Raw genomic sequence first — 144,179 nt, 5'->3', positions numbered from 1 at the left:
ATACAAAACAGAAGTTTTGATTTTGAACCTGACAACCTGTTCAGGTTTTCTTGGCAGTCTCGATGGTTGCAGTTCTCTGCAATACAAGTACCTATTTAACACAAATGGCTTATGAACATAAACAACTGCATGCACTTTCAAAAGCAAATATTCCTGAATGTTGAATGCACTTTTCATGCATTAGCTTGAGGCACAGATCTCTGCCTTGCCTGTGAATGGGCCTGATAGGTATTCAAAGAGGATAGAAATGCTTACTACATAATATGTTCTCCTGTTCATCTATATCTTCATTCTATTAAAAAAAAATAATAATTGTAATTTTTCTGAAGTGTGGTGCTATATTCACCTTAAAATCACTAGTAGATAAAGAAAAATGTTTCAGAATTACCCACTAAAAACCAACTTTATGAAGACTTTCAAGGCCAGGTTGGACAGAGAAAACCTCCATGGTCTACTGTGACACCCCCATGGCAGGGTGGTTGGAACTAGATGATTAAGGTCCTTTCCAACCCTAACTATTTTATTATTCTATGACTTTGTCGTGGTCCAAAAATGAAAACTGAATACTAGCAAAATTTAAAACATACTAATAGTTATTCAGTGTGTGTGTGTGTATGCATGCATGTTTTGGCATATGATCTATTTGGAGTATTTTTAATCCTCATTTCAGGATTCTTTTGTTTCTTTTGATTGGTGGTGTTCTCACACAGATGACACTTCCTACTTGGGGGAAGAGCTGTTAGAAAGGCGACCACAATAGAAACCCTAAAAAATTATGGCTCCTTTGCTATCTGTCCAACCCTGCAAGCTGTTGGACTTTTACTGTTGTCATTGAGCTGACTTGGGAGAGATGATAAGCCTCTGGAAAAATCATGAACACCTGGAAATTGGGTTCAAGTGTGTCTAAGGGTTCAACAATTGTGCTTGACTCATACAGGCAATCTGCTTTTGCTCTTTGCTTTATTTTAAAGGTTGAAATGTGGCATTTCAAAAATATAATGTCAGATAAGTAATAAGTCTGAATGTTAAGGGTTTACTGATATCAGATTTCATCCAACGAAATAGGAAAGACATAATTTCTGCAGTAATTGCTAGAATAGGGCTTTTATTTTTGTAGGAAGGGTAGATTTTGTCAGGGTGGCTAGCAGCTCCTTTTCAGCAGATGGGTAGGAATACAAGAAGCTTCCTTGTGCTCAGTATCAGCAACTCCTCTTTGATTTGCATTTGAGGGAGTTTTTTCCATAGTGTATTCATTTGCTGGTGTTAATGTGTCCCTGCATAATCAGGTAAGAATGGAATAGAATTACTAATGATAAGAGGAGATAGAACAAGGGCATGCCAGTAGAGCAGCCTTTCCTTCACCCACCTAATCTGCACAGATCATCATTTCAACTACCTCAAGTAGGGTTTTTTGTTTTTTTGTTTTTCTCTCAAAACTAAGTTCAGAAAATTAAACGCTCTGGATTGTCTATGACAACTACTACATTCTGTGAAGCTGGAGTTAAAGAAAAAAGCTTTTTTGCTTGCAGCTAAGCAAACACATCACTTACCTTCTAAATCCAACCCAAGAGCCAATTAGTTAAAGCAGAGTAAAAAATATTCTTTGTGAAGCACAAAGGAAAAAAGAAAACAGAAGTATTTTGCTCCCAGCGCAACATATCCTTTATGTGTTCAAGTCAATAGTCATAATCACTTCAGAGAAAATGCAAGTGTCATAAACCATTAGGGTTGTAATGTGTGCCTCATGAGGCAGGCCTGCACAGTGAAGAAAGGAGGACTTCCAAACAGCTTTGTCAGCTGGTATTGGACCTGTGGGACTCAGGAAGGAGGTTGTGAGCAGCAATGTGTGGCTGCTGCACCAGACTTCTTGATGTTCAAGAGGTGAGGCTCTGAGGCTGTGCACTATAGGGGTTTGTGCTGCAACCAGGGACAATACTTCAGACTGCTTGGCAATGCACTTGTGGGCCCTTCTTCAACCCCCAATGAGGGGCACAATGACATGCAGAAGGCTGCCACATGAAGCTGTGGCATTTTAAAACATCACACTAACAAAAATGAATTTACCACTAGTAAATTCATCCCTTCTACTGTCTCTTGGACAAAGCAGCACTACAAACACCTTGGAGTTTTATGTTGTATTATTATTTCTAAGCTTCTAAAACTCACATAGATTATCCCTTTTACCTGAAATACTTTGTAACATAGATGAAGCTACTTTTGAGTCAGAGAGACAGATGTTACTGGCCAAGGTCCAGGAGGCCTAGCTTTAAGCTTGTGTGTGATGTAATTTCATTTCACTTCACTCAGCATCTATTTTGGTTTTGCCTGACAAATTCTTACTGAACTCAGTGAGCTTTAAATATGATAGCTAATAGAGGAGGGGATACTTCATGTTTATTAATTCTTTTTTTAACAAATTTCATAGTCATTTTAACATAAAATTATAAGCATATGTGGCATAATATATTGAAAGTGAATACAGAGCTATGAGTATCCATAAAGGTATATATGCAGTTTGAAAGAAATGAGATGAAATTAAAAGAAGGGGAAAGAAAGGGAAAGAACAGAAAGGAAGAAGAGAGGGGAGGGGAGGGGAGAAGCAAGGGAAAAGTTAACACAATAGTTCAATAGATCTGTTATGGTCTGTCAACTTTTTAAGTTGTTAAACACATATTATGTGGCAAACAGTTCCTGGAGCCTAAAGCTTTCCTGTGCATTTTGCTTTGGTCCCTTAACAATGTCCATATATACTTTCTGTTTGCGTTATCATCGGCTCAGCAGATATGCCAACTATGAAGTATTCTGATGAATTGGCATAAACTACATAGCCTTGCATTGGCCTCTGCAAATAATGACAAATGATGTGTTTAATTGGGAATTTAATGGGCAAAAGAGATGTTCCTGTGCTTTTCCAATGCACAATTACATTCTTCTGTTTTTATTTCCAGGTAACTCTACTGACTTTGAGGAAGGCACACTTTTGACAAAAAGAAAAAAATAAAAATGTATCAGTGTAGTAGGCCCAGGCTAACTTTACCTCAGTGCTGAAACCCAGTAGAATTTGTACCACCATAGAGCAAGCAGATCAAGCTGTAAAACAAGGCAAGTAACTACATTCTCTGCTGAAACAGACTTTACAAAGGCAGCACCAGATCCTTGAGATATATCTCAGCCACTGTCCCTGAAACTAAACTTTGTGACTGCTAACACTGCTGAAGAGCATTGAAGAATACTTGATCCTGTCATTGAAATCACAAGCATCTCCTTCAAGCAATACAGATCAAGAATAACCTTAAAGATTTCAACAGCCTAATCATTTCTGAAGAAAGCCTATGCTTGATGCTATCAAGTTCAGACTTTATTGTTCGTCTTCTAAACTATATTTTCTGAGTAGCATAACTGAGAAAAAAATATATACCCATCTAATCTGAATTGAGTTTTATACTTTGTCCATTGCTGTAATGCTTGAACACTTAGTACTACTGCTTTGAGAACTGTAGCGCTATCTCTCTACATTCAGGATAATCGTATTCCTTGTTTAGATAGGACTATGCTTCAGTTATCACTCTTAGAATTCAGATTCTATAAAAAAATCTAGCTTTGATTACTTCCAAAGTCACCTTATAATTAGCAAACTTACAGAGAAGGTGCAATATGCAAGACAGATGAAGGTATTGAGATCCAAGACAGCAGCAGAACACAAAGCAAAAAGGCTCCTTCTGTGGAAACTGAAACACATCTCAGGCATTGTTCAAAGCAGAAGTGCCAAGCCAAGTATATCTAGCACCTGAGGTAGGTACTCATGCAGGAAGAACAATCCAAGAAGGATGCTTATTCTGTCTAAATGAGAGAGATTCAAGCTAACCTGCTGCACACAGATTCTACCTTTCCATTGGTTTTTATTGACAACATTTCACCCCACAGGAAAAAATAAAAATGGCATGATCTGAATGTGCCCACTCTATGATGGCAGTGATTAATTGCTGGCTCTTTATACCCTCACTAAGTTTACTTATGGTAGGCAGCTGGTAAAGTGAAAATAACTACATGCCTCTGATGTTTAAATATAATTTTGTTCTCCCTGTCCTGAAGATTCTTTTAAAGCACAACTCAGCACCCACTGAATCACTGAACTTATAAGAATCATGGGACCCCACAAAATTTTCCAGAAATAGGTGTGTTGTGGTTTAAAACCCCACCTCAGTCTCCCACAGTACCACACACCCCTTTTCCTCCCCCACCTCCCCACTCCCGGAGGGTTGGGGAGGAGAACCTGAGGAATACAACTCCCACGGATTGAGAGAAAAACCAATCCAGCAATTAAGGTATAACACAAATCTCTACTGCTACCACTAATAAATCAATGATAGAGGAAATAAACAAGGAGAGAGAATACGATACCACCCGCCTAAACGAGCCCAACCCGGAAGAGAGCTAACTCCCCCCCTTCCGGCCAACTTCCAGTTACCTCCCCGAGCATGACGTGCTGTGGTATGGAATAACTCCCCGACTAGCCCAGACCAGGCGCCCTATCTCTCCCTCCTCCCAGCCTCCCCTCCTCCCTGGCAGAGCATGAGCTCAGAAAAGGCCTTGGACAAAACCAAACATTTGAGCAGTAACTCAAAACGTACGTGCCACCAGCAACCGCTCCCAGCACGAAAGTCAAAACACAGCACTGCACCAGCTACCAAGAAGGAGAAAAAATGACTGCTACTGCTGAACCCATGACATTATCCACCCCTTATTCCATACCATTCACGTCATGCTCAGATCCCACATTTTCAATATACCATCATATAGATATATGTATATATACATCTGCATACACCCAGACAGAGAGAAAGAAATAATTTCTTAATACAGGGACGAATCCCTATAATGCTATTGAGTCCATTTGGTCCATGATGTTAGGTTTGTAATAGTCTTTTTAGCAGGAGAGTCTGTGTGCAGTACTGGATTGTTGCCTGCTGATGTTGATCATTCCTTTACTGCAGAATTCATCTGGTTCTATCAAAGTTCATTCTCTGTTGGGATGATGGTTAGAGGGAAGTCAGGGCCAGTCGCTGGTGACCTGAAGACATCTAGTTGATGGACTATAAAAAAAAAATATTACACAGCAAGCAACAACATACAATTAAGTTCATTGGCTGTTTTCCCCTAAAATCAAATCCCCTTGAGGTATACATCAGATTTCCCCATCTTCCCGCATTACCCACCAAGTATATCCGGGTCCTTGAGCAAAAGCAATCCCACGAGTGGGTTTGCCTTGACCTGAAACAGGAATAACCCAGACTGTCTTCCCTAGCAAATTCTTTACATGCACTACAGGAACCTTGTCCCCCTCTACAATATGTAAAAGTTCTGACTGGGCTGGGTCAGCCCTGTTGGCAGATCCTCTGGTGTTGACCAGCCAGGTGTCTTTTGGTAAATGTGTATCCCAATGCTTGAAAGTTCCCCCACCCATTGCTCTCAGTGTAGTTTTTAACAGCCCATTGTACCGTTCAATTTTCCCAGAGGCTGGTGCATGGTAAGGGATGTGATATACCCGCTCAATGCCGTGTTCTTTGGCCCAAGTGCCTATAAGGTTGTTCCGGAAATGACTCAATTCTCTCTGGGGTGCCATGTTGCCACAAAATCTGGTTCTCAAGGCCCAGGATAGTGTTCCGGGCAGTGGCGTGGGGCACAGCATATGTTTCCAGCCATCCTGTGGTTGTTTCCACCATGGTAAGCACATGGCGCTTGCCTTGGCGGGTTGGTGGGAGTGTGATATAGTCAATTTGCCAGGCCTCCCCATATTTATACTTCAGCCATCGTCCTCCATACCAAAGAGGCTTTAACTGTTTAGCTTGTTTAATTGCAGCACATGTCTCACACTCATGAATAACCTGGGCGATAGTGTCCATTGTTAAGTCCACCCCTCGATCACGAGCCCATTTGTACGTTGCCTCTCTGCCCTGATGGCCTGAAGTGTCATGGGCCCACCGGGCCAAAAATAATTTCCCCTTATCTTGCCAATCTAAGTCCATCTGAGCTACTTCAATCTTAGCAGCTTTGTCCACTTGTTGGTTATTGTGGTGTTCCTCAGTGGCCCAACTCTTAGGTATGTGGGCATCTACATGGCGTACCCTCACCACCAGCTTCTGCACCTGGGCAGCGATATCTTGCCATAATGCAGCAACCCAGATGGGTTTACCTCTGCATTGCCAGTTGCTCTGCTTCCATTGCTGCAACCACCCCCAGAGGGCATTTGCCACCATCCATGAGTCAGTATAAAGGTAGAGGACTGGCCACCTTTCTCACTCAGCAATGTCCAGGGCCAGCTGGATGGCTTTCACCTCGGCAAACTGACTCGATTTACCCTCTCCTTCAGCAGTTTCAGCAACTTGTCGCTGAGGACTCCATACAGCTGCCTTCCATCTCCGATGCTTTCCCACAATACGGCAGGACCCATCAGTGAACAAGGCATACTGCTTTTCACTTTCTGACAATTTATTATATGGTGGTGCCTCTTCGGCACGCATCACCTCCTTCTCTGTTGACATTCCAAAATCTTTGCCATCTGGCCAGTCCACGATGACTTCCAGAATGCCTGGATGACTGGGATTTCCTATCCAAGCTCATTGTGTAATTAGTGCAGCCCATTTACTCCAAGTAGCATCAGTTGCATGATGTGTAGAGGAGACCCTGCCTTTGAACATCCAGCCCAGCACCGGCAACTGGGGTGCCAAGAGGAGCTGTGCATCAGTGCCAATCACTTCCGAAGCAGCTCAAACCCCTTCATAGGCTGCCAATATCTCTTTCTCCGTTGGGGTATAGCTGGCCTCAGATCCTCTGTATCCCCGACTCCAAAAACCAAGGGGTTGACCTCGAGTCTCCCCTGGAGTTTTCTGCCAGAGGCTCCAGGTAGGACCATTCTCCCCAGCTGCGGTGTACAGTACATTTTTCACATCTCGCCTGGTCCGGACTGGTCCAAGGGCCACTGCATGAACTATCTCGCGTTTAATTTGCTCGAAGGCTTGTTGTTGCTCAGGACCCCATTTGAAATCATTCTTTTTCCGGGTCACATGATAGAGAGGGCTTACGCTTGAACTCTAATTTGGAATGTGCATTCTCCAGAACCCCACAGCACCCAAGAAAGCTTGTGTTTCTTTCTTATCAGTTGGTGGAGACATTGCTGTTATCTTGTTGATCACTTCTGTAGGGATCTGTCTACGTCCATCTTGCCATTTTATTCCCAGAAATTGAATATCCCGTGCAGGTCCCTTGACTTTACTCCGTTTTATGGCAAAACCAGCTTTCAGCAGGATTTGGATTATTTCCCTCCCTCTCTCAAAAACTTCTTCAGCTGTATCACCCCACACGATAATGTCATCAATGTACTGCAAGTGTAGTGGAGCTTGCCCCTGTTCCAGTGCAGTCTGGATCAGTCCATGGCAGATGGTGGGGCTGTGTTTCCACCCCTGGGGCAGTCGGTTCCAAGTGAACTGGACACCCCTCAAAGTAAAAGCAAACTTTGGCCTGCACTCTGCTGACAAAGGAATTGAGAAAAATGCATTGGCAATATCAATCGTGGCATAACACTTGGCTGCCTTTGACTCCAGTTCATACTGAAGTTCTAGCATGTCTGGCACGGCAGCACTCAATGGTGGTGTGACTTCATTCAGGCCACCATAGTCTACCGTTAGTCTCCACCCTCTATTAGACTTTCGCACTGGGCATATGGGGCTATTAAAGGATGAGCGGGTCCTACTGATCACTCTTTGACTCTCCAGTCTACGGATCAGATTATGGATGGGAATCAGGGAGTCTCAATTGGTGCGATATTGCCGCCAGTGCACTGTTGTGGTCACAATTGGCACTTGTTCTTCGAATTTCAGCAACCCCACAACAGAAGGATCCTCTGAGAGACCAGGCAAGGTGGATAGCTGCTCAATTTCCTCAGTCTCCAAAGCAGCAATACCAAAAGCCCACCGGTACCCTTTTGGGTCTTTGAAGTACCCTCTCCTGAGGTAGTCTATGCCGAGGATGCATGGAGCCTCTGGACCAGTCACAATGGGATGCTTTTACCATTTCCTGCCAGTCAGGCTAATTTCAGCCTCTAGTACAGTCAACTCTTGGGATCCTCCTGTCACTCCAGAAATATAGATGGGTTCCACCCCTTGACAGTTCGATGGCATCAGGGTACACTGTGCACCGGTGTCAACTAGAGCCTTATACTTCTGTGGGACTGATGTGCCAGGCCATTTGATCCACAGAGTCCAGTAAATACGATTGTCCCCTACCTCCACCTGGCTGGAGGCAGGGTCCCTCTAATAGTCATCGTCATCACAATCTTGGAAACCTAAGTCATGCTGAAAGGGATTATTCTTCTTTATCACAGGAGCTGGAGTAAAATCAGCTCTTCCGCTCCATCTGGGAACCTGTTCACCAGAGACTGAAGCTGCAGCTCTCATGGGACGATCAGTCTTGGCCCTTGCTCCTCTCTTCAATTCACCCACACGTTCCTCCAAGGCTGAAGTAGGTTTTCCATCCCACTTCGTCATGTCTTCTCTGTGATCCCGCAGGTAAAACCATAGGGTGGCCCGTGGTGTGTATCTCATATATTTTCTCTCTCGAACAATAGGACGTCTTTTGTTAATAGCTGAAACGCGTGTTGGTACACTTGAGGAGCTGGATAAATCAGACAGATCGTCCCTCAACTGTATGAGATCCTGTTTGAGATCCTGAGACAGTTTTTCCACAGCTGAGATGATGGAAGGGGTAAGATTGTCTTCAAATTCTCAGAGTTTATGAACCATTTCATCCACTATTAGTGGTACTATGTCATTCCAGGTTACCGTTGCCAATGGATGGGCATATGACAATGGTGAATTCCATGTAAGTTTTCGCCACATGGGTCGTGTGCATTCAACTTCATCTGGGTCTATGGGTACATCCCCATTATTCAGCTTGATGTGATAGATCATCTCTGTGATAGATAGCTGATTCCCTCAGGGACTGGATGCTTTCGTCTAAAGTAGTCCACTTGGCCGAACGACTCATAACATCATCCTTGTATGGAAACCTTTCTTTCACAGCTGCCAAAAGCCGCCTCCAAAGACCGAGGGACTTTTTCTCTCTTCCAATTGCTTTGTCAATTCCCCCTTCTCTAGCAAGTGATCCCAGCTGCTTGGCTTCTGTACCTGCTAGTTCATGACCATCGGCCCCATTATCCCAACATCGGAGCAACCAGGTGATGATGTGCTCCCCTGGTTGACGGGTGAAATCTTTTCATATATTCCGCAGCTCAGTTGAGGTCCAAGATCGAGAAGTCACTTCTTCTTCTTCTTTGTCATGTGATGATGACCCCTGATCAGATACTGGGCCAGGTAGTGGATGCATAGTTTCTTCATCCTGCCTCCTCTTTCTTGCCTCTCTTTTGGTTTTTCTCTGTGTATAGGAGCAACCGATATTGGTACGAATTGGTCCTCTGGTTCAGATGCAGTGATTATCACTGTAGTTTGAGTAGCAACTGTACTTGTTGCTGGGGTAGCTGCACTGTCTGTCACAGTCGAGGTTTGAATAGCTGCTGTACTTATTGCTGGGGTAGCTGCACTGTCGCAGCTGAAGTTTGGGTAGCAACTGTATTTGTCACTGGGGATGGTGTAGCTGCTGTACTTGGAGTTGCAACAGCTGTGCTGACTTCTTTGTTGCTCTCAGATCCAGGGACATTTTTTTCCTTTTGAAGGTGTTGGATAATGTCAAACAAGGCCCTATAGGCATGGGCCAAGCCCAGAACATTGCCGTAATTTGTCCATCTCTGGTATGGCCAGAATGACAACACACCTCATTTAGGTGTTTTACTAATTATTCCGGATTTTTCACTTGTTTGGAAGTAAAATTCCAAAGTACTGGAGGGGCCCACTGACCTAGACACTTGCCCATACTATCCCACACACCCTGCCACTCATGGCTGTCCAGCCTCTGGGAAAATCTCTTGGTCCTCCTATGTCGTCGTTTAACCCCAATAAAGGACCAGACCTGACTCCGCTTAGCTCTTGAAATCAGATGGAATAACTGTGGGCAAAACGCACTCTGTATGCGTGCTACTATGGTGATCCCCATCACAATCAGCATAGAAGTCTCAACAGTATTAAAAGGCAATTCAAAAACTTCAAAACTCTCAAATGATGTTGTAGACCATCTGGAGAGAACACTGGGAGGATAGAAGAGTGTCTCCTTCACAGGTTGACCACCCGAGAAGGAGAAAAAAGATGTGAAATTGCTAAGCACTTCTACTATATACCTCCCAAAGTATAAAGTTGGTGACCACACTGGGAACATAAACCAGATCAGTTTCATGATGAATGCTTCTATTGTATTACAAGTCATTAACATAAAGAACAATGAGATAAGAAACTTAGCCCAAATCCCATGATTGATAAACACAAACACAGCTAATATATACTGAAAATAATTGGTAAGAACCTGAAACTGTGAGATCAAGAGAAACAACTGTGAGAGCCAATAAATTAGCATTGTGACAAATGACTATAAATCCTGTCAGATCTGTTGTTACCTCAACCCCTCGTGCCCCACATTGGACGCCAAAAAGAACTGTCGTGGTTTAAAACCCCACCTCAGTCTCCCGCAGTACCACACACCCCTTTTCCTCCCCCACCTCCCCACTCCCGGAGGGTTGGGGAGGAGAACCTGAGGAATACAACTCCCACGGATTGAGAGAAAAACCAATCCAGCAATTAAGGTATAACACAAATCTCTACTGCTACCACTAATAAATCAATGATAGAGGAAATAAACAAGGAGAGAGAATACGATACCACCCGCCTAAACGAGCCCAACCCGGAAGAGAGCTAACTCCCCCCCCTTCCGGCCAACTTCCAGTTACCTCCCCGAGCATGACGTGCTGTGGTATAGAATAACTCCCCGACTAGCCCAGACCAGGCGCCCTATCTCTCCCTCCTCCCAGCCTCCCCTCCTCCCTGGCAGAGCATGAGCTCAGAAAAGGCCTTGGACAAAACCAAACATTTGAGCAGTAACTCAAAACGTACGTGCCACCAGCAACCGCTCCCAGCACGAAAGTCAAAACACAGCACTGCACCAGCTACCAAGAAGGAGAAAAAATGACTGCTACTGCTGAACCCATGACAAGGTGTAACTAGCTTTCTTACTTCAATTTTCCCTAAGCCCCTTAAAGGATTAGTGTTGCCCTTCAGGTACCCAGACAATGTCTGGGAATGTCTGTGATCTTTCAAATATAAAATTCTAGCTCCACTGTATCTGTATGAAAGACAATTCTGTATTTTTCCCTAAGCTACAGAAAATGTCAAAATGTGTAAGGCGCAATGATGGTCAGAATTACAGCCCTTACTGCATTATTTATAGACATTAAAATATGTCACAGCATTTCTGCTAGATAAAGAAGCCCAAGAAGCTTGCATTTTTAAAGGTCTTCAAGTGGATATTTACATAATAATGACTGTAAAGCAGTAGGTGTGTTTTGCTAGGCAAACCTCTGTATGCACTCATTTCTGCTACTGGCAAAAGCTCTTATAAAATGTTAGAGAAATGCCTACAAAGTTGTTGCCACCTAGGCAGAAAAAAAAAAAAAAAAAAAACAAACAAACCCAAACCCAAAAAATCTGCATTTTAAGAAGCATTTATTCATTTACATAACTAGACTCTAAGTTGTGAGTGGTTGTGCCATGGTGCATGCTTCCATTGTTCCCAAAACTGCTGTGAAGGTTTATTAAATTGGCCCTTTCCAATGTTCAGTACTGGTCAAACCTTACTTTCTTAAGTTGTATTTTTATATACTTATAAATGTTATATAAATTTTATATAAATATATTTTATGTATGTAAAATATTAAGTAATATTTTTTAAAATAAAAGTGGAACAATAAATTTTCTTAGGATCTATCTTTCTAAGATCTTCCCTAAACTGCAGCAACAATGTGTAGGCAATATTCAAGACACACAGACTTACAGTTACATGTTTTAATTCAGCAACAAAGATGAATATCCATTCCTGACTGTTGGTAAGCCACCAGAGGATTTCTAAAAAATGTTCACAGACAATAACTTGTGTGTTGAAAACTCACACCCTTGGGGTTGCAGAGCAGCTTTTTGGAGAGTGTGTACTAGGTCCAACATGTCTGGTGTTAAGCATTCTGCAGGGGCTGTTGGAGCCTCTATGAATGGAAACCTGCAGCTCCAGGTGTTCCTGCTCTGAGACAATCTTGTGAACTCTAGCAGTAAGTGTGAGAAGCACTCAGAAACAGATTCATTATCCTTGTTGCTTGTTTTGGTCAGTTCCTACTGAGTTGTAAAAAACAACCAAAGCAATTACCTTCGTGCTTTTGAAATGTATGTGGTGATGACAGACATACATAAATTCTGACAACAAAGTTGTCTCCTTTTTTCTGCTTTATTGCTTGTTGGTGACCTACTGGTTTGACGGGTAACAGAGAAGACAGTGCAGAAGAGGGAGATTATGTTAGTAAACAGGCATTCAAATATTTGTTGTTTTTTTTTTTTTTCTGCAGGTTTTTGTCAAACAACTGCAAATCAAAATTACCTTATTTGATTACAATGTCTTATATACCATTTTGCATAATTAGTCCTGTTGTATTCCTTAGCAGCATGGAGTACTGTCAATTACTATTTGTAGGTTTTGAGATGTATATATTTGTTGTATCTTTACTGAAAGGCTTGAAAATAAAAGCATTTTAATTTAACTTGTTAGCATTATGTAAATAGCAACGTAACTAGTCTTGATTTGCTGCCACTACCTTGGAAATATTTAAATATTATTATTACTTAGCTCAACATTCCAATTTTATCTCTGAAATTAACGCTTTTATGTTCAATTTATGCTTGTCAACAAATAATGATAATAGATGTGCGCTGGTTCATAATCCAGAGGTACTAGGTTACAATGTGTTACCATGGAAACTGTGGTTTTATTGCATTTTCTCAACTTGATTTAAGACATTTGACAATCATAGCAACTGTTTGCCTGTCTTTCCATATCATAAAAAATTCAAAACCACAAACAACCAATATGGGACACTCACACAGTTCTTGGACCTCACTATAAAAATAATAAAGAAATGACAACCTTATATTTAATAGGGACCTTTTGCGAATAGTTTATCTCACAGAATGTCTAGGAGTGTTGGAAAATTCAATCAGTGGTTAGTCATCGAATGGACCGGTCTTGCCTGTGGTTCATTTTGTTTATTGCATCATATATCTTTTATGATCACTGGAACTTTAGCCTGAAACAGCATTTTCGTTAACAAGAGCCATGTTTCCTCTAACATTGTTTATTGCATCTGAAACATTACTCTTTGAAACCACAGTACATTTTCAATTGAGCAAAGGTCTGTAACAGAACACAGCATGTCTGTGTTTATTCAGGATCCCAAGTAAAAAATATCCTGGTTCATGTAACATTAATCACTTTGCCAGTGCTCAGTTGAGGTCATTGCCACATTCCTAGCAGTATTAAGCCAAGTCAATATTAATCACGTACATTAAACCCTGCAAGGAAAGCACGTGAAGCGGATCTGAAATTAGACATTTGGTGAAGGACTAAGAGACCACTGTAACAAAATATGTTAGCAATGCTGCAGCAAGCTTTCAGAATAAAATTACATATTCCCTACTATGTTGTTGTCAGCTTATCTATATTTAAGGCTTTGTTCCTGTCTCCTTCATTTAATCCATTCTTTAGAAGTTTTAAAATAACCACTAAAATGCTTGCTAGATTTTTCCCTTTTTTTTTAACATATCCGTGTATTTTAAAAATGTGTTAATGCATTCTTACATAACTCAGATTAGGCTTCTGGGATTTTTAGAAATCCAGGTAATAAAATCCTTTTAATACAGAAAAGTTATTAATTAAAATGTATTTAAAACAGTTTTCCTTTCACAATCTCTCTTGTTTCTGTATGTGCACATACTTTAATGCTTCATATTTCAGGCTGAGGCACCCCTGCCCATGGTAGGGAGATTGGAACTGGATGATTTTAAGGTCCTTTCCAACCCTAACTATTCTGTGAGTCTATGATGTTGCTGCAAGTGTAAAAGATGCATTTTACACTATATGTTCTACACAGCAGACTCTAAAAATTTGTTTGTCCATTCTTGTACAGTTCCATTAAATATGTCTGGTTCTATTCTGCTACGGAGTCATAACAGGATAACTAAAGAACAAATAATTCCTGCTGAAAACCCCAAGGAGAAAAACCTATGGTGACATAAGGATTACTGTCAATTAACTCTGCCTCAAGAATATATTGACATGTCAAAAACACTAGATTCATGTTTTAAAAAAATTAGGAAAACAAGCTATTCAGAGACAGGAATGGAAAGTAAGCTGCTGAAATATAAAATGAAAGAAGGCAGATGAACATTATTTTTCCATTCTGTAATGGCCTAGCAATGACCACTAAGATCAGATGCTCTGGCTTTCACTGATAAAAGAAAGGGTTTTTATACAGCAAACATTTAAAATCTGGGCTTGCCCTAATTTTATCTGTATAAAGTGCAGACTTATACAGCTGTACATAGTCACAGAAGTGAGAAAAATATGCTCTCACGCAGTTTTGGAGCACAAAAAAAAGCTCCTACCTGGAGCTGGATGGACTGAGCATTGAAGACAAACTTTCTCTCCTTGGAAACTCCAGTACTTTCTACCTGACTTCTATGATGTGCGGGAGGGATATCACCTCCTCAGGGTCCTTGACAAGAAAGGCTGTTTTCTATAGAAAAGGGAAGTAGTATCTCATCTTCGTGAAGACCCTCATCTTAAAAAGGACACCTAGCACCAAACCGTACAAGCTTTCACAGAATTGTGACATTTCTGAAATGCTACAGACACTATTAAGTTTTTTTTTATCTCCTTCCTTATAAGCTTTCCCTCAGCAAGAGTGGGCTTTTTATAGCAGACCTGAGCAGAAAGCAGTGAGGAGGTCTAACGCTTCCCTGCACTTAGAAAAGAATGTTCCTCTTGGGTATCATCAGAGGCACTGGTCACAGGTGATGGCAGTAGATTTTTCTAGTAGCAATGAAAATTAGGAGAAACATCTGTTTCATGTGTGTTTGCCACAACTATGCCAAACTGAAGTCTGGAAACATTATCTGTTTAGACCTGAACAGCATTTACTCTTGATATTCCTCTATAGAATTAGCCTTTTTCCAGTGGCTATACTGGAGGTTTCTCTAAAAAGTTCCCCTTTGCTGCAGAGACTTGTAATAACAACAACAACATACAACAAAAAGTGCTGCCTTCCTGGGACATACTATAGGTGTGGCTTTTGTTTGGATATAGGTCTCATACTTGCTGTAGGACTTGGGAATGAATTCTGTGGCCTATGATATTTCAGTAGTATGTAGAATACATATTTTGTGCACCTCCTAAAATACTTATTGTATGGTTTTCTATGATGGCAGAGATTTGGCCTTCTTCCCAATCCTCTGCCCTGGCGTGTCCTCTTACAAAATGGTTAGGAGTTAATGATTTCAACTGTGCTCCTAGTTCTGCCACAGACTTCATGTGTGACACTTGCACTTGTCTATACTACCTGTGTATTTAGCAATTTATTCACTAAACAATATTTGGGCTTCTGTCACATACTCTGAAGGGGTATTTATGAACATCTGTTTGAGAAATAAACCACACTTCCTTGGGATTTTTTTCAGCTATTTGTGGGCTTGTGGTGTAAGACAGAAAATTTAAAAAAAAAATGGGAGAAGGGTTTTTTCTGTCTTTGGGAATACTTGCTCACAAAAACTTAATTAATGCAAGTTTAGTCAACTACCACGGCCTTTAAGGCTTGGAGTATATTAAGCTGCATTTATAACACTGCCCCTGGAAATCAAGGCTTACCTCTGGCTTTATCTGAGACTAAATCACAGTACCTGCAATTTAGTACCTGTCCTATTTGCTTTAGGTGATGCCATAGTATTATGCTGGGTTGGTAGTATTACTACAGTTAGTTAAGTTCCACCACCATAACAACCTTTTTTTTTTTTTAATTTTTTTATTGATTAATTGGATGACTGATATGAGATTACAGATCTAGAATTAATAGTGAGTTTATGCCAGTCCCAGAAGTAGAAGTACTTCTCAGAGATATTTCTTCATGCTCAACTTCAGAGCTGAAGAGACAAAGTGGATGTGTCAAGGAAATTCACTAAAAAGTTCTGGTTTTGTTAAATTCACAGAGAAGGATAAGACTGTTGAATCCTCTGTGAAAAAAATACAAATCTGTGGCTCCATGTGTGCTAGTGTATGCATCCCACACTGATGCACTGAAGCTGAATGGTGATACAGCACAAAGTAGTCCACATAGGCAAGTCTCACACAGACATGTGATGATTCAACAAGAAAGAAGCCTGCCTGGAAGCAAGGAAGGAGTCAGTGAGCAACCTGGCAAGAGATTAGATGACTTTGTGTCAGGTTCCTCATATCTGAAAGAAGTTATATGGAGATTTACTTAGGTTTTCTAAAATCAGTCAATGAATTTAACTCAACACAAAAATACATAGAGCAAGACAAGAAACAGTAATTTGTGTACTTATTTCCTTACTCCTGATTTCTTACCATTTTGGAACATTCTTCTGTAGCCAATGGCCTAGTCCAGAATATTCTGTGTGACTCTTCCAAACCATTTGTCTTCCCAACCATTTACTGCCTTCAGCTCAGCTCATCATCTGTTACACATATTGATCTAACAGCCAAACCTTTCTACTCTCCTATGAAAACAAGTTATTTCTTCTCTTCCTTTGCCTAGGATTTCCCATGCATCTCTGTAAGTCCCTGTTCCAACACCCTGATTTCTTTCCTTTTTTTTTTTTCTTTCCCTTCAGTGAGGAAGTAACTGTAAAGTTGTGAATTTATAGCACAGTCATTCTTCTGAACTAAATCCTCCACACTGTGGATGCTCTGAGAACAGAGGCAGGTCATTTCTTTTTACTGCAGCCATGCCAAATGAAATGGTTCCTAGCCATAGGTACCAAAAAGTTTTTTATCTGTCCTTATGGTACAGTTAGATGAAATGGCATAACCCAGTTTAATGGTTCACTGCAATTTAAAGGGGTGGTCCTGCCTGTTCAGCCGTCAACTTCCTCTTCCTTGCTCCCACCTAACCTGCATGCTGCCAGAGACTCCCTTAGAGGTGACAAACCGCTCTTCTGACTGCAGAGTGAGCTGATTCAGCTCACTGAGCCAGCAGCAAACTAACCCCAAAAACAGACAACAGGTTTTTGTTGGCTTAACAAACTCCACTGATTCACTTAGGGGTCAAATGAGTGCCAGAACTGTGCAATGGAGAGGATGAGACCACACAGCTTGAAGAAGGCTGGAGAAAAAGTGGGAAAACAGGGCCTGAAGAATAGGACTGCCCCTTTTGGCAGCAGCAAGCTGTTAGAGCAGCTCAAGTGTCTGGCTGAGCTGCACCCTCACCCTGCACAAAGGATACCCGCGTGAGAAAGTGTGCAGCAGTTAGTGTGCTGTAAAGTCACACCCCTGCATACTTCGCAGTAACTTCACTAGATCCATAGAAGTCTTTTGTTCTGTGTTTGTTCTCTAAATTCCCTCCCTCCAGGCAGGTAAGGGAAGTAGCTTCAGCTAATCTCCTTAGCATACCTATTGTCTAGCTGAAGTACAGTTATTATGTCCAACAAGCCTCCATTGTAACCCGTCTGGGAGAGAGAAGACACAATCCATGTGGGTTGGATACCCATTTGCTGGGACATTCCGAAGTACTGCAAGCCTGCCACATCAACCGGGACTCCTAAACCTTTCCCATTCACCCCAGTCGCTGCATTATGTCAGGCTTCAAATTACTAGACATTGATTAGGTGGCAGAAAGGTTTGCCAGCAAACTTCTTTTGGCTGAATGCACATACATTGCACAGCAGAACATGTCGGGCCCCTTATCTAATTAATTCTGTAATTAACAGACATTGCCCAGTTTTGGAAAGATCAGCTTTTTTGTGAGCAGAAGCACGGCGAGTGACTGGGACAGAACATGTGGGTTTGAATTAAACTTTCAGTGATCAGTTTTGACCTTATTCCCTCTAGTAATTAGCAAGAATATTCTACTAGAATCAATGGCTTAACAACAATAGAGGCAGCTCCAGGATATGACTATAGGCTGTAAACAGCCACTGTAGATGAAGTATTTTCTAAGTCTACTGTGACTTGTTTATCACTGTATTCCCCTGTCTCTTCCAAGAAATCACTAAACTTCACCTCTTCCAGTAAGGCCCCTCTAACTCACTTCTGCCTAACTGTGTTGACTACTTACAGTGCAGAAAATACAGTCTTCCTAATTTGTCTCATTTTGGCTGGAATAGTCTAGGGAGTGCTCAAGTCAGGAAGAATACGATGTCCTGTCCCGAGGCAGATGATGGGCAGTGCCTCTTCCACTGGCAGAGTAAATATCTATCTCTACCACTTCAGCCTCCCAGGGAGACCTCCTGTAATGTCATCGGAGTAAGAAACTTTTAGGGACTGATTACATATATATTGGATAAGCTATTAAAACATCACTTCATTTTAATGATTTGGATCTGTAAGAGGATTTAAATTAGTAATGGCTTGTCAAACTTTACAGTTGAAGTTACTAAGAAAGAACTCTGAATGATTAAGAAAAATCATATACGTATGTACGTACATACACTCACAGATGCACATACTCACATTACTGCAGGAAGAGCTGAAATCAGCTTGAGGTTTTTTTGTCTCTCATAAAATAAATGACTCACACATGTCATCCATCTTGAAAGTTTCCAAGAGAGCTGATTGCCAGCAATTATATTTTATGGTGCATTCTTTCACTCTATATTTGGTTTTGTTCATATGGAGTGCTCAGTGCAATACAAAGGCTCGCAGAGGGTTGGAATTCCTAGATCCCTTCTGAAAACTTGTTATTAACAGAGGCTGCTTAAAAGTACTTTCCATAGCTGCTGGCTGCTCCTGAAATGCATAACAACAAGATTTTGGGGGGAAGGGGAGAACACCATAAAGGAGAAATAAACCCAAACAAAAAAAAACTATAAACAGAAGATAACACTAATTTTCCTCATTCTTAGTAGGAGGTATAACGTCTTTATAAAGTAATAATTACAGAAAAAAAAACCCACCACAATTATTGGTGCCTTATCTGGACCTTGCAGCTGTACTCCACCCTTTTGCATTAGTAGCATGTGTTTTAAAGTTATGAAAAACCATGAAAATTGCATCTTAAAAGGAGTTTTTGTCTTTTTCCTAGGATTTGATAGAAACAGAAAGCTACATTTTGTGTATATATAATTAGGCAGTAAAATAGGCTTTGAAGGCAGATTTCTGTTTAGTATGTGAGTCACATGCACAACAGTCTTTCATTCAACAATCGAAGACTGATCTTTTTAATGCCTCAAGTCGCTCAACATGTTTTCTGAATGCTACATCTTGGAGGGGAAAAAAAAAGAGGAAGAAAAAAAAAAGAGAAGGAAAAAAATCGCAACTTATCAGCTTTTAAGCCGTATTTCTCTCTTTCTGTTTTTCATTTCTCCAAATAAAAAACAATCTGAAAAGCCAATCTAGTTAGTCTGTGGTGATTTAACCTTATGACAAACTGATTTTTACCGCCTTTCTTTCCAGATTGTTGTCCAGGGCAGCACTGAATGCTGCACCAGCTCTAGGCATATCTAATCCCTCTCATAAAAGGCCATTGTGGTAGTAAAACTGAGACCAATGGCTTTTTCATTCTCCACCTCTCAGCTCTCCAAAGTAATGGCAATGGGGTGTCCTCTTCATGTTTTTCTTTTCAGATGCATAGTTTCTCCTTTTAATAAGGTTAAAATGAAGAGAAATAAAGGAACACAATCACATTTTACTCAAAGCTCTTCCTATAAATACCTTCTGGAGAACTAAATTTAGGAACAATTATCTGCAATCTGAGTTGTTCTGACACTGTGTGTGAATACAGAACTGTACCCTTGGAAGTTTCTAATCATTCTGAACTATGTGAACATGATAAAATGTTGGTAGATAATACTTAGGGCTTCATATTTTCTGCTTACGGCCACACTAGCATTCTTCCTCACCACGAAGGATGTGGAAGAAAGGATGTGGTAAGGTTAGTGCTTAACACTGGCACAGTTCTCACATAGTTCTCACACTTGCAAAATAATCACGTGGAAGTAATTGTCCGCTTTGTGCACTTGCAATGCATTCCTGTCAACAATATTTTCCCCAAAAAGAAAAATTATAACCCTGTATTTTTACAAAAAGCAAATAAGAAAAGTAGTGAGCAGTCTCCTGAAAAAGTGCTTTTTTTTTTTTTTTTGGTCAAAAAGCCTTGACCTCGGTGCTAGCTGTTTTAATTAATAATATACTAACAGATTATATTTCAGAACTGGTTAACCCTTTTGAACAGCAGGACAAGAGAAAGTTGGTCTGCATTTGATTGCAAATTTTTATTTGACCTCAAAGAATGCTTCTAACCAGCAAAATAGTGTTAGACAAAAACATTTACAGATAGAAATAGTTGATTCAAATTCATTTCTCCAAATAAAAATCACTGCATTTTAATACTTCTTATCAATCTCAGTGTATTTACAGATACTTTTTAATACCATTATTAAAACTAAAAATCAGCAACACTGTTTAAAAGCTGTAAAACCTTTATTTAGGCAAAATTTTAACACAAGTGTTTTGATTCTGAGGATATTCGTGCATTTATAAAAGCAGAGAATTGAGAAGCAAAATATTAAAATAAAAATTATGTAACTAATTCCTAAAGTTCAAATATGGAAAGATGAGGATTATGTACTCTGTAAATACTATTTTCATGGTCCAGAGTAGGGAGTAATACATAAGTATCACTGTCTTCTAAGTACAATTTGGAAATCTTCTGTTGGGCGTGACTATGAGCTGGAATACACTCTGTAGAAGCAGTGATTCTCTCGGTATTTCTTCCAAGTTCTTTCCTAGTATTTCTGTGGGAAGACAGTTCAAAAAATAGCACTTGTGCCTTTAGGACACCACAGAAAACCTTAGGCTCCAGAAGGATCCCTTGAGCATCTAAGCTCCCATGACTTCTGTAGCCAGAATTATGAAAGGTACATCATGTATTTTCTTACATCCCAGTGGCTTTTCAGGGAGTAAGACAAAGAAGTCTGCTGCCATCCCCACTTGAAAGGTTTGGAAGCACAGAGCATCTTTATACAAGGCAGATAAAGCTGGGACCTGTGTGTGACTCTCTGGACTGCCTTTTCTGTAGTCCTAAAGAAGAGAGCAGTTGCAGTCAGTAGAAGGTCTGCTTGAATAGTACTTATTTGCAATACACATGTCTAAATCTCATGCAGATGTTGTTAATCACATCACACTCGATCTCGATATGCTTAACAAACATAGTCTTCAGGGCACACTGAGAGATAAGTAATCCTTGTTACAGGAAACTGCAAGTGAGGAAGTAGAAGCATTGTGATGAAAAGACCCATGGGTTTCAAAGCCCAGATTGTGCAGAGGCTCACCAAGAACAGATCACCTCTGCCTTGTGCCTGACATGAACACTGCCAGCTCAAGTCCATGCCACTGCTTTAAAAGAAAGACACAAGCAATGCACTCAGTTTAGCTACAATTGTAACTTTCTTCTCGAAGAATAATCAGCCGGTGATTATGGTATTTGTTATTATCTTATATCACAGCTGTGGTGTGGAACACCAGCTAAATTTCATAGTTCCTGTTGTGGTTCAACTCCTACATGTTGAATCAAGGAGTACTTGAACAAGTCCACTGGAGTACTGTACACATACCATACACTCACAGGGTAAGACATCACTGAAAACATTTCAAATGCTGTACAAAATTTTCTGGATTCTCAGGTGATTTATTGCCTTTTGTGGGAAATTCTCACAACATTGTATTTTTTTTTGTGATTTGATATTTTTTACCACTGAACTTCTAATTCTCAGATCTTCTTTTCTTGCCATTTTCTTCATCTATCAGGCTTCTTCTCTTTTTAAATTAAACTTCTGCGATCCTACCTGTGCAGAAAATGTTTAAACGCTGGATGGGTCTTCTTGAACACCAAGAATGCAGTTCTGCAACGTTACTGGTAGCTCCATAGAGAATGTCAACCTTGAAAGTGAGTAATACCTCACCTGATCCAGGCTCTCCCTTCACTAAAAAACAGATGTGTTTTTTTTTTTTTGGCTGAGGAATTAAGGAATCTTTTACATTCATGCATTGTTTTAGTTACCATTTCAAGGTGAGATGGCCAAGTTACAGACAGAAGTACCATGAACTTCCCAAGGGAAGTGAGACAGCTGAGAACAGACCACCCCAATTCCTCTGCACTAATAAGATCATCTTTCTCCTTTTGTATTTACACTGTCCTCTTTTTTGTCTCACTCTCCTGGTCTCAAATTCCCATCTCCTTCTTTCCTACTGCTTTGATCTCCATCTCCTCATGCTTCTTTCCCAGCAGGTCCCTTCTTGTGCAGCTGAAGGTACAAAACTGTGTGTTTCTCTCCTCCTGCCTCAGTACAGCAAAGTAAACAAGGCAACAGCAACTAGGCCAGTCAGGAAAGTAAGAGGTCATGGTTACCTGTTCTGGTAGACACAGGGAAGTCTTACGGTACTGTCTTCATTTGCAGCTCACAAGCTTCATTTGGTAAAATGCCTCTTAGCCTGATTATCAAGATCTCTCTCAGGCATTCACCTTGCCCCAGAGCATTTATTTTCTCCTTCCACATCTCTGCAGTTTTTACATCTACCAGATGTAGTTTTATGTCTACCAACTCCAAAACACGTACTTCTTTGATAACTTATTTGGTGAGTTTTCAGGATCATTCCCCTTCAAGCTGCTTTCTGTCAAAAATGTAGCAACATGCTTCCTCATTCCTCCCCCAAAGATGACACACCTAACCTTGGCTTTGAAAACTTTTCCGGATTCATTACTCCCTTCAACAACCAGTACACAGTCTGCCTCTTAATCATCTTTATCTTACTCCTAGTATGTACCATCTGATCTAATCTCTGGCCTATTTCTCATGTTCATCCAGCATCATACTTCTTGCTCTCCTTTCTTACTGGACAAAACCTTCCCACTGCCACTTCTGCTGCAGACTCCCTACATCTAATCAGCTACATCTCCGCAAATTCCAGTTCAAGACTCATCTTCCCCCTCCCTGTCCTATGACTCCTAGCCTTCTCTATAATAACACAATCCAATCCTATTCCCTAAGCCTCAGTCTTACTACCCCATGCTCACCTGTTCTCTTGGAAAATCTAAGTATGGCACACAGCCACGGGCCTTTTAAACTTTTTCCACCTTAGCGCTGCTCTAACAAGGATGCTGCTCATCTAAAATACTGAATCTGCATCCATCATTTCTATTAAAAATTATAATTGACTGTAAAGCATTTAACTATTTTGAATGAAAGTAGCTGTAAAAAACACACGGTGTAATTGAGGACTAAAGCTATGACAAAAGGCTGTAACAGATTTTAACATGTATTGCCTGTTTCTCATCACACACAGCCTATTAAGCAAGAAACACGTTTGTAATATTATCTGAATATTTACTCAATGCACTACATAAATAAATAAGCTGTTGTTTAAATTACTTGAGGAGAAATTGAGCATCTATACAGTGAACTGAAGGCTATATTCATGTTAGGGTAAAAGGTTTCTAGTTCAAATTCTACAGCAGAACTTCACAGAAGAGTTAAGTTCCAAAACGGAAAACACTTACTAGGTCATTCAGTCCAGTTCTAATGCCAAAATGGAGTAATTCCCCATAGTATTTATTTTTAGTGCTTTTTTCCAGCCTAATTTTCAACTATGTGCAATAGGACTTAAGAACTTCCTTTGGGACATTATTTATTTCACTGATTAGCATATTACACGGCTACAGTTTTTTAAAAACAATCTTCAACTCTTTATTTGGTGGGTTTTATTTTTTCTTTGGTTATCCTCCCCCCTGTGCTCTCAGAAGGATGAGACCACCTTTTACACTCTCCCCCTACCCCCAAATAAATACACATACACACACACACACACACACACACGAGTCTTCCATAAATCATTTCCTTCAGTTGCCAGGCCATTTTTGTTGCCCTTCTATAAACAACACAGCACTACTTTGTTTCCATATATAACCTATATTTGTGTGCTGAAGCATCAGAGACATTGACCTTTAGATCAGGTATCAAACTGAGACTCCTTGTGAATGTTCAGATAAATGTAAGAGTCTGTGGACTGTTCTAAAGAAGAAGAAAGCATTATTAGCGTTGCTTCTGTAGAAAAAGAAAGTAGTATCTAATGTAAGAATCTGCGAAATGTACAATAACCTATGTTTTTATCACCAGTTCCCACACTGGTCTGTGGATCACTGGCAGTCTGCAATGCCATAATAAATTACCCACAACTAACCCAAAGAGATGGCAGTTTGTGCGCATCAACTCAAAGTTTATCCACAAGACTATGCTATAAATTCTGAGGATTGCAAGGATGTGCTAACCCAAAAATTTAAAATCAATATGTTAAATTTCCCAGGGACTGCTTTCGAATCTGCTGTAAGGAAACTCTTTATGTGCAAAACGTTGCATACAAGAGGAATGTCACCTATTGTTTACCTAATCGATCTGGCAAGTAGGAACTTGAAACAGGTTTTTGTCCTGTGCTCAGTGCCCGGTTAAGACCGTGGGACGGTGTCACCGTCGTGGGCGTGCTGTGTGCGATATCAAAAACGCCTGCACACAAGCCTACCTCTGCGACAGAAAACGCAGGAACAAAGGGTGCGGTTGGAAGAGGTCGTCTGAGGGGAAGTAGCTGAGACTCAGCTGCAGATGACGGTAGGACGATGGGGAGTCCTCATTTAGACATTACGACATCTTGCAGTTGTCCCGTCCGCTAGTAGGGGAAGGATGAAAAACAGCCCTTCCCGTACTTGTCGGTTAATAAATACTCGTTGCAGCCCTTACTTCCCGCCTACGGGCACAAGTATTGCCGGGAGTCAGTAGTGGGACTGACCCGCTGCCCCCTCAGGCAGCACCGCCGCAGCCAGGCGCACACCCCCGACCAGCCTCAACCAATGAGAGCTCGGCAAAGCGATTTCTGGAGAACTGATTGGCCACCGCCCGATCCGCGCCCAGACAGCTGGTGGGCGGGGGCTCAGGGCCGGGCGGGGGCGCAGGACCGGGAGGGGGGAGCCGGGCACAGGGCGGCCGCTGTGCGGAGCTTCGGCTGGAGGAAGCCCGGGTGTTCATTAGCGTGTATGATGTGCGTGTCTGGAGGGAGTAGGAAAAGGAAGAAGGGGAGGGGAGGATGGGGGGTGTGAATGGGAACGTGTTGGGAGTATTAGTGGTCTGCAGCTGCATTAATTAAAGACAGATTTCCTATGTTAGACAAACATCACTAATTTATTGGCCCTCTGTCTGCCTTGTAAAACGGGCATGAATGCAAAGTTGTAATTTAATTTGGCGAGTGGTCATAAATGAAGGCGAAAATAAGTCACACGGTGGGCACCGGCCTCCTTCTGCAGCTGGGGCAGTTCCCCCTGGGCAGGATGGTATGGTCAGTGGTCTTTTTGCAGCCATTCCTGGGAATTGGGTTCTGAAGAGGGGCCACCGGCCCTCAGGCTGTTCTGCCACAAAAACGGGTGAATAAAACGGATGAATAAAGCTTCCGCAACTCACATAGTGCCTTAGAGTGTCTCCTTCACCGTGTAGCCGCACACAAAAGCCAGGAGGGAGAGTCTCAGCTCTGAATTTTGTCACAAGCCTATATTTTGCCCATCATCTGGCAGCTCTGGCTAGAGAAACGTCTCTCCTACTGACGACCGCTTTTCAGAAATTAAAGTGATGCTGTAGTGCAGATAAAGCAGAGACATTTTTGCAATCTCTCCCAGCGGCTGTTCTTTGGCTGGTTAACAGACCATCTATTCAGAAGCAATTTTCTTTGGGCTGAAATTATGTGCTGACCGTCGCAGATCGCTTCCCATAATAGCCCTTCCCCCACCCACTGCTAAATACAAACTATCTCCTACTCACTGTATAATAATGTGAAAATTACTGTAATTTTGCAGATGAGAAGCAACCCAAAGTGAAACATGTCTAAACAGAGGTCGATATTGAAAAATCAGGGCCATTACCTAAATATGAAAAACACATATTGTAAAGAAACAGGAACAGTGATCCACAACTAAACAAACTTAAACAAAAAAGCGGGCTTGGCGTTGCTGACCTGAACAGTTTTGCTAACCAGTTGAATAAAATCACCCAAAAGTTACCCGGGGAATCCGTGATTTTCAGTACCTGTAACATCAGCGCATTCTTGTGTGCTCCCCACCCTAAACGGCTAGTGCCTGGTCACGAGTGGGCCTCACCAATACTCCAGCCGTGTTTGCAGCCCCTTGCTGAGCTCCTTCCATCCCATCATCCCAGCGTTGTTGGAGGCCACGGCACGAAGTTAGGGACTCATTTGCATTGTGCCCTTTCTCGTCTGGGCTACTCACACTCGGTACCTCTATTTTTCATTAAAATTTGTTGTTTTTTTTTTTTTTTCCCCCTTTGTAATGGCTTAAAAATTTAATGTGATCCAGGGCTTCCCTGGCAGTGAACTTGCCCTGTTCATGAACCGTTCGTTATCAGCCACTGAGGGGAAGTGTTTTTACACCGGGAGAAATGGAGCTGGTTGTCTCCGGGCTGGTTCGGTGCCCTCGGGGTTATGGTGACCGGAGGGCAGCATTTCCCCCAGGGACGCTGCTCACGGTGACTTTTACCCGCACTCGCCTCTCCCGCTATCTTGTGTGTCGGCCCCGGTGCCCCGGCAGCGAGAACGCTTTGCCCCTCCGGTACCGCACAGTTAGGCGGTATCCCGCTCGTATCCCGCTCGGCAGGAGGAGGTCTGAAAATGCGTTTCACTACCCTGTCGCGGGTGTGCGGAACGCGGTAAACGCTACACTGTGACTTCCCGACAGACACCCTGACCTGGGCAGCGCGTGTCTGGCAGGGAAAACATCCCCGACCGATTTTTCACAGGGAAATTAAGGGGAAAACCAGGGAAAATATACGAAAGAAAAAAGCGCTCAGGGCCATGAGAACGATCGGAACCCGACCCCTGGCCCGGCAGCGGGCAGCTACCCTTTCCCCTTTCACCACCCCACCCTCCCGCCTGCGAAGGGTTAAACGCAATTTAACGCAGTCGTGTAGCATAATGGCTCCCAACCTAAACAAAAGGAATGATTAAGGGGGATATTTTCGAGCCACACAAAGCCCGATAGGGAAGATTTGTGTTACTAATTCCTGTGAAAGGATGTTCGCGCGGTAGTTACAGGGTCGCCGGCATTCACACCACAGCGCCCGCAGCCGTAAATCAGCAGCCTGGAGACAAAACGGTTATTTTCTAACACACACACACACACACGAAAGGGGAAGGAGGGGGGGGGAAGAAAGACTAAAACCTGACCTGCACAACTTAAGTCATATTGTAAGAAATAACATGATATAAAATAGGCGGGGGGGGCGGGGGGGGGAGACGCAAGGGTTAGGGGCTGGTCTGGGTGCTCCCCCACCGCAGGGATGGGGAGCTATCCCTGCGCCTGCCTTCGGCCCCTTCCTTCAGACAGTGCTTGCTTTTTTCCTCCACTAAGCACGAAAATAATTGCACATGTGTACCAGCAGCCCTCTCTCGCTGGCTTCAAGCTGTTATAATTTTGAATGAGGGGGCATTTAAAAATTATGAGTGAGGTTCTAAATTGCCTCTTTGAAACCGGCACAGAAAAATCATTCATCATCGCTCGAAAAACTGCCCTGAAATTAAATTAAAACGAAATGAGGGAGTCTTCCTCCCAACGTGTGAGTCTTGGCAGAGCTACTCTCCACCCTGGTTTTCTGATTTTTTTTGCCCCTCCTTTCTCTATCTCTTTTTTTTTTCCCCTTTTCCTAAGCCCTAAATGTTATATGAGGTAATTGAAATGGGAAACATGATTTGTATCTTGCTGCAGCTCGGCGCAGGCTGAGGGCTGGAGAGCGATGGGAGAGGCTTTTTTCTGGGGGGTGAGGGGAAAGAGGGATTGGTGGGGTGTGGGGGGGGGGGCGCCTGACGCCTGTGTGTACAGTGTGCGTGTGTCTCTCACCCTCGCCGGCAGGCAGGAGGAGCGGAGGACCAATCAGAGAGCCCGGTTTCATAAAAGCTGGCTCCTGATTGGTCGGCAGGGTAAGGGCATTGTGAACAAAGAAAAGTCCCTCTCAGGTACCGCGCTCCCTTGCCCCGGCCGCCCCGCGGCCCCTGCGCCCGCCGGCCAGCCCTCGAGGGGCCGGTGCGGGTCCTGCCTTCCCTTCTCACCACCCCCCGCCGCCGGGTTTGCTTTAATTTCGCTTATAGAGAGAAAGGAAGGTTCACGGTTATCTGGTGCTCTCTTCTTCCAAACACAATAAATCTGTTGGAAGATAGTAGGGTGTTTTTTTTTTTTATTTTTCTTCCCTAAAATAAAAAGCGGCTGCAACAAAAACACACTCAATGCAGTTAGAAGGAAAAGGTCAACTCGATCCAAAACAGACCGTAAGTACGGTTGCGTGGTGTGTCTCTAGCACTTAGAGGGGATTTTTGTGGGTTTTTGTTTTTTTCTTTTTTTCTCTGCAAAGGGGAGTGCTAAAGAGTTCTGGGAGTTGAGACAACTAGGGATATATTTTTAGCTTTCAAAAAGAAGACGAAGGAAAGAACAATCCCACAAGCAGAATGAGTTATTTGAGGGAAATAAAGAGGGCGAGAGCGCTGTAGCCACACAAATCATATTTGACGGTGCACTTGGGGGGCGTAAAAGCGTTGTGCCTTTCTGCGGTATTAATTATCCAAGCGGGAGTGGTTCCAGCGACACAGCTCCCGACAAGCATGCGCCCCACTCGTCCGGGGAGCGGTGGGCACGGGCAAGGGGCCGCCGAAGGGGGGTGGGGGTGGTGGTGAGCATCCCGGAGCGAGAGCCCCGGGACACCGGGAGTGCGTGTGGTTTACCGGGAGCGCGCCGCCGCCGCCGCCCCGGGACGCCCCTTCTCCCCTCTCCCGACGGCGGTGGGAGCGTGGCAGTGCCGCCCGCCCGTCGCAGTGTTGTGCATGTGCGGGGCCGCCCCGCGCTACCGGGACACGGCTTGTCACCCATTCCCGTTCTCACGACAACCAATGGATCCCGCCGGCCTCACGTGACTTTGTAACGGAACCGCCGCGCCTCGGGGGTTGGCGGCTGCTGCCGCGAGCGCCCCTCCCCCCCACCCCCCTTTGCCTTCACCCCTCCTCCCGCCGTCCGCCGCCGGCAATTCATTACGGCTTTTAGCTTCCCATCGCCGGCTAATTAAAAATACTAAGCTAAAGCTCCGAGACAGTCTGACTTGGGGAGGGCGGGGGGCCTGGAGCAGGCTGCAAGGTTTGCCAAGACAAGGTGGGAGCGATCTGTCCTGGAAAAAAGGTCGTCTGCTTTATCTCCTCGGACTCTAATTACCGAATTACTTACTGCGTGACTGATTAGCCCCAGCTCCCGGGGTTTTTCATTATTATTACTATTGTTGTTTATTTTCCGAGATAGCATTCTGAAACTCTCTGTCTATGCTTTTTTCCTCTTCTTTTTATTATTACTGTTTTTCAAAGCGGTGATTGACGCGAGTGGGGGGAACAACGGGGACAGAGAGCAAACACCCCCACCCCCTCCGAAACCGTATCTCTGGGAAAATATACTTCGTTAGAGAGCACACTGACCTTCCCCCACTCCTACAAAATGTTTTGATAACCGGTTTATCAGATCAGTGATTCCCCCCCTCCCGCTCCTCCTCCTCGCTCCCCCTTCGTCTCTCCCTCCCCTCGTTTACCCTCAAGTTACTTCAAGAAATCAGATCTGTCAGGACGGGCGAAAAAAATGCCACTTCCCAACTAACAGGCGGAATCCAGCCCAGATTTTCAATCCTTTCTTCTTTTTTTCCTTCCTCCCTTTCACTAATTTATCCCGATGTTAGCACATTCTGTCTTGTAACACCCGGGCGCCTGTAGGTTTGTTTCATGGGATCATTACTTACTGATGAGGATGGCTCCCAGGTCCGGGGCTGAAGACGGAGTGTGAAGTTGGGGAAACAATTTTTTTCTTTTTCTTTTACATTACTCTGATGATTATTACCTCTCCGTGCTTATTCAGGAAAAGCAAACAAACAAAAACCTGGTCCTTGATGCTTCAGTTCTGAATGTTACCTACCAGCTGGTAAAGTTGTGAGGCTCAGCATTTTTTTTGTTGGTTTTTTTTTTTCTTGGTCTTTAAATAAGGAGGAAAAAAACCCCTAAACAAACAAACAAAAAAGGACTTCTGATCCGTGTGCCAAAGTAGGGGGAGATATGTTATTGACCGATTTATACTGGCTGAAATGATACTTGCGCTCCACTTCTTGATCACTTGCTCTTTAAGTAAAATGAGGCACAGAGTTGTTGCTGAGACGAGTGGGAACAGCATTTTGATTTGCTGGTTTAATTAAAAAGTGATAAAGGATTAAAGGTAAGCATTATGCATATATATGTATAAATATTTCGACAGTCGACTCTAGAAGGGAGAGATCCCTTTAAAAATCGTTTTAACTAAGCTTTGTCAAACACACACTCATTTGCGGTCACTGAGGCCACCTTGGTGCAGATCACTTAAAGTGTATGTCTTAATCAGTTTCCTGTACAGTCAGTAATACTATATTTAACAGACCTAACAATTGTGTAACCTAGGAGTACATTAGAACTGCTTTTAAAACTGTTACCTTGAGAATACAGGTTTTTTTTTTAAGACAATAAACATTTTTCTTTTTTTTTTTTACCTATGGAGTTTAATATTTTCCAGTAAACGTTTGTGTTTGTAGGTTGCTGGTGTTTAACAGAAGCTGTATTGTGGCAAAGAAAATGAGGTTTCCCACTTCCCTTAGCGCTCCCTCTCCCCCCACCCCAAGAGATTAAGTGTAAGGGGGGTAAAAGATAATACAGGAGAGTTACGAAACTTCAGGGGTCTGGTTTAAAGCCACAAAATAAGTGGAATGCTGCAAAGAGTGAATCCGTATTCTTACTTTTTTTTTTTCTCCCTTTTGTGCCTAGGTGGTGGTCCAACGGGTTAGATTACAACATGTGCTCCAACAGCTAGGCACCATGTCTGAGGCTCTATTTCCTGAGCATTCTGGATTTAAATACTAGAGTTCGGGGGTTTGGCTTGTTTTTTTTTTGTTGTTTTTTTTTTTTTTTTGTTGTTGTTGTTGTTGGCTTTTGCTGTTTCTTTTTTTTTTTCTTTTTTGTGCACATGACTTTTTAAGACAGATTGTGGGTGTTGGTATGCAAAGTAGATTAAAGATGCTCACCATAAAAGCATCACGGCCATTGCCTCCCATTCAACAAACTTGAGAGAGAAATATGTCAATGGTGAATAATTTTGACCGCCCCTACCTCGCCCCCTTTTTATTAGTCCTATTATGTTCTCCTTACACTCAGACAATACTTGACTTTTCTCCTCCTCACAGGGCAAGGTAGACGTGGACTGCAGGTTGTGAATGTAGACACACCTGGGGGAGGACAAGAAGAGTTGAACTTAAGAGAGCCCAGTGGAGATAAACGAATGTCCTCGCATCTCCGACGGAAAGTTCATCGGATTTTGACTCTAGAGATCTCATCTTCAGGATGTCATTGAACACTTCTACTGCAGGAAAAGGTGTGGATCCAAATGCGGTTGACACTTACGACAGTGGCGATGATTGGGAAATCGGTGTTGGGAATTTAATTATCGATTTGGACGCCGATTTGGAGAAGGACAGACAAAAATTTGAGATGAATAATTCTACTAATACCACCAGCAACAGCAACACCAGCTCCAAGGATTGCGGGGGTCTGGCTTCCAGTGGTGCTAATGCTACCTCAGCCTTAGCTGATGGCCTAAAATTTGCTTCTGTTCAGCCGTCAGCTCCCCAGGGGAATTCCTCTCACAAAGAGACTACCAAATCAAAAGTGAAAAGGAGTAAAACTTCTAAGGATGCTAATAAATCTCTGCCTTCTGCTGCCTTGTATGGGATTCCTGAGATCAGCAGTGCTGGCAAGAGGCAGGAAGTCCAAGGGCGCCCTGGAGAGGCAACTGGCATGAATTCAGCACTGGGTCAAAGTGTGAGCAGTAACCCAAACAGCAATAATAACACCACCAGCAATAGCGCCACCATTGCCTCTTGTGGGAAAAACAAAGAGGAAAAGCCAGGTAAAGCCCCAGGTAGCAGAGGCTCCAAGAGGGATAAGGATGGGGGAAAATCCAGGAAGGACAAGCAGCATGACCTGCAGCAGGGCCATCCCAATGGCAGTGGGGGTGGCAGCAGCCAGGCTCCCCCTGGGCACCTCTATGGCTTTGGGGCCAAGGGAGGTGGTGGTGGAAGAAGCAGCCCCTTCCAATGCACCTCCTCTGCCATGGGGGAAGTGAGCAAAAGTACCCCGGATTCAGGGCTACTGGGAAACTCTATTTTGGTAAAGAAGGAAGAGGAGGAGGAGGAGAGCCACAGGCGAATCAAGAAGTTGAAAACAGAAAAGGTAGGACAAAGCTTCTCTCCACATCTGCTCTTGTGTGTGTCCCTGTGTTTCTAATAACAGTTAAACAGCTCTGTGTTTGGCTCCCTTGCCCTCTTTGGTGTATTTGTGATACACATCTGTTCTTCCAATTTCCCCTAAAAAAAGAAACACCGAGACCTCTTCCCTAGACAGAAGACACCATGTTCTGAGTGTACTGCTCTTATCCTATCTCCCTGTCCTTGGACCCTGGAGAATAGTTCTGTTTCGTTTGTTCCTTTTGATAGCACTCACCCAGGAGAGACATGGAAATGGCCCTGACTGAGCTGTCCCTGGTTTTAGCAGAGGGCAGCAGTGTTGGTACCAGTGGGATGGCATGTGTTTGCAGGATGGAGATCTGTGTGTTTGCCGGGGGGGTGCATAGTTTAGGCTCCAGGAGCAGCAAGTCCCCTATTGTGCTGACCGTTTTCCACAACACCAGTGGACATTCGTGACTGTTCCTCGCCCAGAGTTTAAAGGGTCCCTTCTCCTGTCTGAAGCTGAGATTGTGCTTGGGGCGGCAAAACAGAAAGCATTGCCATAGATCTGGGCTTCATTGTTGCTTTTTGTTGGCGACACAGGATGCTTATTGTACGGGGGGGTTCCTGTGGTACAACAGGAACCCAGAGACCCCAGAAGCTGGTGCGGAGAACATGGAGGAGGGAGCCAGCAGACAGGCGGTGCCTCTCTTCTTCCTGGAAGGAGAGGGCTAGGGGGAGGGGAATGCACCTTGTGCTGAGATGTGTGTGTGCAAAGCAGCTTTTGGAACAGAGGGGAGCAGTTTGTCTCCTGTCTGGGGGAACTTTGCTGAGACAGCTCTCAAGTGTGACCTACTCATTTATTGAGTGGTTGAAATGCATGAAAGAAATCCCATGAGTGTGTGTTTTTCTTCCTGTTACGTTATGAAGGATGCTTTCTGTAAGAATAGATGGCCGTGACTCTTATTTGGAAGGGTGGAATGAGAGCTTGGCTTGTTAACTGCTGGCTCAAGGAGGTTCTGGTGTCAGTGGTAATTCTTCTGTCTGTAGGGCAGAAGGTGTCTCCTGGGAGACCTTGGGGCAAGTGTTTGCCCTGATATTACAAGTCCTATGAATTCTACAGGTTGTAAAGCAAAGGTAGCCTGGTCTGCCTGAAAAATAAAGCAAATTGTGTGTCTCTCTGCCCACCGAATAATATCAGAGTATTAGATTGCGACTTTATTGTCAGCTGTTGGTCTTAAATTAATTGCTTTTACAACTTCCCAGAATGAACATCCAGTGATGGGAAAACTTTTGGGTCTGTGTTAACTGTATGGCCTGCAAGTGTCTGGGAGGGCTGGAGGCTGCAGGGAATATTCATGCCTTTCTATGACCTGTTACTGTCTTTTTTTATATTTTGGTCATGTTGAAGGCTTTGTGCTATTTAAATCTGCTGGAGGATTAGATCTAGGTGTTTATGACACCTGATACTTGCTAAAACTGGAAGATAATTTCAAGGGCTTCTGTTCAAGGCAAGGAACAAATTAAATTTCATATTGTATGCATATTGCTGCTTTTAAGATAGCATACCTAGGGATGAATTTGAATGAGCCTTGTGACCTTTTCTAAATGCAGACGAGAGTCCAGGTTGCTGTAATTCATGTGTTTATGTTTGTGCTTTTTGTTTTATGAGAAGTTCTGTGCACAGTGAAAAGGTGTCCTAAAATCTCATGGTCTCTTTATTAACTTAGTACAGTAGGCATTTACTTCTGTTGCCAATAGTCTTCAAATTGCAGTTCTCTAATCTGTTTTAACTATCTAGATAAATTGCCCTAATCCGGTCTTCACAATGGCTGTGGTTAAAGAGTCAGAGCCGTTTGATTGGATTCAGTGGCTGCCTGGAATGTGGGAGGTACTGCCCTTTTGCAACCCCCTTAGCCTTTTAATCTTTCAGCCAAATGTTCACATTCAACAATTTTGTTTAGCTGGCAATCTGAACATTTCAGGATCTCAAAGGCTGCTGTCATGGCAACAGAGATTAGAGGGTGGCGTGGTTTCTCCCGGTTTTGTGTTCTTTTAACCATGCTCACACAGGAAACTGCATGAAGAATCCCTATACACACCAGTAATCCTATGTACGATGTAAATGGGACTGCATGCAGATTGAGAATGAACATGTATAGAATGCTCAGAGGCAGAGGTACTCGCTGCCTGGTGGCTCTTGCTCCAGGAGGAGGTTTGGAGCTTGCATTTCCAGCAACAGCCACTGCTGTTGGCAAGCACCGACTCTAACACAGACTTCACACATTAGAGTCGTGCAGTGTTGGCTATTGTCTGGCACAATGGTGTGCTTGCTTACTGTCTGAAGTAACATCCCTTAGTGTCTCACAATAATAAAGCTCGTTGCTGGCAATGATTGCAACCTTAAGCAGAGCCAATGGCCCTCTTAATAAAACTTAAGTGTATTATGTTGTGTTCTGGCTTCCCCCTTTCTCCCCCCTCCCCCTCCCCCCCCCCCCCCGATGTTTAATAATCATCAGAAAGATTTTTTTATTTTTAAAAAGGCTTCAGATTCCTTAAGTGTTCTTGCTTTGCCTATACATTAGAACATATCTTCTGTACTTGGCACAAAGCAGCTTGTGTCTGTAGATAACAAGCCCACATTTAAAAATTAATTTCCGGTTATCTTAATGTTGTGAAAGACATATCTCAAGAATTTGGATGTTTCCTCTTAGATACAAATGAGTTCATGCCTGCTGATTCAAAATATGCAGGTTTTTGTATGTGGTGTGGAATATAATACTGCATTTGTTTACAATTTGTGAAAGCTTGGAGCAGACTCCCAGGAGTTTTAGTCACTGTTAAGCTTTCACAGTATGGTTCAGTGTCTATTTTTAGTCTTTTTATTCTGTTTCCTTGCTGCAGAAAGGCATGTAAAACATGATAAATTGGATCTTATGAAGCCTAATTAAATCAATGACTGTGTTCTGTTGGCTCTTTTATGCAGAAACCGCAAGCATGTTGTAAAAGTCGCCACTCCCCTAATATGTGGATAAAGTCAAAGTATGCTGTAATTCTAAGATGTTTGAGCTATATTTGTGCAGCCCATTTTGTGGTTAAGCCACCAGTGACATGTCTGAATAAGTAGCTTTGACAGGTAGGCTAACCACTCCTAAGAATTTTGGTGTTAAAACCTGTCTCCATTTTTCCATTTCTCCTCCATACCGTTTTTAGCACAATTACTGACTGTTTGTCAGCATGAACTCTTCATCTGTTTTAGCTGGGTTTTTTTTGTTTGGTTGGGGGGGGGGGGGGGTTGTGTGTCTTTCACAGCTGCTACATTGAAAAGCATTCAGAGTATCTACAAGAATTTGCTTTGTGTGTGTTGCAGGGAGACTTTGGGATTCAGTCAGTTTACACTGATATATGGGAAAATTGTATCTGACGTGAAAATCAGTATATGTGAAAATATTGCAGAAGATAAAAAGCTATAATCAGGGGTGTCTAGTTGCAGTTTTTAAATGAATCAGTCTAGTGATACTTCAGGATTGAATTTGTCTCCTGTATTAGCTTATTGCTTCTCATTAAGATTGCATTTCGCATCTGAAAGTCGTCTTCAGCAAATTAACGTGTTGGCTGGTATTTACTTTAGGTTTACTTTGTAATAGTGAGGATTAAGGATGTTTTGCACTTCATCAGGAAACTGCATTTTACCTATTGATGTAAGTCATTTAAGTACATGCTTTGATTAATTACGTTACGGAGAAATGCTTTTCATGTACTTTTCTTGCTGGCCTTGTGTGTAGTTTATTCACTGTGAAATAAAAGGGCAAGGAGGTCACTTGCTGTAATTAAAGAACAAAGTCTATTGTTGTTTGACAGCAAACTGTTTTGAAAACTACATAAGGGATTTAGCTGTTAAAAACGTTGATAACTATGGGTGTCTAACAATAAGCACAGCTAAAGGTTCTTAAAGTTCTGTAGTGCTGTCTAGTAGTGTGAAGGTGCTTTTTGAGCTAGGTGAAGAGGTGTTGCCCTTTGGCCGAGGAAAGCTTTTTCGTGTGAACCTGCTGACCTCTGCTAATATGTATGACCAGAGCCGCTATTGAATTCCTGTGCAAAGCAAAGTTAGCGTAGCACAATGGAGGAGGCTGGTCTAGAACGTTTATAAAATAGTAGGAAAGCTGATAACCTTACTCATAACTACTGGAAAAATATTTCACTTTGGGCATTGGTAATTTTATTATTTTAATAACTTCATAAATAGCCAGTAAAAAGGGAAGGATTGATTGTCCAGGTGTCATGAGGTTAACTGTGTTCTCCATGTTAAAGGGCTTTCCTGCAGGACTGTTTTAATTACAGCTATATAAAGACTTGTTTTTCCAAAGTAGCATTTTATAGTCCAATAAATGAAATGTATGTTAAAAGTGCTAAGCAAAATCTCCCATAACCATAGAGGTGTTCAATAACCAGATTCAAGTAACATGGAAAGTCCCATCTGTTCCTAGTTTTCAGCATAAAACCAGGAATTGAATAGCTGGGATTTGCTCATATTTTTTCCTTTTATTCTTTATTATTATTATCATTATTTAAAAGTTCACTTGGCACTTTATAGAAGCTTTCTGAAATGCAGTAATATAGGAGAGACTGTGAAAACACATGTTCATACATCCAGTTAACCAGTTTCACTTTCATTTAAAGAGATTTCCAGAAGCTCAGTCATTGAAGAATTTATAACAGTGAATCACCTCCTGCAGGCCAACACAATAAGGGTCAGTTTTTCAAAGGTCGTACTATTTAGGTAGAACGTGAATTACTCTGTCAGGTTTTCCCTAAGAGGTAAAAGGAAGCGGGGGTGGGGGGGTCGGGTGAGGGAGAAGCGGCCTTTCAAAGGATAACTTTAGCAAGCTCCTATCAGTCACCTAATTGCTTATGATAAAACCATTGACTAAAATTTTCCATACAGAGACTTTTTTGCTCTTCAGAGAAGTGTTCTAGAATTGTTGATAGGAGGAAAATGACTCTTTTAAAGATAACTTAAATTCTGAACTGTTAGGCAATGAGATTCTTGGCTGCAGCCGTGGATAAAAGACCATCCGGCCTTTGTTTGAGGTCTTTTACAGAAGCTAATGACTGGTCTTGTGCCTCCCTGAGATAAATGACATTATCTCTGAGTGGTCTGACAGGAAACAGACATGTTAATGGTGAAGCCGCGGGGAGGATCTGCTGTAGTTCTGACAAAAGAGTAAAGCGTGGACCCCTGGTTGTGATCATTAACACATAATGCATTCCAGTTTCTCCTACGGCCTTAATAATTGGAAAGTTATTTTATTGACAGCAGCATAAATCATAAATCTGAAATGTGCGCTTTTTTCTTGTATGCTAAAATATTTTTTTCTTTCTATTTTCCATATTTTTTCCCCTTCAGAAATAAGTGGTCTCTATAGTACTGACTTTTTGTGGGAGATTCTGTGGCCTGTTTTCTGTTAATTGGACGCATCCTTTCCGTGTTGTTACACAGGTTTCCCTTTATTTGCTCTGTTTTACGCATGCAATTTGTGTCTGTAAAAGTAGGCCGAAAGAGTAGAAAAAAAAATCCATTTCCTCACATCTTACATGGTACATGAGGTATTGAGCACATTTTTACAACCATCAACAGGAGTGTGGTCTCAGGAATACAGTTTCAGAAATACTAACATTTTTGCTATCATGAAGTCCACCTTTACATCTCTTTTGGATAAAAATCACTCACCCTTGAAAAAAGTTTAGATTATGTCCACAGCTACTTTGGCAGCTTTGTGTTGCTGCCACGTGTTCTGTATTTCTCAGATACAATAGTATTCACTTCTTGAATATGAGAGCTGCATGTTTCAGATCTCTTCCATGGTATCAAGTTGGGATTGCTGAATATAGCCAAGTTTTATAGTCTTGCCTTGCTCTGAGCCAAGATACTTCATACAGATGATCCAACAGCCAGGTTATTCTTTATGTAATGTGCTTATCACTGTACCATCTTTATATTACACTTATATAATGCTCTAATGTACGTAGTGATGATGTCACTGCTTTACCTGAAAGGCTGGAGAGACTGTCTGACTGCAACTGTGCTTTATTTCTTACATCTGAAATACATGAGTCCCCAGACGGGGTCACACCTGTGGATCTGTGAATGCAGTGACCTCAGTTGAAGGGTTGGCCATAGTTTTGCTGAAAACCAGTGTTTATTTTAGTGTGTTTATGTGTCAAGGGGTTATTTTTATTTCTTAGTAATAATCACAGAAAATGTGTTGACATTTAAAAAAAATTTTGGTCTGTACCGACATGCCTGGTTGGGTGAAGAACAACAGAATAGTGTTCCATGAAAATTTCAAAATGATGATGTAAGCACAACAAGTAAATAGCTTTCAAAATTTAGAGAAGTTTGTTATATTTGTTTTTCTGTTTCAGTTTGATGATTTTTTTCTTTTTCCTTTTCTGCACCAGAGGGTTTCTGCCCAGTGGAGCTCTTTCATGGTGCAGCGTTTCCCCAAAATTAATAACAATACAAGCTATGATTTTTAATTTGCTTAAAAATCTGTTTAAAATAAGCTAATTTTAATAAAGGTAACAATTTTTCATAGCAGGGCTTGACAGGTTTTCTTAACATGAGATTTTATATCACAAGATTAAAAAAAAATTATTACACTCTCAAATTAAAACCACAATTTACTTCAGGCTGTAGTAGCCTTCAGTGAGTAGCCATTTGGGGAAATACGAAGATCAGCCTGACTTTTGATTTAATAAGACTGTTGCATTTTCTCTTTCAATTCTGACTAAATGGTCTTGGCAATTGGAACAAAACCTTTACATTTGAATGGAAGGTTATAAAATTATTTAGAGGGACCTGACTGACAAGTGAGTTCTTGTAGGTTTTTTTCTTCTTTTTTTTGAAAGAGCTGAGAGAAAAATCAGGGGAGTGGGAATAGGTGGTTTCCTCTCATGCCTCTATTTGCGTGTACATATACACATACATAATATGTATGCTTATATAGAAAGCTATTTGATTAAACAGCAAAAGTGAGAGTGTAGGGTAAATTTCATGAAAAGAAATAGGATTGATGACTGTATATATTGGTTTTCCAGCTGCAGGCTAGCTATGGTGTTGATTAAATTTTCTGAAGTCTTAGGCCAACACTGCAAGTAAACAAGTTGTATTTTAGTGACAGAAGTTTTTAGTATGTCTGATTTTCCTGAAAGTAGGCAAATACTGCTGAATCTCAAAGGAATCAACATTTCTAACATCTATCTGTAAGGCTGACTGAGGCTGTTCAGATCAAAGCCCTTGGGAATCAGATGTGAAGCTCGTTGGTTCAGTAATCCTGAAGTGAAGACATTCTGTGCTGAATTGTATATCCTTTATGATGAGTCTTCCTGAACCATTCTGACTTGCCAGTCTTCAGAGAAAGAAGATACTGAACATTTGGTTCTCTTCTCCCACCTTCTCCTCTCAGTGTTTTGAGTCTTCCTAGTCTAGATCATATTCTTGGGCACAATCGCAGCTTGGCTGAGGTGTTTCTGTGTCCTGAGAATCTCCACCAAATAATAACGTGAGAAAAATGTCCTTGTGTGGGTGTTTGAAGTACATGCCACTATTAGCATGTGGGTGCAGTTCTTACAGTCAACAGAGCAAACTAAAATCTATTGATTGTGGTTACTGGGTGCTTTCAAAACACTGGTTTTCTAGTTGTTGAATTGTCTTGTCAAGTTAACCAAGAAGCAGATGGCATTATGCCACAGAAGTGTATATTTACTTAAAGGAACTTTAGAGGTTTTGATGTGTTTTCCTTACATTTCCCTGATGGCTTCTTTTTATTGAAGAGTAACATGAGGAGACCTGGTAGCAATTTTATTACTTTCCCATAACAGTTTGAAATAATAGCTTGATCTTTGGTTGCCAGTCAAATTTCTACCAGTCAGCTTGATTCTGTTTTTTATCATGTGGCAATGGAATATAAAAAGTATATGTTTGTAGTCTGTCCTCAGAAACTGGCTTTTCTGTTCATGCCTCAACTAGCAACAGAAGACTAAAGCTCCAATTGGTCTCACTTTTGTAAACTCCTAAAGCTTGCTTTCTTCATTCTGATAAAAGGTGGCACCATGTTTAAGCTCAGTTTCCCAGGAAGGCTTGTGGCACATCTGGCCTCTTTAAGTAGGTGCACTAGGAGGTTTGATTTTGCACACATTTAGTAATTTGCATTAGCCATTGATTTAATTCAAGGGTTTTGCTAAGTCCACCCCCTCAAAAAAAAACCCACAACAAAACCCAACAAACAAACATAAATTCACAGTACTCAGATGCCACCTTTACTGATGAATTTCAGTGCTGCTGTTGAAAAAATACAACTGTCATGGGAGCGGTATCATCAGTGTCCTTTAGATAAGCTCAGCGTTTACAGTCTTGAGTGCTTCCCTCAGCCATTAAGAAGAGTGAAAACCAACTTGTAATCGCCTTTCTTATAGTGTTCAGGGCCAGACCAAATTATTTTTGGATTTCCTGTCACCCCCTTGGCTGATTTCTGTGGATGGCTTATATTAAAAGCAACGATAATGTTTGAATTGGAGGGTTTTTTTGGGTTTTCATTCTTCATAGAGAACTGTTTATTTGTGTGTGGTTCACCACACTACATGGATAGTGCTATCAAATCTGTGCTTTATTACAGGCTTGTAGCAGTAATGGCAGTAGTCTTTTTGGGATTTCATATTCTTGCCAATTCTTCCTTTTTGAAGGAGAGAATGAAACTAGATCTGTATCTCTGTGACTAAAGATAACAGTTAGAAGCAAATACAATCAGAAATGGACCTCATGACTCAGTTGAACTTTGTTTTGCTGTTAGTAGTTTTAACTCTGACTTGGTAAACGTTTGGGGAGTTTTTTAGTTAGCCCACGCTGATGATAAGGATCTGATATTCCAGAAGTATTTCTGGATATATTGAACATACTTGACATGAAGTTTTACTGGTTAATTTTTTTGCTCTGGGCTTAAAGTTAGTCAGTGTGTGTGGAATTGCAATGGAGTTTGGGAATTTGAAGGAAAAATGCTGATGCAGTTTGAGAACAATGAAGGTGGTTTCCCACACCCAGTCTTACTAAAAGTCTGAATTAATGTTCTTACCCACTTCAGCCCGTAGTAAGATGCAGTGTCATGTACTAGTGTTACTAGCTGCCTTTTAAACATAGGTTTGTATATGTGTATGTGTGTATGTATATCAATATACTCATATATATATGGGGGAGGTGCATATGTGTATAGATGTGTACATGTAACATGCACACATGAAAAAAGAACTGCTACTGTTTTATAAATACAGCAACTGAGTCTGGGTAATAGTCTATATTTACATTTCATGTTCAGATCTTTTAACAATCTTTCCTGTGATGCTGCACCAGATGCCAGACATTGAAGGAGAAAGCAAGCAGCTGTTTCCATTACAGCATTGGTACATTAGCTTCTAAGTTTTATTTTGGTTTTTATATTCCCTTCCAATCTTTCCTAATCACCCTTTAAAAAGGATATTTCCCTCCTCTCTGTGATTTATCTGTCTGCAGGGTTCTATGTTATTCTTAGCTTAAAAAAATGTAAAATCTCTGTGTTTTTTTTTCCCTCTTAAGAACTTAATGCTTTGACTCTTGCTCACAGGGAGCAAGGGTTTACAGACCTTTCTCAACTCAAGTCAATAGTTCATTGCATTACATCTGCGTAAACCCTACTTGAGAGGAGTACAGGTTAGAAAATAGGGTCCAGTATGACCAATTTGATTGTTCTTGTAACAACTTGAGCCACTATATGATCTATATTTTTTCTGCACACTACCTCAATAGTGTTATGTTCGTTTGTACTCTTTCCTTCACCATCTCTCTCAAAATAATAGTTTCGTGGCTGTATGCTGTTATTGCTGAGATGTGACTGAAAACTGCATTCAGTACAGTGAAGCACATTCATTTTCATCTAGTACCTGTTTATTGCCTTGAGCACTGTAAATCTGTCAGCTCTTCACGATGCTTTCACCTCTTTCTTCATTGCTCCAGTTTCTAGTTTGACAATGTTCCCCTGAGGCAGAATTCTAATCTGCTTCCAATTAGTTGCAAAATGTGATTCAAATTTCCACATTATGGCTGCTGTTTTACTTGCACGCACACAACTAGAAACAAATTAATGCTCTTGAATATTTATTTTTGAGTCTTCAGATTTACTCCGGGAGGAAAAGTTGCCAACTATTTTCAGACTACTTCCACGATTTACATTTTTCCTCAAACTGAAATATTTATTAGAGGTTTAAAATGCCTCTTACCGTGTAATTTTACAAAACCTTCTCTGTTGGTTATTATTGAGTATACATTGCATGTCGCTAAATTAAAAGAAATAAAAAAGGACAATACTTACAGGTGGAGTTAAATTCTGGTTGTGAATGCTGTGACAATTCACTGTATGAGGCACAAACCCCTTTCCCTCATCTCCCCCTCCCCCACGCCTCCGCCTCCTCTTTCCCTTCCCCCTCCCTTCCCCTCTTTCCCTGTTCTTTCTCCCTCTCTCCCGTTTCTCTCTCTCCCTCTCTCTCTTTCTCTCCCTTTCTCCCTCTCCCCCTCTCCCTTTCTCTCTCCCTCTCCCCCATGCTTCCTCCCTCCCTTTCGCTCTCCCTTGCTGGCTTCTCTCGCTTGTTTGCTTAATTTTCTGCTTACCTTTAAGTAGTTTTGGAGAACGAACGTTCTTACCTGCCACCAGCCTGCCTGACACCTGTAATCTGCACCTCCAGAAGTTCTAATTTGGCTGGGGAGAGGGAGACAGAGACTCACTTGGTCTTTGGTGAGTCTTAATAGGTGCAGTTAATTAAAACCTGTTTGTGTGTGTCCCTTTGTATGTGTCTGTACTTGTACATACATGCATATACATGAGTACCTGGGTATACCTTTAAACTATTTTATATAAATTGAGTTTTCAGGTTTTTCCTGCAGTGTTCATATTCCTACAATCAGTTGCAATAGGAATATGGCCTTTATTCTTGCATTGACTGGGGAAGAAGTGAAGTTTTGAGTGGAGAGTGTAGAAATCTAGACTGAAACACCATGGAAAGGACTTGAATCTAAATGCAAGTGGGAGTCTGAACTTCAGACCTTGTTCAGGCAAAACTGGTGTCAGAGGGTCTGTGACAGTTCTGCTCTATTGGCTGTCCACCTTGATGCCTTATGTCTGTAATTGCCTATATGGAGAAAGACAGTGTGTTTAATTCACATATTCCAGTAACTAAATTTATAGGTGCAAATCCTTAGTGGAGCTTAGCGCTGTGTAGCTTGGCAGATTGATGTCAGCAGCCGTAATAGACTTTAAATAGGCTTGGAGAATTTCATTGAAAGTATATTGCTGAAGTTGATATTGCTAAGTACCTGTCATTTCTAAATGAGATTTACAACTGTAAATTTAGCTTTCATTTACAATAATTCACTTATTTATAGTCACATTTAAAAAATGCTTCGTTATGTTTACCATCCCACATTGAAGTGGTGGCCTGCTAGCCCTGTATTGTATGTATTAACATCTGAATCAAGGCGAACACACATAGGCTGTATTTTGGTTCATAATCCCTGAGAACTTATTTTTCACCAAGAACAAAAATATAAAAATAGAGGTAAGGGAAAATCACCTTTGTGTTACTTTGTTTTCTCTTGGGTTGTAAGGGACTCTTAACTGCAGAGATGAGAAGCCTAATGTGTTATTTATTTCTCTGAAGGTTTTGCCTAGCCTAGTAGGCCTCTGTGATTCACAGCATCATTCTACAAGGGAACAATATATGCAAACATTGTGAAATGCTTCAGCAGCATGTCTTTTTCTTTTTTCCTCATACAACATCAAAGTCTTTGAGCTTCAGCTCTGTGGCCACGGTAAATTGCAGTTCTGTGGTTGTCAGTTATTGAGAAAAAAGGACAAGGACAAAATAGGAGTGGGGGGGGGAAAAAGTACGCATTTGTAGCTTACAATAACTGACTTAAAGACATCCAGAGTTTTTAGCCAGGCCAGTATATAAAAAAAACAGCCCCACACATCCACACATACGTGTATACACACACACAACCACACATTATTAATTTATCTGGCAAAAGCCACAGTGCATCAGAGAAGCATTAAATGCTTTTGTTTATAGCTTATAGTTCTATAACCTCTAAATGAGCTTATTGCCTTTTAACCAACACTAAATAATAGAAGAACCTATGAGCCTCCACATTGGACAGCAGCCAAGAAGCCAACGAAAGAAGGAAAAAAAAAAGACAGAAAAAAGGGCTGAATGGTTTAATTGTACAGCAAATCATTTGTTTACAGATTAAGACCTATTTGGTAGCCAAATAGGAGACAAGGAGATGAAAGTGAGGTGCTAAGGTACAGGAAATGAGCTTTATATTTTGTGAGGAAGTCCTGCTATTTTTGCCTCCTCCTGAAGTAGAGGAGGCAAGGAAAAAATGAATTGTTTAACAGCAAAGAAAGACTGCTGAGCAAAGTGCACATATTAAGTAGGAACAAAAGGGTGGGAGAAGGGAAGTGTTGGTGCACTTTACATGCTGACAGGAATGTGACAGCTGGAGTTGCTTCCAGCCAAGGAGCACCAGTTGGTGGCGAGAAGAGCTGCCCTATTTTGTTTTCTGTCTGAATGGAGTTGGGGAGAAATGCCTCTGTTAATGTGAGCAAACATAATAAATTTTCTTGAACCTTTCTCCCTGATACTCAGTTTTGCTTGCTCACAAGACTTTCCCTTCCCCCTTTCTTTTTCCTCTCTCCCCTTTATAAAGGCAAGTTTTTTAAACTGGCCTTTGTTTCAGTATTGTAATTAATTAGTTGACAGTTCAAATGGTTAAGAAGTGCTTGTGATTCCTGCTTTATTGTTGTGCAATATTTTTTTAAAGACCCACTTACTGGTGGCCTGTAAATTTGAAGATATTTTCATGAGTCATTGGTTTAAAGATCAAAGTCAAGAAAGCATTATAGCAGAAGTGGAGTAAGCACTACAGTAAAGATTGTTTAAGTTTCTTCATTTGAACCTCCCATTTTTACCTGTTGAGTTGAATTTTCTGTGACTTTGTTGCTGCAGTTTCCCCACCATGAAAATTAATTTATGAAAATGTACACTAGGAGAAAAATATGTCATGGGAAAGAAAACATTTTATTCATACAGAGCATCCGTTCTGCCAATAGCTCAGTAAGCAAAGCCTTCTTAGAATATGTTATGGTTGTGTGGCAGTTTGATTTGATTTGATCAGATAATGAACATTCTGAAAAATTATGTTTGGCCAATGTAAAACTGGCTGTAGATAGCCTGTTTTCCACCTTCAGTGACAGTAGTAATTTTGCATGAAAGAAGTAGTATATGTAGCTGAGTTGAGCAAGTTGTGTCAGGTCATCTGAAGTCACTATAAAATACACTTCTAGTTTGATCCCCTTTAAATTGTAATAAAATGGACATTTTGGTTTTTATCCCTTTGACTAATAGCAAGCTTATGTAAAGAAAAATCAAAAGATGCAGGAAAAAAAACAAACCAAGAACTTGTCAGTTGTTTATAGTTCAAATCTAGCACAGGAATAGGAAAGTTTTTAGTGTACATTATATTGTGTAGTTTCCATAAGGGGACAGGAAAAAAGTTAATGAGCTTCAGGTGTGGCCTTTTAAGTTCTTAGCAATACCATGTGTTGTTTTTTTTCATACTGCTTGATTGAAATTTACTGACCATATACGAAATGTTACTCTCTGGTTATATATAAACAAACATGAAAAGATTTGCCAGTAACTCGTGCTATTAAAAATACTTCTCTCTCCAACTGCAGTCTACGAAGTAGTAACCCTAACAACAGTATTCTTCTTAATGGAAGATTCATACTATTCATGCTATGTTCCTGGTGTATTTCCAGATCCAGAAAATACGTGATATAGTACATGGAAAAATGCTTGTTCCTGTGTTCCCAACGAGCAGATCAGTACATTTAGAGACAGAACCTGGTTGCTTTGAAATGAGTAGCAACGTTACCACTAACACCTCTGCAAGGAGAATGCTGCCTTGCTAAGAATTGAGTTTTTTACATGCAGCCTAAATATATACATGTTTGTATGCGGTTATTTCCTTTTGTTTTCTCCCTGGGCAGTGAAATTACTGTTTCCATTGGAACATTAAGTCAGTCTGTTATCTGATATCTATTTGGTAAAATGAGCATTGACATTGAATTTTAAGTGATTGAAAACAGTGTTCTAAGTGACCCTTAGAACTTTACATTATGTTCTGGTGTTGTGATTTTTTTCGCATTGAATTTAAGAGCTTGTATAATGGTACATTGTAATGTATATTATAATGTATAATTATAATTGCATTGTAATGTATAATGGTACATTAAAAACCAGACTTTACTTTTATGTTCTGGTATTGTGATTTTGTTCACATTGAATTTAAGAGCTTGTATAATGTGACTGGCATAACTACAAAACCAGTCTGTAACAGGACATTCGCAGTAGGAAATCTTAAGGCATAGCCTCTGCATGGTAATGTTTTTTTTGCATCTACTTACAAGTATACAATTTTATTGTTATTACTGCTTCTAGCAGATACATGGCTGGTCTTTGTGCTGCAGGTTAAAAATGACAGCATTGAAATAATGGGTGAGGTTTTGTAAATTCGCAAGACAATGTTATTCTTTTCTTGCAGGTATGAAAGGCTTACTTACCTACGGGGGCTTACTTACCTACAGGCAAATTCACTCCAGGCTGTCTTCCATTTTTGATCAATGTAGTGAAGTATGTAATAGAAAATTAAGGTTTTTCTTTTTCAGTAGTAGTAGTATATCCGAATTCTTCATAGATTTAATTAATTTCTGTCTCCTTGGAAAAGTAAAAACCAGTAATTAAGCAATGTGGTCCTGAATGTGGGCCTCAGTAAATTCAAAAGGAGATATGCATTCTAAACCAACAACTGAAGACCAAAAAGATACATAATTTCAAGATATTTTGAAGTTTAATACAGCCTTAGTTTGATTTTTGTTATTGTTTTAGTACTGGAAACTAAAGGATTGGTGAAATTCTGAGAAAAAGGAAGTTGCTGAAATGATTTTAATTCATTGGTATAATAATAGCGCTGGATAATATTTATGGTAGTATAAGAGCTCCTCTTTCTTATAATCCATACAAACGCAGTATTACATTCAGAACTGTGTGAGTGGTGTGCTTAACCTACATTAACAATGTTTCAGTATTTTGCAGAAGATAAACCTTTAAGTTTAAATACAGAGATCTGAGTACATTTTTCTCTCTCTTATTTGGCTTGCATTGTATGGCCCATGGGTATTTTTGATCTGATCTTGCCCCTATTACACAAACGAGTCACTGTATCTGCTTACTTAAGTGAATAAAAACCAGCCTCATGGATGAAGAATGTGTCACCTTTGGTGTTAATTCTTATACTTTCAGTATTTTCAGAATTTTGACTTGGAGTTGGTTATATGATCTGGAAACTGAAAGTCAATATACCAGGTTTTCCAGGTAATTAGGCTGATTTGTTTTAGTCATTACTAAATTTGGAGAGCATTCACTGAGAGACCAGAGTATGAGCAGGAAGGACATATTAGTTATTTTGAGATTGACTCTCCTTAAAACTTCATATAAAAATAAACTAGTAGCCCACTTTAGAGTTGAATTACTGCATTCATTGATTCAGGATATGAGAACAAAGCATCATTGCAGGTCCTTTGAGTGAGGAAATGTAATTTCTTTGGTTTGGTTTAAGTCAGGCTGCAGTTAGTCCTCTACCTGTAAGACTAACTCCATGTATATCACTATAGAAATTCTTCAGTATCTGTAGGGGTTTGCTGGTGTGGAAGTGGGCTATAGTAAATCTTGTTTTCTTAATTTCTGACACAAATGGTCACGTTTTTGTTCAGCTCTCTCACAACAGGGTTTGCACAACAACAAAAGACTTCAAATATCTTGGCTGTACTTTGTGTAGCCTTTGCATCTGGATGTGTAGTGAAGTTATAGCTGTGAAACTAGTTTGAATGGAGGAGTGCAAGGACAGAACTCCGTAGCTGACTGCCAGAGCATGCTTCAGCCTGCAGGTATTGGTGGAACACTTTTGTTACGCTTCTGAAAGTGAAGCTTGTGCTGCAGTCCCATGTGAGGTTATGAAATCTTACCAGAATACTACCAGTACTCGTAGCTCATGAGTGCTTTCTTACTTTCTGCAAGGTGGGTCATTCCCTAGTTGCTTTCTGTCAAATAAAACAAAAAGTCCATATGATCACAGTGATGTTCTGCTTCTGTCCAGGTGCAGTGTGGCTGGGGTGACAGGTGGGGTTACGTGGGGAACGTGAAACGAAGGGCAATGATGTCCAGAATAGTAGAGGTGGGCTGGTGTTTAGTAGGTGTGTTTGATACCCTCCTTTCAATTCAGCTCAGTTGCAGCTACAACAAAATGTGTGCTTCCAGCTTAAATATATTGATTTTACTTGGGTCTTTAGACTTGACATTTGCAAACTCGTGGTTAACCAGAGGAATCTATGTATTTATTGAAAAAAAAAAGAATAAAGATAAATGAATACTAAAAGTCTTTCTACTTTATTGCTTCATATTGTCTGCTTTCTTCATGAAGGCCATCACTACTGCATGTGTAATTCTTTCTCCTCATTCCTGCAAGCTGAGTGATTATTCTTACTTTTGTTTGTGTTTGTTCCTTAAATTTTAATACCACCTTGTAGTGCCCCTTTAATTTTGTGTTGCATTTAATGTTAGTAGAAGAGGTGTAGTACAGGGAGAAGCTTTTCCTCAAGACCCTCCTGTTCATTTGACAGGTTGTGTATGTAGTCAGATCTCCGGTTCCCTGGCATACTGTCAGTTTTCCCTGTTGTTTGTGTGGACTTATTAACCAGTTACCAGCAAGAGAAAAGTATTTCCAAATTAATAGGAAAACATGTTGTGAAACCACAAAAATATGTAGAGGTCTCCAGGGTGAACTGTGTATCTGGAACACTTGACAGGGATTTCCTTTTCAAAAAGCTTTCATGAGCCTGAAGGTACAGAATGGTGCCTGTAGAAACCTGATTGCTGAAATCTTTGTCTCCTTTGCTGTCCTGTGTTGGAAGTCTCTGTCTAGGCCTCTTCTTTAGCAACATTTGAAACTTCTCATCTCTCTGTCTGGCACAAGGTGCTCTGGACATAGCTAGGAATAAAAATCAGAAGAAGGACATGGTTTACAGGCATAAGTGTGATAGTCAGAACTGAGTCGCTTCATATGAATGAAGTTCACTTAAGTAATGAAAATTCACCCTTCAGTTCTTCAGCTGTCTGGGGAGAGGCTGGGCAACATCTGTCTTCTGGTCATGAAAAGGAACTTCTTAATTTGTTTTCTTTCCCTCTGTTTCCACACTTACCACCATACCCTGGGAAATGTATTTTTTGGAGCTGGCACTAACAGGAACAGCCTTATCTTTATGGCATTCTTGAGTACTACAGTCTTTTGGGGATCTCTCATGGGTCTGTTGATTGCCCTGTATATGTGGTAAAATAGTTAATGGTAACCTGTAGAGATAGGTAGCATGCAACTTTTTGTGCAAGTGATGTAAGTTGATAGATTCGGTACTTATGTGTAAATCTATACTGTTGAGGGAGCCAGGTAGTGATGTGAGTGTACAAATGGCATGCTGTTTCTGGCATTTAATGCACATTAGCCAACTTTCTGTAAGCTATCCCATGGTGAGGAAATAAAAAAGTGTCTCTTTGGAAAAGAAGAGGAAGAAAGAGAGTGCATGCCCTCAGCAAGGGAAGGACAGCCACTTAGCAAACAGAATCCCTGTGTTGCCCACTTGAAGTTGTGACCCAGAGTGACTCAAGAATCTTAGCTGCCTTGTCCTTCTATGGCCCTAGCCAGATATTGCAAGGTGCTGTGTTTAATGCTGAAATGTAGCTTCTCAGTAACCAATATAAATTGACAAACATTTTATATGAACTCGTTCCTCTGAGATGTTTTCACAGTGCAGAGAGGCCTATGGCAAGAACCAATTACTGATGGGGTTTTTCTTTACTACACCAGCATTTTCATATAGATGCTTATGCCTGAAGTAACCTGGATTTCAGGATGCTTTAATCTCAGCAAGAGATGCCTAAGCAGCACAAGAGATGTATGTACGTTGGCTGTTGCAGTACCAGAGGTTGAAAGCAGAACACCATCTTTCATGGTTACAGTTAACCTCTGGGTAAATTCCTGGCAGCTTAAACTGGCACTGTTGTCCCAGAAGCAGGATCCACAGAGAGAAGACATTTGTTTATTTCAAGTTTGCACAGAAAAGGTGGTGGTATCCCACAAAGCTAGCACACCACCCTGTACAAAATTCATGCATTTATGCAGTTCAGGTTAGTAACTGCCTGTAGCCCTCCCACCATTTAGCGATTGGTCAGCTAATCTACATGTGGCTACATCATTGATTTCTTACTACGCATGCTCAGGGAAGCATGTTTTAGTCTGGGCAGGAGACTTTTGACCTGTGGATGTGATTTTTAATATTATGATGAGGATATAGTGAGGATAATTCATCTAAAGGGCGCCGTAATCATGTCGTGCTGACATGCCAAAGTTGTATCTTGGCCACGTCTCTGTGTTTCAGGATGTATAAGTCTTTAAGGGTTGCTTTGCCTGATTAGAGATTTGTTAGTCGTGTTTTTTAATCTTCCTACAGATGGGCAAAACGTTCTCCGCAGCTGTCAATGTTTATAATCTCTTCTTTAGTCAGTATTCTTGCCAGGTCATCCTGACCTTTTAGGAGGCCCTTGTATCAGTTCAGGCTTTTCCATATTGACAGAAGTTTGAGGTTTTTTTTATTATCTATCTATCTATATAAGTCCCAATGTCTTTACTGTATGTGTACAGCAGCACCAGCCCCATGTCTTGGAGCTTCCTCTTCCAAATCTTTACGTAGAGATACCACGGGAGTTGCCATGATGATAACTGATGCCATTTACAAGGCAGTGGAGGCCTAGCTTAAATGACATGGTGTGAGAAATGTGCTTCAGGTAGCTGTAGAATGAAGCAAAGATACTTAATATATGAGGCAACTGAGTACAATAGTGACAAAAGTGTTTCAAAACTGTATTGCTTTGTCTAACCTCACTATAAAGATTCCAAAAGCTGTATTAGTAAGCCACAAATACTTACTGTTTAGAGACCTATAGTTGCTTCCATATAAACGAGCTTGAAAAAGTGTGCATAATTGGAGAAAACATGTTGCTGTGATGGGTGTCCTGTAAATCTTGAGCATTTAGAAAGTGGAGGTTCTCTTTAGTTTGCCCACAGAATCTGTGTCTAATTTAGTGGATATTTATGTTGCCTTTGATTATCAAACAGTTTCAAAGTACAGTGAAATACTGTTTGCTCCCAAGCTGTTGTCTTTCTGAAAAGTCACTGTGTATGAGTTAATTAGTGATGTTTATAGGGTCAGCATGTTGTTCAGTAAGTGAATTTCTCATGTTAATTAAAACGTGAATGTTATCATCTTAAAATACATTTATCTGACCTTTTAAAGGAACGGCTTTGTGCTACTCTGTGCCAGTATTATAATGGATAGGAATAAAAATCTATTAATGACTGCATTTTCTGTCTAATGAAATGAAGTGTGTCACTGCTGTTACATGCAAAGGTCTTGCCAATATTAAAATTTGAACGCCTCCTCCTCAGTCATCACTGCTGAATAAACTTGGTTTTGATTGTAACTTTACAGATTAGCAGTTTCTTTACTGCCCGTATTGCTGTCCAGCACTCAAGGGTAGCCCTAAAATGGCTGCAGATTATGATGTGTGGCTGCTCTTATGGAGCTGCAGCTGTGAATCTCAAAGAGGATGTAACCATGCAGAATCGCTCTTTTAGATGGTCATTAGCGCTGCATAAGTACAAGCCTTTTTTTCAGATAGCATTTATTCTTCACGGTTCTTCTACTAGTATGTGATGGCAATGTCATTTGCCAATCATTGAATAACAATGAATGTTTTATTGAAGTCCAGTATTCTGAACCAGTGCTTTTTTAAGCTGTTGAAGTGCTTAATTTTCGTTTGACTGCTCCTTTTCATGCAAATGTGTAGCAGAAAAAGCCAGTACATCCTCTTCTCTTCTGCTCTGTGATGTATTGGACTAAGTGAAGTCCTGTGTGAGGGAAGGAAACATAGCTTAATTTATCAGTTATCCACTGGCATTCTATCTTACCCCAGTTTTAGTTCTCTTTCTTAAATTTGCTTAGAACAAATGTGAAAATAAAAGCAGAATACTTTCTGTGTGATGCTAAGGAAAAAGCAAGCCAAGAAACAATCTCTTCATTGCTCCTAAACAGAATGAAGACCAAATACCTTTTACATGAATAAAAATAGGGATTAGGTTAAATATTTCAATGCATAGTTATTTCATTTGTCTTCCAAGGATCTCAAAGGACTTGGAGACATTACAAATTAATTTCTGAAGGGCAGATTTTTAATGTGGCTAAAATCTACAACTATGGTAAGATTTTTGAGCTGTCTAGCACCTAGTTTTGCCATTATGAGAATCTGAAGGAAACGTGTACACTCACTGTGCTTTGTTCTTTTGAACATCTGGCCTCTTGTTTTGATTTGTGAGCTATTTTGAAAATTTGGCATCAGTTCTGCGTTTTAATTTCTAATTAAATATAGTACACTGTCTGGCCATAAGCTTCACAATACTCAAAGGGAAGGAAGGGAATTTGGAGGGGTGGGAGTGAAGAAGCTATCCCCATTTTATAGTCAGTGAAATTGAGATGGTAAGATCATAGACTTATTGAAAATTGCCGATATATTACCATACTGAATAGCTCCATCAGAAGTGGCTTTTAGAGCCTAAATTCAGACCACAAGAAGTGTGCCTGTAATATCAACACTCCTGGGTTTTAGAACCACACAGCAAATTGTATTATGGCATGGGAATTACCCGTACTATGCCATAAGCACTAACTGCAGCTCTTCCTACATTGTCATCAGCCTCATTAACATGGTTTGTGAATGTGAAACAATAGTCACTTGTTTCTGGGGACAGAACAGCAGATACCCTGCTCTTTTCATGAAGCAGTAAACAAACACTCAAGTGCTGTGATACTAATTTTAATAAAAGAGTAGGGACTTCTCTGTATCATACCTATCAAGATCAAAGGAGCTTGTGTTTATCTGATTCTTTTTGCCATTTTTTCTCTGTAGAAAAGCTAGGTTGCAATGTAAGAAAAGTATGAAGCTCTTTGCCTTAACTGAAAGGCAAAACACTTTGTAAAGTTGTGACCCAGAGTGACTCAAGAATCTCAGCTGCCTTGTCCTTCTATGGCCCTAGCCAGATACTGCAAGGTGCTGTGTTTAATGCTGAAATGTAGCTTCTCAGTAACCAATATAAATTGACAAACACTTTTTTTGTGTCTTGGATGTTTGTGTACGTTTTTTCCAATGTGTCTGTGTGTGCCTTTTCTTCTTTCTCTTTCCTCAGCACACAAGCAATGCATCTTCAGGTATCTTTGATCCAGTCTTTTCTGCTTGGCCATTACTCATATTGATTCTCCAGTAATAAAGGAAGCTTTGTTCTCAGTGCAGTTTTTAGAGTACAGTATCAGAGCCTGTCACCTAAACATTATTGACATCAAACAGACCTTGCAAGACCACATAATTTTGTGAAAATACGAGCTGATTTGTATTTTGCATTTTGCAGTTCAGATACAAAAAGCAAAACTGACTAGATCGGTTTTAGTGCCCAAAAGGAGTGAAACCCCAGAAGCAAAAAATCAAAAGAAATTTTTTCTTGCTTTTTTGGTAACCTAAAGTGGTAATAATAATAACACAAGCAACTATAATAACACTTCATTTTTAGTGTCATCATCCCCTTAGTGTAGTTTATTATTGATACTATTTTCTACGTTTTTAGGTGCAGTAGCTCACTTAGATTCAAAAAATTAGTGTGCCATTAACTTCAGTGTGTGAGTAGTGTTTTGAGCTACTTTGTTTGCAAATGGGCTTCGAACTAAAATATTCTGTTACTTACTGAAAACTGTTGTAAACCAATGAGTTTTTCATGTTTTATTGTAGTACAGTATTTGTTTTAGTCAGTCCAATAAGAAGGAAAGGTAGCAGAGGTGTAATAAACACTGGTTTGATTTGCACAGCACAGTACATTATAGAACTATAAAATTATGTGATTAGCTAAGTCATTAACACTGTCTTAAGGCAAATAAGTGTTTAGAGCGTGACACAGTGCTGAAAACCTTTCTAATGTTGAAATTAAAAAGTAACTGGTTATGCTTGGAGAAAAAGATTCTGCTGCTGTGCATCATCAGGAGCTCTTTATTAGGGCTGGCATCCAATTACTATATTCTAATACATTCCCTGTTTCACAGCACTCTGTATCATTTTGACACTTCCTTGAGAACTGTGCCATGTAGAACCTGAGCATTTGTACAGGATCACCACTGAAAAAAGTTAATAGATTTAAGTCCTGCTCTCGGCTTGATGAAAAGGTTCATTTTCACTTGCTCTTTTGTCCTGCTTTTATTGGCAGTGAGTTAGGAGACACAGTAAGAGCCAATCTGAGAGTCATTAGAGTCAGTTAAAGTTTCTACTTCTCTAATAGCATCCCACTTATCCAGGTGCTGTGTTACTTATTTATGCTCTTAAATCAGAATTTTCAGTTATGATATGAGAGTTCTCTGACTGGTATGAGACATCTCAAAGTTCAGATTCTTACACAGAGACTGCTCAGTGCTTTCTGAGAAGCAAAAGCTGGAAATTAAGAAAACCTTGACCCTGTTCTGTATACAGTCTAAAAATAGATCTAAATAGTCCAAAACAGCCTTGCGTTTTAATTTGATAGATAGTGGGAGGCCACTGCTGTCAAACTTTATTCATGTCACTTGGCACATTAAGTCCAACATTTGGTATTAAAATGTATTAATTCATTCATATTTGAAAATTATATTAGAGAACTTTTGGAAGACAAATTTCCTGTCCCAGCCAAACAAGCAAAACCATGGTTTCTTAATGAATTTAACTTCTTTTCAATAATTTTGTTCTTTTTTTTTTCCATTATTAGCTGAACAATGGTTGGATCACTTGTTTTACGATGCATTAATGAAGTGATTGCTTTGGAAGACATCCGTCTGATTAAAGTTTTTTCCAGGTTAGCTTTTAAACAATTGAATTGCCAAATCACTAGCCCTCATAGAATGACAGAAGGAGAAAACACTTGGAAATGAAAAACTTCAGATATTTTAGGCTCACTCTCATAGCATGCTATCTCTTTGGACATGTAAAAGAAACATACCCCTTTTAAATATATACCAGGGAGAATCTCTTTATTTAAAACAGTGGATTTACTCACAAAGCATATCTAAGATAAGATAGAAAGTATTTCTGTCTGTTGTGTCTGTCAGCTCTTAAGCTGCAACTGATAGATCTTTTAGGACCTGGTGTTCTCCAGGCATTGCTTTTACTATGGCAAAATAGAGACCAAGCCTGAGTGAGCAAAGGACTTTCACACAACTGTCAGGTATTAGTGTGAGTTTAAAATCTTGCATGTCTTTGCCAGGAGTTGCCATCTCCATGGCTGTGCTGGCAGAATGATTGTGTGAGACAGGTTGTGGTATATTTGGGTTTTTTTGCCAGATGTGAGTTGTCCACATGTTCAACTATCGGAACCCAAGGACTGATAGAAGACTGTAACCTTAGTTAAAATTGCTGTTCCAGCTGCTAACTAAAGCGACAGTTCTACAGTGTGAATCTGCTGCTTGAAACACTTCTGTCTGTGTGTCCTTCCATGTGTGATTATGACCCTCTTAGCAATGTCAATTTGACTAACAATGCTATCCTACAGTAGGATATGTATGTGTAATATCCTGGGTAAAAACAAGAGAAGGGAATGAGCATCTGGAAGACCACAGCAAAGTGGGAAACTTTGGAAACTGGCTCATCTGACAAAGAATATGTATCAGCCTAAAGGGACAATTTTCACATTACTGGCTTTGGGCAGCAAATATGGTCCAAAAGGTTTCTGCTTCTTGTCCCCTCTTTGCTCAGAAGTTAATCGGTGGCAGTACCTGAGATAGCTTATATAAAGGCAGCCCTGCAGAATCCCCACAGACTAAATTACCTCTTCCAAACTGCATACCCTTAGATTCGGTATTGCTGGAATTAAACACAGGTGTTTGCAGCCATGCTGTCTTTCTATTTTTAGACCCTTGAGTAGAGTCCAGACAGGGTAATTGATGATTGGATGGTGACTGGGCTGAGCTTAAAGGCTATCCAGTTAATATTGCTGCATTTAAAATGCCAGCAACAGGTTGTTTGAGATCCACCTCAACCGGCATGTTTACATTTGTACAGAGGCATAACTGCTCCTTTTTTTTTTTTTTTTGTTTCCATTCATTTATGTGTAAGAAGAGTAAATTTCAAGTCAGACACCCTTCATAGAAGTCAGTAATATTTTTTTCTTCCCTAACCATTTGAAAACAAAATGAACCTGAAGATGAGTTGGTAGTATTTCTACTTTAGTTTTATTAAGTCATTAGTGAAATTGGGTAAATGAATGCCTTGAAGGCTGGCTAATTTGTTTATTGTAGTAAACAGCTCTGGTTTTGAGTGAGAGAAAAGCCATCAAATACTTCTGTGCATGGATGTTCATTTCCAAATATCTGAATAATGATTGGTCGTATGATTGATAGATTCAGGAAAGGAATGCATAGAAGTTGTTGCTGTTATCCACCAAATAGGGCTTTTGCAGCCTTTCACAACTTCCCATATGTTAATGAAAAACATTTTCTGAGAAACTGGCAGCTTCGTGCTTTGTAGCTGATGCCAGCTTTCTTCATGCACCAGTTCAAGGCAGAGCGAAGGGAAAAATTACTTGGTTTAATGCGTGAATTACTCTGACAAGTTTTCACATTGCCCCTCCTTTTATTAATATTCTTTTTGATATGAGCTTGTAAAACAGAGGATTGGCTGTTAATCTCTGAGATCTCAAGGGTTTTTGGCAGTGGCCCGTAATTGATGTGTTCACATGGCTGTTGTCTGACTACTAATGATTAGACAGCAGTGTTATCTCCCAGCTAAATCAGTGTTGCTTATAAATCACACTTGATAAACTGCAGTTTCATTTCTTCAAAGGATCTGTACATGTCTAGATAGTTTGATAGAGCTGCCAGAGTAATTTCATGATTTCACAACAGCTTAGATTAGGTTTATTTTTTATTTCAGTTGAGCAAAATACTTTTAATTTCTATCAGGTGTACAAAAATGTGTCTTTTTGTTTGTTACAAGATGCATTTCTAGAGTAGAAAGAATATATACAGCTAGGGCAGGGCAGAGAATAGAAGGTGTCAGTAACTGAAGAATATACCACAAAAAAAAAAATGACGTATTTGGAGTACTGATCTGTCTTGCTTTATTTGAACAGAAGGGGAGGTTTTGCAGCAGGTGTTGATCACAATGTTAGGCTATAAAAATTGTCTATAAGACAAATGTGAGAATGGAGGACATTAAAGGTTAGGTTGGTGTATTGAAACACAAGGTGTTTAACAATGGTGTTTTGGATTTTCTGTGTGAAATCGGATCTTTGCATGCTTCCATTCTTTTTCAGCAAGACGGGAATGATAAGCCTGTACTGAAACTCTGCAAATGTAAACTTTTGTCTCTGCATGCTCAGAGAGCACGCTAATGAGGATCCCAAAGTACTAAGGCAAAACTAATAGGGAAAAATGTCTGAGGGGGGGGGACAGAAGAACAGAGATCTCAAAGTGATCTGTTTCTAAACCACAAAAAGGACAAGATTTGGCTGTCTGATCAGTAACACAGCCTGTAATCACATGATTTGGTGCTGGTAATGTAGATGCTGTCATGAAAGAGAATTAAGAAAACGCTAAACCAGAGTTCTCTCTGCCAAAACCAAATGGCCTCAGAGCTGAAGCAAGTAGGTAAGTAAATTTAGAAAGATCTTCCCTCCTAACTTCAGTTCATTTGCCTTCTTACTGTAAGCTTAATCCTCAGTCTCACTGTTAGGGGTTATTGGACTCCGCGTTAGTCCTATGTTTGGCTTAGACATAGAGAAAAAAAAAAAAAGCCCAAAAACTATTTGGAGGGAATAGGTATTGGCAGTTTGTCCTCACAGGGATTGTTTTCTGCTTAAAAAATCTTCACTTCACTTTTATTATTTTCAGAATTTTTTTTAGAGCTCTTGAAAAATTATATGAATTGCTAATTACTTTTCTCACTGGTAGAACAATCAATCACAACACTCCAAATTCTGTCCATAGTTATGTCTCAGTGGAACTACTCTGGATTTACACCAGAGTAAAGGTGTACACCAACTGAGAGGAAAAAGTGACTTACCATAATTTTTCTTCCTCTAGTAAAAAAGTAAATACCTATTTTTTAAGTAAATTTGAGAGTAAAGATTTTATTTTTGTTATCAACTGTAGATATTCAACAGCAGATAGTTGCAGGGATAGCCAAATAATAATGCTTCAACTCTTTTTTCACTTCAGGAAAGCTAAAATATAATTTTAGAGGTGCTTTCTTTAGTGACTTGCTAAATAATCATAAATATGTATATCCCATTCTTTAAAGTAATAATACAGTTTTGTTCTTTAAATAAATTTGGTAACATGCACTTGGTAGTCTTTGTAGCTGATACTGTAAAGTTGATCTAAGGAATATGGAAAAAAATTAACATGATGTAGGATCCTGCACCCTGTTGAAAAGCCCAAGTGGGAGACCAGGGTAATAATACAGGAATTTATTAACCAAAGATCCACCTGTATTACCCAAGAAGCCTAAGGGCTAGGTAAATTAAAAATCTGGTGGTCTGTAGAGACACTGATAAATAAAGGGCCATGAAGTCAAATTATCAGTACGAGCTAAAAAATGTCATCCATAAGAATCTCGTTAGGCAACTAAAAGTTTTTGGTATACATAGACCTCTAGGGAAGCTCAGTTCTATTTCCGAGGATTATACAGATTCTTTGACAAGCTTTTGGAAGATAAATTAATAGTTCAGTTGATTTCTTCCAATAAAAATGTACTGAGTTGAGGAAGCAACAGCCTGAATCCTAAAGTATGCAACTTTACACTCTCAAAGTACAGCAGTCAGCAAAGGGGTTGAAAGGCAACAATGCTTTTGACATGCAGAAAGTTGAAGAGGTGTGAAGAAGCTATTTCTCTTCCCAGTCCGGTTTGCCACTGGATTGATTATACATTGTGGATTCCTGGAAAAACTCACAAAGTTGTATTGATTCTTTATGCCTTTGCACTCCAGAATGCCTGAAAAGGCAGATATTCTACCAGAGAAATATCTTTCTTGGCTGTTCAGAAAAATTTGTTTCTTGACTGTGGAATACATATGTCTCTAGACAGGATAGGTATCTGGAGAAAATTTCAGTGCTTGTTCTGTATTAAAGGTTAGCAAAGCACCCAAGCTGACTGAAGAAAATTTTGGAAGTGCAGACTGAGAAACTGACCAGGAGAAATGACATTTCAATGGAGAAAGGTGTTCTAGAGACATATGGACAAAATTATCTCAGTGAAAATGATTTTCTTGGGCTGAAAGAGGAGAACTGTCTTTACTAGAAAATTGCAGGTGGTGATCTGGGCATCCTTCCAGGACTGCCAAACTTTAGTTGACATACAGTGTTTCACAGATGCAGCCTTTGTCAGAAGGATATCACTGACAGCTGTCAAATGGTAATCTTTCCCACAGTAAAATGACTGAATGGCTTTGGGAAACCCCAAGCATCCGAGTTAGAATAGAAGGTATAAGAAAGAACAAGAATTTTTCCTTGCCTGTTGTTTAGCACCATTGTTTCTGCAATAGAACGTACTCAACACTGAGTTTTCATAATGGTTTTCATAGTATATTAACGCTGTCCTAAAAATACAAACGTTGTGGTGTCCGTGCTGGTGCTCTAGATTCAGCCACACAATGTTGGAGGAGGTCTGCAGGTCTACATGTACGAGGAGCATGTAGATGTCAAAAGACTCTGAATTTGTAGAACTGTGTGTGATGGTTCAGTAGTTACTGGGAGTGGCATAGAAGATCCTGATTACAAGGGAGGATTTTTTTCCTTGTTCACTGTAATACAGGATAAGTATCATATGAGAAGTTTTAAATTAATTTTTTTGCTTAATAGCAAATGCTCAGTGTATTGAAATTATTCCAGACATGAGAGATTTACGTAGTGTTCCTTTTTCCCCTCTTTTCTCTCCAGCTACTCAATAGAAGTCCAGAAGTTAAGAAGAGCAGGAAATGCTTGGTATCTCCAAGCAGATACTACTGTGTTAACTTGTGTTCAATACAATTAAATGTCAGGTTTCTCATCCATACTGCAATACTTATAAAGCACAAGTGTGGGGTTTTTTTGTGTGTTTGTTCAGTTGTTTTGGTTTGGTTTCTTGTTTTGTTTTGTTTTATTCTCCAACTTAGGTTTTCAAGTCTAAAATTTTAAATGACATTTAGGCAGTGTGAATCTCCTTTGTTATTCTTTTGTATTCAAGCTCTTGTGTTCCTCAACTAAATTGACCAAAATAAATAACTTCCTTAGTAGCTCTGACTTTTCTGTGTTTTGAATATAAGGCTTCTAATCTATAGTTTGTCCTGTGTCCAAAATTCTTCTCTACATCCATGTCTTACAGTATTTCCTGTTTTCTAAGCATGTCCTTCATGGCACTGACCTTTTCTGACAACAAATTGATGGAGAATGTTTGTTTGCCAAAAATGCCTTTAAAAGGTAGTAAGCATGGGTTATAATAAATGAAATACCTTTCGATAATGACCAGTATTTCAAAGGTATAGTTAAATCTTTCTCATCTCAAAATTAATACTAGGTTATTTAAGAAAACAAAACATCAGTTGAGTATGGTGTCAAAAGGCTTCTGAGCAGCCTCATGTGAATTTAGATACAAGAAATACTGAATTGAGATTAAATTGAGATTCTTCAGATTACACTGACATTCTTCATAGGGCTAGTTTCTGTTGCATCGCAGAATATGAAGAAATAGCTTTAGGTTTTAGATATGCAAATTCTTTGTAGGGCAAGGTTTGTAGCAAGGAAAGTTTTAAACGTCAGTGAGATGCATAGAAGTGCGGATACACTCCTAAGCAAACAGACTTTTTTTCCATGTTACATTCTCCCATATTTGTTTTCTTCTGAAGTCACATCATGGATTTCATTAGAATTACTTCTGATTTATGATGCTGTGCAGGAGATTAGAGTGAGGTCTTCCGGGGTCACTGCTGCTTTAGAAAATTAATGTAGGGACAAGCATACTTTTATGTAAAATGAAAACAATTTCCCTTTCACCTTATCTAGAGAAATCTAAAGAAAGCAAAGCTTCCATATAGGGCTGAATTCCTTTATTTCCTGTTTTTCATTTCAGACATAGTGAGTCTGTGAAGTATTAATTCATAACTCTTAAGAACTTGTCAATGTCATTTCCAAGGTTGGAGGTTTCTTATTCCATTCAGTCTTTATGTTGGTAGCTTTTTAAAGGAAGGATTTATTTTTGCAAAGGGTCAGGCTTTGTTTTTTTAGATATATCCTATAATGGGATTCAGAGCTTCTTTCCGCATTCTTTCTACTAGTGCAGACTTTCCCACTGGGAATGCTTACAGTAGATTTATTCTCAATTTAAAAAGTAGTGCTTTTCTGGAAGGGCTTATCCCAAGCCTAAAACCTGCTCCTCTGCCTTTCTCCAGGCTGTATATTAGTAGATGGATGAAATGGCTTCCAGCGTGTACATTTCAAAATCATCTGATGGGTGATACTGCAGTAATGTGCTACCCCATTTGGTAGACTATGTCATCATTGAGACATGCCTTCAAAGGTACACCTCCATTAAGGAGGTGGAACTACACATATGTTCATAGTTATGTACATGATAGCATACTTTGTTGGGTCACAGCACATGGCCTGGCTGCATGGCAAGTGTTTCGTAGCTTACATTTTGTCATTTATGACAGAAACATTTCGCACTGAAGATATGCACCCTCTGAAAGTTAGAATGAATGAAATGCATAGATGCAGAATACTTTCACTTAATCATATGATCAAAAGCTAAATGTTTAAATCTCTCTGAAAAGTGTTATTATTTTGGATACTACCGTAAATCTGCTTCTGTTAGGTTAGTACCATGTCAAATAGGGCCATAGATGTTCTGGTATCTTGCTCTTCTTTCATTCAGATGAGTTTTCTACAGGAGTACGTGAGAAGTTCTGTCCTATAAAGACCTAAAATTCTCCCATTCCCAGAGGAATGGGAATATGATATGGCTGGTTGCAGTTGTATGAAGTTGGGCACTTTCTGGCTTGGAAAGTCCCCTCAATTCTTTCTTCTGTGAGCTCAGCAATACACACTGGATTTCCTTCTGGTTGTCAGGAAATTGTGTACAAAGGACATAAAATGTTAATTTTCAGACATAATTTTAGAAGCTTACACTGCATCAGGAAGATGAGCAGAACTTAATTCCAGCATGTAAAGTGCCTGAATAGCTGTGGGAGAATTCTGCTTATTAGAAGGTCTTGATAATATGTCCTCTCTTTTCCACATGCTTTTCTTCATAGTGACTAATGTTATGCAGCCACCACATTTATTTATTTATATATCTATATATTAATTAATTAATTTATTAATTTATTTATTTATTTATCGTGTTCAGATAGAGGAGAGGTCCATGGAGCACTCACTACATTGCTTGGTAGGCATTCTTCATTTTCTGGGAGCTTCCTACTGCAAAGAGCTGTAGCTCTCTGATATAATCAAACACTTGGCAGTTAAAAGCTGCTGTGAAAAACACTCCAGCTTTTGCAGCCTTTGTCAGTAATCAGCTCCCAAAAGCTCTTGGAATTAGGTGAATGAAGAAAATGTTGCTTGAATATTTCTGTCTTTTTTGGAGCCCTTTGATTATGTTTATAAAGGGAATATCTATGTAAATAGATTTCCTCGGATTCAGATTTTTAGTCTCATACTGGAATCTCTCGTGATAAACAGCAAGATACTGCTCAGCATGCACTAACACCTGGGAATAATCATGTAAAAATAACAGTGAGAAACTGCAGAGCATCTGTTCTTGACATTAACTTTCCTCGGTTTGACAGACTGCCACCACCAGATGTTAGTCTTATGTGCCTTTTTTCTACTGGAGATGACGGCCTTCCTGCATCTCTTTGCTCTAATAGCTTACATCAGTGCCCTTTGTAGAATTCATGCAAACAACTGTGTCACCACAATGATTGCTGAGAACCACCACTTTGCTGTGCTGACATTATGATTATCAAACAAGACAGGATGATTTTAAAACATGGAAAACTGGAGCAATACTTAAGCTTAGTGTATTTTTTTCTAATTAGTAAAGTCATATTTGTGCAGTGAGCATGAACCTCAGGGACAGTAAATGTCCACTTAATTCTCTACCAAAGTGATACTGTTTTAATTCACAGAGCAGCAGCACCTTTTACAGCAGTAGCCGCTCTTAGGCCATGTCCTGTGTGTTTCATGGACAACATGAAAATTTATTAGCAAGTCTAAATAAACCAGAACTGAGTACAAGTATTTGTAACAAAGAACTTAGTAGGGTAGGCTGTCAGATCTGTGCTTTCTTTAGCTCCCCCTCACTGTTTATAATACTTGGAAAATGGAAGACACATCTGCCAATTCAGTCCACGTTCATTTAAAACATTGGCTAGTTTACTATGAAAATAGCAAATATTTTGGTTTTTCTGTGGCTTTGTGATGAGTGTATTTTATGGAAGAATGATGTTGCATGTGCAGTAGGAGGTTTTGCACAGCTTTACAAAACACCACATCAACTATAAAACATCAGCAGTTTATGGTTCTATAAGGGGATGTGGCTTAGCTTTCCTTAAGCACTGGGCTCCATTTACCTGCCAGTTTCTGGTTCTATTCTAGCTTGAAATAAGATACATTAAGAATTCCTCAGAATTAAGCCTGGGGTACACACTGACCCTGTTTCACTGACAGAGACCCATTATGCAACCCATGCCAATGAGGAGGGCTCTGTGCCATTCAACTGTTTGCCTCCAGTTGGCATCAGACAGACAGAAACTGTATCACGTAGAATCCATATCCCTCCATTCTATGCTATGGCTATGATTTTATGTTATGCTTACTATTAAAAATTTCAAGTAACAGCTGCTGTTGGGGTCAGTTGATACTTGTCTTGCCTGTGTGCATTCAAGCCTGCTCTGCAGAATGTTCTTGCCTGTGCGTTACCTCTGCAATTGTGACAGCATGAAGAGAATAATCAAGCTATCATCGCTTGACTACATTGTTTTTATGACACAGGAGCTCTGCTTTACTCCGTAGAGTTTTGCTGGTATTGGCAGTTTTTACTCCTAATGGATGCTTTTAGTATTCATGTTTTACTTTCATTTTTTTCCCCGCCTTGTTCTGTCTCTAACCTGAAGATTATGTTAGTCCTAAATAAAAGGAACCTCCACCAAATGAAGAGGAGTTTAGAGAAGAATGTGGTTATTACGTCCCTCCTCTTTCTTCCTTAGTCCTAGTGTAATTGGGATCAGAATCCAGGCTGGTCATACAAAGACCACACAAAACATTTTTTTAATACATTTAGCATACTTAGAGCTTGTGTGCAGGAAATGCTGGCTCTCAGTTTGTATGCATGAATGATGCTCAAAGCAGAAGAATTGTGACAATCTTTAAAAAGTTACCTTTAATTTTAATTTCCATTTTATTTTCTCCTTAGGAAAGTGGTCATGTGGTGAAGTAAGCTGATCTGTGATACAAAGGATATATAATACAAGACTAATACTCTTCTGTTTGTATTCCCATTTGCCAGCTTGGCTTTAAAACAAAGCAGAATTAATTTCTGTCTGCATTAAGATGCGTTTGAACAAAATCTGTATGACATCATATAGTCAGTCATTATGTCTTTTCTGATGAGTCTTCGTAAGGGTTCCAAAATGATAAGCAGCATAAAGACATTTGATCATCTCTTTGAAAGCACCTAGAAAGTGGCCATAAAAAAAAAAAACCACCAAAAAAACATTGTATTGAAGAATGATTTCTTGGTGTAATATTGTACTGGTTTAAGCCCAGTTGCTCGCTCACTCTCTCCCCTTCCCCCCCCCCCCCCCCGAGGGATGGGGAGGAGAATCGAAAGACCATAACTCCCACATATTGAGTAAGAACGGTCCAGTAACTAAGGGATAACACAAACCCACTACTACTACCACCAATGATAATAATGATAAGGGAAATAACAAGGGAAGAGAATACAACCCCTCACCACCCGCTGACTGATACCCAGCCTGACCGAGCAGTGATCTCACCCTTCTGGGTAGCTGCCCCCAGTTTATACAGTGGGCATGACGTGCTGTGGTATGGAATACCTCTTAGGATAGTTTGGGTCACGTGTCCTGTCTCTGCTTCCTCCTGGCTTCCCCTCCTCCCTGGCAGAGCATGAGACTCAGAAAGTCCTTGGTCAGACTAAACATTACTGAGCAGCAACTAAAAACATTGGTTTTATCAGCACTGTTCCCAGGCTGAAAGTCAAAAATACAGCACTGCACCAGCTACTAAGGAGGAGAAAAATGACTGCTACTGCTGAACCCAGAACAGTATCCACCCCTTATTCCATACCATTCATGTAATGTTCAGATCCCACATTTTCAATATGCCATCACATTTATATAAATTTATACATATATATACATCCACAGAGAGAGAGAGAGATCATTCCTTAATGCATGGACCAATCCTTATAAAGCTGTTGAGTCCATTCTGTCCATGATGTCAGGCTCCACCTCTTGTAACAGTCTTTCAGAGCAGAAGAGGCTGTGTGCTGTTTTGGTTTGTCACCTAGTGATGCTGATCGTTCCTTTACCACAGAACTCCTCTGGTTTCATCAAAGTTCATTCTCTGTTGGGATGATGGTTAGAGGGAAGTCAGGGCCAGTCGCTGGTGACCTGAAGACATCTAGTTGATGGGCTACAAAAGTGCTACATAGCAGGCAACAGCATACAGTAGAGTTCATTGGCTGTTTTCCCCTAAAATCAGATCCCCTTGAGGTACACATTGGACTTCCCCATCTTCCCACATTATCCACCAAGTGTATCCGAGTTCCTGAGCAAAAGCAATCCCAGGAGTGGGTTTGCCTTTACCTGAAGCAGGAATAACCCAGACTGTCTTCACCAGCAAATTCTTTATGTGCACTACAGGAACTTTGTCCCCCTCTACAATATGTAAAAGTTCTGACTGGGCTGGGCCAGCCCTGTTGGCAGATCCTCTGGTGTTGTCCAACCAAGGTGTCTTTTGGTAAATGTGTATCCCAATGTTTGAAAGTCCCAATACCCATTGCTCTCAGTGTAGTTTTTAACAGCCCATTATACCATTCGATTTTCTCAGAGGCTGGTGCATGGTAGGGGATGTGATACACCCACTCAGTGCCATGCTCTTTGGCCCAAGTGTCTATAAGGCTGTTCCAGAAATAAGCCCATTAAGTCCACCCCTCGATCACGAGCCCATCTGTATGTTGCATCTCTGCCCTGATACCCTGAAGTGTTATGGGCTCACCAGGCCAAGAATAATTCACCTTTATGTTGCCAATTCAGGTCCATCTGAGCCACTTCAATCTTAGCAGCTTTATCCACTTGTTGGTTGTTCTCATGTTCCTTAGTGGCCCATTTCTTGGGTACATGAGCACCTACATGGTGTACCTTCACCACCAGGTTCTGCATCAGGGCAGCAATATCTTTCCACAGTGCAGCAGCCCATATGGGTTTACCTTTGTGTTGCCAGTTGCTCTGCTTCCTTTGCTGCAACCACCCCCACAGGGCATTTGCCACCATCCATGAGTCAGTACAGAGGTAAAGGACTGGTCACTTTTCTTGTTCTGCAATGTCCAAGGCCAGCTGAATGGCTTTCACCTCAGCAAACTGACTCAATTCACCCTCTCCTTCAGCAGTTTCTGCAGGTTGTTGTAGGGGACTCCATACAGCTGCCTTCCATCTCCAGTGCTTTCCCACAATACGTCAGGACCCATCAGTAAACAAGGCGTATTGCTTTTCACTTTCTGACAGTTATTACATGTTGGGGCCTCTTCAGCATACATCACCTCCTTCTCTGTTGACATTCCAAAATCTTTGCCCTCTGGCTAGTCCATGATGCCTTCTAGAATTCTTGGATGACTGGGCTTTCCTATTCAAGCTTGTTGTGTAATTTAATGCAGCCCACTTACTCCATGTAGCATCAGTTGCATGATATGTAGAGGAGACCCTGCCTTTGAACATCCAGCCCAGCACTGGCAACTGGGGTGCCAGGAGGAGCTGTGCTTCAGTGCCAATCACGTCTGAAAGCATCTTGAACCCCTTCATAGGCTGCCAATATCTCTTTCTCCGTTGGGGTATAGCTGGCCTCAGATCCTCTGTATCCCCGACTCCAAAAACCAAGGGGTTGACCTCGAGTCTCCCCTGGAGTTTTCTGCCAGAGGCTCCAGGTAGGACCATTCTCCCCAGCTGCGGTGTACAGTACATTTTTCACATCTCGCCTGGTCCGGACTGGTCCAAGGGCTACTGCATGAACTATCTCGCGTTTAATTTGCTCGAAGGCTTGTTGTTGCTCAGGACCCCATTTGAAATCATTCTTTTTCCGGGTCACATGATAGAGAGGGCTTACGCTTGAACTCTAATTTGGAATGTGCATTCTCCAGAACCCCACAGCACCCAAGAAAGCTTGTGTTTCTTTCTTATCAGTTGGTGGGGACATTGCTCTTATCTTGGTGATCACATCTGTGGGGATCTGGCGACGTCCGTCTTGGCATTTTATTCCCAGAAATTGAATCTCCTGTGCAGGTCCCTTGACTTTACTCAGTTTTATGGCAAAACCAGCTTTCAGCAGGATTTGGATTATTTTCCTCCCTTTCTCAAAACCTTCTTCTGCTGTATCACCCCACACGATAATGTCATCAATGTACTGCAGGTGTTCTGGAGCTTGCCCCTGCTCCAGTGCAGTCTGGATCAGTCCATGGCAGATGGTGGGGCTGTGTTTCCACCCCTGGGGCAGTCGGTTCCAAGTGTACTAGACACCCCTCAAAGTAAAAGCAAACTTTGGCCTGCACTCTGCTGCCAAAGGAATTGAGAAAAATACATTGGCAATATCAATCGTGGCATAACACTTGGCTGCCTTTGACTCCAGTTCATACTGAAGTTCTAGCATGTCTGGCACGGCAGCACTCAATGGTGGTGTGACTTCATTCAGGCCACCATAGTCTACCGTTAGTCTCCACCCTCTATTAGACTTTCGCACTGGGCATATGGGGCTATTAAAGGATGAGCGGGTCCTACTGATCACTCTTTGACTCTCCAGTCTATGGATCAGCCTATGGATGGGAATCAGGGAGTCTCGGTTGGTGTGATATTGCCGCCAGTGCACTGTTGTGGTCACAATTGGCACTTGTTGTTCTTCGACCTTCAGCAACCCCACAACAGAAGGATCCTTTGAGAGACCAGGCAAGGTGGATAGCTGCTCAATTTCCTCAGTCTCCATAGCAGCAATATCAAAAGCCCATCGGTACCCTTTTGGGTCTTTGAAGTACCCTCTCCTGAGGCAGTCTATGCCGAGGATGCATGGAGCCTCTGGACCAGTCACAATGGGGTGCTTTTGCCACTTCCTCTCAGTCAGGCTGATTTCAGCCTCCAGTACAGTCAACTCTTGGGACCCTCCTGTCACCCCAGAAATACAGATGGGTTCCATCCCTTGACAGCTTGATGGCATCAGGGTACACTGTGCACCGGTATCTACTAGAGCCTTATACTTCTGTGGGACTGATGTGCCAGGCCATCTGATCCACAGAGTCCAGTAAATCCAATTGTCCCTTACCTCCACCTGGCTGGAGGCAGGGCCACTCTAGTAGTCATCACAACGTTGGTCAGTTACACCTTGTTCACAGGGATTAGTCTTCTTTATCACAGGAGCTGGAGTAAAATCAGCTCTTCCACTTCATCTGGGAACCTCTTCACCAGAGACTGAAGCAGCAGACTTAATGGGATGATCATCCTTGACCTTTGTTCTCCTCTTCAATTCACGCACCCGTTTCTCCAGAGCTGAGGTAGGTTTTCCATCCCACTTGCTCATGTCTTCTTGATCCTGCAGGTAAAACCATAGGGTGTCCCAGTGCATATACCTTCTATTTCTTCTTTCTCAAGCAGTAGGATGCCTTTTGTTAATATCTGAGATGTGAGTTGATACATGTGATTAGCTGGATAAATAGTCTCTCAATTGTTTGAACTCCTGAGACATTTTTTCCACAGCTGAAATTATGGAAGGGGCAAGATGGTCTTCGAACTCTTGGAGCTGATGAATCTTTTCATCCACTGTTGGTGGTGCTATATCGTTCCAGGTTATTGATGCCAGTGAGTGTGCATATGATGATAGTCCATTCTGTGTAAATTTCTGCCATATGGGTCGTGTACATTCGACTTCATCTGGATCTATGGGTCTGTTCCTGGTGTCCAGCCTGTGATAGATCATCTCTACAATAGCTGATTCCCTCAGAGACTGGATGCCTTTCTCTAGAGTAGTCCACTTAGCCGAATGACTCATAATATCATCCTTTCTTTCACAGCTGCCAAGAGCCTCCTCCAAAGGCTGAGGGTCTGCTTCTCTTTTGCAATTGCTTTGTCAATTCCCCTTTCCTTAGCAAGTGATCCCAGCTGCTTGGCTTCACTACCTTCTAGTTTGTGACCGTTGGCCCCATTGTCCCAGCATTGGAGCAACCAGGTGATGATGTGCTCCCTTGGATGACGGGTGAAATTTTGTCACATATTCTGTAGCTCGGTTGAGGTCCAATGTCGAGAAGTCACCTCTTCTTCTTCCTCTGATTCATGTGATGAAGACTCCTGATCAGATGCTGTCCCTCGCAGTAAGTGCATTGCCATTGCATCTTCATCTTGCTTCTTCATCTTTCTTGCATTTTTTTTGCTTTTCCCCTTGCGTACAGGGGCACCTCATATTGGCACAAATTGATCCTCTGGTTTAGCTGCAGTGATAATCACTGTGGTTGGAGTGGCTGCAGTATCTGTTGTCGCGGTTTGAGTAGCTGCTGTACTTGTCACTGAGGGTGGTGTAGCTGCTGTACTTGAAGCCGGAGTAGCTGCTTTGTCTGTTGCTTTGCCGTCAGATCTAGAGGCATTTTTTTTCCCTTTGAAGGTGCTGGATAGTGTTGAACAGGGCTCTGTAAGCATAGGCCAAGCCCAGCACATTGCCATGATTTGTCCCTCTCTGGTATGACCAGGATGACAACACACCTCATTTAAGTGTTTTACTAATTTTTCTGGATTTTGCACTTGTTCAGTGGTGAGGTTCCAAAGCAGTGGAGGGGCCCACTGGCCTAGATACTTGCCCATCCTATCCCACACACCCTGCCACTCATGACTGTCCAGCCTCGAGGAAAACCTGTTGGTCCTCCTGTGTCATCGTCTAACCCCAGACAAGGCCGAAACCCAACTCTGCTTAACTTTTGAGATCAAACAAAATGGTCATGGGTAAAACACACTCTGTATGTGTGCCAACATGGTGATCCCCATCACTATCAGCAGGCAGGTACCTAAAGGCCATTCAAAACCTTCAGAACTCTCAAATGATGCTGTAAACGGTCTGGTGGGGTGGCTGGGAACGTAAGGGTATGTCTCCTTCACGGGTTGACCACTCAAGGAGTGGAAAAAAGATGTGTAATTGCTAAACACTTCCATTATATAACTCCCAAAGTATAGAGGTGGTAACCACACTGGGAACGCAATCCAGATCAGTTTCATGATCAATGAGTCTATTGTATTACAAGTCATCACCGTAAAGTACAATGAAACAAGAAGCTTAGCCCAAGACCCCCAGCCGATAAACACTAACACAGGAAATACCAGCTGTAAGTAAGGTACGACATGTTGAAACTGTGAGATCAAGAGCAACGGTTTTGAGAGCCAATAAATCAGCATTGTGACAAGGGACTCTTAATCTGAAAGAAAGAATGCTCATCACAAATACGATTAGATACACTCTGGTCAGATCTGTTATTATTTCAGCCCTTGAGCCCCACATTGGGTGCCAAAAAGAACTGTCGTGGTTTAAACCCAGTGAGCCATGCAGCCATTCGCTCCCTCCCTCCCCTTCCTCCTCCTGCTCCCACAGGTATGGGGAGGAGAATTGAAAGAATACACCTCCCATGGGTTGACGTAAGAACAACCCAGTAAATAAGGTACAACATAAAACAACTACTGTTAGCACCAAAGATAATAATGATAAGGGAAATAACAACGGAAGACAATGCAACCTCTCACCACCCGCTGACCGATACCCAGCCTGACCTGAGTAGTGACCTCACCCTTCTGGGTAACTGCCCCCAGCTTATATTAGTGGGCATGGTGTGCTGTGGTATGGAATAGTGGCTAGTTTGGGTCAGGTGTCCTGTCTCTGCTTCTTCCTGGCCTCCCCTCCTCCCTGGCAGAGGATGAAACTCAGAAAGTCCTTGGTCAGAGTAAACACTACTGAGCAGCAACTAAAAACGTCGGTGTTATCAGCACTGTTCCCAGGCTGAAAGTCAAAAATACAGCACTTCACTAGCCACTAAGAAGCAGAAAAATGACTACTACTGCTGAACACAGGACAGATATCTATAATCCAGTGGGCCAAATAAACATGAATTGTAGGTTTTTGAGCTATCTGAGTGGGCATACTCATGCCCTTATTTAGCTATCTTTTATATGACAAAGAAACTTTTGGCCACAGTAAAATGCTGAGAACACTCAGGCCAAATCTGTATACAGGAGATCTGCTGGGTATATTGGAAGTCATATGGGAAAGATAACCTCTTCAGTTCATACATAGATATGACCTCTGTGTGAATTGTCTATGTATAGACTGGTTGTCTGTTGAGTTACATTCTTCCTAAAATGCATTTTGAAAACCTTGAGAAATTTGCTGTTTGCCTTCTTGTAAAAGTCCTCATCTGTTATTTCAAGTAAAAAGATGTAAACGTTACCTTTAGGCTGTTAGGTGTGTGATCCTAATGTATTTTTAATGATTGGATAACAAGAGATTATATTTGATGCCATATGTATATTAGAATTGTTTCAGGTGCTAATTTCTCTGTGATGCACATGAAAAGATGGCATTTGTATGTCTTTGTACTGTCTTTATAAATGTTTTTCTTTAAATAGAAAATGAAGTTCCCAGTTTGCAAAATTAATTTCCATCCATAAATCAGTCTCTGTCAGTGCCAAGAAAAAAGTGGCCTTAATCCTTGGTTTTAAAATTTATTATTATTTCATACTAGCAGTCTATGACAAGAGGGAATAGTCTTGCAGAAACTTAGCAATTTGCCTTGTTTAGCCTGATAGATATTTTTGTAGCTAATTTTTCATGTGCAGCATTTGGGCTGATGTCAAAAAGATTGAACTCATAAGACTGAAATTACCTGTGATACACCAACTCCCTGCATACACAAATGCAATCTCAGCAAAATGGACTTTTTTGGTTTTTAAAACTTTTTAATATTTTTTGGGGTTTTTGTTTTGTTTTTGTTTTGTGTTGTTTTAAATGTCAGCACCATTATAGTGAATTTATCTGTTGTTTTCAGGTTGATCCCCTGTTTACAGTACCTGCACCTCCACCTCCGATTTCCAGCAGTATCACACCTCAGATTCTGCCTTCCTACTTTTCCCCATCTTCATCCAATATTGCAGCACCAGTCGAGCAGCTTTTGGTACGGACTCGTTCAGTGGGTGTAAATACTTGTGAGGTTGGAGTAGTAACAGAACCCGAATGCCTTGGACCCTGTGAGCCTGGGACCAGTGTGAACCTGGAAGGAATTGTGTGGCATGAAACGGAAGAAGGTAAATTGTTTATTCCATTAGGTTTGTCTGTGAGATATGTTAATGAGGAGGAGACTTTGCTCTATCAGCTACGGTGCTAGCTAAGGGCTTGATAGTCTGTTGGCACACAATTGAGTACAATGGCTGTCACAGCTTTGTAGCTCAGTTGGTGAATTTTATTTTTTAAAAAATTACAGTTTTTTCCATTATTTAAGTAACTGTTTTCCAAATGACCTACCAGGCAACCCCAATTAAAATAGAATTGTTTCCTGTTGCTATATTGAGAAAAGCATATGGAGAAATAGCTAATAAAATAGCATAAATGTGATATTTAAATGTAATCATGAGGGGGGTATATGTGATGGGAGTGGCTATATGAATACTTTAGATGAAAACTTTGAAAGCTGAATAGTTTGGAATTCAGACGCTATGATAAAAAAATGTCACTATTACATAAAATAGAAGTCCATAAGACCCTGCAGAAATTCGTTTTGATATGTGTATTGTTTGCATTTTGGTTATTTGAAACATGCTTTAAGAGGAAAGCATTCTTGCTTGAAGAGAAGTGTTCCATCTGGTGAAGAAGTGCTATCTAAACCAGAGTGTTTTCATTAATATCCTTTGAAGGCATTTGGCCAAGTAGGAGTGCTGGAGAGCTTTGGGAAATATTAAACGTTGATTTGCTATGATTTAGAACAAAGTAAGTAGGAAGGAGATTATGCTGTGACATGCAGATTTTTTTTCCATTTTAGTTTTCAAAAGCTTATTATTAAAATACCAGCTTTCTCCAGTTGATGCTAAAAATACTGCATGTGTACACTAAACGTTTGCAATTTTGCTTCAGTAATATTGGATTTCTCTAGTAGAAACAGCTGCTTGAGAGTCTTCCTTTGATTGTTCTTATGTTTGTTTTGAAGATTATTTAATTTTTGGTGGCCTACCTCCCTCTACAGAGAAAACAAGATTATTTACAAAGGGATATAATGGAAGAGTACAACAGTGTGCTGCATCATGATAAATCCTGACATCCTTCAGTCATACACACAACAGTGTTTGGTCCTTCGCAGTGATATATAAGACCTCAACAAAGTGCTCTACACTGTCCTCTCAAAAATCAATAGGGAGAGTCAGATTTACTTGCTTTTATGTGCTTTCATCCATCCATCTTTATCTCTGTGTATTTCTGCAACAGATTCATAAGGTAGATTGATCCTTTTAGATTGTTTTTAAAGCACAGTATAAATTCTGTTTAAAAATATCATGGCAGAGATGACTGCCCCTTTGCATCTCCAATCTTCCTTGACTGGCCTGTTTTAACCAGAGCTGGAATGTGTGGGCACTACCTTTGTTGACATGAAAGAGCAGTAGCTGTTAATAGTGTTATTCTTGCTGAATAAACTGAAGTTCTTACCCCACTGAATTTAAGAAGCCTGCCTTGTAAAAGGTTTGGCACCAGAAATTAAGTATTAAAAAAAACATTCTGGTCAAGATGACATTCCATTTACCAGTGTCTCAGCACTCTACTAGTTTAAAAACTCTTGTTAGTTAATAGAAATTAACTTCCTTAACCTTTCCCCGGTTTGCCTAAAACAATTTTCTGAAACAACTCAAGAGTTCACTGACGGTGTGTTTAAACAAAACAGGTTAGAATGTGCTTGTTTTCACAGCTTTACAAATACTGTTTGGCAACACTACAGCTACGAGTGACCACAATAATAGATAAAATGGGATTCTAAAATACTCTAGAAATATAGTTAGAATGTAGATTAAGAGACTGAAGATAATTGATATGATATATATTGTATGGTAGTACTGTGCCTTTTGTGGTTTATTGATTCAGAGCCCTGGTGACAAGAGAATAACATAAATTTTACTGTTTTGTTTTTTTTTTCCAGTGTTCACAATCAACACTATATTGCAAAAAACGAGTTCCTAATGATCACTTTTGCATTTTAATTAAGTTTTGAAGTTTAAGGCACACATATATGTATATATTTATCTGTTTTCAAATTTCCTGACATGTTCATGAAAGCAGCTACATAGCAGCTTGTATGAAACTATTTCTGCCAAATTTTAGAAAACAGGGTGCAGATGGGTCTTCTATTAATCTTGTAATAGAAGAAAGTTTATAAGATGCTCAATTTTCTAGTTACGATTTTGACTTCAATTAGGCCAGAACATGACCTTTCCTAAATTGATGTAAATCCAGAATACTCTAACTGCAGTCTTTGTAATCGGTGACTTCTAAAACTATCTTGATGTTCATAATGACCAACTGAAACAAAAAATATATAAAAATGTCTTTTGTGATGCCCATATGTTTGTTTCATATTCACTCTTTTAACTGCTTTCCAAACCTGTTATAAAAACATACATGCAAACTGATACCTATCTAGCTATCTATATATCTGATAAGTTTTTAACATGAAACAATTCTAAGAAGTTAAGAACATTTCTGACTTTGATGTGTTTTGAGATATCTGAATTACTTTGTATCTGATTTTAGTAAGATGAGTTGTGAGGTGATTAGAATAGGCTTGTAACATGTTTGCATACTCTATGGTATGTGGAAACTATGAACCAAATGTGCTGCTGAGCAGCCTTCATGTGCTGCAGCAACTAGCTGTGGGAATGCACATACAAAAGGATGTGATGATCATGTTTATTATAATAAGAATGGTAGAGTGAGTAGAGAAAAATGAAATCATATAGTATATATAGAACTCATTATTGAATGTAATATATGCTTTAAAAAGGACAAGGCATATACTTGAGAATTCATGTTTTGAATGTTTTTGGTATCTGAAATAACCAGTTTTCTTTTAGGAATGTTAAACAAGTTGTCATGTTTTGTTGCATTAGTTCTTCAAGGTCAGGAAAAGGATGATATTTGGTTTTATTAGTCATATTTTTAACATAATCACTCCAAAGGGCGGGAAAAAAGCAGCACTGAATTTCAGACAAAACTGGCAGATCAAAAGAGCGTTGTTATTACAGCTCTTTTCATTTATTCCATGCCAATCTATTCAGTTCACTTGATCGACAGATGTAATAGACCACACTATTTTTTCCCAGCATGTTTCAATCTTAAGACGTGTAGAGGGAAGCTGGCATCTGAAGTCTGTCACATTTTATTACAGGGCTTTGTAACTAACCATAGTCGGTTACTCATATAATTGGGACTGCTAGTTATCACATGGGCATTTCTCAGTTGCACTACTAAGTTGTGTAATGTTTAACTTCTACATATGTATGCTGGAGACATTTTTATCTTCATACAGCCATGTTTGATATGACTTGATAATGTGTCCACAGTGGTGCTAACGGCTCTAGATAATAATATTGAAGGAATTAGTTGAGGCTACCCTGAAGTAGTGGACTGAGAAATGGTTATGGGCATGTCAACCTGAAAGTTGTCAGCTGATGGAGATGTTTGGCACCAGAAATTACCATCCAGTTACAGTAATACTCCTTCACAAAAAAAAACAGCTTGGTAGTGTTACTGGAGAGTTTTTTTTTTGATTGATTGGTTCTTACAATACTCTGTGAAACAGCTGCTAAAAGTCTGTGCTTCTATATTAAGAAATAAGATTTATCTAGAATCAGGTACTTACCAAACTGTGCAATTACCTTCTGGGAAAACAGTTTTGAAGAAAGCAGTAATTGTTTCTTATTGTCTGGAGGAAATAAAAATGACCCAGAAAAAAGGGAAACCACCAACCAATTTCCTAAATTGTTTATTGCTTGCTTTTTTGTTTAGCTTCTCACACACAGTTGCCCTCTGTCATGTCCTGGTTTTGGTTCTGCATCTAGCAGTAGAGTCTGCCTTTAGATGTGGGAAGCACTAGTTCTGATGACGATGTCCTGTTTGGCTCAAAACTGTGTAGGAGACAGCCATCCATCACCTTGCTGCCTTTGTGTGCAGAACAAGCTGTCTACATGCAGTCTACATTGCTGCACTGATATTTTTCCTCTTTGTGCAGTTGGAGTAGACCATGCTCTTGTTGTTAAGTAACAAATAATGGGAAAATGAGTTGTATTTTTTAAAGTGCCCTCTTACTAGGTTTAGCTTGTTGATTTTTATGACTTGAGACTAGTTGTCAAATGTGAGAAATAGGACTCTACTGGAACTCAGAAATCTGATCGGATCATCTCCAGGGTATTCCAGATTTATCCCAGCATCGGTTCTGACACTATTTTGCAGAAAATTTCAGCAAAGAAAAGAGAAACAAGAAGACAGGAGAACACTTAAATGACAAAGAGGCATGCCTTGTGCTTGTTGCATATGGGTTTCCCACCCAGCCCCTTTTGCAACTAATATGCCCAGGTGTTTTTTGAGAACATACCTTTTGCAAAGAGCTGGTGTGGATTCTTTCCTGCCTTATTATGTGGTGTTTGATTTGCAAAAACTATTTTAAAAGAACAGCCTGTTTTAAATGTCTTTGGTTATGTGTGCGTTTGTACATGTGTGGTAAGTAAGAGTGTATGTGTCTATAGAATTAGAAGAAAGAGTAGTCTGCCTCTGATTCCTCTTAGCAGTTCTTGTGGTTTAACAGCCACATTTTCCTACTTTCACAAATACAAAGGCATGATGAAACAATGAAAATTGTAATGCCATGTCAAATATGTGGTAAAGCAAATGCAGAAATTTGAGATTTTTTTTTTTTAAATCTGTTTTATCAAAGAACATTACAGTAATTAATGGAAATGCCCCATCCCTGGCAGTGTTCAAGGTCAGGCTGGACAGGGCTTGGAGCAACCTAATCTAGTGGAAGTTGTCCCTGACCATGGCAGCAGGCTTGGAACTAGATGACCTTACGGTCCTTTCCAACCTGAACCATTCTATGATTCTATTAAATTAAGATAAATACGATTAAGTCACACTGTTGATTTGGGATCAGACAAAGTTTATAGAGAGAGATAATAGCTTTTATTAAACCAAGTGATTTTATTAAACCAGTTGTCAAAACCAGGTAAGCTTTCAGACTGGATGCATTTATATTCTCTCCTTTCTGTGTAATACAGACCATTGACAGGAGGCTTTGGTTTGGCATTGTTAACCGCCATACTCACTTCAGAATTGAAAGACAGTGGGTGTTTTTATAGGAGAGAAGCATAAAGATCCCCATTGCTTGATACTCAGGTTTTGTCATGTCTGTATTACAGTAAGTGATTTGTGGAGAAGATAGGGTTGGGTTTGTCAGCTGGTTTAATGGAACACCTAAAATTCAGCTTTTTCTACTGTCCCGTGAGTTATCTGGTGACCAGAATGAGTGTCAGCCAGTATAAAAGTATCATCTGTTTTGAAAAACATCTATGTATGTGTTTATATTTTGAGATGTTTCGTTTAATTTTTCCTCTTTCTACTGCCTGTAATACCAGACTCAATAAATCCGTGTAATTTAAAGAAGCCTCAGATAGGTGAATTTTTATAGACCTCAAGTGTCTCTTTGTATTGTCCAAGGCACTTGGAGTTGGACACCTAGTTAAGGGTTACATAGAACCTTGTAGCAAAAGGGGAACAGGCTATAACTCACAAAGGTAAGCCAGAGACTTGCATAAGGATATTTGTATTTTATGGAAGCTCTACCTACTTTATAAAAGGAGTTTGGGAGATTGAATTTGGGGATGTACACAGGCTATCTGAGAAAAATTCTAAGAGTTTAATGTTGCAGGATTCGAACTGTGATAAGAATTTAGCAGTAGGTACACTGAGGGGTCTTTTTGATCCTCGCAGTATTTTCCTCGACCTTATCAGTGTATGCATTTGTTTAGGGACATAAATTCTGACATTGTCCTGTAACTGGCTGCTGTAGTATTTCTTGTGCATTTAAAATACGTAATACTGGCCAGTGTTAAAGGCAAGGATAGAACTAGATAGACTGCTTGTTCAAAGCCAGTATGGCAGTAATCTAATTTTTATGTATTTTGTTGCTGTAACACAAAATGTTTGTGCTGAGAGAACAAGAAGGGGGACTGGTTTTGACCAAATCATAGAATCATTTAAGTTAGAAAAGACCTTTAATATCATCAAGTCTAACCGTTACCCTATTGGACACTTTCAGTTTTCCAATTAGAAAACCATTTGCAGTCTATGTGATACTAATTTTATATAAAATAAATGAAGCAAATAGAGCCCAACCCCATGTAGTTACAGAAGCTCCTTCAATTGATTTTAAACTATTGGGACTGGCTCTTATGAACCAGGTGTACATGGTTGAATTGATGTGGCTTTAATAAGATGCCATGAATCAGCTGGGCTGTTGGTAACCAAACCTTTGCAGGCTCTTTGTTCACAGCAAACAGCAGATAAATCATACACCTTCTCAGTGAAGCAGAAATGCAAAATAGGCTACGGATATTCCCTGTTGGCAGAGCTGTGTGTCAGATGGGAGATATTTTAACCTCTTAGAGTTTAATTCTGATTCTTTTCCAAAGCATTAATTTTTTCAGAAATATTCAATTACTCATTCATTTAAATAGTAATTTAAGTTTAAAGCATTTGTGTAGGTGATGGAAAACATCACAGATTAGTGAATGTGGGGGAGAGAGGGAAGGGAAAAAATGAGGCACAAATACTGCTAATTTCCAGGCTTTCTTAATGGAGTCAAGGTAGTTCATTACCTCTTCCATTCCTGCCCAACACAATTGCTTCAGATGATTTTTGAAAACTGCAGACCACGACTGGAAGAAAAACACTTCGGAAATTTGTGCATAAATTAAATTTGGTATTTAAATGTCAGTGTTCCTCCTTGAACATACACACACTGCAAGGTCTAACTAGTGCTAGTCCTACGGCTTTGTTTGGAGAGGCTGTACATGGCTATTGCATGCCACATTTTACAGCTCAATGAGAAGACTAGGTTCAACTCTTTTGGTATAACCTAAAACAGAGAATGAAAAAACTTAACAAATTCCAAATAGTGCTTACATAGAAAGTTTTATATTGCCAGGCTGCTACAAAGGAATACTCCCCTGCGCTGCTTGTACATACATAGAGAATTATCCCTTTTACAAACAAGCATATGGGGGTAGGAGGGGTGTGCTGAGAAAGGAAGGAGGCTAACTGAAATTGGAAACATTTGCTTGGAGCTATTTGAGTGTGAAACTGAGCCTGCTCAAACAGTGAGGTTATGAACACTGAAGGAGTTGCTTTAAGAAAAGCAACAGTTTTGAGCATTTACTGCTCAAAAGCAAAGTCTCAATAGCAGCAGATTGCTTAGAAGTGAAACCATTCCAGTAAAAAATACTTGCATAATGGTGTTTGGATTTGTAGATAGAAGAGGGGAGAGATGATTATTAATGAGGAAGGTGGGTATTTGTGCAAGTGTCTTCTTACAAAATAAATACCACTGGAGTATGGAATGAAAGCACAACTAAAATGGTATATTTAACCAGTGTGGTTCAGGGATTAAACATATTTAGTAACCATTTATAAACTTATTATTATTTAAAGATGTTCTCACAGTCACTCTAACTTCGTACTAGTTTAACTACTTGGGACAAGCTGTGGTCTTCCAATTTTGTTATATGCTTAAGTATTGCTGGTCTTCTGCAGTGGTGAGCAATAGGAAGTTCTCTCAGTTGCAGAACTGTGTTTTCACTAATACAGATTAATGCTGGTTTAATAAATTATTTTTTTTATTAAGTTTTCCTGTTGTTTCAGACTGTATAGTGAAAAGCTGTTTTTGGCATTGGCACTAACTTGGCTGTGTAAGATCAGTGGCTGGCCTCACAGCCAGCTTTTAATTTTTTATAGTCATTGGAAACTTACATTTTGTCACCCTGAGGGCGTATTCATAATTCTTTCCAGTTTTTTATGTGGTTGTAACTAGCTTCTGGTCTGGAACTCTTGGTGACAAGAGGCAATCCAAAAAGCAGAAGGAAAGCCTCCATTTAAAAAGTTTGAACAGTGAAGAATTCTTTGGCCCTTGGGGTTATTAAAAGATTACAGCTTATATTTTTGTTCTAAAAAAAGGAGACAGGAAAGGTAGAGGTTGAGTGTGATAGCAAAGAATATATAAAAAAGGAAAGCTCAAGGGAAATAGCTTTCTTGATTTAGACTGAAAAACTAGGTCTGGATTTACTAAAGCTAGTGTTGCAATGGAAACCACAATTGAGGTTCATCAATTTTATATCACCAAATGCCATGAGATTTAGGGGAAAAAACTACCAAAACCAAATGGAATAAACCCAAAAGGTCAGTATTAGAGCACTTTGCTGTAATTCTGTGGGTTTGAGTTGGTTTGGTTTTTTTATTTTTTAGGAGTATCAACTAAAGCAGAAACACTTGTATGTCCATCAGAAGTAACACTGATTTGTATTTACAAATTTATTATTTGTAAATTTAAATCAAAGGATTTTTAAGGGGATATAGCTATTGAAATAAAAGGCTATGGTATTAATTTTTTAATGGCAGAATTTACCACTCTTGTTATAGATTTTATCGGAACAAAAAAGAAGTTTTAAGAAAAGCCTTCTTTTCCCTTACTTTGGTTTTGTTTTAATAGATATCAGTTATTTGTTATGCTTAGCTGGGAGGTTTACTAGGACTTTGCTTGGGGTGTTGTTTTCCAGTATATGAGTGATTTTGTTTTGTTTGAGTTTTGTTGTTTCTGTATGGGTGTTATCAGGTTGATGAGACTATTTGTTTTTTTTTCTAGTGACTTGGCTAATAGTATAAAAATCTCCATTAATAAAATTGAACTGAATTTAGTTGCAAGTACTTGGTGATTCTGTAGCTGATTCCTAATAACTGAGGACAAGGGCTATGGAGAATCGGTTTCAAGTGGGAACAGTTCCAGATCAGTTAATCTAGAGGTTTTTTGTTTTGTTTTTTTCACCCAGTCATTTATACTTTAGCATTTAAGTAGGTAGAAACAAGTAATTACATTTTACTGCCTGTTTACTTTCCCCTACAGTGACTGGAACTGTGCTTCTTAACCTTGCATTCATATACAGCTGGCTTTTGTGGATCTTTTAAAGCCTGAGGCTGTGTGACCCCCTCTAGCTGGGAGGTTTTAGAAACAGAAAGAAAATCTCAGGTTTCACTAAATGAGCAATTTTCCTTTGGGAAGAGATAAGCTGGTGTCAGCCCTTAGCAGAGTTTTACTTCTAATGTGTATTACAGATTTAAAGAAAAACCACCCAACTTCCTAGGTTATTCTCTACAATTTTATTAAAGTCCTGAAAGTTACAACTGCAGATTCTGTGGCTTATGAGAAAGTTTTGCAATGAACTAATACTTGCTCCTTGCGGAATTTTGTCCAAACCGTGACCTGTGGCAGTGGAGCAGTACAAGTATGTGAGCATCCAAGACAGTTTCATCCAGGAGAACCACTGGACATTGGTAGACTTCATTTAGCTTCAGAGTAAGTAAAGTGTCACAGGTTATAAGCCTGAGAAATAAAAAAAAAATCCAGAAAAACCAAAATACACACACAAAAAAAACCCCAACCAAACAAAACAATAAAACCAAGCCTAAACAAACAATTATTCCTGGTTTGCAGATATTCCCAGCTAGGGACCTGTCTTTAGAGGTGATGCAACCTGAACTAAAAGCCAGTAGAAGCTACTGTTCATTACTTAATGCAAATCAGATAAATTTTGTTGAATCCTGAAAAGAGGGGGTTACATTTCAGCATTCACACACTTGAAAAAGCCTTCCATTTTTCCATTGTTGTATAAAGGAAAGAAAAGTTTTCCTTGGTAGTCTTATAAAAATTAAGAATTCAGTATTTTTAAGTATGTCAGACTTGTGTGGTTCTGAAGTGGCAAATATAGTTTAGTTCTTTGACAGCAGCTGATGTCTGAGCTTTTTCAACTTCACCAGTTTTTGCCAGCTCCACTTAGGCCCCATTTCTTCCAGAGTGGAAGAAGGCTATGTAAGATGAAAGATCTTGGTTTTGAAACACAGTGGCATAGCTGTTTGTTTCTCATTAGGCTGGCTAGTCAAGGTTTGTTAGAAATAGATTTAGCTGGGAAGGTGTTCAAACATCATCCTGGTGGGGGGAGAAAAGGTGTCAGCAAAGTTGTGCCTGCAAATGCTGGTGGAAGGCTGAGAGGTCCATAGAGAGCTGCCAGCTCCAGAGGACTGAGCATGTGAGGGCAGAGGCATTCACTGGACCACAGGCATTTCCTTCCAGCCTTTCAGAAACTTCTCCCAGCAAACCTTCACATCTTATTTGAGAGCTGTCTCCTCAGTGTTGTGTGTGTGTGGCACAAAAGTGGCACAGATTGGGGTTTTTGAATTTTCCTTTCTCCAGTGCTCAAAATTCTGACATCCTCAACCATTGTGGTGCTATCCCAAGGTATGGCTTCTTGTCGACCAGAGAAACTGCAGATGCCAGTGGACTTGAAACAGATTTTGAGTGACTACACCGCCCCTGCAGACACATTCCTACTGGCAGTGGGAGTGAAGTTGTGTAGTATTTTAGTAATTTATTTCATGGTACCCCATCTGGAGGTTTTTCCACAAGAACCGACAGGCAGTTATTCCCTCAAATAATGATTAAAGGGGGCACGGAGGTTCAGATTTAACAAGTGATGATGGTGTATTTTTATAAAACATAAACTGGTTCAGACTGATGCCATTTCTTCTTACCTTGACTCTGCCCATGCAAGTGGCACATGAAATTATTAAAAATAAGGGGGGGAGAGGAACTCTTGAAGGGCAGGAGTATATCTGTGCTTGGGTTTGTTCTGATTAGTGGGTGTGATTGGGTTATAGATGATTCTGTTGGCCTAGACAAGCAAGTGGCAGGAAATAACTTAAGAGAAAATGTTTTTATATCCCCAAAGCTTATCTTCAAGGAGCACAGTTAGTAATGCTGTTGTGAAAAGAAACCTCCATTTGGACAGACAGCTTGATACAGGCAAAGCTGCTATTTGTTTTCAGCTTCAAGGAGATTTAGAGTCTTTGCATCCTTGGCAGTAACACACAATGTAATTGTTTCCCTTCTCCTTAATCTTCAGTCTAGTTGTATTGGCTTAGTGTATCTAGGAAGGGCTGGAATGTTCACTGAATTAGCTGCACTGGATAGCTTCTCCTAACAGGCAAGAAGTTAATGCTGGGACTCTTCTGACTTTCTAGTATGTGAGGAGAACACTTGCTGTTTCTTTCATGATTACATCTAGTCTCAGAAACCCTTTTGCGCAGAAAGGAAAGTTAATTGTTGGGTATGAAAAGGAGGTGACAGAATTAATGTTCTTACACTGGCAACGTTACTCAGTTATTAGGGGCTCTGTAAATAACAGCTTTTGCTTTCATCTATTTTCTGCCTTTTTCTTCCACAAAAGTAATTTTGTAACCCTACAATTTTTAAATACTTTAAAAAAACCTAACTGTGCATGGGGAGATTTGTTTGCATTCCTGTTATTCAGTTTGGCAATATCTGTGGGCAGCAGCTGCTTACACTTTGGAATATGTGCCATTAACATACCACTCTTTTAAACCTAACTAAATTCACCAAAAGTACAATCTTCAGAGAAAGGATACAGCATATCATTCAGCAGTTAAATTATTTAGTCAGTCCAGTGGTTAAGCTTGGGTCAGCTTTGAAGGGTAAATTTCATTGCTGGGATACATTCTTGGCTATGAATGAATGCATGAATAATCTTTCTTTGAACCTTAAGACGCACAATAGACACAATAACTCTTGAGTTGAACTCTTGAGAGTGGGCTGATTTATGGGCAGCTATTGAAAGTGACTCTAGTCAAATTATTTTTTCATCTGTGAAGTAGAAATCTGTATTAATTACTGGATACCACTGCAATGGCAGACAGACAAAACCTGTGCACACCTTTATTTTATAAATTTTTAATTTATGTATTAAAAGTAATGATTTTGATGTGGTACACTGCCATAAACTGAGAATCACTTGTCAGGAAAGTGATACAGCAGGAAAATAGCTGAAGGCATTATTGACCTTAACTGCTCAGACAGTTGATCTGTGTAAGTTACCTCCCATTTAGCAGAGACAACAGCAGGAATTGTGTGCACTCACCAGTGCCAAGAAGTTCACAAACCTGCATAAGCCAGCACTAATTTCAATTACATTAGTCCTGTGATTGCAGGTGACCAAGGATCAATGACACATTTGTTTCTGCCCTCCCTGCTCCAAGGGCTGTAGCCTCAAGTGGAGGGCTGGGGCAGACAGGAAGGGGCTTACTATCACCTCCTGTATCAAGATTTGGCCGTGTTTATCTGCTGGAAGGCTTAGTTTGCTGGAAAGATCAAGAGAAGTCTGTTTTGTGATCAGTAATAAATGGCTTGGCACAGCGCCTCTTCAGTTCTGGGGGAGAAGGGACTGTTCTTGGCTCAATACCCATTTTTGTGTGTCTGCACAGTGCTAGGAGGTTTGCTGATTATTGTAAGGCATTCTGCATTATTAAAATCGTGTCATGGAAGTTGTTTTTTAGGGAGCTCTTCAGAGAATTAGTTGCAGAAGGAGCAATTTGATTTTATTTTCTTTCAGTTAACGGGCCAAGCAGATGGGAAAGCAGACCTGGGGTAGTTTTGCTGGCTGGCTGCCATGATTCTGTAAATTTTGATTTGTATGGATATGTAGCAGTTTTATTTTTCCCTCTTTGGAAATGTATGCCTGTAAGTCTTTGGGAAATTAATCGCTGGTTTCCTGTGAAATGTGCACTTGTAAAACAAATGTTGTAGCAGACCCTGTGTTCTGTCAATTAGGAAGTGTGACATCAGCAAACTCCATAGGCTGTCAAAGGCTAAAGCACTTTTCAAAGCATCATTTCTTCACAGCTCTCCAGAGAAAGGATTAAAAAATGACAGGAATTTGAACTGCAGTTCAGTACTGTTTCCCTGTTTGCCTTTGCCACTCAGAAGGCACAGGGTTCATAATTCTATCCAAATGAGATTTTTAATGCCATTTGACCTTACACTGTTCTGTGTTTGAAATTAACAAGGCATTCAAATTTGAAGAATGTGTACTAACAGCTATGTGTGAGTTGATCGAAACTAGGAAATCCTAAATTTAACATTCCACAAGGGAAAAATGAAAAATACAACTCATGTTGAACCATTGGTCTGTCTCCCCTTCACTTCCTGCTACTTCCTGCACCTCCACACCAGAGTGACCTGCAAGGAAAGAGTTACTTAAGCATTTATTAACTGTGGTATTGATAATGACATCACCACTAATTACATGCCAAGAGAGCTATGTTTAACAGTAAAAATGCTAGGGATTTAAGCACATGATTGACAGTCTGGGTCATAGTTCTTTTTTTGCAGCTTTTTCCCTGGAAATTTAAAGAACTCAGATTCTCACTGTTCAGCATCTGAATCTCCGAGATCAAAAGGCAATTCCTTCAAAGAGTTTCCTGTTGTTATTTAAATGGTAATTGGCTCTATCCTCAGATTGACTGTGAGCATTTTAACTGTAGTAGGTTTGGGACTTTAATTATTTTCAGTTTTGCGCTTCTAATGGAGGAGGTGATTTGGAGAATGACAAAGATTAATTGCAAATTTGGAAGCTAGTTACTAGTGACAAGAGTTGATAACTCAGGGGAAGGTGCATACACTATTTGAGCAACATATGTTCCATAATGAATGTGCTGCTGTAATAATCTGTCTCTTCTTTTCTGGTGACTTTTATATCTGAAGTAGTTCCTTACTGACAGGTGAATATTTCTGTACAGTGTGGACTGTGAAGTAGACATAAATTATGGGGTCTGTTACACTATTTACCTGCAAACTTCCTGTTCAGTACAGTACTCTGCAGAGAAGGTCATGGCCATGAAACTCTGATCTGCAGGGAGGCAGTGCTTAAAGAATAGCAATCTTCCGTGAATACTTTCTGTTGTAATCTTCAACACTTTCTGGTGTAGAAAAAATTATGATCCCATGATGTTTTTAAGAGACAGATCCAATATTTTTCTTTAAATCCTATTCTCTCCTTGCTGAACAGTTCATCTGTTGTAAAGTCTATTGCACTCAACTGTCAATGTGAAGAAAAAACATGGAAATTGCTATCCTTGTTACCCAGGAGAGGCAAAAATACTTTTACGAGCAAATGTACTGCTGTATGATACCACTAAAACAGCAGTTAAGTAAACTGCCGTTGAAGAGCATGATGAGACATGACTGCACTTCCTGTGATTGGTGACTTGGTTTTCTTTCTGCTGGGTGGGTGGAAACCCCTAAGACCCACTGGTATAATTACTGCTAAAGTGGCTAATCTGTATTCAGAAGTAAATGCCTTCATGCCAAATATTAAACAACAGCCTTCAGACCTGTGTCAGAGAAACAAACAGATTAATGTGTCAGTTTCCAAAATGCAACAATTCAATTTGTATGTGTAAGGGAGAGGGGTAACTGAGGAGTCTACAGCAGGGCCTTTGTATTGGTGATGTAGCACCAAGGACTGCATTAAGAACTTGTGGTGTTTTCTGATAATGTTAGATGTATCTTCCCATTCACATGTTCATTTTCCACCGGCTTTAGACCACCCAACATCACATCTAACCTGCAGTCTTCTTTTCCTGCAGTCTCCTACCCTCCCCCAAACATATGGTGCATGTGTATTCATGCTTTTCTTTCTGTTCACGAAGGTATCCAGCTGGGAAAATATAGTGTGTACAATACTCTCTGCCTTCAACTGACATTTCTCATAAATTGCAACAGAAACACTGCTATCAGCAGCTTAATAGCAGGTATAATACAGCTGTACATATCAAGTCTCAGCAGGACACAGAAACTATGGTTACCAAATTTCCAAAGAGAAAGGGCTGTGAGGCAAAGTTTTTATATAAGAATAACTGGAGAGGGGGGTGAAAAAACATTTAAAATGGATTCATTGAAAGCTGCCTTTCTGGAAAGAAAAAAAAAAAAAGAGCTTATAGGGGCTGACTCAGTGGCTTCAGCATTCACTTTCTGCTGAATTGTTGTTTTAGAAGACCTCACAAGAGGTTTTTATAATAAGTGGTGCAAAAAAACGTGAAAAGCAGTGAAACAGTCTTTTTCCTCTTTGGTCCTTAAAAATCTACCCTGCACACCCATTCCTTGAATACTTTTTGAAAAACATGTAATACCTAACTACTGCTGTAGTATAAGGTGTTTAGGACAAAGTCAGGGTCAGCCACAGTGCGTTTATGCAGGAAATACAGGTTAGGTGGAAATAGACTAGTAAATAGCATTATGTTCCTAGTCACAGGATTTAGTAAATTTCTATATTGCCCCCAGCAATATTTAAACCCAATGCTTGACTGAAGAAGGTCAGTCTAAATAAGAAAATAACTCAGAGAATTGGTTAGAAAATATATCACAATACTGAAATTAACTAATTAGTTGAGGATTTTTGTTTTGGTTTGTTTTTTTTTTTGTGGGGAAGGGGGAGTTGGCTTTGGGGAGGGCATCAAGTTATGAGATCTTGTTTATCATTGGTCTGTCTTTGTGACCATGGCAGAAAGGGCAGGAAATAATGATCTGAAATTGTGGCAAGAGAGATTCAAGTGAGACATTAGAAAAGTGTTTATAACAGCAAGAATAAGGCTGTGAAGCAGGTTGTCTAGCAGCTTGTGAAGGAAACTATGCAAAAATCTTTTAGGATAGGCCCTGCTTCAGAAGTAGGTGGGTGAACTGGACAGCTACTTGATGTCCCTCTAGCTCTATAGTTCAGTGCTTCTAGAAGCAGGATAGTTCATAATTAATTTGGTTGTTTTTTCTACTTCTCACACAGGAATTTTGTAGGAAATTAGGACACACTGTGTCGCCTTTATTTTATTTTTTTTTTAGATCTAAAATTAGTTGAATGGTGTTACTGAAATATTTTAAAATTGCAGTAAAAAGAAAGTCATGCTACCTAAACCAGGGCTACACATAAAATATAGCAGACTGCTTTTAAACAAGGACTCATGGGAACCAAATACAGAACAGAAAACAGCTCTTATGAACAGCCTAGTAATGAAGATACCAACTCCTGAATCTATACAGCTGAAGAAAAAAGAGTGTTCAGGTACTATTTCCTGGAAAGTTACCCCTGTGCTTGGCTTAAGCTTTAGTTTTTCACACCAATTCCTAGCTAGTAAACATCTCGTAATTTTGAAGGATGCTTCTCCAGTAACCTTTGCTTTTTTGAAATGTAATCTTTCAAAGCTATCTTATGAGGAATGAAGGAAGGCAGTGTTATAAACATAGTACAGCATTTTAAGATCCAAGAATATCATTGAGTCTCAGTGAGGCACATAAATAACACTAATCTTTCTTCTGTGAGGACAGCTGTTGGTTACAGTTTGGAGAGTAATAAAGATATACTGCCCTTCTCCTTCAGTTTTTCAGACTATTTTTAATGAAATATTTTTCCAGCAGTAAAGATGCGTTAGCATTTTTGTTTGTTTGTTTTGGAGTATTGGTTTTATGCTGAGTTTGGCTTGGAGAGAAAAGAAAAATCTCTTCAAGGTCTCAAAGATACAGACAGATATATTTTATTTATGGCATCTTTAAGACAGTTGGCAGCCAGCCATAAAGAGACAGAATTTCACTGTTAGTCTTTCCACTTTCTCACTCTTTCCTCATTATTTCCTACCATCTATTAGTAATAGTATTTACTATTTTCTTAGTTCTGTGTTGTTTTTCCTATAGCTGACTCTTCTGTGACAGAGGAAGAATAATAGTAAGCTTTATGAACAATGTTCTCTTTGATTCATCATTCATTGGGTTCTTTCTGCAGTCTTCCCTGGCACTCTCAAGTTTTATGAAGTCTAAAGATTTCATACAAATTTCTCAGTTGGTCAGCCATACAATTTTGTTAGAGAACAGTCTGTACTCATTTGCTTATCTAACCATGAACCTTTGCCAGTGAAGGACTGGCTTGCAAATACATTACACTCCTGTCTAGAAGCTCTAATAAAAGAAGGAGGGTAGATGTAGCCTCTACAAATGCCTTCCATGATATTTATTGAAAACCTAGCTTACTCTCTTTTTTAAATATTCTTTTGGCCATTTTAGGTGTTTTCAGATCTTTGTTAAGAAAATATCAGTTCCTGTTATCAAGTCTTCAGTGCTCAAATCTCCACTGGTGTTCTTTGTTTCAGAAGCAAGATGCTCCCTTTCTGTGGAGTTTTCATAGGTCATTTCATAATTTCTTTCTCTAAAAGACATTTGCAGAAGCTTTAAAACCAGAATAGGAAAGGTCTTCCAGGAGGAAACATCCTCTTACCAACAAAAGACAAAAGTCAAAAAGGCAAAAGTCCTGCTTCTGTTCAGTTTGCATAAGAAGCAGAAGGACCTTCTGTCCTTTAATAGTTAAAACAAAAGTATAGTATTATTGTGATGTCTAGTACTTTTTTCTGTCTATGTCACAGAGGAGGGTCCATGAGAAAGAAATTCAGCCTCAGTAATATAAGTAAATACGTGACTAAAATACCCAAAGATCATTGGTAGAACCTCTGAACACAGTGAAACTGTGAGGACATGTGCCACAGCCTCTGCTGCCTTCTGGGTGAGGAGAGAGGTTTCTGCCAGAGAGTTGAGAAAGGTAGCCAACTGTCATTCCTTTCACACCTTCCAGAAGTGTTACAAACTTCTTGTTTTGACATCTGTTGTTACTGCATTTGGTTGTCTGCTGCTCAGGGATGTAGTCCATCAAAAGGAACCCATGGGTGGATACATACAGAGGTCTGATCTTTTCACCATTGGCACCCTTCTGTCAGTGCTGCCTTCTTTTCCAGATGAAATGCTCTGATTCTCTGCAGTTCTACTCCATCCCGCCCTCTAAGCATCCTTAATCTGCTGTTGAATATTGCACAGAAAGCTTAAGGGAGAGAAAAATACAGTATTACTTTTGCTACTTACTTTTGTGGTTTCAGATGGTCATCTTCAGATGATACTATGTCCTGAAACACAAAGACACCTCTTTGTAAAGCAGGCAGATGAGTTAAAAGATGACAACTATTATACAGATAGCATGGAGGACACAGAGCAAGGGAGCAGTCTTTCCTTGCAGCTGTCTCCCAACAGTGTGAACATCCAGCCTATCGAACCTCCACAATTTGCAGGGGTATAGCAAAAAAATGCATTGGCTAAATGGTGCAGCATTTACTTCAGAACTGACAGAGCTAGATTTTAGAAGTGCTGGTACTTCACAAAAAGGGAAGGTCCATGTGAGGTATGTAAATTATTCCGTGTAGTATAATGATGGAATCATTTCACTTGCTTCTTTCCTGACAGAAACCATTAGCTGTAGTGGTTTAGCTACTGTCTGAGCGAAGTTGTTCCGAGAAAGATTATCATGGTGGAAGAGAGAGGTCGGGAAATTAATGCTTTGGAGGATTTGAAGAGAAAGAACAAAAAACTCCCAGAAGCCTTGCTTTTGTGTCCTGTTAGAAGCAGCTTGCTTCATGTGGTCAGAGAGAACGTAAATGACAATAAAACATGCAGTGAAGGGCTATACTTAGTCTGAGTAAATAGTATGCATAAAATCTCTATCAGTCTTTCTTCTTCCTGCTTGTTGCAGGCATATATTTTCTGACATGCAGTACATTTCACCCTCCCTCCCTTGTGCTCCTATTAAAGGTTGCAAAAATTTAAATTAGCTGTCATTTTCTGTATCATACATAGAGGATGAAGGGTTATACTGGTATGATCTGGTAACAGTTAACCCTAGTTCAGACATACCATTGCTTTTTTTTAATCCCCTCATCAGTTACAGCATATTACAAAGCACAGTTCATAGTGTAGTGGGGATCCTGTTCACAATCACTATCATCACAAAGATGGGAAATAAAAATGTTCCTTGGCAAACTTTCAAAGGAGCTGTGGGTGAGGACTAGAGATCAAAATTAGGCTCTTGGGGCTTTTGGTCAATGTATGATGCCCTCCCCAGCACAAGTCTCTGTAACAGAATTAAGGGAAGAATTTTCCTCATTAATTCATGTGACAAGGAAGTGAAACAAACCACACAGCTTGTACTACAAAATTTTTATTGCTTCATAAATTTTATTGAGATAGAAATTAACCAGTTTCCTCTGTGTTTTAAACAGAGTTAGTTTATGTTTACTGACATGGGGGAAGCTCATCTGTGTTCAAGAACAGATCTGTTTTCTGTTAGAAAAGGCAGTTTCTGAAAGTCAGACCTTCAGAAATTTTTTTAATATTATCATGTATTAACTTCACACAGCATGCTTAAGAATCTGTGGTTTGGAATTTCTTAATTTAAGAGCAACAGTTTTTTCTACCTGATTTGGTTTTGTGATAAGCAGAGAAGTATCAAGAAAGATTACAAGAAATTACAAGAAAACCACTGTGAGATGCAGCATATGTGCTAAAGTCTAGAAATGTTTATATGCGTTTCCAGAAACTTTTCAGCACTGCATCCACATTAGGGCTGCTGCCATGTTTACTGAAGGATTTGAATGATGTTTTCCTGCTCACTTAGGAAGGAACATAAGCATGGGTGCATTTACATTGTGGCAAACATATTCAAGAATGTCGTTCATTTAAGCTGTATTATTCATTAAGGGTTTTAAGCTGCTCTAAAACATATGGAACATACACAGTTTTATTTGGGTGCTTCAATACAGACAGGTGTGTATTTGAAATGGAAGCTTAATGAGCTGTGACTATCTGAAAAATGAAAATGTACAGGCAGAGCCCTTGAAACATCACCCTTTTTCCCTCTCTATTTTTACAGTAATGATTGTACAAGATGGGATTTACATCTTTGAGCAATGAGTTAAATACTTCCAAATCTCCTTGAAATCAATTTTGTGTGATCACACATGCAGATTGAAAACCATGACTTTGAGATTTACGTTCTGTGAATAAAATTTACGTTCCCTGAAAAGCAAAAAAGACTGTAATTTCATGCTTCCTAACATTCATTGTCTATTTTTCCTCAGTACACATAAGCCCATTGCGCATGCTCACAATCTAGAGGAACAGCTTTCTGCGCTGTCGATTCTGTTTTGTAAAAGCCCTGTTTTATTTATTGCCCTTATCTATTATATCTGTAAAATTTATTTAAGCAATGACAAATTTCTCTTTTGGGCCTGGAGTCTAAAAGAATAGCTACTGCCATGCTGCTGGTTAAAGATTTGTTGGTTATGACTGTTTATTAAATTGCAAGGATCCGTGGGTGAGGGTAGCTGTCTAAAGCTGCTGTTGAGTAGGTGAGTTATGGGCTGTACTTAGTGAATATACATCATTAGAGAGACAAATGTGCTTCAGCAGCCTCTTGTTTTGTTCAGCTAAAATGGGTGTTGATTTTGGAAAGCTCAGCAAAATCACTTGTCTTTTTTCTAAATCAGATGTCATTCATCCTACAGAGCACCCATGAAAAACAGCATTTGTTTAAATACAGCAGCATTACTTCTCAGCTTTGTAAGCTGACAAGAATAGCATTACGTTTATTTCCCTTAAAAAAAAAAATAGCTTAGGCTGAATGCAGTGCCTGTGAGAGCTAATTGACAGCACTGTAAACGGGAATCCTTGTACACTGCAAATGTTCAGTCCAGGGTGCTGCAGCATGTACCTTTTCACACTGCGTTGCCAGTTTCACCCACGTTTTATGTCCCCATACAGACAAATTTAATGTTGCATGCATTGTTCTTAAGAAATGAGAGACTATTTGTAGGGATAAACACTTCAGTAACTAATACTGTGACTGATCTACAGAAATAAACTGAAAGGCCTGTTGTGTTTTTAATTTTTATTATGCTACTTCAGCACTACCAGTACTTACTGTTATGTTTATTTAGGTGTCCACCTAAATAAGTCTGAAACTTCATCTTCAGCAGAATCTGAAAACAAGCTATTTGATGGGCTACAAATTACGAGTTCTAATCATTCTTCAGGGTGTAAGTATGCTTTCAGCTGAAAGCCAGGGGGGGAGGGGGAGCCTTCATTTGAAACAAGTTTTTAGTCTGCACTTGATCTCTTCTGGTTTTGTATGAAAAGCCACATGGGACTGAATGACAGCTGAAAAGGCAAGCTGCTGTATCAGGGGATTTAGCAAAAGGAAGCTGATGTGCTTTCAGCCAGCACCTTCCCAGAAAGCTCTCTGAACCTCTTACCAGTTCAGTCTACTCATGAAATCAGTGCACTAAAAATATGTGGATGAAGCAGTTCAACTGAAAGTACAGTGTCACCCTCTAAGACAGTAAATAAGTATTCACTTATGGCTGTCAGTTTCTATTCTGTAATTTAAAATGTGATTATCCTTTCCTAAAAGCTGAAGTTACAATGGTCTAAGACTATTGCTCAGTTAATTAAAAACATAAACAAATAAATAAAAGGAAATGAAAAAGAGCCACTCTTTTCCTTCTGTTTCTTCAGTATCCAGGGAAACTGATCTCTGGAGTTACTGCAGTTGGTTTCTGCTAGTTGATCAAAAGTTCTATTCATGCCACTGGGACCTTCTTAAAAAATGCTTTCTGGTTGGTTTTTGTTTGTTTTTCCAATTTTAACTTTGATAAACAGGAAAAAAAGATATGGAAGACTTTATGCAACGTTGAAATTCTTACACACCAAAGAACAAAAAGGTTTATGCACCTTTGATGACAGCATGTTATGACCCTGTAAACGACCTGTTGGTGGTACTAAGATGCATGCAACTGAAATGATTCGCAGTTGTTTGAGAATAATAGTAATAACTAATGGTGAATGTTTTCAAAAACAAGTCAGTATTCTCTCATGTTAGACATGTAGGAGTCCCATCCTCCCATTTAGGAGTCCCAGTTAAATGCTCTTCAGACCTAAGGAGAGTGCTAAGGAAAAATAATGACATCATGATTAGTTCTGAAAGTGTTTTTCCATTTTGAGCACAATGTGATATTGATTTTGAAATAGTATAGGGCGACTAAAGTATGTACCTGTTTGTCTGCAGTTAGCGCTCGCATGATTTCACAAGGGATATTTCTGATGATGTCTGTTTTGGTCACTGGTTTTCTAATACACAAATTATGTTATGGAACATTTGTTCCATACCAAACACCAATATTTGTATGACAATTCTGTGAGACTGAAAGGTTATCATTCCTGGTGTCCATAAAATTATCTTAGGATATGTAAATATGATGAGTATAGCTGTTTCAATGTTACACCTTTCTTTCACATAAGTATGTGTCTAGGGGCTGATCTTTGTTGCCAATTATTATTAGCAAGTAGGAATATGTTACTTTCACGGAAAAGGCTTTGGGGCCATTGTTTTGCAGCTGAGAGTCAATAAACTCTGAGCTGCTCATAATAGCCATTCTTTCTCACTGAAGCCTTGGACTTGCTCTAACTTCATCAGAGAAGAGAAAAAGAGAATAATGTGAACAATAGGAGCCGTGAAGTTTAACTTAGGCCTAATGTGAGGGGGCTGTAGAAGCTGTCAGGGAGCTTGATTAATTGGCTTTCAGGCTGTTGTTCTCAGTACAAAGCAATAATGTTCCTGCCTCTTCTGAGGGGGCTGGATGTACCACCTGGGGTCAGAGCTTATCAGCCTCAGGGGCCAACGTTTTAGATGAGGCCAAAGTGCAGGCAGCAGTTTATGCAGAAATTTGTGTGTAGATCCTGGAGTAAAGCAAGCTTTATCTTAGTATTGTTTGTCTGGCCAAGGAAAGAATAAAATAATATGTGAAAGTCCAGCCTTTTTTTTTTTTTGTCTTTTAGTGACGTGGGAAAATAGTCTCCTAAAATACAGAAATGTGTTTCTGTCATCATGCTGGTTGTAATTTAATGATGGAGAGTATACCTATAATGATCATTTGAGCGATGTTTCACTACCAAGAGAAATGTAGAGAATTTTAATATTGTATTAGGATTCCTAGAACCCGAAGATTTTACTTACATTTTATGCAACAGTGGTTTATCCTCAAGAGCCTAAATAGTTTTGTTTCTAAACCCATGAGGGTCAAAAGTTGATCAGCTCTAGTGCATGAAAAAGCCAAGAGAAGCTGTAGTAGCAGCATAGATCACATCAGTCAGAGAAAATGAGCCAGGCTCTTCTTAGTAAGTGGAGAAATTAAGACAGCCTGCACAAAAAGAGGCTTATAAGAAAATAGTCCAACCAGTTCCTGGCAGAAGTGAAGCCTACCAGAAAGTGTACTGATTGCTAGTGGGCAATCAGTTTGCCAGTAGCTTGCTTTTGCATTGCATCAGTATTCATGAACAGTTACAATAAGCCAGATGGATAACTAGATGCTTTACTAGTTCTCGTGGTTTAAGCTCAGTCAGTAACTCAGAACCACGTAGCCACTTGCTCACTCCCCCTCCGTCCTCCCCCCTGCTACCAGAGGGATGGGGAGGAGAATTGAAAGAATGTGACTCCCATGGATTGAGTAAGAACAGTCCAGTAACTAAGGTATAACACAAAACCACTGCTGCTCTAAGGGAAATAACAAGGGAAGAGAATACAACCCCTCACCACCTGCTGACTGATACCCAGCCCGACCAAGCAGTGATCTCACCCTTCTGGGTAACTGCCCCCAGCTTATATACCGGGCATGACATGCTGTGGTATGGAATACTCCTTTGGTTAGTTTGGGTCAGGTGTCCTGTCTCTGCTTCCTCCTGGCTTCCCCTCCTCCCTGGCAGAGCATGAGACTCAGAAAGTCCTTGGTCAGAGTAAACATTACTGAGCAGCAACAAAAAACATCAGTGTTATCAGCACTGTTCCCAAGCTGAAAGTCAAAACCAGAGCACTGCACCAGCTACTAAGAAGGAGAAAAAAATGACTGTTACTGCTGAACCCAGGACACTGGTTTAACCACTTGGGTGAGAATTTAAAAGAGAGCATAGAATATCACAGTGAGTGGGCTCTGCAGAACTGACACCTATTGAAGTTGGTTAGTTGATAAGTAGTTCACTTTTGTTCTGTCCCAGGAAGATGACTACTTTGCTTCAGTAGATGCTAACAAAAGCTGTTTTATCTTTCTTCTACTCAAGGAGAACTATTAGTCAGTTCATTAGGATTGTTTACAAAACAGAACTGGTATCTTAAGTGTGTTACTGAAATACTTGTAAAATGTTCTGGGCATCTTTTCCCTCACAAAATTAGAAGAATTTTGTAACAGGAAGGACAGCACTATCTACTATTCTTTTAAGGAAAAAAATAGTTTGTGGGATGAGAACTGAAAAAATTATGTAGCATTTAGCCTTGGCAATGCATAGTACTTGTTTTGTGGTTTTCAAATCTAGAAGTTGGACTTTCAAGCATAATTTTGTTTTTAATCTGCTAACTATAGCAACAAAAGACCTTACAATAAGGTAACTCCAAATACAAAATGCAATTTTATAAGAAGAGCCTCAGTATGTGTAAGGTCCTTGGTCTGATTTTCTTAGATGGAAGAAGTGGAATGGTGGGCTTCACCATACTGTGCTGAACTGGTTCCTTCTTGTTTACAGTTACAGTATTCATAGCACTCTAATGTAGATCCCATGCTTGATTATACACCGCTTTCAGCTTTTTATTCTACTGTGATGTTTTATAGTGGGGTATTACTGTATTAAGATCTTTATTAATTAAACTTTATTACCTTCACAAACATTGAAGATGTGTCCTTGAAAGTCCACGAACTCAATAAAATAAGAAGAGGTACTTGTCTCCTATTGGCTGTAGTAAGAAAGCCTGAGGGAGTTCTGTAAAAGAAATCCCAAATGCTAGGGCTTTTTCTCTTCCCCTGTGTCTTCGATGTCTCTCTCTCAGGTGTTTACTTACCTTTTTCCCAGGCTGAGGACAATGAAGTCTTCATGTAATAAAGGAAGCTTAATTCAGAGACAGATGTAAATTCAGTTCAGTAGATTTCATTGTTTTCAGCCACTGCTTTAAATTGCTATTTTAAATTCCAGTGAGTGGAATAATAGAGAAGTTACCATGTCTAGTAACTGCAGTTGGCCTGTGTAAAGAATGGCTTGTTAGGAGGCTTTATGATTTACTGAGGCCACAGCTGGCTGCCAGCAGAGCTACAGGAGTGTGTTCTGTCTTGGGCCTGGTAGCTAGAGATGAAAAGGATCCAAAGTTGGCACAAAAGCAAATAAATGCTTTGACTTTAAATAAAGCATCATAATTTATAAGAGGCTCTGCTTCTCAATCCCAGTGAGGTACATGGATCAGCAGCAGCTCTTTGAGGCTGAACAGAATTGTCTGCCTGGCTCGACTGCAATTCTGGTATCTGCAGTGTACAGATTTGGAAGCATTTTCATGGTTTCAGGTTGGAATTGTTTCTTTATCCATGCTGTTTCTTTTCCACGAATTATCCCTCTTCTGTCTTTATTCCTTTATGTTTCATTAGCTGCTCTACTGTTTGATATATAATTGTACCACAATTTGCACCTGGCAGGTCTTTCTCATGATGTAGAGCACTGGGGAGCTAATCACCAAAGACACGTGAAGGTTTATAGGTGCATTTTATCATCTGTTATTTGCTTGGCTTTCACTGTCTTAAGTGAATTTTTCCTTCAGTGGCAGAGTTCAGAGCTGGGACACAAGCTTCTACTGAGATGTCCTAATAACCGACAATGTATGCGTTCCTTAAGTTGTTTCTTTTCTTTCTTTTTTTTTTTAATAGATAACACATGCATACACACAAACGTATACCAGCTTCTCTATTGCTGAAGCTGTTTCTCAACAGTTTGCTGATGAAAACCGCATTTCTGTGGTCTGGTATTTGAGATAAAGAATAGAAATGAGGCAGATATGTATTAAAGGAACTCCTAAATGCTTGTCAAGGTGAAAAATAATGGTTTTGGTTTTCCTTTTTTTCTCTTAGTTCTTGTATTTAAGCAGTATTACTTTTCCCTACACTCCAGTCTTGTTTTCCTTTGCCATTTACTCGCTTTTGAGGGAGAAAGAGTTTGGGAGACAAATACTAGCTGAAGAGATCCTATAATTAATATGAACTGCAGGAAGTGAGTGTGACAGACAAGTTGAAAAGCCCTATGTTCGGTTGCTTATCTCAAGTGACATATGGTCCTGGAGTACAAGGAGAGGCAGTGGATTGTGAGTCTTCTTTTTCTTCCACCATAGTGGAAGGCAGAAGAGTGTCTATGTGTTCCACAGGGCAGGAATACAAAAGCTGAAATAACACTTCCTGAGAAGCAAGTGGAAAATTAAGGGGATTACAGAACAGTATTTCCTTCTTCTAAAATTGAGACTATGTGACATTTTTCAGTGTCAGGCTATATGAATCACAGTTATGATTACTGAAGTAGAAGAGAAAAAAATCTGCTCAAAACAAAATATTTCTGAAACAGATTTGGTTTTCTTCAGAACACACAGATGTTATTTTCAGCGTGCATTTTTAGTGTCAGCTGAAATAAAGTAAGATTATTTTATTCTTGAGCTTCAATAGAACAGTGAAGTGGTTCAGTTACTCTGACCAAAGAAAAGGTAAGGTTTGTACAAAAATAAATCTTTAGTTGTACTCCGAGGTTAGAAACTATGGTTAGTGTATAATAACATTGACTGCACATTTCCCCTTAAACACTGCAAACATGTGGTCTGACATTCAAGAGGTGTAACAGCAATTTATCCAAAAGTTTCCCTAGTCCTGCCAAAATCTAATCACTTTGATATAAATCTGACAGGAGAAAATTATGTTGGTCACTGTGGCTTCATAGTTTTCAAAATCACTGTTCTAAGTAGCTCATATTTTAGTAGAACTATTCAGTTGTGGATAAACCTAGAAGCCGTTTGGGACTCAATCTGACATACTTTCTGGGGTATTACCCAGTCTTCATTGAGTCTTTTATTGCTCTGCTAATGAATGTAATATTTAGTCTTGTATTTGATTAGGACCATTTGTTTTTCTTTGAGCTCTCCATTTGTATCTAGGTCTTGCTTACTGGTTATCTGCTAGGCAGACTGTCTTTAGAAGAAATATACACTGAAAAAATTATAGTGACATTATTATTATGACTGATAAGGGACATAAGGTCTTTGATTAGAAACTGCCCTATTTTCCAGAGCCAGCCTGCCTTTATCATTTCAGTCACAGCTTTGTCCAGAGGCACATTTCAGCTCACCCTCAGGAGCAAGTCTTCTTAATGTGCTGTTTTGTTTTACACTAAAGCTGGAAAATGATAATGTTACTAGGGAGGTAAGAGAAATAAAAGAAACCAGAGCTTCTTTTAGCTGACTGTTCCACTGAATATTGACCAGCTGTCTTCATGAGAGCAAAATAGATGGTGGTGAATAAGCGAGAGGTTAGTTTTCCAAGAAGCTGAATGATTTTCCCAAATCAATACAGCTCATCAGGCTTCAGAACAAAGGCTGCAGGAGACACGACAGCGATGGAAGTGGCTGTGTGTTTTTGTTGGATTTTTTTTGTTTGTTTTGGGTTTTGTATTTTTTGTATTAAGCACACGGGCTTCTAGGGAAACAGGCCTTCAGTTATTTCAGTCTTTATTCTTCTGTGTGCTCTGAGATGGATCTCTAAATTAAGAAAATACATTACAGTTATTATGGAGTGGGACAAAAAAGGTGTCTCCAGCTCCCTGGCTTTAGGCGATACTAATTGCTGCTTCTTGCCTGAATGCAGATGAGAATATGTAATGCAAGTCCAGGAATGTTATGTTTTGTTTGTATATCACTGAAGGTGTAAGTAACATCTTTTTCAAGCAAGGGTGGTGACTGATACTCTAAACGCACTGTACTGATGACTTTATAATGAAGGACAAAAAGGTCATGCCATTTGAATAAAGTATCAATTAAATTTAACATTACTTAGAACTCTTCAGAAAATCACATGTATATGAACTAAGTTTATTATGCTGTCGAAGAACCTACTGTAGTTTATGCGGTTAAAGCAATCCCAACCCGCTTTAGCCACCAACAGGGCAAAATTTCCCCAAACAGCAGGTTTTAGCCTATCAGCCCTTTAACCTTTAAGCTTACTATGCTTTCATAAAGTACTAAATTAACACCACAGCTAAAATTCTCAGAGGTTTATGACTGTACCAGCAGTATTTCATTACGCTGCTTTTCCTTAATGTTATCCACGCTTCTCAACTTCATTGCTATGTACAGTATTTGTTCAGATAAAGTGCAGTGTCCAGCATGACTAATTGCAGGTCTGTGCTCCAGATGATTTGATTACAGGATGTGGTTAAAGTGACTTTTCAAACATTTAGCACAGCAGTAGGGCTCTCAAAGAAGAAAACCCAACAAAATAAAAAAAACCCACCTCATAGTCTTGCATTTATTTCCAGGCCACCTGACAGTCATTATAGTCTCAGGCTTGCTGATCTTGATGTCTGTTACATGTGCACCTGCTGTACATACAGTTAAGTTCTTGTGCTGTGCTAGACAGAGAGGGTGATTAAAGTAGTACATAAATTGTATGTCTATGAGATAAGTATTCAGTGTAGAAGACTAGACTTTATAGGTAGAATGTTTACTGATAATTTTAGATTACTTTCTTGATGGAAGCAATCAGGGAGAAATAAGCCATTTGCATTTCAAGTCTAACATAAACATTGTTCTGTGTTTTTTACAGGGTGGATGAGCTGCAGGTGTTTATGTGGATCTGGGATTGATGATGATGTGGTGGATATTGTGAGCCAAATGAGTTACACTGCTGTTACTAAACCGATGGCGGTGAAAAGATAATCCTAAAATTACATATTTTCATCTTGCACTTCATATACTTTAGTTGCTGTTAGAACAATGATGTCAAACAGATATATGTGGGATTAAAAATTCTAGTATGCTAGATGCAGAATTAAGTGTGTTTAATCCATAGTGGTGGTGTACTCACTGATGACAGACTTACCGTGGTTTTGCTATCATGAGCATGTCTCTATTATTTGTACTTGGCAAGGCTGCTGTGACAAAAGGCAAATGGAATTAGGTTTGCAAACAAATTGTGAATGTAATGATTATAAAGATATGAGGAATTGATTTTGCTGTAACGTTACATCAAGTGATGATGTGATGCCGTCTCAATACTGAGAATTACATCTGATCTTTGAAGAGCTTCTATGCCACAGGAATATTATTATAAGAACTTGTCATATTAAACTTTTTTAAGAAGTAATTTTATGAAAGTTTCTACAAAATACAGTATACTTTGGTAGATCTTCCCCTGGCATCAGCAAGATTTGTCTTAAAATTATAATCAGAATAGTAAAGGCAATAGGCAGAACTGTTGAACAAATGGGAATTTTGAGCAAGTGGGACTCCAAGTGACTAAAGTGGGACTCCAAGTGACTTATGTGGATTTTTAAACATAAGTGATGTTTAATGACTTAAAAACAAACAAATGACTCCTGGTTTCAGAACATCATTTAAATATTCTTAAACAAGTCAGTTACAGAAGTGTTCAGAAAGACTATGTGCAGATCTGCTTTTTCCAGAATTTTGCTGATGCTTTTGAGCAGTTCTCTGCTAAGAACAGTGGAAGCAGCAACTTTTACAAAAATGAAGGCATATCCATTTACTCGTTCAGATAACTGGTCTTTTGAGTTTTCTGGGTAATTAATCAACTTGAACTAAAGCAGAATTTTGTAGCAGTTGCTGTGAGCTGAACCCAAAAGCAGCCTATGCTGTAAACATTGAGTCAGACTTTCCAGTCTGATTAATTGTGTAATGTCTACTTATATCAGAATTTGAGTATGTTTGTTTTCTAAAGCCAGTATTTTAAAAAACTGGGACCTGTGTTTAAGATATTAATGTGATAATTTGATTTCTAACCACATGATCTCATTTTCAAAGTTTTGAATACAAAGTGTAAAAATTCTGGACTGATCCTTATTGCAGACAGAATCAAGAAAGCAAAAGACTCAATATTAGTATCTGGTTTGGAATAGATCCTTCACTCTTTCGTTCTTTAGTTAGAGCATCTGAAAGAATGTGTCATGTTAGATTTACATAGATCCTTATGAGCTTGATGTGGCTGCTGTGTGGTTTTAAGGTAGTCAACAGGAATAGTGCCTTGACTTGGTACTGAAGATGGCTTGTGATTACAATACTTTTATATAGCACATCTGCATTCATTAGGCTGACTTTAAAAGAGCATGGCTCCTTTTTTCAAATAGTGAACAACAAATTTAAGTAGTTCATTTCCAGTTTGTGATGACATATTTCTTCATGTTATCGTATACACACTGTGAAGGAAACACCAAAATATGGAATATTTTCTTGCTCCTAACAGGCTAAAGCAATTCCCCTTGATGTTAAGGGAGGCACCTCATTGTGGTGGGCGCTAGATAACATCCACTTTCACCATACATTGAGGTTTTTATGTATGGCTAGTGGTACGGATTTTGTCAGAAAAGATAATTGACTAGTGTAAGTGAACTGTGAAGCTTCCAGGGAACATGAACCCATTTTCTTTTGTTAGACACCATTCTGTAATTCCTACACGTAACATGTTCACTTTACTGTGTTTGCTTCTTAATGATACAAGTACCATGCGTAGAAACATCTGAAATTTCTGTTTATTATTTTTGTCTGCTTTAATTTAGGGTAGGCTGGTGGAAGTTATTGCTAATTTCAGATATACTGTAACTGTAAATAGTTACCCAAATTTGTATCATTTACACACTAGAACAGGTTGCCCAAAGAAGTGGTAAATTCTCTATCCCTGGCAGTGTTCAAGGCCAGGTTAGACAGAGCCTTGGGGGACATGGTCTAGTGTGAGGTGTCCCTGCCAGTGGCAGGAGGGTTGGAACTAGATGATCTTAAGGTCCTTTCCAACCCTAACTATTCTGTGATTCTGTTTTGTAATTTGCAAATGGAATGATAAACCAAAATAAGAAATTTACACCATCATTTGGGACGTTTTCCTTTATTACATCCAACTCTTGTGAACTTTGCTCTGGTAACTGGTGAAACTCTGGAGTTGACACCCTTACTTGCTGGAAGAAACGTGCATGTATTCTGAATGTATTCATTATTGTTTGATCTGATCTCCCAAGAACAGGATTAGGTATTTGGCCAGGTGTCCTGAACTGGAAATTTACAGTACCAATACCCTCACCCTCATTGCATTACAAGCAACTGATTTCTTCTCCCATTCTTCAGTAATGGTTACTTTAAAGAGTTTAGTTTCTTAGGCTTGGTTTTTTTTTTTGTTTGTTTGTTTGTTTTTGGTTTTTTTTTTAGGTAAAAATACATCTCTTTATTCAGACAGTACAAAATCTCTGCGGGTTCCTCAGAGTGTCTTCACATTTTCACTCCTGTTCAGGCAATGCCAAATGAATGATTGTTACATGATGTGTACTCTAATGTATAATCTAATGTAATGGGAAATCTCATTACAGGGACTTCTTACGACTTGAAACAGCACTAGTGAGGTTTGATCCTGTGTGTGATAATGTTACTTACTTTTATCAGATGGAGGCAGTATGTGGAGAGCTATGCCCCAGACACACAAGCTCAAAAGAGGCATTGGAACAAATTTGAGAGAGTTACTGCACCTACGACTGTCTGGCCAGTGTACTCAGATGCAATACTCGGTGAACTGAAGGCTGCTGTAGTACTAGTTGTGTACTGTCTTTGAGACGGTTTAGAAAGGTCCCAGCAAAGGTTCTTGTTCGGAGCTTGAACTCTGTGCCAGAACAAATATTTTGAATCAAATAAATGACTGGATGCAACAAGAATAATCTTTTCAGTACTGCAACTGGTGTATAGTGTGGATTTATCATCTCCATTCTAATTTTCCAGTGCCATGGTCTAATAAGCCTTCAGTTGCATGTTTCCTTAGGGGTCAGTTTTACTTCCCATGCCGCATACATTTTTTTAACCCATTTCTGTGATAATTGCATCAGATTAAATGAGCTACCTTTGCTGGCCGTTCCTGCCATCTTACCAGTGGCTGAGTGTAAGCTATTCATAAGGGAAATGAACTTCATTCCTTGCCAGTTACTGTAACACAACATGGAGATTAATCTTCCTTCCTAATTGCATAGTGTGGCCTTTGCTAAGGCTAACAAACTTAATGAGATGCTAAATGTTACTGTCTTTAAGGGAGGAATTTGTGTTTGCTTTTGAAGTATTGACTTTCTTAGGCTGGAAGGTCATTTGAATGTCTTCTAAGAATTGCTGAAATATGTATTGATTTCGGGGTTTATTATTATTTTATGTACTCTACACCTTCTACCTTCTGCCCTCTATTAATAGGTAACAGACTATCCCTAGGCTTGTTATCTAAATTAATAACTAAAGCAGATAGATAGACAAGCCTACAAATACTGAGGAAGATGGAGTTTTATTTAGGAATCCACCCTGAGTTAAAAAAAAGAACTCCAAACCTAAAAGAACCCTAATTACATTTTAAACAGGAAGATAAAGGTGAACTGGCTGAGCAAAATTGAATGGCTCAGTTAATACTCATAGGGAAGCCAGAGAGCCCTCTTTCGTTTGTACATTGAGAAGAAGATTGGACCAACAGTGGGTAAATAAACAGGAGGGAGCAATGGTGCTGGTGCCGGGAGGTGGATACACTGTGTCACAGAATTTAGCGATGGGAAATACCCGTGGTTTTCACTCGGAGAGTTATGGAGTCAGCTGACAACCTGTTAGGTGGAAGGAACCCATCAAGGTTACCTTCTCCTGTGGTGTGGAGCGGCGGGTGGGAACAAAGCCTGGAGAAACCCAACTCCCTGCCGTGCGCTCTTCCACGGGGGTCAATCCCGCACTTCCGAGCGGGTGTGGCGGTTTCCAGACGTGTCGTCACTCGAAGGACAAGGCACGGCATCTGCTGTACTGGGCCCGACCTCTCCCCTCCCAGACCGGCGACGGTTTTGCAGAACCTGCCGTGCCGGCTGCCGGACTTCTCCCCCCGCTCAACACCCGAGAAGCGGCAGAGAATAGCTCCGGCGCTGCTGTGCCTGGTGCCAGTCTGCCTTAGCTTGGCTTGGCTTGGCTCGGCTCGGCATGGCTCGGCTCCGCCCCGCCCCCAGTTCGCCTCGCCTCGCCACCAATGGGCTGGCGGCAGCGACACAGCAGCGCAGGGCGGGCCAATCAGCAGCCGGAGCTGCGCGGGCCAATGGCGGTGGGGGCCGAAGAGCCCCGCGGCGTTAGGGGCGACAGGGCCTCTCGGCAGCGGCGTGAGCGGGGTTGGGCCCCTTCAGTGGGCCCTCCCCAGCGCCTGCCCCGGCCTTTCCGGTGGAGGTCTCGGTCGAAGGGGCGAGGGTAAAACGTGTTTGCTTTGTTTTCCAGGCTGCCAAGCTGGGTAGGTAATAAAAATACGGCATAGCTATTTAACCGTGATCATTCCAGGTGTTTGGTGCCTGGCTGTGACCCTGGCTGTGACCCTGGCTGTGGGACCTTATTGTCGTTCACCCTTCAAACCAGTTTGCCCCAGCACACGAAATTCCAGTCGCCTTATCATAATGGCAATATAACCATATGGGGAGTCATACGCTACAGAGCGTTTTCAAGGAAATCCCTTCTTCCCCGGTACCTCCACTAACAACACAAATGCTTCCCTGCTGTTAGAAGGCCCCTGAGGAAATCAATGGCTGGTTGCATGTTTACCTTTGTGTGGCAGAGAGGGGATCGCTTTAGTGGGAAATTAGGAATTGCACTGGTAAGTTAAAGTGAAAAGATGGGATGGAAACATTCTGGCACCATGCCATTATTATATCTGCTGTAGAAATGCTACAGTTTCAACAAGGAAAGTGTGGGGGGAAAATCAAGTCACAAGGCTGGCAGTTGTGAGGTAGTGTCTTCACACCTCTCATGAGCTGGAAACGTTCTGCGCAGGGCTTGTCTGTGCTAAGTGAAACGTGTTTTCTTCATGTGTTTAGCCCATGGTGGGGGGGTTAGAACTAGATGATCTTGAGGTCCTTTCCAACTCTAAACATTCTATGATTCTATGATTTCAGTGTAAGTTCTAATGAGATGGTTGGTTCTGTAAGAGTACCTTACGTTTATCTGTAGAAATGAAAGCATTAAAGGGGTGATTATGTTATCTAGTCTGTAAACCCTATGAAAAATTATGTGAAGAAGTGTTTGATGGCAACCTGAAAACATTTGAATGACATCCCCAACATGTATTTTATTGTTACATATGATATTCTTAGCATGCACGCATTTTATATGTATAATTCTAATAAGCCAAAATTCAAGGTCTTCTCTAGGTGGGCAGATGAATTTAGATTTAATAACAGTCACAAGTGGAAAAACAATTAACCTACATTGTATTTGTTTAAAAAGATCCCTCTTTCTATGTAACTGTATTGCAGTTCCAGTTAGATTTACTGTGTGGTGGCTGTTTCATGAGTAGTCCCCTTGCTTTCCACAGAAGAAGAAACAAAGCAAATAATACACATTTCCATCTAAATCTGCTGAACACAGCCTGCAGTGCATATGTGTATATGTTTGTGTATTTGGATATAAGCAATTTCAAATAAATAGAAGTGTCATTATCATAATGTTCAAAGCAGATTCTTCTCAGTCACCTACTGATTTAAACACTGTAGCTGGTGCTTAGTTTATGCTGGCTGGCTGCCAAACGAGAGCAGTTATGTTCAATAATAGCAAAATTAAGAGGTGAGTTTTGCTGTTTTACAGCAGGACATGGCAAAACCCATTTCCTTCTGTCAGCTGTATCTTGATTATACACACAGTCACACAGGCACACACTGTATCTTACACACACACACATGCACACACATTCTCCTTGTAACTTGACATTTGCTATCTTTCCTGTGGTTTTTAACTTGAGGTAACTGAAACCAGAAAAAAGAATATAGACCACAATGTTTGAAAGTAAATGAGAGAAAAGCTCTCTCTTTGTGGGGAAAGAGAGTAATAATGAAAAAAGACCAAACAGAAAAGCCTACCCCAATTATTGTTCTGACTGTGATACTTTGTTTTACTTCTGCTGGCAGGTGTCCTGGTGGTAAATGTTACGTGGAGGAACAAGACTTACGTGGGAACACTGTTGGACTGCACAAAGCACGACTGGGCCCCTCCTAGGTGGGAAATCATTCTGAGTCTCTTTTTTCTTGGCTGCATTTTAACCCTCAGTTTCTGTCAAGAAACTGCACAGAGATTAATAAAAAACAACTGCTTATAATTAGAAACATGTACCAGTGAAAGGAGTAATTAGAATCATAGAATAGTTAGGGTTGGAAAGGACCTTAAGATCATCTAGTTCCAACTCCCCTGCAATGGGCAGGGACACCTCACACCAAGTCACCCAAGACTGTCCAGCCTGGCCTTGAACTGCCAGGGACAGAACATTTATGGCTTCTCTGGGCAAGCTATTTCAGTGCCTCATCACTCTCACAGTAAAGAACTTCCTTATACCTATCCTGAACTTCACCTGTTTTAAGTTTGAACCAGTTGCCCCTTGCCTACACTGAAATGTGGGGTGCAGGTTTGGTTTGTTTGTTTTTTGGTTTGGTTTTTTTTTTTGTGTTTTTGTGAGGGAAGGGGAAATACATGGGGTTGAGTCAGAGGGCAGTTAATTTAAAAATGCATTTCAGCAAGCTTGGAAAAATTTGCTTTCCATTGTTCTAATTAGCTGGTCTTGTTCTTACTGTTTTTGTTCTTTTTAAATTACTTTCCCATTGAGACTGTAACATTTTAGTCTGGCAGAAGAATATCTTTCCTTTAGCAAGCACAAATATTCTGTTGTGGGAAGTGCTGTTGTTTTGCTATTTATTCAGTCCACAGCTGATAAAATCTGCTCTTGTTCATTCAGGTTCTGCGAGTCGCCAACAAGTGACCTAGAGATGCGCGGAGGGCGAGGCAGGGGGAAGCGCGCAAGGTCCGCTGCAGCTGCAGCTGTACCTGGCAGTGAGGCCAGTTTTGCAGAGTCCAGAGGACTTCAGAATAAGAACCGCGGTGGTGCCAATGGGAAGGGCAGGAGGGGCAGCCTTAACTCAAGTGGGCGCAGGACACCCCCAAACTGCGCCATGGATGAAGTCAAAGCCAGCCCCTCAGCCACCAATAAGAGGAAAACTAAGCCTCCAATGGAGCTTGATTTGAATTCCAGTTCTGAGGACAATAAATCTGGAAAACGTGTTCGTACTAACTCTAGAAGCACTCCCACCACCCCACAGGGGAAACCCGAGACTACTTTTTTGGACCAGGGCTGCTCTTCTCCCGTGCTGATTGACTGTCCTCACCCCAACTGCAACAAAAAGTACAAGCACATTAATGGACTACGATACCATCAGGCTCATGCACATTTAGACCCAGAAAACAAACTGGAGTTTGAGCCTGACAGTGAAGACAAAATTTCAGACTGTGAGGAAGCACTGACTAATGTGGCCCTAGAATGCAGTGAACCAAGCACAAATTTGCCAGGCTTTGATCCACTGAAAGCACCAACATCTCCTTCCTCCATCACTACCCCAGGGACCCCCAGGGGAAAAAGGGAACTGACCAGCAACGGCCCTGCTTCAGTTATCAGTTCCAAAACCAGCAAGAATTCTGGCAAAAAGAAAGGTCTCAACAGTGAATTGAACAGCCTTCCAGTAATTTCTAATATGACAGCCACACTGGATAGTTGCTCGGTAGTTGATGGCAGCTTGCAAACTGAAATGCCGAAACTGGAGGCTGAAGGGTTAATTGACAAGAAGAGTTTGGGTGATAAAGGCAAGAAAGCAAACAATTGCAAAGTGGATAAAAACCTTTCCAAACTGAAAACAGCCAGGCCCATTGCTCCAGCACCAACACCAACTCCTCCCCAATTAATAGCTATACCTACTACAGCCTTTACAACCACAACCACGGGGACAATACCAGGACTGCCCTCTCTAACAACTACTATTGTTCAGGCTACACCAAAGAGCCCTCCACTAAAGCCTATTCAACCAAAGCCCACAATTATGGGAGAGCCAAGCACTGTAAACCCAGCTCTCACATCACTCAAAGACAAGAAGAAAAAGGAGAAGCGAAAGCTGAAGGACAAAGAAAGCAAAGAGATGGGAAGCCCCAAGATGGATTCTAAGCTGGGAAAGCTGGAAGATTCAAAAGGTTCTGGGAAAGACTTATCTGGACATTTCTTAAAGGACCATCTCAACAAGAATGAAGTGCTAGCTAATGGATTGTCAGAGTCTCAGGAGAGCAGGATGGCAAGTATCAAGGCTGAAGCTGATAAGGTTTACACATTCACAGACAATGCACCCAGCCCTTCTATAGGGAGTGCCTCCAGGATGGAATGCAGCACTTTAGTGAATGGACAGCCTGCCATGGCGTCACTGCATGTGTTGACACAAAATGGTGCAGAAAGCACAGCCACTAAAACCAACAGCCCCGCTTACTCAGATATTTCTGATGCAGCTGATGATGGTGGCTCTGACAGTAGGTCAGAGGGCATGAGGTCAAAGGCCAGCTCTCCGTCGGATATTATTTCTAATAAGGATGGTGTTGTAAAAGGACATTCTTCAACCACAGCACAACCAGCTCAAGCAAAAGAGTCCCATTCTCCCTATTACCATGGCTATGACCCTTATTATTCCCCAAGTTACCTGCACTCTGGACAGGTCAGTGCCCCAGCAGCTGGGAACAGCAGTACACCACAGGGACTGAAGATCAAAAAAGAGGCTGAGGAAGAGGCTGAAAAGAAAGAGAAGGCAGAACTGTCGGATGCCAAGAAAAGTGAAAGCACTTCCTCTAATTTGCAACCACAACATCAGTCAGTGATAACTCAAAGACACCCTGCACTTGCTCAGTCACTTTACTATGGACAGTATGCCTATGGGCTCTATATGGACCAAAAGTCCTTAATGGTCTCTAATTCTGCTTACAGGCAGCACTATGAAAAATACTATGAGGACCAGAGACTAGCAGAACAGAAAATGGCACAAACTGGGAGGGACTGTGAAAGAAAGAATGATCCCCCCTTGAAGGAGATTGGGAAGGATGACAACAAGCAGAAGAATATTCCATCAGCCACTATTTCAAAGGCCCCTTCAACTCCGGAGTCCAGCAAAAATAACACTAAAATAGGGTCATCAGTTCCTAGCAAAGGTGAGGAGACAAGCAAATCACAGATCCTTTCCAATCACCAGCAGCAGCTTCAGGCTGACAGCTTCAAAGCCAAACAAATGGAAAACCACCAGCTTATAAAGGAGGCTGTGGAGATGAAATCTGTTATGGACTCCATGAAGCAAACGGGAGTAGATCCAACTACAAGATTTAAACAGGTGAGATTACAGAAAAGGCAACTAGAGTGTCTTGACTTATCCTTAAGTTGAGGTTATGTCCCTGGATCTATGTTCTTCTACCTTTGCAGCCAAAAAAGCTCCACCATCCTTTTTTATAGTACTGCAGTCTCTGAATAGACCAGTAGACCTTTCAGTTAAGCTGTTTGAAAATAAAAAAAAAAACTAGCAAGGTGGTGAAAGAACCCAGGCTGAGGACCTGAATAGACTATATTAAATTACGTGCATTAATAGAATAGAATTAGATTTCTCTTTTAGATGTAAATTGTAAAGCAATTTGCTTAGTTCAGAAATGTGAAATTTCAAGCAAAATAAGCAGCTTTCATTGTGAGGGGAGTTAAAGTAGATTTGAAAAATATTTTGAAATTTTTTTTTTGTTGTTAAATGCAGTTGGCATTTACTAAAGATGGGTGAACTGGTTCTTTGAAAAGTTGTCTTGAAGCTTAGCTCTTTATCTTAAACCAAGGTGGCCTTTTCGAAGCAGTTAAGCTCCTCATCTTTACTCAACCAACCTCAAGCCCCTGCAGATCTACATAATGGATGAAATCCTCTGTCCATTAAAGCCAGTGATAGTTTTGCCATTGACTTCAGTGGCACCAGAATTTCATCCAGTGGCTTCATGCTAGCCTTCCTAGACGTCACATTGCCTTCATTTGGGACAATGCAACCACCTTCATGCTCTGAACCTGAGCCTCAGTCCCAGAATCCCGAGGGTTGGAAGGGACCTCAAAAGATCATCTAGTCCAACCCCCCTGCAAGAGCAGGGTAACCTAGAGTACATCACACAGGGACTTGTCCAGGCGGGCCTTGAATATCTCCAACGTAGGAAACTCCACAACCTCCCTGGGCAACCTGTTCCAGTGCTCTGTCACTCTTACAGTAAAGAAGTTCTTCCTGATGTTCACATGGAACCTCCTATGCTCCAGTTCACACCCATTGCCCCTTGTCCTACCACTGGATATCACTGAAAAAAGCCTAGCTCCATCATCCTGACACCCACCCTTTACGTATTTGTAAACACTGATGAGGTCACCCCTCAGTCTCCTCCAAGCTAAAGAGACCCAGCTCCCTCAGCCTCTCCTCATAAGGGAGGTGTTCCACTCCCTTAATCATCTTTGTGGCTCTGCGCGGGACTCTTTCAAGCAATTCCCTGTCCTTCTTGAACTGAGGGGCCCAGAACCGGACAGAGTATTCCAGATGCTTGATACTTGCATGTTCCAGTGTACAGTATATCCCAGACTTCACCCTTAGGAACATGTAAAGGAGGTGGGATGGTACAGCCTCAAATAGGAGAAGATTTCTGCTGATTCAAATGGGTATTTGAACCAGACTGCCCAAGTGTCCAGTTTTCTGCTTATTTTTCTGTTGCATGTGCCATAAATCAGTGTTTACAATTAGCTTTTGCATATTCTGTATTAGAAAAAAAAGTCTTCCAGTTGTAGCTCAGTACCGATTTAGTGTAGTCTTGTAACAGAACTCACCTACTTAATTCTAGAACATGTTTATAAACTAGTCTATGTAATATATTATGCAAAAATATATTTATCATACCCTCTACATGTTCTTTAAACTGTGTGGTCCTAATCCTGTAAAAACTTATCCATGTGTAATATTACAAACTTGGAATAAGACTGTCAGCTGAAGAAGTCTGCCTTAATATATGACTTCCACTGATTCCTGAATGTTTTTAATATCAGAGGCCACATTAGCATCTTTCCAGATAGATAAATTTTTTCAGGTTCATAGTTTCAGGTAATCTAAGTGCTTTGACATATCATTAGCCAGCTTTAATTTTGTGGTTCACAGATACTTTTTCTCTCTAGTGGGAAAATTTCTCTGGGATTTAATTAAAATGTTCTATGAATAGCGTGGTCTCAGAACTTTGATACAATGTATATGTATTTATATGTAGTTAAAAACATGAAAGGGGATATAAGATGAAGCAATTGAATTTAATTTTGTTAATCGTCTCTTGCTTCTTCATGGGAATATTTTTTGACTTTGAGCTCAAGGCACTCTGTAGCAAGGAAAAATTTCCTGTATGTAACAGGGATATGTTATTAAACCAGCTATTAAAAAATATTAGCTGAAGTAGGGGAAATACCAATAATGATCTTATTCAAACATCTAAGTTCAGAACAAAATTGCTTTTTCTCCTCCATATTAGGATCCAGATTCACGAACATGGCATCATTATGTCTATCAGCCCAAATACCTTGATCAGCAAAAATCTGAAGAACTTGATCGTGAAAAAAAGTTAAAAGAAGACAGCCCTAGAAAAACACCTAACAAAGAAAGTTCCCTACCTAACCTTCCTGTCTCATTAGCAAGCATTAAAGAGGAGCCTAAAGAGGTCAAGCGTTCTGATTCTCAATCAGTGGATGAGAGCAAGATAAAAAACGATGATCGTAAGACTCCTGTAAATTGGAAGGACTCTCGGGGTGCTAGAGTAGCAGTTTCCTCACCAATGAGTCAGCATCAGTCGTATATCCAGTACTTGCATGCTTATCCTTATCCACAGATGTACGATCCCAGCCATCCAGCCTACCGCGCAGTCTCTCCTGTCCTAATGCACAGCTATCCTGGTATGTATTCTGAATTTTCCCTGCATGCTAGTTAAGATTTACACCCTGAAACTGCAGTAAAGCCTGCATTTTAACATTTCTGTTAGTGGCTAGGGTAAATTAGAAGCTTCATGGGTGACATTTGTTTTGCTTGTGCTTCCACTAGAGAAAGTTCTGTAGATGAAACTGTTTAATGCAAGATGTTCCTTTTATGAACTGTCACAGTTCCCAGCTACAGTTTTCTTAGCTCTTGACAGTCTGCTATTGCTGTTAGACTGACAGATAGTTTATTGCCTATAAAAATATTCTAAGTATTTACTGTCAGAACCATTACAGTTACTATTCCTTTCACTTAAAGAGGACTCATAAATGTCTGAAGTGGCTATCAACTCAACCCTCTTTATAACCTCCATTCATCAGGGTAAATTAGGGTGAAGAAACTGAAGAGCAAAGATGCCATTTGATAGTCATGTGATCCATTTTTGATGTTATCCTCTATCCTGGCATCCCCTCCTCCCACCTTGATATAACCAATATATAAAACCAATAACTCAGTGTGGTATTGATTGTTTACCTGCAGGGGCCTATCTCTCCCCAGGATTTCATTATCCAGTTTATGGGAAGATGTCAGGGAGAGAAGAGACGGAGAAAGTCAATACCAGTCCAAGCATCAATGCAAAATCAGCCACTGAGTCCAAAGCACTGGATTTGCTCCAGCAGCATGCCAACCAATATCGCAGCAAGTCCCCTGTTGTAAGACTTCATCTGTTGTTACTGAAGAGTGGTACATATGGGAAGGGATAGAGAACATAATTTTAAGAAGCACACAATCTGGCATCAAGCTCTGAGTGTATGATTCTTCTTTATAGTACGGCTTAAAATAAAAGCAATTTATAGTCAGGGTGCTTCTGTGGCATAAACTGGAAGTGACACATCGAACACAGTTCTGTGCTCAGAATCTTTCTATCGTGAATGGACTCATACAGAAACATAGATTCAGAGATACCTCCTGGTGCAGTTTGTTGCAGTTAAACAGAAAGCTCCTGTTTGGAAACAGATAATGAAATGACAGGTTGGGTGGTGGGATTTGGTAATATCCCCCCCATATATTTCCCAAGAAGCTGTATCTTCCAAATAGCAGACTACCAGCCCCTATTTCTGAAGATTTTCTTACTGGAGTGTATACTGTTATTTTACTTTCAGATAAGCTGATGCTAGTTTTAATTGTGAGCAAGTCACTGACTCTGATTCTGTTTTTAAAAGGGCTTTCTTGCTATTCAGGCTGGCTTGATCCCCAGAGTGTCTTAGAGGGCTAAGGATTCATTTACATCAGCTTTCAGCAGCTCAGCTTGGTTGTTCCTACACTGGCAAGTCAGACAAGCTTAAGGGAGCCCAAAACTAGAAGTCGTCACGGTGGCTTCAGGCTGCAGTCTGTTGCCTCAAAATCACTGTGCCTTGGAATTATCTTTCATTAGCCAGATACACCAGCTTTAGATTAGAATCAAATGCAAATAATATAGCAGAGAAAATACTCAGAAAAGATCTGCTTCATCATATGAATTCATACGGTTGATGCCAGGCAATAGCAAGTGTGGTTTGATTGTTGTTTCATCCCTTCTAAATCCTCACATCAGTTTTCTTACACCTTCTTTTACAAGCCTGTGGAAAAATCAGCAGCTGAGCGAGAACGGGAAGCAGAAAGGGAACGAGACCGTCATTCTCCTTTTAGCCAGCGGCATCTCCATACGCACCATCACACACATGTTGGAATGGGTTACCCCCTTATACCTGGACAGTATGACCCATTTCAAGGTGAGCAGATGATTTCCTGTGTTGGGATTAGCTTGCCTCATCAACTTGTTACCTTGACATTGGAAATCACAACAATGTGAAGCATTTTGGATAGAGATCCCCTTGTTAATCAGAAGTGCTTTACATTTAGGAAGAAGGCTTGAAAGTTCAGAGCATTGACTAACATGACTAAATTAATAGCCTTATGTCTGAGAAATACCAAGCTTTATTTCCAAAACTGGATGTTAGAGCATTATTACAGATGCACCAGTTAGGCTGTCATTGATGTGAATGTTTTGATTCCTACTTCAAACTGACATTAACTGGCTGAAAGGCAGTAAAAAAAGCAAACCAAACAACCCCCTTTTTGTATAATTAGGGTTGTGTAAGCAATGGAAGAAGTGTAGCAAAGACAAAGGCTTTTTATACTGAACATATTTTATGTACAAGGCATCACAGTCACAAGGCTTTCAGCTTGTTATAATTTGACCACCTGAAAGAGGACTCTTTGTATTTTGGCAAATGCAGTGCACAAAGCTGCAGTCAGAGAAGAAGTAGCACAGTAAGATACGATTCATTCTCCCTAGGTTTTATACCAGTCTTTGACTGTTTTTCTCTAACTCTAGACTCTAGCTGAATTAAAAAGAGATTTCCTCCCATGCAGCAAAGTACATGCTATCACAATTGGTGGCTAAATGACATTAATGCATTACGTTCACTTGGTGCCCCAGCAGCTATTTTTCCTGTGTAAAAGCCTTGACATTTCTCGGTTTGATTCAGTGATTCCACATGCCTTTTGGGATGCATAATGCTTGTTCAGTGGGAAAACTGTAAAAATGGTAAATTATCATGAAAGTATTGTATTCTGAGCAGCTGGCATGTCATTTCTATAATTCACTGTGACTTTTGATTCTTGTTGTTTCCTGGTACCTATTATTTCTGCTGAGCTTCCTATTCAGGAACTCACACAAACCACTTAGCATCATGCAGTGCAGTACTTGGAAAGGAATACAATAAGTAGCAATGCTGTATTTTCTTGTAAAATATATATCAAGGAAAATTCAGTTTACTGTATGAATGCATATTGATCATACTGGGCAAACTGTGTTTTAATGCTGTTGCCTGAAATATTTGCCGTTTATGTAGTGTTAAAACCCCACCATTTTCTGATGGTGGGATTTTTTGTCCATTTGATTTAAGAGATGCTTCCTAATACTTCGGAGCACAAAAATCCATTAAAACAAGAAGTACATCAACATTCCTTCATTTCTTCTTTCCCTCAGGACTGACCTCTGCTGCCCTCGTTGCCACTCAGCAGGTGGCTGCACAGGCATCTGCATCTGGTATGTTTCCTGCACAAAGAAGGTAAGTAGCCAGTAAATCTTCCACTTTATATCTTGCCAGATACAGAGATGAAGAAGCAAATCATAGATTTTATAGCCTGATGATCTGCAGTATGACACAGTTTTTAAGGGTAAAGAAAAACCTGTGACTTTGGATTAATTGTAGTTTTATTTTCCTTAAGGTGACACTTTGTCTTTAGTTGTAGCCTTTAACTGTAACACGGATCATTAGGAGGGGACAAGTAGTCTGTCTTCTGAGATTTTCCATAGACTATGTTTTAAGGATTGGTATTAAGAGAAAACAAATCATTATGAAATATAATTTCATAGAATCATAGACTAGTTAGGGTTGGAAAGGACCTTAAGATCATCTAGTTCCAACCCCCCTGCCATGGGCAGGGACACCTCACACTAAACCATATCACCCAAGGCTTCATCCAGCCTGGCCTTGAACACTGCCAGAGATGGTGCATTCACAACGTCCCTGGGCAACCCATTCCGGTACCTCACCACCCTAACAGTAAAGAATTTATTCGTTATATCCAGTCTAAACCTCTGCTGTTTAAGTTTCAACCCATTACCCCTTGTCCTATCACTACAGTCCCTAATGAATAGTCCCTCACCAGCATCCCCATAGGCCCCCTTCAAATACTGGAGGTCTCCACGCAACCTTCTCACAAATTTATTATTAGAGGGCTTTAAAGTTCATGTTCAGTTAGATCCATGTACTGTCAGGAAAATTTAGGATTTTATCTATCCTGCAAGTCTCCTGGTTTGCTGATTTTGCTTTCAGAGCAGTTTGCTTGGGAGTCCACTAGAGGCGGCATTTTATTTAACTTACATGTCCATTCCACAAGTTTACCCTTAAATTATTTATTAGTTTTTCAGTAGAATTTACTATTCCAATCAACCATTTTCAAGAGGAAGTAATTACAGTTAACAATGAAAAAGCCAAGATATACTTACCGAGGGCTTCTTTCATCACTGCCATGTTAAGTCTGAGTTTAATACATTCCATGGTTATGGCTGTCTTTCTGAAGCTGATCCTGAAAATAAGTGTGTGAGGCTTGTAGCTAGAATTATTTGCGTGAGAAAGGTTTGAAGCCCTGGGGGAGCTGATGGTATCAGACCCCAGAAGATAAATTCTGGCACAGATTACTTGTTAGTGTGTTGTTCCTGGCAGGGGAGGGATGGAGACATGGCTAGCTGTCTTTCCTTCTTGGGACTAAGAGTACTGTGCAGATTTCATTTTGTGGTGTATCCAAGGTGCAGAAAAAAACCTAGGAGGAAATGATACTACATACTAAAACATTTTTTTTTCTCTTTTCAGAGAATGATGAGTTTGGAAATGTACATTGTCATGTGACTGGATCACATGAGGAAGCGCTTTATTACAGACATCAGTTCCATGGTGTTAATTTGAAATGCCTTAATGGCAGGCAAAAACCAGTCATTTCATTTTTGTAAATTGCAGATTTTATCACAGAGTAACAAATGTTGCTGTAATTAGACTTCTGTTTTTATATATATATATATATGCATATATATATATATATACATATATATAAAAATATATATATTCTTTACTTTTTTTGTATCAGTACCAAGGCTCGCACACAGGGTCTGCTGCTAAATTGCGAACCACACAGTAAAAGGTGATATGTATTTGTCATGTTTAGAAAGCGTTTAGAAACCACAAAAGGCTGTTTCTTCTTCCTTTTTTTTTCTCTTTCTCTTTTTCTTTTTTTTTTCCTTTCCAATTGTAAATAAATAATGTTATGTATCAGTGTGCCTGAACCTTGCATACCCTTCTGGTATTTCCCATAAGCTCTCAGAGAGGCTAACTGTGATGACACTTTGGTACAACGTAGATGTCTATTTGGTGGCTCCTATTAAGATGCATCAGTGTAAAATGTTACTGTATTCACTGTTTCATTGTAATTGTGTATTGTGAAAAATATAACTTTGGAAGGCATGGGGATTCTAGTACCACAAAAACTGTGTTGTATATAATGTATAGATTTTAAATGGAGATAATGAGCATCTGTGAATAATGAAATGTCATTTTTGATAATCTTGAATGGTGGATAACCTAATAGCCTGCATACCAGAAGACACCTGTGATTGTTCTATTACTTGAATAGTCCTGCAGTCTTTTTTTTAATGTTTACAATTACCCAGTTTTAGAAGAGAGACTTTAATGCCATTGTCTGGTTACTTGTTTTATGCTGTATTCTAGTTTATTTTATGTAAAACGTATATTGAATGCTTTCATTTTTATACCTGCCTTAAACAATTTGGCAATCATAAATAAAAGGTTGGTTTTATACTTCCGTGGTGCCTATGGCCCACTTTGAAAGGTGTGTCACAGGAAAAGACAGCAGAGGCTGCAGCTGCCACAGAGGTATTAGTGTTTGTATGCCCTGAAGCCCTCCCTGGGGCTCACTTACTGGTGTGGACCTGCAGCCATCCCTGCCTCCCCACCTGGGCTGGCCTCTACCAGTGGGCACAGTGGGGCCCAATCCAGATGAGAATGGGCCTGTTTCAGTTGACCCGGACAGGCTTGAGTAAGGCCCATAGTAACACCTTGGATGCTATTAGAAACTTTCTTAAATACCTAATGACTGGTTTAGAGCAGCTCTGTGTGCTGTAAAATATATACAATTTTTTCTTATTATATCTGTATTATCCCACCTCCAAAATGAATAGATGCCTAAAAACAGAGGACCTGACAATTAAAAAAAAAGTCCTTTGCTGTGTTTAACCTGCATTAGCACAGAGTACCTATTTTATGTGGCTATGCCACCTGTTTTGTTACAGTGCAGTTAACACCGTGCATAGTAATATGAAATCACTAATCATGATATGGAAAAAAATAAAATTTGCTGGTCAGGTTTCAAAGGCTTTAACTTTTATCCTTTCCTTCTTATCCCTGTTATACTGATTGTCAAAACAGTTTTACTGTTGTGTTTGGGTTTGTGTTTGTTTTTTTGACAGGGTGAATTACTGCAAGTTAAAGCTTGTTCTTGAAGTTGGTTCCATTTCTTCTACCTTGTGAATACATAATACAGAAGGATGAATTAAAGATTCCCAACAGACAAGCACAGTTGGACTTTTTATATTACTATGATGAATCTGTCATTAATATTGCTATAATTGTTTTATTTTTATAGGCATAAAATCAGTTCCCTTAGTGACAAGTTACAAGGTTTATTGATTTTTACTACACATCATTCATCTGTGGCTTACACTTATTGTCTTGTTCTGAACACATTCGGAAGTCTCACAGTGGTGGCATACTACAAATTAGCCTCATAAAAAATGGGAACGAAGGGGTGTTTTCTTTTGAAAGGGGATATTGTGAATGCAGGGCTCTTGAAATAATAAATGCCTTATTACTTCTATAGTAAAGGCTCAGATGACTTTTGTATTGAAATGTACCATTTTTTCCAGCCTCGACCATTAATGCTTCTACAGCAAACAGATCTTACAAATTCATGCTGTTGGTGACTTTGCTTTAGTGTGGTTGAAGAATGAGTGTTGTAAGTACCTGGAATGAATTTCTCTGATACAGCGTAAGCAACAGTTAAAATTGCAATTAATGGTATAGCTTTATTACATTCTTGAAGTCTGTAAGAGCAGCTAACATCCATTGCCATTTATTGTCTTCCTAAGGTTACTGTCTTCCTTTTATTGTTACAGCTTTCCTTTTGGTTTAACACTTGCTGTGCGACCTCCATAGAGGCTGTGCAACAGTGAGCATGACTCCCTGGTTCAACACTTGCCAAAGCCAAAAGAAATCCACATGTATCTCCAAGCACTGATGTGCAGCTGGCATGGTCATTTTCAGCACTAATCATCCAAAGGATGATGAAACTAAATATGAAGATGACAATTTACAAACCTGGGAACTAAAAGCTGCAGAGTCTGGTCCCTGCAAAAGGGCAGCTGAAGCAGCATGGTACAAATGTATTTGCATTCTTTTCCACAGGAAGGGCTTATGCTTCCTGTTGACACCTCCAGCTGACACTTCTAATGCTGCTCTTCTGGCAGCAGTAATCTGTGACCCTGCTCCTATATTTCATCCAGATGTTACTGGATATCTTGCAAAAGTGAAACAAGGCTTACGCATTGCACTTACTTGAGATTCTAGCCTGTCTGTGGAATGCAGCTACAGAAATGAAAGGTCATTCAGCAGCAGTCTGCCACACAAACCTAAAGAAACAGCCAGGGAGTTACTGCCCGTGGTGCTTGCATTGGGAAAAATTGGACGTGAACAGAGAAGCGGTTGGAGGTTTTTGTCCTGACGCAGGACAGGAGTCTGACTGACTGAGCTGGCTGGCTACCAGAGCTGAAATAGAGCTGGGAAAATGGGGGATAGGAGTAATATTTCCCCAGTTTTCTAATTTTAGATTCCCTGGTGGTTTTAGGAAACACTGAGAACTCACAGAGCTAATTCTGTGCCATGTAATTGCCGCATCACTTCTGAAAGGTGCACTGGTTGAGCTAGTCCCACTTGTTGCTCTTGCAAGTGCTGGCAGGGCAAGTGTCCCTGAAGGACATGAAATTAAGAGAGCCCCTGAATCTATCCTGAAACACACCAGAGACGGTTGGTAGCACAAACACTGACATAAGCAAAGAAAAGCACAATGCCCTCCTGCAGCTCTCCACCCTGGTTCTTCCCAAGGAACCAGAAAAGTAGTCAAGCAGGGAATATAGTTCGTATTTCCTTCTGGTGTCATATTCTTGTCACTGTCTTTATCACAACTGGCAAATGTAACTGTCCTCCTCTTTCTGCCTCCCAATTTCACTCTAGTGTTTGCTTGCCACACTCTCTTAGTCCTCTTTCTTGTCTCCCCTCGGTACCCCACTTGCCCACTTAATAAGCCCTCTTACATTCAGTGTCATCAAAACTCACTCTATGCAGCTAAAAGCCTGCATATATTTGTGATCTCAGATTGACATCCCTGTTTTACTTTTCTTTCATTTTATCATGCTTCTTCTTTGACCTGTGTTTTTTTCTATATCTTATGATGTATGTACCCTGTCTCTCTTCAGCCTGAAGTGTCTGGGACAGAGAACATGTCTCACTTTAAATTCATATAGATTAGTTCATATTTATAGTTCCCTCTGAATAATAGCTATAGCGTCACACTGATGATAGCACAAGATGCTATGAGTAGCTAGAGCAAACCATTATTAACAAGGAGCTTAAGGTAAGTGGCAAAAAACTGTTACAGTTTTAAAAAAGTATTTTGAAACCACCTAATGCGTCAAAAATCAGGAATGATACCAAGCCCACACAGGAAGTCTGAAGCTGTATCTCCTTGTATCAGAAGAACCTGGAGATGTGCAGTCATTAATTAACAGACCAGCTTTGTTCTCCTTCAGAAAAGAGAGCTCTATTTTCTTCATTTGTTTCCATTTTAGCCCTTCACCTAGTTTTGTGGACTAAACGCTCTAGCATTACTCAAGGTGAATTACAGTTCTCCTTGATGTAGGAGTTTTATTTGGGTGGGTTTTTTGGGAGGATTGTTGGTTTTTTTTTTTTCCCCTTCATAGCTTCAGTCTTTTCTGTAAGTTTTCTTTTAGGGAATGTTACTATTACCAAGACACGCTAGAGGTTTTCATTCACAAGAGGGGACATCAGCTGATGTTATTCATGTTGCAGTGGTGGGAAGGCAAACACCATTAAAATCCTCACTGACTTACTGGCTGCTAGTATTTTTTGTGCAGCATGCGCTAAATAAAACATGCTAAAATTTGCTTTTCAACCTCAGGAGTAACTCTGAAACTTCTTGTCTGGACTGATAAATTAGCAAACTTTTTTGGTTTAACAAAGGTAATTCTTACTTGCAGCCTAACAATATTTACCATGCAGAAAGCTTGTTATTCTCCACTATTATATTGTAGAGAGGTGCTCTGGGCTTTGAAAGCAGATTTTGTTGCAGACAAATGAGCTCCTACAGACCAAGCTAGTATCTGTAGTTCAGTTCCAGTAGTTTCATAGTCATTTCAGCAATGTTCTGCAGCCATTTTGGATGGTATAATGGTGCATGTTAATTACATGATTTCCATCATTTGAGTTTGATGATGGTAGAATAGTGCTTATTGCTTTGAGCATAGTGCTCCAGGACTTCTTAATGAAGCTGAATGGTATAGCAATACCTGCTAAAAAAAAAAAAAAAAAAAAGGAAAATAAGCAGCGCTAAATCAGGAAGCAAAGGTTCTCTGAAAGCCTGTTTAAACCCTTAATTCAGGAGGCTAATTTTAAAGCGTGGGTCTTGACCGGAAGAGTAAATTACTGCAGTCCTCTTAATTGTTTTCAGGGCCCTGAGGGCACTATTAAAGGTTTTCGGCCCTGCCCAGACTCCCATGGAGCCTTCCCAAACTCAGCCCAGGGGTCTAGGACCTTGTTTTAGCTCAGCCCATGGCTGTCCATCCACCCCAGGACCACCTGACGCCCTGGGTTGGGGCAGTACTCCAGCTGCCTTGCTCCCTGGCTGGGATTGGTGGGATGGGACTTGCTAGCCCCTAGCAGTCCTCAGCCCTGGTGGTGCTCTTATGTTGTGAAGAAAGATGTGCAGTTTCTGCTCTTAACAGGACTTGGTTTACTTTGTTTCTAATAGAATAGTATGCAGGGAACAGGCTTTAGTAAGACACTGATATCTTCTTAATTAGACATATGAAAGGCAAAAGAGGAATTTTGTCTTTACATTTCAAAGCAAATGCTACCAGAATAGTGGAAATGAGATGAAGAATAGAAAGCCCTGGATTGACTAATTGAAAAACCCCTTGCATAGTTAACAGGCTGCTGTAAAAAAAAAAAAGCCCTGTCCTTTTTTTCCTTATTTTTTCCCCCTTTATTCTCAGTAGTATAAACTAGTGTTTGAGACAAGAAATGGCAGTGACACTAGAAATAACTTCAGGGGAGGGAGGGATTTTTAGTTCTTTTCATCCTATATAAGTGAAAAGGAGGAGATTTGCAATTAGTTTTAAAAGGAGTTGGCTCTTAATACATGCGCTCAAAGTAAGCACCTTCCTTACACGTTTGTCCTTGGTAAGGTCCCTATTCAACAGTGGTCTTCTCTGATGCCTGCTTCAGAATCATGACTCAGCCTCCTTCCTTTTGGGCTCCATGTTTCCCAGAAGAGAGTGGGAAGAATCAGATCAAGGGGTGGGCGAACAGCAGGGACATTTGAAGTTTCTATCCCATTGCTTACACATGCCAGAGCAAGGCCTTTACAATCTCATTTTGTCCACACCTTTTCCCAGCTCTGTCACTAAGTTTGTTTGTAGGAATGAGCCTGATCAAGCCACTGAGTTTTTAAACAGAGCTGGGGACAGAAAAGGTCATTAAAATGTCAATGACACAATATGTCTCCCCATGCCATACACTAAACACGGCAATTTAATACTAAGCTTTGCCTCAAGTATCTTGTGTGCTATTTTATGATCTTCCTGCTCGGAAAGAAGCTGGCTTCTTTTAACAGAGTATCTGCCAGATCCTCAGCCTCTGTAAATGGTCTGTGGCTTTGCTAAAACCAGTTGACCACTTTCCCTTTTATCTGCCAAAATTTTGTCCCCATTTCAGGAGTTACTTCCCTAAAATATAAGGTGTAGAAGAAATTGCTATTGAAAGAAATCACTCAAAATAACAAAACAGAATCCACGTTTGTTGTTTTTTTTTTTGGTGTTGGAACACTTTCCATTAGACTTCGGTGTTATTCCAACTCAGATAAGAATTAAGTCCCTTGAGGCTGAGCAGTAATTGCTATCCATCATAGCTCCTTATTCCATGAGTACATACACACAGAAGTCTCTCTCTGATGTTCATGTACCCACTCCCTCCTTTGTTAGAGGTTCACACATAAATGCTATATGAATGCTTTGACGCTAATTTGGTTAGGGGGTTGTTTTGTAACCCACTGGCGATAAGATAGCTATTTGGGTACTTACGACTGCTCAGATTTTGAGTTTTATCTTTGCACCTGACACTTTGGTCACAAGCTTTTAAAACCCTTCCCACTTGTAAAAGGGTTATTTCTAAGTTGTGGATATGCTAAAAGAGCAGAGCCTGGCAAATCATTCAGGTTTTATACAGAAAGGTGAGGGAATGATAGAAGCTGGCCCTGATGGCTAGGGAAGACAGGATGCTTTGACATAAAAGTGACCTAGCTGAAAACATCTGGTTCTGCTCTAAAGACCCCAAGGATGAGCTCAGTACTGAGCATTTGGAGAATTGTGGGTCCAGCAAGGTCACACAAGCAGAACAAAGAGCAGTGGCATCTCTGTGCAAGTGCAGGTGATTCCCCAGGCACTGACACTGGGGGCTGCAATGGCTCCTGGTAAATAAAGCTCCAGCACTGGACAGGCAGATTTTCTTTACACATCTGAACATGGAGTACATGTCCTGGGAACCAGTCTGGCTGTCCTAAAGCACTTCGGTGCTTGCTACAGGCTCACGTGCTGCCAGCTTACGAGCTGCCATCTCGGCATGCTCTGCTTTCTTCAGTGGCACAGGTCTGCAGCGTCAAGAGATGGGGTGTTCATGATCCAAAGGGTAGTGAGAGGTGTTGCATCTGAGCAATTTACAGAAGATGAGACAAGAGAAAGCATGAGGCATCAATAAAGTCCAAGCATGGCTGTAACAACTTTTTCTGTAGAAGCCATTATAACTGTCCTACTACTCACATGCGGCTCTGCTGCCCCTCGGGAAAATTATTTCACTAGCTTCCAACTGCTGTACACTAAGAGCCAGTCTTTTCTGTCTGCATGTGAAGACAGAAGTAAAGAGGAGTCCATCTTTTACTGAGAAAGAGAACTTTATTGCGGAGTAAAAAATTATCAGCTAGGACTGTATGCAGCAAACCAGAAGCGTGTGACTCCATTTGCACTTCCTCTCATGGCAGCAAGTTGAAATCTTTGGTCCTATTCTCTGTCATTGTTTGTTGTCATTAAGTAGATCAACTCCTACATTCTATCCGAGCCCATTACATGGCAGTATTAGATTGTTAGCCACCAGCCACATCTCCTAATTAATTGTTCGATACATATTTGAGAAGCCATCTTGAATATTTTCCTCTGTGAGGAGGATATTTCCATCATGGGACATGTTAGTTCTGTCCTTTCTAGATGCTTTTCCTTTGACAGCTCTATTTTCAGGCATTATACTTCAGCAGGCAGATTAGATGAGCTCTCATCTGATTCTTCAGGAGGTAGTATTTCATATGTTCCTAAGTTAAAAGTTGTTACTAGACTTTCATATTGTCATGGGTTTAGCAGTAGCAGTCATTTTTCTCCTTAGTAGCTGGTGCAGTGCTGTGTTTATGACTTTCAGCCTGGGGATAGTGCTGATAACACCGATGTTTTTAGTTGCTGCTCAGTAATGTTTAGTCTGACCAAGGATTTTCTGAGTCTCATGTTCTTCCAGGGAGGAGGGGAAGCCGGGAGGAAGCTGAGACAGGACACCTGACCAAAACTATCCTAAGAGGTATTCCATACCACAGCATGTCATGCCCACTGTATAAACCGGGGGCAGTTACCCGGAAGGGTGAGATCACTGCTCGGTCAGGCTGGGTATCGATCAGCAGGTGGTGAGCTGTTGTATTCTCTTCCCTTGTTATTTCTCTTATTATTATTGTTGGTGATAGCAATAGTGGTTGTGTGTTATACCTTAGTTACTGGACTGTTCTTGTCTCAACCCGTAGGAGTTACAGTCTCCCGATTCTCCTCCCCATCCCTCCAGGAGCTGGGGGGAGGAAGGAGGGGGAGTGAGAGTGTGGCTGCATGGTTCTGAGTTATGGCTGGGCTTAAACCATGACACATATTAAGTGCTATATACATTTAGTAAAGTTCTGGGGATGGGGGTTGGCATTTTATTCCCCCCTTAACCCCCTCCCCAAATACTGCTCATTTGAAAGGGAAAAATAAGCTTCCAGGAATTCAACCTTGACAGCTTTGGGTTTCTTTTTTTTCTTCCCCCCCCCCCCATTTCTTCAACAAAATTCATTCAGAGATCTTTCAGATTCTTGGCAGCATCTGGTAGCAGGTCCAAAAAAAAAACAAATGTCACAACAAATCATTGATTTAATGGAGGCAACATTTACCACCAATATGATTACCTCTCTAACTCACACTAAAGCGCATTTGACTAGTTTACAGTTATCAGTAGGAAGAGAATAAAAAATCTCTCTATATGAAATCTGTAAAACAAACATATGACATTGATTTCAGAAGGAGGTTTTGTCAGGGCAGTGTGGGACACATACCCCTTCACCATCCTTTCACACCCCCCCCCCCCCCTTTTCAGATTATGTTTTGCCCCTGGCTTGCTTCTTATTTTACTGTTATGTTACTATCCATTAGTCCCAGTGATAGCTTCAAGGTTGGATGCTCTATTTGTATCAACAGCTGAATTACCCGTATCTTCTGATGCTGTCAATACCAAATTGCTAGCTAATCACCAAGGAAGAGGAACTTGAAGAACACCAAATAGTTCTGTGATCAGAGTAGCTAATAAAGGCCAATTTTCAATGGCTTTCTTGCCTGTTTAGGCTCTCAGATGTTCCATAAAGTTTGAATGTCTTTTTTTTTTTTCTTACATGAGCCACTAACAGGTTGTCTCTCCTTTGCCTGCTTACCAATACTTGTGAAATTACAGTGTCTTTGGAGTATCTGGTTTAATTGCAACTGGTCAATGAACTCAGATGTTATGTGCAAGACAAAGGTTATATGCATGGTGTGTGATCTGCAAGAATCTCCTCTGCATGGCCCTATTGTGTGTGTACCCAGAGCAGTCAAAAACCTTAAAGATGGCAGTGAGCAGAACAGTATCTTTTCCTCTGACAAAGATGGGATAAGAGGCATAAGCCCTCTTTCTGAAATTAGTCCAGTCTCTTGTACCATGCTCTGCACCGTAAGTAAGATACAGAACATTTCTGGCATCGTAGCTGTTATAAAGAATAGCAAGTAACTGGTTCATAATTTGTTTGGGTTTAGGGTAAACCTATGAAAAAGGAAAACTCAAATAAGCTTAGGTCATGGCTTTTCACTCCTAAATCCATCAATAATCACAAGAATGTAAAGCTTTGAAGCAGCCCATTTTGTTTATGTACTTAGCTGTAGGATTTACATGTCCCTATTACATACACATAGGCAAAAAAGGAGTTTAGTATAAGAAAAGCTATGGCCATAGTTTTTTTTAAATGCTTTTGGGTGCGAGCAAACAGCAATTATTTCTTTCTACCTTTTATAAATAAGCTAGTTAAGACACAAAAAAGAACAGAGTCATTTTTGAAAGATTTGGGTAGTAACAACAATAATGGCTTCATTATCTAAAGTTCAGCCACAACAAGGACAAAAAAAACCCCAACACAATTCCCCTTGTGTATGCTGAAGAGCTTTTCAGTTTCATAAAAAATCAATACCATATTCACACTAACGTTTGCTTGCATAAAATATTGACTATATTCACACTGGCAGTTTTACATAAAGACTTAAAAGCAATCTTGATTGTCTGAAAGGTTCTAATTGTTTTTCCTCTTTCCTAAAAGAGTAATGAAAGGACAACTAAAAAAGCAGAGCTATATAGTTATTTTATAACTGGCACTAACAAATTTCACCAATTACAGAGTCCATTCTGTAAGCAATGAATGTGTGGCTCCCAATTAATCTAGTGTGCCTCCAGGCAAGGTCTAAATCAGCTGGATACAGCTAAAGCAATTTGCACACAGCTAAAACAAATTGGAAAATAAGTGTTCCGTGCTACTGCCTATCTTTCCAAGCCAAATACACAATCAGTATTCTGGCAGCAGCCCTCTGTCATGTTATTTGCAGCTATCAATTTTAATTATAACAATTATTGATTGGTTGGGAAAGTTAATAATCTAATGCTCAAATGAGGTTGGTGTAGTTGCTGAGAATCTTTTTTCCCTTTCATGCACATATACATTTAGTGTTAGGAAATACCAAGCACCACAGTACTGAGCTCAGAAAACCACCAGTGACGTTGCAGTGGTGATTTTTTTTTTTGTTTGTCTGTTACAACAAACATCCAATTTAAGGATTCACCAGTCTGCTGTGTAGAAAGGTCAATATGAATTGGATTAGGGCATGAGAAGACTCAGTTGAGGAACATAAGCCAATACTTTCAAGCTTGGGCACCTAAAGCCAGACTCCTATTTTCTTAGGTATCTACCCAAACGAATGGACTATGGCGAGAGTGCTGCTGTTGCCCATTGACACTAGCTATTTTGCTAACCTAGTTACTTTCAGACACAAGCTGTTTCTTCTTTTAGAACAATGCTTCTCTTGGAAAAGAGAAAAAGGAAATATCCAGCCCTCTCTGCACTAACAAGCTTTATGTGTTTCAACTATATAAATAGCTGCGGGAAGAGTACATCCTGACTTGAGCAGGGTCAAGTCAAGCCACAAAGGCTGAACACAAACATTCTGAATCAGAGTATTTGGTACAGGCTGATCTGCACTGCTAGTCAAGTGCCCTTTATAGTGTCTCTGGAAACATTTTTTTCCATTTGAAGTGATCCAGTAAACATTAGTTAATAACTACTGTATCCCTTGAAAGAGTGCTGCAGACTGCAATCCTCAGGGAGAGCAAAAAGAGAGTTTCCTCCACACCTTCTGCTCCTCCTGAGCTGTAACCTCAAGAGGCAGAGGGAAGAGTTTTGGCAAATTTTAATTCCAGGGCTTTAGGATGCTGTTGCCACGTGTGCCCAGCTTGCTCCATGGCTGAATGTGCTCATTGTGCTGGGGACAGGCACTGCGCCATGGCACAGAGATGCCTCATGTCTGCCCTGGGCTGTGTTGACCCCAGCCACAGTAATGGAAATGGGTGCACAGCCATGCTGCCTGGCTAGCTGCTTCTCACGAGGGCAAAAAGGTAAGGAGGGCATCTGGGGCCCTTCTTACCTTTTTTTAGAGCTTTAAAGGTCTGGGCTACCGCTGAGGCAGATGGGCAGGATCAGACCCAAGGTCACAGCATAACTCATTTACCCACTTTTGAGTTTAAAGTTGTGTTCTAAATGGGGGGGGTGGGGTGCGGAAATTGGCCAGTGTTGCAAATAATGGCCATCGGATAACTGGCATGGCAGGTGGTGCATTGCACTAATGCCTGGAAACTGGATGGATGAGACACTGGGAAGGAAGGTCAGCTGCTGCAATTAGTTTTACCAAGACAGAATGATTTCAAGGACCTACACAAGGAATTGGCTATGCAACTCTCACTGTCTTTGCAAAGCCTGGGACAGCTAATCACCTGCTTTGAAAATGTGAGCAAATGCATCCTTGAATAGGACAAGAATATCTCTCTGCCTCATCAGAAGGCAAAACAATTGGGCTTACAGTACCTCATATTGCAATGGAAAAAAACAGAGGGAAAAGATAGCAAGGACATGGGAATGAATCCTGAATGTGCCAAACGTGGAAATGACTGTGTCTGATAACAATCTTGCTCTCTGAGAGGAAAAAAAATAGTGGAATACTTAAATATATACGTATGCATGCGAGATCATCTGGTGATCAGATATACCTTCAGCATACGCACACACAGTGAGGGCAATACTGTCGTCTGACATGCCTCCTGCTCTGTCTTTTGTCTTTCTGAGCTCTTTTGTTTGGAGTTTAAATTATTTTACCCTGCCCACCAAGAATTCTAGCCTGCTCAGCTTGATGCTGCACAAAACCACAGAGATGTGTCTCCCCATACTTTGCCTTCCTCCTTTCTTTCTCTTTTATTGTGCTGAAGAACACCCCTCCTCCCTGCCCCCAGCAATTTCCTGTTTAATAGTATTTAGCACTAGGGTATAACTATAATAAAGAACCATGAAAAATTATAGACTGCCTTCCTTTAATCTGGCATATAACAGTGTGATTCATATTTTGTTAGGCCATAAATTGGTAATCTCACAGCTTCTCTGTTATTTAAAACATAGTATTGGTATGAAAATTGCTGTGTCTTCCCATAACTTTGGGATCAGAAATGTACCTCAAAGGATCCTGCTCCATCTGCAATAAATGCTTTTCACTTCAGATTAATATATATTCATTTGCCCTGTCATTTTATGCAGATGGAGCAGGACTCAAACCACACAGGGTCAAGTAGGAGAGACCAATTAAGCAAAGTTATTTGTACGTTCTGGAGAACATGGGGTCAGCACACTAGGGAGATTTAAGCACCTAAAGATGTAGATATGTAGATATGTGTCTTATGTATTTTCAGACGTGCTATCACACTCCAGCCAAGGGAAGTTAGGCATCTGACAACTATCTTGTGAAACACACTTTAATCTTCCTGCAGAGTTTTCCTGAGTGCTCTTGGAAATCCAGCTGCTCCTGCCATAGGAGGGTTCAGGCCACATAGCAGAGGCCACAAGTAGTTTCACATTCCCATCCTTGCTATCTCAAGTCTGTTGAGATTTAGCTTCATGGCCAGGATTCATGCATCAGCCTTCGGATGCGGTTATGTTGCCCAGGAGGACATACTTACATTGTCAGTCCTGGGAGTTCAAAGAGCCGGAGAGTTGATCAGGAGCCAGGAAAGCCAGTGGCCATGAGTGAGCAAGCTGCACTCAGGCATAGTGTGGAGATCTACTCATTCAACACCCTTCTCTGTGCCCTGCATAAAGGAAGGTCAAAGAACATAAACTCAACCACTTTCCAGCTAGCTCAGACATCAGCAATAGCCACTGGCAACTGCCTAGAGAACAGCAAAAGCAGGAACTTTCTGACAATTTTCCTCCAAGGAATTTTCTATCATGTTTTTAATATGTAATCATTTGCAAACTTTTTTTTTTCACAAAGTGCTTGTTCAATCTCCTCTTGAATTCATTATAAACATTTTGTATCCACAATGTCCTCCCTTACTAGTGAATCTCCCACATACATTGTCCATTCCATTAGGACCCTCTGTATGTCCTGGATTCAGTCCCTCTTTATTTGATGACTCTGGCTTCTTGTGCTGGGTGCAACAACCACCAGTTTCTTCCCTAGTCATCTTTCCCTTATAACTCTCATTATTTTATAGGCTTCAACTTATTCCATTGTAAGTAATCATTTTTCCATACTAAAGACTCACAGACTATTTTTTTTCCTATATGGAACCTATTAATTATCCTTGTAATTTTTCTCTGAACTTTTTGTATTTCTATATTGTTGTTGAGACTCATAGCTAGCTTTCCATTGTACAACAGCCCATTAATTTCTTCCTTATACTTCCTGGATTTTAGCCAGTGATTTTTCTATGTTTGTTTTTATGCTGGTGAGATCCGTTAAAAGGCATGGAGAAGTTCCCTGTCAAAAGGTTTTTGGAAAGCCAAGCAGACAATACCACGGGGGCAATCTGGTTCAATCACCATTTTCTCACTCTCCTGATTGTCAAGAGATTTGTAAGACAGGACTTCCCTTGCCAGGAAAGGCATACAGAAGCCAAGCCTGGAAATGCATTTTGTGTTTGTATCCAGCATGAAGAGGAAGTAAAGTCGTTTAGAGTTATGGGCACTTTGACATTTTCATCTAGTTCTGTGTATTGTCTTGTGTATTGTCTTCTGCTGGAAGCGACCTGTAGAGGTCTGAACTCCAACATCCAGCTCTAAGAAGGTTTGATTAAATGATGTTGCTCAGGGCTGAAGATATTTCTCTTCAAAGATGGAAATCCCACACCCCCCTAGGCCTCTGTTCCAGTATTTCACAACCTTCACAATGAAAATTTTCTTTATTATACCTAGTTGAAATTTCCCGTGTTTCTGCTTGTATCCTTTCATCTTTTCTCTTACTCCTGCCTAGCTTTGAAAGGGTCTGGCTCCACTTTCTCTACATCCTTTCATTAGGTAGCCGTAGACAGCAGTCAAATCTCCCTTCAGCCTTCCTTTCTCACATCTCAACAAACCCAGTTCTTTTTAACCAAAAAAGAAGTGATGCTTCTGTTTCACAGCAACAGCAGCGTTTCAGTTCTTGTTCTTAGTAATGAATGGGACAGAGCCAAGACGTGACTGTTTTCCACATAGTATTGGAAGAAATCCTTAACAAATTTTTAAGTAAGTTACTCAAAAATAGGTGGTTAGATTTAAAGAACTTCACTAGAAGTCAGTGACTAATTAATTCCTGAAGCATTGCTGTATGATGTAATATGTACAATACATACCAGGGTAGAGACCATGTGCACAGCAAAGTTCAATCCTAACAGAATAATGACCCCAGAGGGGACCATCAAAAGCTAGTAGAAATTAAAGCAATTCAGGATGCTCTAACTTAGACTGAAGTGATTTCAATACCATCATCCATCAGAGTGGATCTGCAAAGACTTGCTGAGGTTTCAACTGCTGGTTTGCACACTTGAGGTCTTACAGCCTCCAGCAGATGTGTGTTGCTCTTGATATTCCTGTGGTTCTCAGCAGAAGGGATGTGGTTTCTCATAAGGGAGGCAGAGAGAGCCTTCTCCAAGGCACTGGGTACTTGTTCCTCTGTCTGCCAGTGTAGACACTATACACACAGATCTCTGCCTTTTCGCTGTTTCAGATGTATAAGCCTACCAGTGAGTAAAGTGGGAAGGTGAGATGAGTCTTTTCAGTCTGCTGATGATACACAGATTCATCTCTTAATCACCTCACAGAGCACACTGAAGTACATTTCCCAGAGTTTGAGTATGGTGCAAGGTAAATCAGCTGAGGCAATTGTGGAGAACAGCAAAAAAAAAAAACAAGGCAGCCAACAATACAAACAAGCAAACAAACAAACCAACCAACCCTCCCCCCAACCCAGGCCCTCTCCAGAGCAGCTGCTTTCGTAAAATTACTACTATTTTAATAGGAAATAAAATTGGCAGCTCACATGAGACTTTGGCCAAACACGGCACTGTCTGCTTAGATTGCGATCCAGATCTGAAATCTAAAACATTCAGAGCCAAGAATTTGGATCCAGATTGTGTGTCCTCACATCTACAGTCCTGAAATTTATTGCACTTCTCTACCATTTCCAAAAAGTGTGTTTAGTGAGTGTCAGATGAGGAACAGTGCTGCAGTTCCATCTTTTCTTTCAGACAGTTACATGACAGCAGTTCAGACCACAGAGCTAACTCCAGATAACGCTGCCTGAACATATACTGATGTCACCTGCAGGAAAAGAGAGTGAGTCCTCATATGTTTGGCAGGCAGTTCAGTGGCCTTTACACCTGTAGGTGTAAGTGCTATCTTCCTGTTTTGGCTTGTTCACAAGTTCATTTTAGGTGCTACGGGAGTTCTGTAAGGGTCTTGTGCAGCTACACAGAGGTAAGTATCCACAAATCTCCTTTAAAAGTATATTAGTATTACTTGCATGTGTGTGTGTAAGAAAGAGCGACCAACTGTAATATGATCCATTATATAATGCCAATGTTGAATATAGTATTTTTTTCAAAGTGCTTACATTTCATATATGCCTTTGTTCATATGGTTTTCAGAGACAGTATTAGGACTCTGGTATAATACTTCATCTGGGCTTTCAGAGATAACAGTGCTAAAACCACAAAACAATATCAAGAAAATCTGGACAATGTGAAAAATACATAATTAAAAACAGAGTAGCTGAGGGTTTTTTTGACAACTTTACTGCTGAACGTGACCTAAACTGAGTAATGCATCAATTTAATGAGAATTTAAGTCTCTTACAGTGGGTTTGTAATGTGACAGAACATCTGTAAGGTGTCTTTTGAAAAGGAGAAAATTTGACCTGATGCAAAATTTAATAGAATAAAGGCTCATTTAAAAGCTTATAGTTGGACCTAATTTTACTGGAGAGGGGACAATGAAGGCCACAAAGATAATCAGGGGTCTGGAGCATCTCTCTTATGAGGAAAGATTGCAGGAGCTGGGCCTGCAATCTACAGTTAGTTAGTCTAGAGAAGAGAGACTGAGAAAGGATCTCATTAATGCAGATCAGTATCTCAAAAGTGGGCGCCAAGAAGATGGTGCCAGACTCTTTCAGTGATGTTCAGTAGCAGAACAAGGAGCCATAAACTAAAACAAGAAGTTTCACCTCATCATGAGGAAGAACTTCACGTTGAGGGTGGCAGAGCACTGGAACAGGCTACCTAGGGGGCTCACGGAGTCTCCCTGTCTGGAGACATTCAAAACCCACCTGGACACATTTCTGTGTAACCTGCTCTGGGTGACCCTGCTTTAGCAGAGTGTTTGGGATGTCCAGAGGTCCCTTCCAACACTAATGATTCTGTGATATATATGTATGTATGTGTATACATGCACATAGATGTATAAAACTCCATTACAGATTTTCAGACAGTTAAATACACATTTTATTTCTCAAAGGCATAAGTAAAATAGCCAGTTAACCATTCTGTAAGTGCGGAAAACTGAGTAAAGGCTATTTTGTAACTAAACCATTTAGGATTCAGGAGTCTCATCAGCATATGCAGATACTGTGGATGTAGAAGTGGCAAGCTGCTGTTGACTGCTGTTCAGCACCAGCTGATGCCTGTGTCAGATTTTCCTTCTTGCACCAGAAGCAATAAATTGCACCACTGTCATCAGAGCAGTGAGACAAGCCATCTTCCCTGGCATACAAGGAGAAGGAGAACATCAGGTGGAGAGCCATGAAGTGCCTCTTTAGTTGGTTGAAGGACATTTACAGGTTTTGGGGAGTGTGTTTGGTTCTTCTCATTCCTAGCTATTTCTAATTTGTTTTAAAATATTTTAATGTGTGTAGGATAACCTGCTGGCTTTCAGCACATATTTAGCCAATACTCCAGAGAGGTCCTGCCACTTTTCTTCCCCAAGCAGTGTTATTTGGCCTGAGGCAGCGCCAGCTAAGGGCAGGCTTCAGGGTGGCAGAGGTGCACTTTTCTTTTGTATACCCAGCTGCTTTGGGCACTTTATCTCCCACCTCCCAGCCTCTCATCACATCCACTGAGTGTATGAATCTGTTAATGCAGCGCACATTTTGGGAAGGTAGGAGCTGCCATCACCAGCAAAGGTGCAATGGAATGATAAGAATGTTATGGTAGCCAAGTTTATTTTATTGGTATGTCCTTCTCTCTCTCTTTTTTTTCTTTGCTACTTCAGTTCCATTTGCTTCTCAGCAGATGAATTATACAGATTTACATTCATTATGTCAGAGATGCTGACCTCTCTAATTAATTCAAATTCACAGTGATGTCAAAGGTATAGAGGTAATTTGGCCCAGTGGATCAAGCACAGAGTAAAATACATACTATTTCCACAGAAATTAATGGAATTTGTTTTCACTTAATGCAGGGCTGACTGTGGTTCAGTGACACTGAATTTCACAGATTTGTATTGATTTGCTAATGAGAAATTTACACCACCATTTACTTGCTTCTAAATTTGACCCTTTCACTTCAGCTTGAATTGATGATTACTGTGGGAACAGAAGAAACTGGGTTCAGTTCTTTGGAGTGTACACAATTCTGTGAGCAAACTATAGGAAAAAAAATGAGGGCAAAGTAATCCAAGGATTAAAAAAGAGCCACTGAACAAACAGCAGCAGAAAGAGCATCTGTCTGATAGCTTATCACTGTCACTAGCATGTGATCACCAGAGCTCAATTGTAAATGCTGGGGAGCTTCCACATGAAAATTTAATGTGCTATTGGTGAGAGCTGGGCATACACAAATCTGATTTTAATAAGCTCCTGAAAGGTGGTCTAAACCCCAGCCAGTTTCCCTGGCTCTTCTGTGGAGGGCTTCGCTGAAGGGATCCCTCTGGGAGCCATCTGTGGAGTGCTGGACCCTTGCACACTGGCTGCAGCACAGGAAAATCTTGCACAAATCATGTCCTTCAGACCTGAGCTGCAGTGCAGGCACCAGGGATTTGGAAGCAGTTCACAATGTGCTGCTGAACCTTCTTGCACGGCTGACCTGCTTTAACTAAAGGAAAGAAAACCCACACTAACATGTGAGAAAAGGAAGTCAAAATGATCTCATTCATAGAGCTTTCTCCCATTTATGTAAGGGGTGTTGAACCCCACAGAATAGCATGTTTCTCTCTGGGCCACACAGGGCTGTCTGCATAATTTTTCTCATTCTTAACCTTTGCCTCTCTGTGGGACTGAAGTGCAAGACAAAGCCGGGACTCTGCATTCTTCCCTTATATCTTAGCTACAGTAGTGAGGAGGTGTCAGGGTTAAAAATGTTTGCACACTCATGGGACAGCTTGAATGTACAGAGCTGTTCTGGCTTTGCTGTCTGTGAGCTGCAAGGACTGACTTGAGAATATGCATGTCCACAGGAGTCTGTATGTAGCAGGCAGTCACAGCCACCTAAGCTTAGTTGTTGAGTTTAAATTAATGATAAAAATTAGCTTCTAAATAATAACGTCCCCAAAGCAAAACTTGCATCTAATACTACTAATTGCCTTTGAATTAGTTCTTCTCTGTAATGCCATGTTAGTGCAGAAGCACATCAATTATTGAGCAATATTTAAATCATTCTGAAGCAAGTAATACATTCATTTGCCACCTCCTTTAGATAGGAAATATCTCTTTTAGTATGTTACACTTTAAAAACCTTCATTATTTAAAATAACATCTTTTGTTTGTTCTTCTGTATTAACTAGTTGTGAATTTTTATGAAGACAATGCTACAACTGATCTGCAGGCTCTTCTGTGAGTGTGTTAAATAGTCCTTCTGCATTAAATAGTTATGAATTTTTATGAAAACAATGCTACAACTGATCTGCAGGTTCTGAAGAAAAGTATTTACCTTATTTTTAATATAATAAGGAAAGTTTTTTTTTAAATTAATGCCTTTTAGCAAAGTGTATTCCTGCTATTCTATTGCTGTATTGTTGGACAGCTTAGTAAATTGCTTTTTAAAGGAGTCTACCTGGATTGAATTAATTATTTATGACACTAATAAACTAAGTATTCATAAAACAATATCGATTGTGCCAACATGCATCTTGAATCTGTCTCTCTGTTGAATAGCTAATATTCACATTCCTCTGAAAAAGAATGCAGCCTTTCTGTCACTTTATATGTTATATAAATGGTGTAAAAGATTAAATGACCTTGCCTTAAAGTAAAGGCAGGGATATGCTACAATAGAAATATATGAGCGACAACTTCATTCTTTCACTGTTTTATTATACTACAAAACCTGTTCTTTTAGCAAAGGTTTTGGTATTTTGTAAGATCTCTTTTGTGTTGCCCTATAAGAAATGCATTAAAGTATGTATTCCATTGAATTTATCAAACAAATATTGCTCTTATCTCCTGGCATTTTAGGGTGTTCAGGCAAGAGATACAGCTCATTAACAGAGGGATCTTAAGGTGTAAATCAAAACATCATGGCCTGTGTAAATAAACACTCACACACAGCTGAACATATTCCCAAACAAAACCCCCAAGGAATATATGTATGTTCACCTTAAAGGGCAGGCTGGTGAAGGTATTGGCACTACAGTCATGCAGGACGTCACTGTGCTCAGATTCTGCACACATGTTTGTGTGGGCAACAGTATTGGACACATATGGGGTCACTGGGAAAATGGAAGAGGTTTGGTAGTTGCCCTGACATATGTAATGACAACATTTTTCACGATCTATATGAGTTTTTTCTTATCTTTTTCCCTTCCAGTTGTTTCATGAGCTGTACTATAGGATGTTTAAGACCCAAATGAACCTCTAAAGAGCTGCTTAGGGACAAAATGAGTTATTGGAGCGTCTACCTCTACTGTATCATTTTGCATGACCTGCCCTCAAGTGCTATACACAAACTTTGGAGGCACTTCTTTTGTGCCAAATATATATGGTGTTAAACTGAAAACAGTTACAAGAAATCACAATTAGATCAAAACAGGTACAAATTCAGGATGCTACAAGTTTTAAGACTGTCCTTGGCAAAACTGTAGTACGGGTCATCTTGTAAGCTATTATACCCAGGCATGAGGTGGATAAGAATTTGAATGGGAAAAGCCAACATGGATTTACCAAGGATAAATGGCGCATGACTAATCTGGTCACCTTCTATGGTGAAACAACTTGCTCAGTGATGAGTGAAGAGCTGAGGATATCACTTAGCTTGATTTTAGCAGGGTGTTTGACACAACCTCCCACAATGTCCTTGCTGACAAGCTATTGAGATATGGACTAGACACTTGGATCACAAGATGTAAGGAAAACTCTCTGAACTGAGTATGGTGGTTAGTGGCTCAAAGTCAAACTGTTTACAACTCACAAAAAGAGCTCCTCCGGGTGAATACAGCGACCAGTGGTACCCCATATCCTTACAACTGACCAAGATGATAGGACTGAATGCACTAGCTCCAAGTTTGTGTATAACACCAAAATGGGAAGACCTGTGCATATACAGGAAGGGATGACCACTGTATAGACAACCATTGACACACGGAAAGATTGGGTTGTAAAGAACTGCTTGAGGTTTAACAAATGCAAACATGAATTCCTCCTCTTGGGACACAGTAATTAAAAGCAAAGGCACAGGCTGGGGTCTGACTAGACGGGCTCTGAAGTTCCTGGTGTGCAGCAAGGTGAGCATGAACTAGTAGCATGCCTGTCCGGGGCCAAATTTTATGCTAGCCTTGAAATCTGGATAGCCAGACTCATATACCATGTCTGATAAGCCCTATTTCTTCATTATCAGATTTCTCCTTTCTAGTCACTTTCTCCATTCTGGTGCCTCTGGTGTTTCTATTCCAATTCTGACTCTTGTACCATCCATTCTGCCTTCCTCTGGATTCCTTACTTCATGATCTTTGCATCTAGTCGTATGAAAAGCTAATTTTTTTTTTCACTGAGTGAAATGGTATTTTCTCATATAAACTTCTGACATTTAAATCTTCAGGATAATATTCCCTTTGTGAGAAAATCCTTTAACTCTATAACCTCAGCCTTTACTAATATTTGTATTCATGTTGGAACTATGCCCTTTTCCCCAAACTGTAAATTTCTTCAGGTAACTAACAACTGCAGAATGTTCAAGTGTTTGATGGATTATGAAATTGTTTAGCTGACCCCCTTGTACAGCAGGATTGCAGGGTACATATGGAAGGAAATCAAACATTGTGTCTAATTTGTGATCCTTCCATGATTTTGTTAGTTTCCTTATCAAAACTGATGGAAGGTACCATAATGTTGCATAAACATAAAAGTTCTCAGCAGAAATTTCTAAGTGTAAGACTCGATAGAACAATGCTTGTTGTTTTGATGGATGACCCCAGAAAGCAGACAGAAGAATTCGTCCAAAACAGACTTTATAATATTGAAGGATGAAACCTTTTTTTCACAATACTGAGATATCATGTATAGAAGATTCCAAGATGGACATGTCTTTGTAAGCACAGAGGATTAGAGTGCAATTTCAGAAATTCCTAAAATCTATCTTTAGATTTAATGATTTGCTAATGATGCTCACATTCTTCAGCAACAGAAGGTACTTCTGTGTAATTACTTCCAGATATCTTTGCAAAACTTTGAAAGCATTGTTTTCAGATGGAGACTAGGGACCACAAGCTGCACTTGACACTTAAAGGAATCCTTATGGCAAACTGCAGTTTGGGCTTGATGACCATAGTATAAAGGGAACTCACCTCTGGACCCAGTAACTCAGGGCACAGGCCCTAGGTAGTTTTTGCTTTTCCCCCACCTCCTCCTAACCCCTTCACCCGCATTTAGTAATTTTAGGGCTTTTTTATCACTTCTTCCTCATGTGGCTATGACTAGTATTTTGCTCATCCTGGGACACTTTCCAGGTGAATTTGCAGTCTTTTGTTTCCAGTTCCCAATCATCTGAGACTTTGTGCTTGCTAGGACTTTCATGCACACCTTCTGGTACTTTCTGAATCTGAGCTGCCTATGAACCTCAGCTACTACTTCTTTCTGAATCCTTGGTGTTGACACTATTTAGCAATGAATAAAAAGAATAGCTGAATTACTGGAACACTGGAGATTACTATTTTGTTCAATCTGGTCTGAGGACACCACTGCATCTTTTGGGACAGAGAATTATTTTCCAGGTATGTGACATGTTATTTCTAGTGCTATACATTACTGATGAATTAATGTCTATACCTTAGTGTGCAAGAAAACATGAATGTTTGTTTGCGTCTCATTTAGTCAAAGCAAAGTGTATTTCAGACTCACCATCCATGACACTCTTCTGGACTGTTTCATCTCATTTGTGCTATAAAATCAGGTGCCTAAATTTTTTAGCCTAAATGTCAAATGAGACATTGACATGTTATGATGGAGCCAGTTGTCTTAGTCTTTCTTTGAGAGCTGGGAATGAGCCATTTAACCAGGGTATCAAAGAGGTGAGTAACCTGACAGGGTGAGCAAGGCTTTACAGGAAGATGGATATCTTCTCCAGACCTGCCTGCTCTCTCCCTCTACTTCACTGATGAACTGGCCTTGGAGAACAGGAGAATAGCAAAGAAGACTATACCTGCCTCCATCATAACTTGAATCTGCAGTATCACTGAGGAAGGGAGGATGGCACTGGTTGAAAGACACATGTAAGTGTTCTTGTTTCTGCATGGAACTGTGAGAGTCCTGCACTGTTGAAGAATTGTTTTAAAAATTCCTCTACAGACCTTGTGTGTTCTTTTCTTTAATTATATTTTCCAAGGAGAAACACTTTTGACCAGAGTCCCATGAAAAAGTAGCTCTTGGAAGTCTATATGAACTATCAAGGAAACTTTGTAATGGGGATCTTTCCACTGGTATGGCCAAGACCTTCATTGCAGGGGAGAAGAAGGCTGTCAACAAAGAGTACACACCCACAATACACCTAGGTAGAAAATAATTGGAATAATTTGTGTGGTAAATTATAAGGTCCAAACCCTGGGAAGCCTGATCCCCAAGCATGTGGTATGACTCAGCTGGTGCTGTAGTGGAAATAAAAAGAGGTAAGAGAGCAAAATGTGAGGATACCATTTCTGTCAAGGGAAATGTATCCTCTGGAGCAGGACAGGAAGCAGGACCCTATTGGGCATGAGAGGGTAGGAGACACCATATGTTGAAAAGGAAAAGATAGAAGACTAGGATTTGGGAAATCCTGTAATTAGAAAGAGATAAAGGGAGGGATTCAGTGTCAAGGAAAAAGAGACTTTGGGGGTAAAGGATTAAGTATGTGGTAGAGGCAAGCAAGAAAGAAACAGTAGAATGCAATGGAAAACAGACAAAATAAAAGAAAAGAAGAGAAAGATCTTAGGAGAAGGAGACAGAAAGTATATGGGTTAGTGAAGGGTTCAGGGCACAAAAGCAGAGAGGAATTAATGGAAAAGAAATGCCTTTTTTCAGAGAGAAAAAGAGCAAATATTGCAGAAGAGAAAGGCAGGAGAATAACACACTGAACAATAAAAAAGAAAAGATAAATGATGCAGAACTGAATGGAATGAATCAGAACTAGTAGAAAAGGAGAGGGAAAAGCCTGAAGAGAATAAAAAGATAAGTCAATATTCAGAAAAAAAGGATGGCTGATTTTAATTCTATTTATTTGTTTGTCTATATTTAATAGTCTTTCTTCAAGAGGTGTATCTTCCTGTATTTTATTATTAAAACCAATAGCTAACTATAGACTATTGTTCAACATTTATCACATTTCATGATTATATTCCTTGTGAAAAAGCTCTTACAAGTGTTACTTTAACAAAATGTGAGTAAAAGAAGGAATTGGTAGGAAAATATACTGTATAGGAAAACTGACCCCCTCCCCCATTATTTTTTCTACTTATTCTTTCAGAGTGGAATTAAGTTTAATTTGATGTCTTTTAATTAAGAGGCCAAAAAAGAGCTCATATATTCTTGAATCACACTTTTTTTCTTATAAGCCCCTTGTTTACAGCCGATCTGAAATCTGAGGATCCCATACCCTGCTCTTTTGCATCACAGCAAAATCAGCAGCTTATGTTTAAGATATTTTGTTTCTTTTCTGAGTCTCTCGCTAGTGTACTTAGCAGAGAATGATTAAAACCTGTGCTCTGTTAGAACTGTTGCAGTGTTTAAACAAGGAAGTCTGTGTTTATTTAAGAGAATGGGGAAATGGTTATCTTGACAGATTAGACTGAAAAAACAGGACAGCTGCAGTCTGGCACAGATGTCCAAATTTGCCACTCAGCTGTTTTTTTGAGCTCTTCTAAATAAAACTTGTGTGTTTGCGCCTTTGCTCTGTTTGACACCTGACTGAGGAATGTGACTAAGCACTACTGCCAGGGATTACATGTCTCCCATGGGCAAGTGTTCACAGGGCTGAAATTTCTTCATGTCTGTCTAACTGTGTCATAGGTTGCTAAGAGAATACAGGAGAAACATCTCAAAGTGGATTGAAGCCCTTGCAAAAAGGCTGGTTTGTAATGAAAAGGCTTTTTTGGACAGAAAACCAGTGAACTTTTTTAGAGTTGAATTTTCTAGTGTCTCCATTCACTTAGTGGCAGAACATGTGGAAGTGAGAAACGTATAAGCCATTTGCAAGACACATTGCAGTCTCCCAAATGTAAAGCACATCTCAATAGAGAGAAATGTTACATCCCTAATCAGTATCAGATGATCATTTTCTAATACATTTAAGATGCATGCTTCACTTGATAAATCCATACAACTGTCTACTCAAACACTTTATCAATTTCCATTAGCGTTATCATCTTAAATTAGTTGTCCTCACATTACTTCCATAATAGAAAAGGCATTTTCAAAGCCACTGCTATTTTCATATCTTTAAAAAGCCCTTATCTGTAAATAAAGTTTTGTTCTGTTCAATTAATATTAAGCCTAAAAACAACAGCAAGAATTTGAAAGATAAAGGCCATCGACCTCAAGAAGACATCACTGCACTGTTCAGGTTTATGTGCATGTAAGAGAATGTATTTGCACAGTGTCACATGCGAGAAATGCTTTGCTTGGTGAGCTTATTCTGTGTAGTACATACATCCTAGCCATGTATATAAAGTTGTTGTGTGCCATAGGGCCCC

General features: G+C 40.1%; 1 protein-coding gene across 1 annotated transcript; it reads left to right on the top strand.

Moving 5' to 3' along the window:
- Positions 1-31,689: 31,689 nt before the first annotated feature.
- On the top strand, positions 31,690-117,251 carry ZNF608 (zinc finger protein 608). The gene is made up of 8 exons (XM_005144934.2): positions 31,690-32,577; positions 73,221-73,476; positions 108,240-108,327; positions 109,058-111,509; positions 113,695-114,112; positions 114,672-114,844; positions 115,750-115,903; positions 117,166-117,251. The coding sequence occupies exons 1-8, from the start codon at positions 31,690-31,692 to the stop codon at positions 117,249-117,251; spliced, it is 4,515 nt and encodes a 1,504-aa protein (XP_005144991.1).
- Positions 117,252-144,179: the final 26,928 nt, after the last annotated feature.

The sequence above is a fragment of the Melopsittacus undulatus genome, chromosome Z (assembly GCF_012275295.1).
Source record: "Melopsittacus undulatus isolate bMelUnd1 chromosome Z, bMelUnd1.mat.Z, whole genome shotgun sequence".
Classification (NCBI taxonomy): Eukaryota; Metazoa; Chordata; class Aves; order Psittaciformes; family Psittaculidae; genus Melopsittacus; species Melopsittacus undulatus.
This window is presented reverse-complemented; position numbering and strand designations above follow the sequence as displayed.

Bases quoted from the DNA above. Each gene is read 5' to 3' on its own strand.
- ZNF608 (XM_005144934.2), top strand. From the start codon at position 31,690: ATGTCATTGAACACTTCTACTGCAGGAAAAGGTGTGGATCCAAATGCG. The intron at 73,477-108,239 runs GTAAATTGTTTA...TTCTGCTGGCAG, and splicing joins GTGGCATGAAACGGAAGAAG to GTGTCCTGGTGGTAAATGTT. The intron at 111,510-113,694 runs GTGAGATTACAG...CCTCCATATTAG, and splicing joins CAACTACAAGATTTAAACAG to GATCCAGATTCACGAACATG.